Source organism: Myotis myotis, unplaced genomic scaffold (assembly GCF_014108235.1).
Source record: "Myotis myotis isolate mMyoMyo1 unplaced genomic scaffold, mMyoMyo1.p scaffold_m19_p_1, whole genome shotgun sequence".
Lineage (NCBI taxonomy): Eukaryota > Metazoa > Chordata > Mammalia > Chiroptera > Vespertilionidae > Myotis > Myotis myotis.
Genome location: NW_023416313.1, coordinates 106,741,261 through 106,885,439, shown reverse-complemented (window position 1 = coordinate 106,885,439; position 144,179 = coordinate 106,741,261). Strand labels below are relative to the sequence as shown.

Sequence of the window (144,179 nt, the reverse complement as noted above, 5' to 3'; positions counted from 1 at the left end):
AGAATATAAAGCATAGATTCTGAACCTTTTTATTTTAGATATTATATATTGGGCCACTACCAAATAACATAGTTTAATTTTTTTCTTCTTCATGTAAAATAACACACACAGAGAAACTTGCCTAGCATGAACTCATCACTTTGGCTACAGACAAGTTGATATTAACATTTCCTGAAAAAAAAAAAATGAAGATAAGTTATGGTATGATATTGCCCACTACAAATTGCCAATAACTATAAAAAATATTTTAATATATACTATTAACCAATGAAATGCAAACTAAAACATTCATTAGATGCTATTTTCACCCAATAAATCAGAAAATATATAAAAATCAATAATATCCAATGTTGATGAAGGTGTGGAGGAAAAATATGTTCTTATACTCTGTAGCTCCCCTGAGGGGGTTGGAGGAGGGAGGCAGAAATGAGAAATACATGTCAAAACCCTTAAAAATATGTACACTTGCCTGGCCAGTGTGGCTCAGTTGGTTGGGCATCGTCCTGTGTTCTGACAAGTTGATGGTTTGATTCTTGGTCAAGGCACATGCCTGGGTTGTGGGCTCAATCCCCAGTGTGAGGCATGCAGGAGCAAGCCAATCAATGTTTCTCTCTCATTGATGTTTCTTTTTCTCGCTCTTTTCCTTCCTCTCCCACTCTAAAATCAATAAAAACATATTTAATAAAAAATGTATACTCTTCATCAAGGATTTTATTTCTAGGGTTTTATCTAAAGGAAATGATCATTCACATGTCTAAATGACTAATGTTATATAATTGCTTATATTAACAAAAGAATCAGAAACAACATACATGCCCAATATGAAAATATGGGCTTCCTTTAATTCCTAGTATTTATTTTTGCAACAAGCATGTGTTATTTTCCTACCTCGAAATAATAAATAAATTATGATTTCTTGGGAAAGTATGAGGGAAATATAATAATAGTGCAAAAATTACAAGAAACTAAAACAAATAAAAGCAAGCAAAAATGCAAGCAAAAAAGCAAGAAAGAAAGACTGAAAACATTCTATTCAAGTTCTTCTTCAAACCATAAATTTATTACCAAGGTGTAATATTTGTAAATGTGACTTCAAATATGTATAACCCTCCTTTATTTAGAACCATGTACTATTAGATCACATGAACCAAACAGCTCATATCACAACAGAGCAAGGCAAAGAGATTTATGTGCGGTTACCTGGGTCTCCAACCGAATGCTCATGGATTAATGTGTCCACTCTGCATCACCACACTCCTCTCTTACCTTTCCCACCCTTATTCTCTCTAATTCATTTTATGTATCATCTATTTAACATCTATCAATCATCTAAATACCTACTTATCTACCTACTTCAGCGGTTCTCAACCTGTGGTTCGCGACCCCTTTGGCGGTTGAACGACCCTTTCACGGGGGTCACCTTAGACCATCCTGCATATCAGATATTTACATTACGATTCATAACAGTAGCAACATTAGTTATGAAGTAGCAATGAAAATACTTTTATGGTTGAGTCACAACATGAGGAACTGTATTTAAAGGGCCATAAGGTTGAGAAACACTGACCTACTTGCTATCTACCTGGCTTTTTATCTATATTCCATCTTCATTTCTATTTGGTGAAATAAAATTGCACTTTTAAAAAACAATCACAAGCACAAAATGAAGCCATTGCAGATATTTATCTAGCAGGAGCCTATCATAATAAAAACTAGAGGCCCGGTGCATGGATTCATGCACTGGTTGGGTCCCTCGGCCTGGCCTGCGGGGATTGGGCCAAAACCAGCTCTCCGACATAGGGTCCCGGATTGCAAGAGGGGACAGTCCAGGCCGAGGGACCCCACCAGTGCATGATCGAGGCCGGGGAGGGACCAAAGGAGGGCTCCAGGGCGTGTCCAGCCCGTCTCGCCCAGTCCCAGTTGGCAAGACCCCAGCAGCAAGCTAACCTACCGGTCAGAGCATCCTCCCCTTGCTGGTCAGTGCACAACATAGCATCTGGTCAAACGGTCAAAGGAACAGTCAGACACTTAGCATATTAGGCTTTTATTATATAGGATTAGTATGTGGGCTAGAAAGAGGGCAGGAGTAGGAACAGGAAAGACCAACAGGCTTCATCATGAGTTACTGCAATCAATTAAGCAAACGGTAATATGAAGAATGTATGACATGCAAGAGTTCAAAGTCTGTGTGTGGTCCAAAGACATAAAGATATGAGAAATGCCACAAGGCGTTACTCACATATATAAGGAGATGAACATTGCCACATGTCTTTGTATCAAGTGTCCACCCCACTGGCAGCCATTAGATCTCTAACAAGCTAGCAATCAAAAATAATCACTTATGTCTGCATATAGCTAGATATTTTACCTTTTCCATCTCTACTCTTCCTCACAATCTTTACTACTGGGTATTTTATCTTCAATTTACAGAGAAATAAATTGAAGCTAACAGAGGCTATTTGCTCAAGATCACACACTAATAAATGGCAAAATTGGATTAAACTCCTGGCTTAAATCCAAAGTCTTTCCTTCCATTATGCAACATTTCCTTCTCATGACCTAGTCCAAAAGCTTAGTGACATTTGGCTCCTGACTCCCTTTAATAATCCACTTTTCATGAGTTAACATAACAATTGTTGAACTATTTTTGATTGTCATTAATGCATTCAGCTTAAAGAAATGTTTGAGCACACACAATGCTCATGTTCCTTAGGCTACTCAGGTTCACTTCCTGCTGATAAAAATTTCCAGCGGGCCTCCTACACACACAGCAGAAATGAAATGACACGTGTTGGTTGGTTGAATGGCACCTTCTTGTATTTACCTTAAAATCGCCTATTCAAGATTCAAACCAAATTATAGTTTTGCCTTTTCTTCCTAGCCATTCCTTCAAGTCTATAGTTGCCAGAAAAAACGGTGTACCCACCTTTCCTAGGTGGAGTCTTACATTTTCGATGCAGCTATAAAAAATTACTCCATTATCTTGATTCTCTTCAGTATATAATCCTTCACAAACTTTGTTTGCCTTTTATTATATATTGGGTATAAAACTGCACTCAGTATTCTGTTATGTTTTATATAAGGTAAACTTAGAAAAAGGCAGGCATAAGAAAATTCATAAAACAATTTTGAATAAGTATGTGGGACAACATAATTCAGCATCGCAGCTGTTAAACTTTATCCAGACAATGATAAAATTAATCCTAAGAATTCAATTATTATTTTTCTTGTTATAATATGAATTATGAAATATATGCCTAACACCCTTGTAGCTTGTGTTTCAGATGATATTTTTTTCCATTAGACGTTTATGAGAGACCTGGTTTCTGAACTGAGGTAAGTTGGAGGAAGGCAGGAACAACACATTCATTTGCTGGGGTAGATATTAGCAGAGGGAACACTGCTCTGAAGTCGGAAGTTGGTGCAGCAACTTCCTTCCCTGTTCATCACAAAACCACTTAATTGAGGTGGAAGCAGCAGCAGCTTTGCAGCATTGGGAGTCTATTCCTCCCTGTGATTCTATAAGCTATGTAATACTCAGTAATAAATCCCATTGTCTTTAAACTAGCCAGAATGGATTCAGCTCTCTGCAACTGCATATCTTTATCTTTATATCTAACGGTTTATATTTAACCATTAGAGTAGGATATAGATCATCTCTGAAATATTTTTAAATGAGATTAATTTTCTATGTTTTTCTAAAACTCAGACTAAAACAAAAAAGAAAGAAAACCTGACAGGAATTCTCTACATTCAGGAGTTTTTATTTTATTCCCGAAGATATTCATTTCCTACTGAGAGCTCTCATAAACAGAATCATCTTGAATTTGTTTTCAAGTGCATGTTGAGGTTGAATAGGAAAGATGCCATCAATCTGCACACCAGAGGTGGGGAAGTAGAGTGTATCAGAATCTTGTTCCTCTCAAGGCGGTGTCTGGCATTATGGGTATATAATTAAGCAAATTTTAAAGTTGTTATTTGTTATTGACACTGAGGTGCCCCTTTTTCGTGGCCTTACCCTCCATGTAGTTGATGGATAGGTGTGCAGAATCTTAAGAAGTATTGCCTTCGTGGTGCCCATAAGTATCTTGAAAGTAATTTGTGCAACAAGTCAAATTTAGGTCACATAATAAATTCCCCAAGCCTCTACCTAACTACCTAACACATCACTTCCCAAGCTGAGATGCCTTACTAACACTATTAAAAATAAAAATCTCATAAAAATAAAGTAAAAAATCCCATAATTAGCAGTTCCAACATCATTAGATAACAAAATCTTCGTGGTCAGTTTAGAGATGCTTGCCATCAACAATTCAATATTTTTTTTTCTCATAAGTTTTAGCATCTTGTAACAAAAACAACCTCCCATTAGCATTGGTTAAGTTACAGGTGGAGTCAGGCAGAATTATAATCTTAGCACAAAGACAATCACTTAGATAAGATGATTTTTAAAATTACTAGTACATCTATCTTACTTATCAAGTGAAGGAACTATCTAGCTGTCTAACTAACATTCTAATTTAGAAATGTGACTTCAAGAAAGATGTCATTTATCCCCATATGACACTATCTGTAGATAAAGAAATGCAAGACATTAAATAATATGCAAGCTCCACCCACGAAGACGAAAGGAAGACTAATATAAACTCAGGCAAGATTTTAAACAGGTGCTAACTTCAAACCTCTATTTCTTAGCTTGTTACTCAGAATATCTTACTCCAATTTGATGCTAGTAACCCTCTCTCCTTTCTTAGGCTATGGAAGCATTAACGTCAGCTTCGAGAGTTTTCTTCGGTGAGTCACTAACAGTTGCAGTGGCACCACTACCATAAAAGAAAGAAAGGGGTAGAGAGAGAGAGAGTGGGTGGGAGAAGGAGGAGGAGGAAGAGGAGGGAAGAAAGAGAAAAAGAAGGAAAGAAGTTAAAAAGGAAAGAAGGAACAGGAGTTTGCTTCCCCAAGGATTCCAACAACAAGCCTGTATCACCCAGAGCACATCAAGCTCTTCTTGAGTAAAACCCAATCATTTAAATATTTATGGAAGCAAGCCTGTGATGGACAGGACTGACTGCTTCTCACTGCTTTCAGAACCACACTGCCATGTGGCCAGAACCTCCGAAATACCAAGATGAGGAGTTCCATCTGTTAAAACCTGTCTTCCCGTTCATCTCTGACCCTCATGAATAAAATATAAATAAAACACACAGATGAGACAGTACATTCCTGGGTGATTATGAATGACCTCAAATTAGAGTTATAAAAAAGAAAGTTGTTCTCTACCTGAGGAGTATTATAAATCCTGCACAATCCATTGTTTTATTACTTCAATTTAGTAGAATCTGTACATAATAAGAGGAAAAATTGGACCCTTCCCTATGTGAGTTTTATTTGCATCACTGATCAGAAAACATACTTTTTTTCTTAACCTAGTTACAAAATTTAAAATAAACCTAGCTACCTAAAATGCTCTGAAATTCTGCCATCTGTGGGAATTTGAAAATATAGCAAATGACTAGTTTCAAAGTTTCATATTTTACTTAATTTAATATGCTCATACAATTGTAAGCATGAATGGATACAGTACCTATAACAGCATAAAACATGACAATTTTTTTTTAATATATTTTATTGATTTTTTACAGAGAGGAAGGGAGAGAGATAGAGAGTTAGAAACATCGATGAGAGAGAAACATCGATCAGCTGCCTCCTGCACATCTCCCACTGGGGATATGCCCGCAACCCAGGCACATGCCGTTGACCGGAATCGAACCCGGGACCCTTCAGTCCGCAGGCCGACGCTCTATCCACTGAGCCAAACCGGTTTCGGCAAACAATTTTTTAATTTTTCTGTTATTTTTATATTTCATATGAAATATAAAAATAATTTAATAAATTATTAACATCATTGATCTGAACCAGAAAATCCATAAATTTACGTAATTTAGACCTGGTTGAAACTTGAAATAAATTATAACATTTTCTTCCTATTTTTTCCATACATAAAATAATAAAGGCTTATTTTAAAGTTGATTATTTCCATTTACTAATCAGATTTTTTTAGTTTTCATATAGTATAAAGCTCAAAAGTAATATTACATTATTATATCACTTAATTAATTGAACATTTTATTATTTTTCACTCTCTTCATCTCTTCTTATATTTTAATGAATTTAAATAATCATCATCCTAGGGCTATCCAAGATAGTGGTAGAATAGGTGGAAGCTCTATGAACCTCCTCCCCGAACAAAACTGAAATTACAACTAAAGTATAAAAGAATCATCCTGAATAACCAAATGAAGACTATATGGAGAAAAGGCTTCTTTTTTTAAATTAACTTTATTGGGGTGACATTGATCAACATAAAAATATAGGTTTCACATATGGGTCCCTATGCTATAAGATCCGTATAATGCACCATGTGCTCACTACCCAAAGTCACATCTGAGAGAAGGCTTATAACCATGGACTTAGAGAAGAAGCCACATCCTGACAGCTGGAAGCACAGAGACCTGAGAGTGCTGTCCAGGCCCCCATGGGCAGCAGAGGAGTTGTGAGGGATCTCTCAGCTGTGGCAGGAGGGTTCCCCCTGAGAAGTGTGTGGTGTTCTAGGCTTCTCAACCTAGAGCACCAGAACCAGGAAAGGAGGCCTCATCACATTCAGCTGTGAAGAGCAGCAGGACTTCTGTCCACCTGGGAAAGATGGCATAGAGATGCAGGCGCCCTGTTAAAGGGCCAATGCACAAAATTTTGTTCACACCAACTCACCCTGGGTTCTGGCATAGGGAGGACAGAGCAGACTAGAGTGGCATGAATAGAGTCTGGGGTTGGTGGTTCTAGGGCAGTGGTTCTCAACCTTCTGGCCCTTTAAATACAGTTCCTCACGTTGTGACCCAACCATAAAAGTATTTTCGTTGCTACTTCATAACTGTAATATTGCTACTGTTATGAATAGTAATGTAAATATCTGCTATGCAGGATGGTCTTAGGTGACCCCTGTGAAAGGGTCGTTCGGCCGCCAAAGGGGTCACGACCCACAGGTTGAGAACCGCTGTTCTAGGGAGAGAGCTCAAGAGCCAGCTGCCAGGACCCCTGTGCGGAGTAATTTCCCCATATCACAGAAGCCATCTTTCCTGGGAAAATCATTGCCCTCCATGGAGCATCAGCCTGGAGAGAAGCAGTAGTCCCTCTTGCTGCAATGCCTCTCATCCCACCCTGTAGAGCAGGAGTGGGGAACATCGGCCCATGAGCCATATAGGGCCCATGAAATCATTTGGCCTGGCTCTGCCAAGGTATTAGGGGTGGGTTAATTAAATGTTTGACCAAATATAGCAGGCTAATTTTTAAGTGGATAATTTAGTATGGCCTGTGAATGATCTTATAAATATCCAAATGGCCCTTGGGAGGAAAAAAGGTTCCCCTGCTGTAGAGCAAACCTACTGAGGAGTATAACCAGAGGTTCATTCAGTGACTCAGTCTAACAGGCAGCCTGCAGGCAGAGTTGGATCTATACATGCTTTGAGGCTTTTCCTGACCTGCCCCAGGGCCAGAGGCTGGTAAAAGCTGGCCTTGGTGTGCAGACCTAGCAAAGGGAGTCACAAGTCATGGATCACTAATAGCTCCAAAGAAATTGCTCTGGGTTGGTCACAGGCAGTATCTGACATTGGTTTATAGTCCATCTGAAGAGGTTCAGGACCAATACACCCAGTTCTCAGCCTCAGATAACAATACAGTAGGACCCAATAAGCTTCACAAACCACATATCCACAGGGAGATCTCAGCAGGCATCAAACCCTGCTAAAGCAAATTCTGCTTCATGTGGTCAGCACCTGCATAACAACTTGCATGCTGTGTTGGTAACTGAGCCTAACAATCAGCCAGCCTGAGAGTCAGTCTCATGCACAAATAGGCCAATAGCAATTAAGACTCAATTACACAGGAAGGTTCACATAATGTGCACAATGGACATTCCTAGAGCACTCAGCTCAGGTGATCAAGGATACTGTGCCACTGGGTCCCACAGGACACCTACTACATAACGCCACCCTATCAAGACTGGAAAGCATAGCAGATCTATCTAATACATAGAAACAAACACAAAGTAGCAGCCAAAATGGAGAGACAAAGAAAAAGGCCCCAAATAAAAGAACAAGAGTTCTCCAGAAGAAGAGCTAAATGAAATGGAAGCAAACAATATATTAGATATAGAGTTCAAAGTTCTGATTATAGGGATGCTCAACAGCAAGAAAAGAAGACATAAAAACCACAAAAAATGACTACTCAGGAATAAAGAATGCAATATCTAAAATAAAGAATACACTGGAAAGAACAATCACTAGGTTGAATGAAGCAGACGACTGAATTAGCAATTTGGAAGACAAGGTAGCAGAATGCCTAATCAGCAGCAAAAAGAAAAAAGAATTTAAAAATGAGGATAGTTTAAGGGACTTTGGGGACAACAGTTGAAGTGTAACAATATCCACATCATAGCAGGTACCAGAAGAAGAGAGAGAGCAAGGCACCAAAAATGTATTTGAAGAAATAATGATTGAAAAGTTCCCTAACCTGCTGGAGGAAAACAAACAAAACACATACAGGGCCAGGAAGTGCAGAGATTCCCAAATAAGAGGTCCACATCAAGACACATCATAATTAAAATGGCAAAGGTTAAAGACAAAGAGAGAATCTTAAAAGCTGCAAGAGAAAGACAGTTAGTTACCTAAAAGAGAGCTCCCATAAGATTGTCAGCTGATTTCTCAATAGAAATATTTCAGGCCAGAAGGGAAAGACCTGAAAGTGATGGGGCCTGTTTCTTTGTCTCCCCATTTTGACTGCTACTTTGTGTTGTTTCTATGTATTAGATCAGTGGTCACCAACCGGTGGTCCGTGAACCACTTGTGGTCTGTGAAGTCTGAAAGGTTGACGACCACTGGTTTAAGGAAACCTTTGGAACAGTGGTCACCAACCAGTGGTCCACAAACCACTGGTCTGTGAGGTCCGAAAGGTTGGCGACTGCTGTATTAGATAGATCTGTTATGCCTTCTAGTCTTAGTAGGGTGACCTTATGAGTGATGAAAAGCAAGGACTACTTTACCCCGCAAGGCTATCATTTAAAATTGAAGGAGAAATAAAGATCTTCCCAGGGAAGAAAAGACTAAAGGACTTTGTTACCACCAAACCAGTATTATAAGCCAAAAAACAGAGGAAAATAGTAAAAATAAAATAAAATGACAATAAATACTTATCAATAATCACTTTTAATGTAAATGGCTAAAGTGGCCCAATCAAAAGACATAGTGTAGCTGAATAGATAACAAAACAAGGCCAATATATATGCTACATTCAAGAGGCCCACTTCAGAATGAAAGATGCACACAGACTAAAAGTAAAGGGATGGAAAGAAATATTTCATGAAAATGAAATGGGGAAAAAGGCTGGGGCAGCAATACCTATATCAGACAAAACAGAGTTTAAAACCAAGGTTACAATAAGAAACATAATAGGATACCACATAATGATAAAAGGATCAATCTAACAAGAGGATATAACCCCTGTAAACATGTACACACCCAACATAGAAGAATCTAAATATGTAAAGCAAATCTCAATAGACATAAAGGGAGAGAATGATAGTAATACAGGCAAAGTAGGAGATTTTAACACTCCATTGACATCAATGGACAGATCTTTGAGATGGAAAATCAGCAAGGAGACAGCAGCCTTAAATAACACACTAGACCAGAAGGATTTAATTGATATCTTCAGATCATTTCAGCCCAAAGCAGAATATACATTCTTTTCAAGCACACATGGAACATTTTCTAGGATAGACTACATATCAGGACACAAAACAAGTCTCAATAAATTTAAGAAGATTAAAATCATATCAAGCATCATAATATTGTGAAACTAGAAATCAATCACAAGAAGAAAACTAAAAATACACAAAGACATGGAGGCTAAAGAACACATTACTAAACAATGAATGGGTTAACAGTGAGATCAGTGAATAAATTCAAGAAACATCTTGAAGCAAATGAAAATGATAATACAACAACCCAATATCTGTGGGACACAGGGAAAGCAGTCTTAAGAAATAAAGATAATAAAGAATAACATGCAAAGTCAAAAGTGAGAAAAGAAGATAAACAATATTGATAAACCTTTAACTAGACTCATAAAAAAAGGGGGGGAGGACCCAAATAAATAAAAGCAGAAATGAAAGAGAAGTAACAACAGACACCAAATAAATAGAAAGTATTATAAGAAAACTAGAGGCCCAATGCATGAACTCGTGCCTGGGTGGGGTCTGGCCAGACAGCTCTGCCCTCGATCGGGGAAGGGGGGGTCAGGCAATTGGGGGTGGGGCTGGCCAGGGAGAAGAGCTGCAGGCAGTTGGCCAGCCAGCCCCGCTCCCTGGTCGAACTCCCGGTTGAACTCCCGGTTGAAGGACAGTTTGCTTATTAACCTTTATTATATAGAATATCATGAATAACTAGATGCCAACAAGTTGGACAATCTGAATGAAATGGATAAATTCCTAGAAACATAAAATCTTCCAAAACAAAATCAAGAAAAATCAGAGAATCTGAATAGACAGATTACAACTAGTGAAACTGAAGCAGTAATCAAAACACTCCCAACAAACTAAAACCTTGGACTGGATGGCTTCATAGATGAATTTTATCAAACATTCAGAGAAGAAAAAACAGCTATCCTTCTCAAACTATTTCAAGTAATTCAAGAGGTGGAAAGACTCCTAAGCTCATTTTACAAGGCCAGCATTATCCTAATTCCAAAACCCGATTGACACACTACAAAAAAAGAAAATTATAGGCCAATATCTTTGACGAACATAGATGTTAAAAAGAAAAATTTAAGAAACCAAATCCTGCAGTGCATTCAAAAGATCATACACCATGATCAAATAGGATTTATTCCAGGGATTCAAGGTTAGTACAACATCCACAAATCAACAAACATGTTCAACACATAAACATAGGATAAAAACCATATGATCATATCAATAGATGCAGAAAGGCATTTGATAAAATGCAGTAACTATTTATGATAAAAACTCTCAGCAAAGTGGGAATAGAAGGAACATAACTCAGTGTAATAAAGGCCACATATGACAAACTCACAGCCAACATCATGCGTTCCTCTTAAAGTTGAAAACAAGACAGGAATGTCCACTTTCACCACTCTGATCCAACATAGTACTGGAATTCCTAGCCACAGATATCAGACAAGAAGAAAAAAATAAAAGGCATCCAAATTGGAAAGGAAGAAGTAAAGCTGCCATTATATGCAAATGAAATGATACTGTATTTAGAGAACCCTAAATATCCCACACAAAAACATCTAGAACTGATAAATAAATTCAGTAAAGTAGAGGATACAAAAATAAATATCCAGAAATTGGTTGCATTTTATACACCAACTAGAGGCCCGGTGCACAAAAATTTGTGCACTTGGGGGGGAGGGGGGCATCCCTCAGCCCGGCCTGTGCGCTCTCGCAGTCAGGGACCCCTCGGGAGACAATGACCTGCTGGCTTAGGCCTGTTCCCGGGTGGCAGAGGGCAGGCCCAATCCCTAGGTGCAGCCCCTGGTCAGGCTCAGAGCAGGGCTGATTGGGGAGTTGGGGCGCCGCCCCCTGTCATGCACAGAGCAGGGCGGATTGGGAGGTTGCGATGCCACCCTCAGTCACGCTCAGGGTAGGGTCTATTGGGGGGTTGGGGCACCGCCCTCTGTCACACACAGAGCAGGGCCAATCAGGGGGTTGGGGAACTCCCCCCTGTCACGCACAGAGCAGGGTCGATCAGGGGGTTGGGGAGCTCCCCCTTGTCACGCACAGAGCAGGGTCGATCAGGGGGTTAGGGAGCTCCCCTTTGTCACGCACAGAGCAGGGTCGATCAGGGGGTTAGGGAGCTCCCCCCTGTCACTCACAGAGTAGGGCTGATAGGGGAGTTGGGGCACCGCCCCCTGTCACACACAGAGCAGGGCCGATCAGGGGGTTGGGGCACCACCCCCTGTCACACACAGAGCAGGGCCGATCAAGGGGTTGGGGCACCGCCCTCTATCACCCACAGAGCAGGACTGATCAGGGGGTTGGGGCACCGCCACTTTCACACTCAGGGCAGGGCCGATGGGGAGGTTATGGCTCTACCCCATCACACACAGAGCATGGCCCGTGGGGGGCGGGGGGGTTGGGGCGCCACACCCTGTCACACACAGAGCTGCAGGGCGATCAGGGGGTTAGGGAGCTCCCCCCATCAGGCATAGAGCAGGGTTGATCAGGGGGTTGGGGCGCCTTCCCCTGTCAGGAACAGAGCAGGGCCGATAGGGAGGTTGTGGCCCTGCCCCCTGTCACACACAGAGCCGCAGGGCGATCAGGGGGTTTGGGCGCTGCCCCCTGTCATGCTGATCCCGGTGCCTGGAGGCCTCATGGCTCTGCTGATCCTGGTGCTGAGAGGCATATTACCCTTTTACTCTATAGGATAGAGGCCTGGTGCATGGGTGGGGGCTGGCTGGTTTGCCCTGAAGGGTGTCCTGGATCAGGGTGGGGGTCCCCACTGGGGTGCTTGGCCAGCCTGGATGAGAGGATGATGGCTGTTTACAGCTGGTCACACACCCTTCAGGGTGGGGGTCCCCACTGGGGTGCCTGGCCAGTCTGGGTGAGGGGCTGAGGGCTGTTTTCAGGCTGGGACTGAAGCTCCCAACTGCTCCTTTTTCCTTTTTTTTTTTTTTTATTCTGGGCCTGCTTTAGCTCTGGCTCCAGCTCTGAGGCCTCTGCTGCTGAAAGAAGGTATCTGGTTTGTTTAGGTTCTATAGTTGAAACAATGTGTAACTCCAGCTCTGAGATCCCAGCTCGCTGAAAGCTGGTTTCTGGGGTTTTGTTTAGCTTCTATATTTGTTACAATGTTTCTTAAACTGCAGGCTCAGAGGCCAGCAAGGCAGGCGGGGAACGTTGGAGTCCTCAGTCTCTGAAGCAAGCAAGCCTCATGTTAGTTTCAAGCTGCCTGGCTGCCAGCCGCCATCTTGGCTGGCAGTTAATTTGCATATCTCGCTGATTAGCCAATGGGAAGGGTAGCGGTCGTACGCCAATTACCATGTTTCTCTTTTATTAGATAGGATAATGAACTATCAGAAAGGGAAACTAAAAAAATAATCCCATTTATGCGTGCTCAAAAATGAATAAAATACCTAAATTTAACCAAGGATGTTAAAGAACTGTACTCAGTAAATTATAAGACACTGAAAAAGAAGTTAAAGAAGATACAAATAAGTGGAAGCATATACTGTGTTCATTGGTAGAAGAATTAAAATGCCCATACTACTCACCCTGGCAAGTATGGTTCAGCGGTTGGAGCTTCAGCCTGTGCAATGAAGGGTCATGGGTTTAATTCCCTGTCCAGGACAACATACAGATTCAAAGCAATTCCTATCAGGATAACAATGACATATTTCAAAGAACTAGAACAAATATTCCAAAAATTTATATGGACCCCAAAAGACCCCAAATAGCAACAACTATCTTTTTTTTTAAATTTTGTTTTATTGCTTAAAGTATTACAAAGAGTATTACACATATGTCTCTTTTTTTCCCCCTTGACCTCCCCCCAGCCTCCCTTACCCCCCAGTGTCTTGTGTCCATTGGTTATGCTTATATGCATGCATACAAGTCTTTCGGTTGATCGCTTACCTGCTCCCCTTCAGCCCCCCCCAGGCTTCGCGCTGTAGTTTGACAGTCTGTTCGATGCTGCTCTGCCTCTGTATCTATTTTTGTTCATCAGTTTATAATTGTCTTTATTATCCATAAATGACTGAGATCATGTGGTATTTTTCTTTCATTGACTGGCTTATTTCATTTAAGCAACAGCTATCTTGATAAAAAGAACAAAGTTGGAAGAATCACAATACTTAATATCAAACTATACTACAAGGCCGTAGTAATAAAAACATGCATGATACTGGCATAGAAACAGACATATAGATCAATGGAAGAGAATAGAAAGCCCAGAAATAAACCCATACCTTTATAGTCAATTAATATTTGACAAAGGAGGCAAAAACATACAATGGGTTAAAGATAGTTTGCTTAATAAATGGTGTTGGGAAAATTGGACTGATATGTGAAAAAAAATGAAACTAGACCACCTTTTTACATCACACACAGGAATAACTCAACATGGATTAAAGACTTAAATGTTACACTCAAAACCATAAAAATCCTATAAGAAAACATAGGTAGTAAAATCTCAGGCATTTTTCATAGCCATATATTTTCTGATATCTATCGCCTTGTGCAAGGGAAACTACAGAAAAAATAAACAAACGTGACTACATTAAATTAAAAAGGTTTTGCACAGCAAAGGAAACCATCAACAAAATTAAAAGACAACACACTGAATGGGAAAACTTATTTGCCAGTACATTTGATAAGGGGCTGATATCCAAAATTTATAAAGAAGTTATAAAACTCAACACCAAAAAAACAAACAATGCAATTTAAAAATGGGCAAAGGACCTGAATAAACACATCTCCATAAAAAGACATACAATGGCCAATAGGCAAATTAAAAGATGCTCAATGTCACTAATCATCAGAGAAATGCAAATTAAAACCACAATGAAATATCACCTCATACCTGTCAGAATGGCCATCATCAATAAATCAACAAACAACAAGTGTTGGTAAGGACATGGAGAAAAGGGAACCCTTGTGTACTGTTGGTGGGAATGCAGGTTAGTGCAGCCACCGTGGAAAGCAGTATGGAGATACCTCAAAAAATTAAAAATGGAACTGCCTTATGATCCAGTGATTCTACTTCTGGGAAAAAACTCAAAATACTGATTCAAAAGTATACATGTGCCCCTATGTTCATTGCAGCATTATTTACAATAGCCAAGATTTGGAAGTAGCCCTGGTGTCTATCATTAGATGAGTGGGTAAAAAGCAAAACTTTGGTACATTTACACAGTGAAATATTACTCAAATGTAATATATATATATGTTACAACAGCAAGGATGGACTTGCAGAGCATTATGCTAAGTGAAATAAGCCAGTCAGAGAAAGACAAGTACCATATGATTTCACTCATATGTGGAATCTAATGAACAAATTGAACTACCAAGCAAAATAGTGACAAGGCTCATAGAGAGTAGGCTGACAACTTTGGAGGAGGAGGGAGGTGTTGTGAGGATGGAGGGACTCAGCACAAAAAGAGAAAAAGAGTAAGAACTCAAGGACATGGACAAAAGTGTGGTATTGTGGGGGTAGAGGGTGAGAGGAAGGGGAGGAGGGTATAGGAGGGATATATGATGATGGGGGGAAATAAAATAATATAAAGGAAAATAACTTAAATCATCATATTATTATTATTTCTTACCTAGGTATTGTACTTAATATAAGTTTTTTCTGGATGAGTACTATTTGAGACCCACATTGTATGTTTGGGAATAGAAAGAAGTGAAAACTGAATACCTACTTATTGTGTACCTAGCAAAGTAACTGAGGATGTTTTCCCAGATCCTGTGCTGAAGATCAGACATTGAGCATAACCTACTGGTTGCCTGTTCATGTCACTAAAGGAAAGTGACAAATCAACATCTACAACTGTGAAACCTACCAATTCAGAGTTCACTTTCTAGTATAGGAAATTACTCCATTAAGTAGGAGAAAAGAAGAATTTGATGTGCCTACTCAAATTAGAATATGGTTATTTGTGGTCTCCTATACAGGTAGTTTTTAGGGCAGTGTTTCCATGAAATTAGGTCATGGATAAAATCACCTTCAAGTCAAATTCAGCTTGTATGGACAGCAATTCAAAATAAGCATAAACTGTCCAATGAGGGCAAGAAGGCAATGAAGAATGGAAACAGGTCCTTAAAGAGATATCTTTCAAGGGGATGAACAACAGAATTTTTAAAGTAGATTAGTGATGAGAACTGCTCTCTTTCAGGTTCTAGAATCTGTTTTATTCATATTAGCTGCTAAAAATAAAATAAAGTTTAAACATTTAAAAAATATATGATTGCTCAATGTATTGTGTTTCCCACATCATTTTAGGGCTATAGTTAATTGTCCCCCTTCTTAAAGGAAACTTCAAACAATCCTAAAGTCAATTTACAGTTGTCTTTGAAATACATTTTATTTGTTTAATGAGATAAATTTTCAGAATGTACATTAACTAAACTAATATTAGTTGATGTCATCTGAACCTAAATAGGAGCCCCAATGTGGAATAAAAGACTTGCAATTAGCCACTGAGGACCCAGGCACGTATAAAAATAATTGATTGATAATAAACCAGTAACCAGTTTTCAAAACAAAATCAACATGCATCTAGATCTAGAAGCAAATGCACAAGTCTGGATGCCTCCATCAAAAAAATAAATAAATAAAGTAGTCAGTGAGCTTTCACTCTTAGAAATATCAAAAAGCATGGGTATTTACTTTTCTTGTTTCTCCTGATGCCTTCTACAAGCCTACATGTACAAGGAGTTAAGACCGAGCTTGACATAGAAAGCATACAACAAATGCTAATTATCCTTATTATTTCTTCCCAGTGCACATGAATCAAAAACTCAGATTCTGCAAGTACAGGAATTGAGGGGGGCAAAAAGAGAAAGGGGTGGGCAGACATTTAACAATATAGTTATTTGAATACTGGCATGTTATGTTAACTTTCCAGAAAGTTCAAGGAGAATATTTCATGCTCCTTAATACAAAGAAACACAATATTTGATTATTCTTATTTTCTTCTCCAATTATAACTATTTCAATAAATGACAGAAAATAAATACCATCATAGACACTGCAAGCTTGTGCATTTTTGTTGCTGTTAATGAGAAACGCTTTCTTTGGGATAAATTGTTATTTAAAAGAAAAGAACTTGAATTTCACCACAGGTGAACTTCAGCAGCTGAAAAATATTTGCACAATGCATGTAGGTTGCTAAGAAGGAAGCAGCAGACAATTAAATTCTTGACCACTTTCATATTTGCTTGGTTAGTCCCTTTTCTCTCCTAAGTTGGCTATAAAATCCATGCTAATTACTTATCTACCTCACAGGGATGAAACTAGGAGTAAATGGCAAGGAAGCAGCTGAAAACCCCTGAGTACTGCATATTCATGGGGACAGGAGGTTGTCTCACTTGATCTGTCAAGGCTGAGCCAAAGCCCTTGACCCATCCTCAAGAGACTGCTAACAGGAGCCCTGCAAGGCAGTTTAGAACAAGAGCCCGCCCGGAGCAACCTGCACAGCAGCAAACAGTAACATCCGGTCTAGTGGGAGGTGCACTCATCCAGGGTCCTCTGCAGACAGCTAAGAGGTAACAAACTTCTTGTGAAAACAGGTAATTCAGCCACAGCTGTCTGTCATTTATGGTATTATTTGAGCTTTCTTCCTCCATGTTAGTCATCACAGCTGACATATTGAATGGTTATCATGTAGTAGTCACTTTGCATTCGGTATCTGATTTAATTATCATAACTGAATGACAGTTCTGTGAGATAGCTATTTTTATTATTCCTGTTTATGGATGAAGTAACTGAGACTGGGAAGCTTAAGTAACTTGTCCAGAGACTTGCAAGGTAGAAAGTAAGTGGAAGAGTCAGAATTAGTATCTTGCAATTCTAGAACTTGCTTTCAATCACAATAGCTCTTAGATTTTTCTATGACCTCCTTTTATTTTTTAAAGTATATTTTATTGGTTTTTTACAGAGAAGAAGAGAGAGGGATAGAGAGTTAGAAACATCGATGAGAGAGAAACATCGACCAGCTGCCTCCTGCACACCCCCTACTGGGGATGTGCCCGCAACCAAGGTACATGCCCTTGACCAGAATCAAACCTGGGACCCTTCAGTCCACAGGCCGACGGTCTATCCACTGAGCCAAACCGGTTAGGGCTGTGACCTCCTTTTAAATTCCCAATATTTAATATTGTCTTCTTGTCCTTCCTTTTAAGCTACTACCTGCTGGCTGACTGCTATAAGGGTGGACACACACAGCATACGCACGCACACGCACACAGACACACACCCTGTGCAACTATTCACCAGTTCCCGCTCCTGGGCTCTGTGGATGTGGGGCAAACATCACAGGAGGACAACCATTTGCTGTATCTGAACTCGGCAAGGAAGGACGTGAGCCACAGAGCTCTCTACCTAACAATAACCTGAAGAGACATTTCAAGATAAGCTCACTGGAAAAAGAGAGTCTTTCTGAATTTTTCTGAAGGATTTACCGAAATTCCAAATACTTGAATTTATTTGATGATTCTGTTCCAAGAGTGTAAAATGCTTTTAAGTCTCTGCTGAATTTTACTCTAATGTAGAACTTGAAAAACTCCACCTCCTGGAATCACTTGAAAAGCTCACTCAAGCTGTTTACCATGAAGTGAGTTTAAGAAACTAACCTGAAAAGCTCAAGTCCAGCCTGTCTCCCTTCAGAGGTACTGCTGATAGAGCAGGCAGCAGCCCACACAACTTCACAGCAGCTTCTCAAATGGCTTTTATATTTACTTTGCGAACAGAGAGAAAGAGGAAAAGCCAAAAAGAATTAAATGGCCTTTACCTGATCTCTCTCATTTCTTTTTTAGCACAGATTTTCATTAGCTTGTTCAGATATCAAAGCAGGCAATGTGTGCTAGGTTATACCTTAAAGGATAAAACAAAATAATATGTTTGGGGGGGGGGGGGCGGGGAATCTTTCAGCATATCTATCTCTCCCCTAGTGCTTTTAGCTCTGTTGAAATGCCAGCGTCTTTATAGGCTCACCAAAGAAACATAAAGAAAAATAAGTATTCAAAGGAATAATAATTTAAGTTCATCTCTATTCAGTCTTTTTTTAAAAAAAGAGAAAAACTTAGGGGGGCTCATAACAGTTGTCAGTCGACGATTACATTAATTGTAGTTTGGACACACTAACCATTCTAGCTGAATGAATTCTTCTTTTTGATACTAATTAAGCCCCCTGCTTCTCTTTCAATCCCCAGTGAAGATGGAGGATAATTGAACACAATCCTTTTCATAATTCCTTTTCAAATGCTTGAAAGCAGTTATGAATCTTCTCCATCCTAATTTTAAAAACCTTCAATATATTGACTCTTTTGGAATCTCTTTTAAAAATGTGCATTACTATATTTCATCTTCTGACTCTCACTTCTCTAGAAATTTACTAAAACCTAAGGATGAAAACTACAATTCCCTAATAAAAGTTTGAATAATAATAAGTATCCTAGAATAGTTTCTTATAGTTCTCTAATGTAAACTATTTATGATAGCTTTCAAACTCAATATTGTTAATTACTCATTTTGAACTTGATTCTGGTTAAGTGACTTCTTGTTCTATCCAGGCTTTTTTTTTTTTTTACATTTTATATCAGCATAAAAATATCTCTGATATATTAAATCACATTGCTCCTTTAAAAATGAATCTCAATTTGGTGAAACATTTCTTCAATTTGCCATGTAGCACATGGGATTCTATACCTCTTTTCCAAGATATTGTAACCTAATAAAAATAGTGCCACCTATAACTTAATAGGAACAATATTAATCCCATTATTTGTCAAATTATAAAAGCTGGGAGGTGAAATAGCCCTTTAGAGGCAGCCAGGCCTGAATCACCCACTCTGCAAATGCATCAATGGGAGGACAGAAGCTGAAATGTCTTGCTCAACTCTTGATAATCCAGGCCTGCACTCCAGGCTCAGTTCTTCCCATGTAGTGTCCCCTCTGCTACACAGCCATTCTCTCAGAACACCATGGTAAAGATTCTATGCATGGCCTGTTCTACAGCTCTTTCATGGTATTTCAGATGCAGAAACACCTGGTCTCTTCCCCTGCCTCTCTGTCTTCACCTAGGTTGAAGCATAGTAACCTCAATCATAGGTAAAAACTGATGTTTAAATTTTAACCCTGCTATTCTGGCTTCTTTAAACATTTTCTTGCTTAAACAATAGGGTAGTTAGCCTAAGTGACTCCATTTTGACCTCCGTTTCCAGCACGAGACCTGGAAACTCACATAAATCACCCCATTTTGTTGCCAGCCCCATTGTAGTTTTACAAAGGCTATTCTTCAGTGCCTGCGAACCAGAAGTGCAAAAATTGCTTCCCGTTGACTCAATGGCTCCAGGAATTAAAACTGTAGGTGACCTTTAGAGATTATTAACTATGCTCAATTTTGCTTCTGTACAAACTGCTTTCGCAAGATAGTTCCACATTCCAACGTCTAGCAGGTTGTGGTTTTTGCCTTTATAAGCTTGCTACTGTACTCACTCAGGGCTGCAAGATTTGAAGAGCTAATGCCCCCTCGTAGTCGCCGGCTTTTGAATAAAGACTCCTTAATTCGACTTCTTGACTGAGGCATCCTCTGTGTGATTTGCAAGGTACATTACAACAAGGTAACCTCAGTTTATAAATTAATTCAGCAACTATTTATTGTCACTCAATAAATACCAAGAGTATTGTCAAGCCAAAGAATAATACAGTAAATCAATACTGGTATAATTATATGCTAAGGAGTATTCAGACCTTCCCACACTCTTAACAGTGGGATACATTCAGACCCTGACAATCAAGACATACCAGATTCTGATAGGTGGAGCAAGAGGAGAGTAGAGACACAGCCTGAGCAAGATGGGGCTGCTATTAGGGATGAGTGAACACAAGATGCCTGGAGGAAGGCAAGTCAAAGTACAGGAGAGAACTGTAGAGTTTGGTGATGTGGCATGAGAGAGAAGTCTAGACCATTTTATAGTTTCTTATTGCTTCTGTACTTAAAATTTTTTTTTTCAATCTCCCTCCTATTATTTATGTCACATTATAGATCAATTAATACCAAAAATACATGTACATAGTAATATAGCTATGAAATAACAATATGGCACACCTGAGGAGCTATCCTTTATTGTATTTTTAATTAAATTTAATTAATTTAATTTTTAATTAAATTAACATTAGTTAATAAGATTATATGAGTTTCAAGTGTATATTTCTATGATACATGATCTGTATGTTGCATTGTGAATCCACCACCCAAAGTCAAATCATCTTTTGTTACTATAATGTTGGCCCCTTTACCCTGTATTACTCACCCACCCCCTTCCCTCTGGTAACCACCATATTATTCTGTGTATCAATTAGTATTTGTTTGTTTTATCTTCATTTGTTATTTTTACTTTTATATCCCACATATAAGCGAAACCATATGGTGCTTAGCTTTTTTCTGACTGCCTTATTTCATTTAGCATGATATTCTCAAAGTCCATTCATGTTGTCACAAATGGCAGTATTTCACCTTTTCTTATGACTGAGTAGTATTCCATTGTACATATGTACTACATCTTCTTTATCCAATTATCTATCAAAGGACATTTTGGCTATTTTCATTCTTGGCCACCATGAATAATGCTGCAATGAACATAGGGGTACATATATCTTTGCACATAAATGTTTTCAAAATTTTCAGGTAGATACTCAGAAGTGGAACTGCTGGGTCATATGATAACTCTATTCTTATGAGCAGTCTCCACACTGTTTTCCATAGTGGCTGTACTGGTTTACATTCCAACCAGCAGTCAATGAGGGTTCCTTTTTCTCCACAAACTCTCCAACTCTTGTTGTTACTTGTCTTGTTGATAATTGCCATTCTAACAGGTGTGAGGTGGTATCTCATTATAGTTTTGATTTGCATTTCCCTAATAGCTAATGAAGTTGAGCATCTTTCCATATGTCTTTGGAGAAGTGTCTGTTCAGGTCCTCTGCCCATTTTTTAATTGGATTGTTTGTTTGGTGTTGAGCTGTATGATTTCTTTATATATTTTATATATTGACCCCTTGTCAGAGCTGTTGTGTGCACATATTTTCTCACAAGGAGTAGCCTATGATCCACCACAGAATTATTAATTTAATAAATATATATTCAGTGTCTATGTCCTGTGCTAATTTTGTTTCCTTTCAGTATCACATATGATTATTATTATGATCCAGTACTTTTATTACATCTGTCTGCCACATGTGATATTTCCTAACACTGGGTTCTTTCTTTCTATGTGTGTAATTTACTCATAGCCACTAACCACCTTACTAAAAACAACAGTCATTAAGGAAAACATTGACTGTCCTTTAATATATATATATATATATATATATATATATATATGCATCTAGAAATACATCAGACAGCTATATGTTCAAGCATCTGAATAATACAGTCATGAAAAACTCAATAAGGTAATTTATTTCTGTTTCTAATGTTATATGACTGAGTTTTATTTCTAATTGTTATCACTGCTTAGACTAATTCCAATATATTCTTATTTTTCAAATATTATCACATATTTTATCAATCATTACCCAATAGAGGTCATCCTGTCATTTTTATATATTGCTGAAATCTTTCTGTGGTTGCAAGTAACTATGAGACCTGCATTTTCAATTTATCTCTTTTCAAATAATTTTCTGTGTTCGCCTTTTAAATCATGTCAAGAATGAACTGGAATAATGACAGAAAGAGTACACTAAGGAGCCCTCACTCTGTGTCTCTCTATTACAACTGCTTGATTCAGTGTAGACTCTCCTATAAATAAAATCCTTCAATTACAGATGTAGCCAATACCCACTGTCATTGCCCAGAACCACCACCTGAGTGCCAAATGGGAAATGAGCAGTAATTGGACATTAAAGAGTGGTTAATGATCATGATGTCACTGGCTACAATTCAGTATGCAGTGGCCACCTACTGCATCTCAGGGGCTATGAAAAGTGCCTACAGATATGCATTACTGCAGTTCATCCTTTAACAGACTCCAAAATGCAAGTGCAAAACAGAAGATTGGCCCATGCTGGTATCCCAATTTCAGCACCACCTGAAAACATGGGACACTCAGGAAAACATCCGTGCTGACCTTAGGCCCAACTTCTGGCAACCTTGAGTGTAGTGAAATAACATAAGCTTTGCAAATTTTCATTCTTCAGAGAAAGAGCTTCCAAGCTTTTTCTATGAAACTAGCATTACCCTAATTCCAAAACCTGATAAAGACACCACAAAAAAGAGAACTACAGGCCAATAATCTTGATGAACACAGATGCTAAAATCCTCAACAAAATTCTAGCAAATTGGAGTCAGCATTACATTAGAAAGATCATACACCATGACCAAGTGGGATTTATTCTGGGGATGCAAGGATTGTACAATATCCACAAATCAATAAATGTGATACATCACATCAACAAATTGAGAGACAAAAATTACATAATCATATCAATTGGTGCAGAAAAAGCATTTGACAAAATCCAACACCCTTTCTTGATAAAAACTCTCAACAAAGTGGGAATAGAGGGATCATACCTCAACATAATAAAAGCCTTATATGACAAACCTACAGCCAACATCATACTCAATGCGCAAAAACTAAATTCATTTCCCCTGAGAACTGGAACAAGACAGGGATGCCCACTTTCACCACTCCTGTTTGATATAGCACTGGAAGTGCTAGCCATAGAGATCAGACGAAAAAGAAGAAACGAAAGGCATCCAAACTGGAAAAGAAGAAGTAAAACTGTCCTTTATTTGCAGATGACATGATATCATACATAGAAAACCCCAAAGACTCCATCAAAAAACTACTAGACCTAATAAATGAATTTGGCAATGTAGCAGGATACAAAATTGACATCCAGAAATCTATGGCCTTTGTATACACCAATAATGAACTCACAGAAAGTGAAATGAAAAAAAACCCATGCCATTTACCATTGCACCAAAAAAAATTAAGATACCCAGGAATAAACTTAACTAAGGATGTAAAAGACCTGTACTGGGAAAACTTCAGGACATTGAAAAAAGAGAGGACATCCTAAAAAAGGAAGATATAAACAAATGGAATAACATACCATGTTCATGGATTGGTAGAATCCACATCCTTAAAATGTCCATACTACCCAAAGTAATCTATAGATTCAATGCACTCCCCATTAAAATACCAACAGCATATTTCAAAGATCTAGAACAAACTCTCCAAAAATTCATATGGAATAAAAAAAGACCTTGAATAGACACAGCAATTCTGAGAAAAAGAACGAAGTTGGAGGGATCACAATACCAGATATCAAGCTATATTATCAAGTCACGGTTCTCAAAACTGCCTCATACTGGCACAAGAACAGACATATAGACCAATGAAAGAGAACAGAGAACCCAGAAATCAACCCAAGCCATTATGCTCAAAAAGAGTAAACAGGCCTTTAAATAGAAGAAATTAATTTCTACTAAACCTAGTTACCACTTAACCAAGGGGAAAGGACTAATCTTTAAAGCTGATCCATTATCCTGGTTTTCTGTAATGATCACTTATCACTGACATTCCCAGCAAACTTGCAGAATGCTTTCAATTGTCCCTAGAATATCTTCCCGCCCCTTACCCTTCTTCTTCTTTTTTTTTTTTTTAAAAAAAAAAGAAACCTGGCAGGTTTGGGTGATACCACTATTATGTGAACTCCCAAAGGGATTATGTGAATTCTGGAGAATGTTACCAAGATTCATGATGAAGAGATGGGATGAAGCACAGTATAGCAGCATCTCTGAAGTACTAATTGGAAAAAAGCCTCTTTTTAGTCCCATTATTCCCTGTCCTGCTACACTGCATTTTGCCCTTTGTATTCCTTTAAAGTCTGGACTTTTGACTTGACTTATTTGTATTAAAACATCTCTGGGCCAAAACCGGTTTGGCTCAGTGGATAGAGCGTCGGCCTGCAGACTGAAAGGTCACAGGTTCGATTCCGGTCAAGGGCATGTACCTGGGTTGCGGGCATATCCCCAGTAGGAGATGTGCAGGAGGCAGCTGATCGATGTTTCTCTCTCATCGATGTTTCTAACTCTCTATCTCTCTCCCTTCCTCTCTGTAAAAAATCAATAAAAAATATAAAATAAAATATAAAATAAAATAAAATAAAATAAAATAAAATAAAACATCTCTGGAATATGTGGATTGGGTCAAAGAATCTAGGTTTAACAGCAGAATGCTATTGCTTTATCTTATCACAAGATATTTAGTACTTTCAGGTAAAAACAAACAACCCTCAGTCCTTTTGTGTGTGGTGTTAATTATCTAAATTAATCTAAATATCTCTGACAAAAATAAATACATGAGTCAGTACATTTTAACTTATAGTGGTAGCAGGGAACAAAAGAAGAAAAAGACAGATGTACCTATTAATAGTTTTGTCATAAGAAACCTGAAACTTCAGAATTTTCAAGTTGAATGGGGAGTTTTTGTAATAAAATATGAATATCATGCACATTATTATATTATAAAGATTTGCAGTTATCCTTGATTGCAGCTAAGGGATTACATGTTTTTAATGAAGTGCACATTGTCAGTGTGCAAAGCAACAAAATGAAAAAGTTACAGAACTGAAAATGTAATATATATGATAATAAACATAAATGTATTAGAGGAAAAGAGGCAGAATTAATTATAATTTAGTACCCAGAGGGTGAATAAAAATGGGAAAGAATTACAAAATAAAAAATTAATTTTAATTAGTTTAGCAAAATAAAATTAGACAATACATTTTTAAAGGCCCTGATAATATAAAGTATTTCATAAATGGGGAACAAGAAAATTGTTAATTATAAGCAGTGCCTAAAATGGGAATTTATCCAATCTAGAAATAATAATTAAATTTATAATTAATTTGTGGTTTCATTTTGAAAACTAATCACCATGATATTTCAAATATTCTAAATATTCAAGTGAAATGCAAAGATATGCTTAAAGTATTTGTGAACTTCAAGTGCTTTTGAATACCAATAATGGTCTCCAAGTCTTTTCTGTGAAAGAAGCATGAAGTCAGACATTTTACTTTTCTCTTTGAGGCCTTTTTACATAATTTTTGGTGTTTGTGATGGGCTACTTGTCTGTGTATGGACTTGGTTGTTTTTAATATATCAGGAAATACACTTAAATTTTTTTTTACTTATTGTCTAAAGTTTTACATATGCCTCCTTTCCTCCGATTGATCCCCTCTCCCCGCAAGCCATTCCCACCCCAGGCAAGCTTCCACTGCCCCAGTGTCTGTGTCCATTGGTTATGCTAATATGCATGTATACACGTCCTTCGGTTGCTCTCTAAAGCACCACCCCCCACCCCCACCATTTGTCTCTGGATCTATTCTTATTCATCAAATTATATTGATCATTATATCCCACACATGAGTGAGATCATGTGATATTTATCTTTTTCCGACTGGCTTATTTCACATAACATAATGCTCTCCAGTTCCATCCATGCTGTTGCAAATGGTAAAAGTTCCTTCTTTTTAACAGAAGCCTAGTATTCCATTGTGTAGATGTACCACTGTTTTTTAGTCCACTCATCTGCTGATGGGCACTTAGGTTGTTTCCAAAAGTTAACTATTGTAAATTGTGCTGCTATGAACATAGGGGTGCATATATCCTGTCTGATTGGTGTTTCTGGTTTCTTGGAATATATTCCTAGAAGTGGGATTACTAAGTCAAATGGGAGTTCCATTTTTAACTTTTTGAGGAAACCCCATACTGTTCTCCACAGTGGCTGCACCAGTCTGCATTCCCACCAGCAGTGCACAAAGGTTCCTTTTTCTCTGCATTCTCCCCAGCACTTGTAGTTTGTTGATTTGTTGATGATAGCCATTCTGACAGGTGTGAGGTGGCATCTCGTTGTTTTGATTTGCATCTCTCTGATGATTAGTGACTTTGAGCATGTTTTCATGTGTCTCTTGGCCTTCTGTATATCCTTTTTCAAAAAGTGTTCATTTAGGTCCTTTGCCCATTTTTTGATTGGATCATTTATCTATTCCTTTTGTTAAGTTGTATGAGTTTTCTGTAAATTTTGGAGATTAAACTCTTATTGGAAATATCATTGACAAATATGTTCTCCCATGCAGTGGGCTTTCTTGTTGTTTTGTTGATGGTTTCTTTTGCTGTGCAGAAGCTTTTTATTTTGATGTAGTCCCATTTGTTTATTTTCTCCGTAGTCTTCATTGCCCTAGGAGCTGTGTCTGTAAAGATATTGCTACAACATATGTCTGCTATTTTGCTGTCTATGGAGTCTTGTAGGATATTTATGGTTTCCCATCTTACATTTAAGTCCTTTAGCCATTTTGAGTTTGTTTTTGTGCATAGTGTAAGTTAGTGATCTAGTTTCATTTTTTTTTTGCATGTATCTGACCAAATTTCTCAGCACCATTTTTTGAAGAGACTGTCTTGACTCCATTGTATGCTCTTGCCTCCTTTGTCAACTGTTAAAATGTCAACTAAAGGGTAAAAAACATTCAAAATTATCAACAACAGAATATTTTCCCTGAGATTAAAAATCAAAATCGCTCCCTAACAGGTAAACTTTCTCAAGGTCGGAACACCTTTGCTCTCTTAAATATTCCCATCTAAAAGTAAGGCTTTCAAGTAGACACTTCTAACACCATCTTAGGTTTTGACTGCCAACCCTCTTAACCACTTTAGCTCTTTACCACTCTTTCTCTGAACTTACTTGTCTTATCTTTGATGTATAAAAATGTTCTCACTCTTGCTAAGTACAGTACATTAGGACATTAAACTCCTTGGATCTAGAACTATCTATTTATTAAGCTCCACGAAGGCAGAAATCTTGTCTGTTTTTTTGTACCCCCATTACCTCAGGAATGTAAAATAAGTAAACATGTAATGGTCCTATAACCTCCACAATTCCACAAATAGTTCTTTTTCACTAAGGATTTTTAACAGCCGTGGGTCGGCAGCTGACACAGCAGGTCCGTGGCTGGAGTGGCTGTAGGATTCCTGTGGTGTCTGAGAGTACTCTGGGTGGAGGTGAGGCTGGACTCCCAGTCACAACAGCTCTCCCCTTTCAATTGGTGCAGCCTGTGAGATGGAGCTGGCACTTTGGGAGAGATTACAGCAGTAGGTAGCAGAGGCTGCCAGTCCCTGAAGGTCCTGCAAGATATAGTAGTCCCTCACTCAGACACACACACACACCACATGTCCACACACTCCCCTTTCGCTCCCTCACTCACTGACTCTCTCCCTCACTGCCGTCCTCCAATCCACCATCTTGGAATCTCCCCCATGGCATCTTAGAACCTCATGTGATTATCTTTTATTCCACCAAGAAATCCTGAGAACAGAGCCTCTGTCTTTCACATTTATTTCCTCAATATTTAGTACTAGAGGCCCGGTGCACAAAAATTTGTGCACTCGGGGGGGGGAGGGAGGGGCCCCTCAGCCCAGCCTGTGCCCTCTAGCAGTCTGGGACCCCTCGGGAGATAACGACCTGCTGGCTTAGGCCTGCTCCCGGGTGGCAGAGGGCAGGCCCAATCCCTAAGTGCAGCCCCTGGTCGGGCTCAGAGCAGGGCCGATTGGGGAGTTGGGGCGCTGCCCCATATCAGGCAGAGAGCAGGGCCAATCAGGGGGCTGGGGTGCCGCCCCCTGTCACACACAGAACAGGGCCCATGGGGGGGGGGGGTGGTTGGGGCGCCGTACCCTGTCACACACAGAGCCACAGGGCGATCAGGGGGTTGGGGAGCTCCCCCCTATCAGGCACAGAGCAGGGCTGATCAGGGGGTTGGGATGCCTTCCCCTGTCACGAACAGAGCAGGGTGGATAGGGAGGTTGTGGCCCCGCCCCCTGCCACACACAGAGCCGCAGGGTGATCGGGGTTTTGGGCGCTGCCCCCTGTCACGCTGATCCCGGTGCCAGGAGGCCTCGCAGCTCCACTGATCCCGGTGCTGGGAGGCATATTACCCTTTTACTATATAGAATAGAGGCCTGGTACATGGGTGGGGGATGGCTGGTTTGCCCTGAAGGGTGTCCTGGATCAGGGTGGGGGTCCTCACTGGGTGGCCTGGCCAGCCTGGGTGAGGGGATGATGGCTGTTTGCAGCTGGTCACACACCCTTCAGGGTGGGGGTCCCCACTGGGGTGCCTGGCCAGTCTGGGTGAGGGGCTGAGGGCTATTTTCAGGCTGGCGGGTGACTGAAGCTCCCAACTGCTCCTTTTTTTCTTTTTTTTTTATTCTGGGCCAGCTTTAGCTCTGGCTCCAGCTCTGAGGCCTCTGCTCTGAAAGCAGGTATCTGGTTTGTTTGTGTTCTATAATCGAAACACTGTATCAACTCCAGCTCTGAGATCCCAGCTCGCTGAAAGCAGGTTTCTGGGGTTTTGTTTAGCTTCTATATTTGTAACTATGTTTCAAACTGCAAGCTCAGAGGCTGGCAAGGCAGGCGGGGAACGTTGGTTTCCTTCATCACTGAAGCAAGCAAGCTTCATGTTAGTTTCAAGCTGCCTGGCTGCCGGCCACCATCTTGGCTGGCAGTTAATTTGCATATCACCCTGATTAGCCAATGGGAAGGGTAGCGGATGTAGGCTAATTACCATGTTTCTCTTTTATTAGATAGGATAGTGCCTGGAGCACAATATAAATTCTATATTTTCCAAATTCATGAAAAAAAAAATACACAGAAGATCTTATGGTATGGTGACAATGCCCCAGCAAAAATAGTATATAGGAACTTGCTGCAAAAATGAGATTATATATGGAACTGGATCTGCATCTCTGCTTTGCCAGAGAATGCAAAGTGAGAAAGTATGGCAGGAAGAATAATGGTCATGAAACATATTCACACCCCAACCCCCAGAAATATTGAACATGTTACTTTACATGGCAAAGGAGAAGAATGGAATATTGCCCTGCTGGTGTGGCTTAATAGTTAAGTGTCCACCTATGAACCAGGAGGTCAGGATTCCATTCCCAGTCTGGGCACATGCCCAAGTTGGGGAATGGATCCTCAGTAGGGGTCATGCAGGAGGCAGCTGATCAGTGATTCTCTCATCATTGATGTTTCTCTCTCTCCCTCTCCTTTCTCTCTGAAATCAATAATATATTTATTTATTTTTATTTTTTTCTTTAAAGAATGGGATATTAGCCTGAATTATCCAGGTTGGTCCAATCTAATTATATTGTCTTTAAAAATAAAGAATTTTGACCAGCCTGTGTCTCTCAGTAAGGTTGAACATCAACCCATGAATGAGGAGGTCAGTGCTTGATCCCTAGTAGGGAGTGTGCAGGAGGAAGTTGATTGGTGATTCTCTCTCATCATTGGTGTTTCTATCTCCCTCTACTTCTCCCTTCCTCTCTCTGAAATCAATAAAAACAGATTTTTAAAAAATAGAGACTCTTGTGACAAAGAGATGGAGAAATAGAAGCAGGATACTAGGGATGCTACATGAGGGCTTTAAAGTTGGAGATATTTGGGCAGCCTGGAGAAGATGCGAAATGGAATGAAGAAAGGAATGAAGCCCTGAAGATACCAAGGTTTTTGCCCAGTGAGACCATGTAAGACTCTATGGAACTGTAAGATAATAAAGCTGTGCTATTTTAAGCTTCTAAATTTGAAATATGTTGTTATGACAGCAATAGGAAACTAATGCAGAACCTGAGGCTACTCTCTCAGAGGCTACATCCCCAGACACGTCTGGTGTCACCTATAATAAAATAACTTCAAAAGTTTCTTAATAAAATAACCAAATAAGCACATGAATATAGGTACTGATTCTTTATTTTGGTAAATATCTTGGTACATTAAACAACAAATTCAAATAATGACTAAAGACTTTCCCTCAAAAAAGATATCTTTACCTATATCTGCCCATCCTACTTAATTTATAAAGAGATTTACTCAGCCTGAAAAAAAAAATTAAATTGTTTTAGCTTGCTCAGAGATTTATTAGACTACAAAGTATATTGAGCTATTACCTTTCTTTTATAAATGACATGATATTTCTGCAGTTTTTAGTGTGGATAATACATATTATTAATATGCATAAAGAAATATGACTTCTCTACCACCCTATTTCAAATAGGAATTTCTCAGTTTCTCCTCAGCTTGCCTGCTGGATGTGTGCTGATTTAAATAGAGTGTCAATATGGTTTGCAATCTCACCCTACTCTTATGAAAATTCTGTACTATTATGTCAACTTTATGATTTCATGTAAAAACAATTGTTCTGGTGTCCCAGTAACATCAAGTTTGCAAATAATTTTCTAACATTTTGTTTCATGAGAATAATATTCCATAGAAGTTTGCCTACTAATTACATTCTTCTAATAACTGTCATAAGAAAAACCTGAGCCATATATCCCAAGTTCAATAGAAAAGTGTCAAGTGTTATGCAATTATCTACTCAAATCAAATTAAAAACATTTCTGCTGAAGGAGTTACATGGACAATTGTATGGTGATAGCCAGAGGGAAAGAGGGGTGAAGGAAGGTGGAAGTAGGCAAAGGGGGGAGAAATGGGGATGGAAAGAGACATGATTTTGGGTGATGAGCACATGATACAGTGTGTAGATGATGTTTTATTCAGTTGACACTTAAACCTGTATAGTTTTATTAACCAATGTAACCCCAATAAATTTAATTTTTAAAAAATGATAGTAGATACTGGGTATCATCATTAGGAAAAAAAGTATTTATTTAAAATACCTCCTCATTTATTTCAGAGACTGATGTTAATATGCATGTCACTAATATGATTTCATTTATGTGAAATCTAATGAATTAAAGAAACTAACAAACAAAATAGAAACAAACTCAGAGATATAAAAAACAGACTGACAGCTGTCAGAGGGGAGGGGTGTCAGGGGACTGGGTGGAAATGGTGAAGGGATTAAGCAAAATATTAAAAAAAAAACCCACTCATAGACAGACAACAGTATCATTACCAGAGGGAAAGGGGGGAAGGGGTAAAGGAAGGTAGAAACGGATAAAGGGGGAATAATGGTGATGGAAGGAGACTTGACATGGGATGGTGAACACACAATACAATATACAAGATGATGTATTATAGAATTGTACACCCGAAACCTATACAATTTTATTAACCAATGTAACCCCAATAAATTCAATTAAAAATACATGACAGCATGGGAGAACATATTTGCCAGTGTTATCTCCTATAAGGGTTTAACCTCCAAAGTTTACAGGGAACTCATACAACTTAACAAAAGGAAGATAATCCAATCAAAAAATGGGAAAAGGACCTAAATAGACACTTTTTGAAAGAGGACATACAGAAGGCCAAGAGACACATGAAAACATGCTCAAAGTCACTAATCATCTGAGAGATGAAAATTAAAATGACAAAGAGGTACCATCTCACACATGTCAGAATGGCTATCATCAACAAATCAACAAACTACAAGTGCTGGCGAGGACCGGGAGAAAAAGGAACCCTTGTGCACTGCTGGTGGGAATGCAGACTGGTACAGCCACTGTGGAAAACAGTGTGGCATTTCCTCAAAAAATTAAAAATGGAACTGCCATTTGACCCAGGAATATCACTTCTAGGAATATATTTCAAGAAACTAGAAACACCAATCTGATAGGATATATGCACCCCTATGTTCATAGCAGCACAATTTACTATGGCTAAGATTTGGAAACAGCCTAAGTGCCCATCAGCAGATGAATGGATTAGAAAACTGGTACATCTACACAATGGAATACTATGCTGCTGTAAAAGAGAAGGAATTCTTACCATTTGCAACAGCATGGATGGAACTGGAGAGCATTATGCTAAGTGAAATAAGCCACTCAGTAAAAGAAAAATACCACATGATCTCACTCATTTGTGGAATACAAAGAACATTATAAACTGATGAAAAAAATATATACAGAGGCAAAGAAGCATCGAACAGACTGTCAAACTGCAGCAGGAAGGCTGGGGAGGGTTGGCGGGGACGTAAGAGATCAACCGAAGCATATAAGCATAACCAATGGACGCAAGACACTGGAAGGGGGTGGGAGTGCATGTGCCAGGTGGTAGGGGAGGCCGGGGGAAGGTCAATGGGGAAAAAAAGGGGACACATGTACTACTATTTGCAATCCTTTAAACAATAAAATAAAAATTAAAAAATACATGACAAAGGTAACACTTTAGCTAATTTTTTTTTCATTTTTGTTTATATGTTAACCCATATTTGTTACATCATGTAAAATAATTTTCAAATTGTTAAGTCCACAAAATATGATTATTCAGATAAATTGGGAGGGGTACTCCTTATCTTATTCCACTCATGAAGCATTAGAAGGTGAGGATGGAGCCAGGGGATAAGGTCAGTTCCAAAGCTCTGCCTCCCCACACAGCCCAGCAACCACCCCAGAGTCAGAATGTCCAACTCTACCTCAGAGATGGGAAGTTTTCCCTAAATAAATTGAAAGGATCTAAACTTAGGACCTCAAGAACATTTGGCTTGGAGAGGAGTTGAGACTCAAGTTGGAAATCTTGGGATTTAAGAGAAATCTACATGCTGAAATCTGGGACTCCGACCCCCTTCCCTTGGTCCAACTACAAGAGGCTGGTGTACAGAATTACTCTCTTTAGGCAGGAACCCAAATGACTTCACAAGGGAAACGTTCTCCGGATAGTGATACTGAAGGTTGCCAAAGTGAAAATTCCAGCTTGCCAGATGCAATCACCCTATGGTTAAACTCATTTGTTGAAAGGACTTGCTTCCTCACACAAAGCTCCCAGCCAACATTTTTGTCACTCTCTCTTAACAAAGAACAAAAGACAAGAGTCACCAGACATTTGTGAAAATCTTCCAAAATAAAAGTAGAGACCAAAACAAATAATTTTTAGTAGTGGCTACCTGCAAAAAAAAACAAGAAGGAGGATAAAGAACCTTGCTTTATTCTTCGATATGTAATGCTGTATTCTTTGGCTATAGTCTCCGTAAGCATATGTTTGTTTAGTTTAATTTTTAAGAAGTGTATAATTGCCTAAAAGAAATCTGATTTTGCTCACTTGTTTGGATGACCACAATCAGATCAAACTTCAGGAAAGAAGTTCTTTCCATATTTCTGTACCCTCTAGCATCTGTCAGAATTTGAGATCTCACAGAAATCCGCTGACTGCAACACCAGCACCATTCAGTCCCTCAGCTATTTCATAACACACCAATTAGTACACCATATTTTCTTTCTTTGCAGCAGATGGTGTCAGAGACAGTTTGCAAGACTTCTGCCTTCCAGAAAGATTTGACTCAGCTTGATTGGCTTCATGAATTGGTTATCTAGGGACAAAATGAAGACAAAAATGATATTATGACTAGACTTTCCAGTTGGTGAACATACAGTAATCAAATTATTCCAGCCAATCATATAATATTTTCTTACATGCACACGGAATATTCCACAGTAGAATAGCCAGATTCCCCATCCCCATGGAGACAAGCAGCCTAGGTTCAATTTATTTATTATGACTCTGAGTTGATTTTTATTAACAACATTGTAATTATAAAGCAAATCATAAATTATTAGAATATCATGCCTGTTTTGATTCAGTAAGACTTTTAAAATAATTTATAATTGGAAAGTCAAATTATGTTTCCATCAGTTAAAAATAAGCATCGCTATTTCCTAATTTATATATTCTAAATATTTACAATTCTACCTTTAGATTCCTGTGTTAGTAAAAATAGGCTAATTGTTATAATAAACATATTCAAAAATGTATAATATCTCAAGCACAAAATATATTTTTTTTCTTGCTCAAACTCCAAGTGATGACACAAGGATTCAGGGTCTTTCCTTCTTGTGGCTACACAACCTATAATGTGCGGCTTCCAGAGTCACAGGGCTTTTCTGCAATGTGCTGAGGAGGAGATAAGGCCTGAGTGTTACACATAGCTATTGCGTCTATAAAATTTGTCAAAACTGGCATAGTTTAGAGAGTAAAAGCGCCAGTAACCAGACTTGACAAGTGTAACCCATGCCTGCCCTAAACACACTAAGATGATGATAATCCTATGCATGAAAGGGTTTATGGACCAGGCCTGCGAGTAGTATGCTTCACTCCTCCTCACATCCCAATGTATCACATGACCACCGCCAACTGCAAGGTAGACTGGAGTGTCGTTTGATCAAAGCTTATCAGCCAGCCTGTCTTCTCTGCTCTTGTTTTTACCACACTTAAGTGTTTAGCAAATATTTTACCTGAAAAACATTCATTCATTCTATAACATTGATACAAAGTCTCTGTTCTCATGGAGTTTATATTCTAGTGTGGGAAATAGCTATACACAAATAAGCCAATGTATAAAGAGACCTCTGCCTTCCAGAAAGATTTGACTCAGCTTGATTGGCTTCATGAATTGGTTATCTAGGGACAAACTGTCAGGTATCTGCACATTCCCTGAGGTAAAAAGTCAGGAGGAGGCTAAAAAGTAAGTAGGGTACTTTTTCGATAGAAGGATCAGGGAGAGCCACGCTGTGATATAAAGCAGGAACTTGAATGAAGCATGAGAGGGAGCTGTTTGAGGATCTGAAGGATGGACTTTCCAAGCAGAAAAAATGAAAGCAGTAGACAGGGTGGGGCAAAAATAGGTTTATAGTTGTGAGTGTGTGAAACACAGCTTATTCTTGGATTATTATTTATTAACTAGAGGCCCGGTGCATGAAATTCGTGCATGGTGGCGGGGGGGGGGGGGGTTCCTCAACCCAGCTGCACCCTCTCCAATCTGGGACCCCTTGGGGATGTCCTACTGCCAGTTTAGGCCCAACATCCCTCTCACAATCCAGGACCACTGGCTCCTAACCACTCGCCTGCCTGCCTGCCTGATTGCCCCTAACTGCTTCTGCCTGCCAGCCTGATTGCCCCCGAACTGCTCCCCTGTTGGCCTGATTGACACCTAACTGCCCTCCCCTGCCAGCCTAATCACCCCAAACTTCCCTCCCCTGCCATGACCCACCTCCTCTTCCGGAACCTGCCTTCTCTGCATGAGACGAAGCGGTGGAGACTCCAGTACCAGCCTCCTCCATGCCACGCAGAGCCTCAGGACCCCCAGGCCTCACCACGCAGAGTGGCCACTGGGCCCTGCCTACACTGTTTGCACGGCTATCTTGTGGCATCCATCTTGTGGCGAACATCGTGCGAGGGCATCGCGCGAGGGTGTCACACGAGGGCATGATACAACCTAGGCTTTTATTATAGGACTAGAGGCCTGTTGCACAAAGAGATTTGTGCAACAGGCCTTCCTTTCCCCTGGCTGCTGGCACCAGTTTTCCTCCGGCACCCGGCACCCAGGCCTTTGCTCTGGCGGGCTCCAGTTGGAGCCGGCCCTGTGGCTGTGAGGCTTTTGCTGTTCCACCAGCCCCAGGGCCATCAGGCTTTGCTCCACCACTTGGAGCCTATGTATGCAAATTAACCGCCATCTTTGTTAGGCTAGTTTGCATACTCTCTTGATTGACTGGTTAGCGTAGCAAAGGTACAGTCAATTTACATGTTTGTCTATTATTAGGTAAGATGATTCTATTATTTTCTATACAAACAATTGTAAGCCTACTTTTTGCCTACCTTGTATTGTTATAAAAGTGTCAAATTACTCAGTCAAGCCTTACCAGTGTTGCTCAGTGGTTTAGCATCAACCTATTAACTGGAAGATCATGGATCAATTACTGGTCATGGCATATGCCCAGATTGTGGGCTCAATCCCCAATAGAGGGCATTCAGGAGGCATCTGATCAATGATTCTCTCTCATCTCTCCATCTCTTTCCCTCTCCCTTCCTCTCTGAAGTCAGTAAATATATATATATTTTTTAAATTATTCAGTCAAAAAATGATTTCCCTTTATTTTAGATAAGTCTAATAAATAGTGAGTAATGACTATCACTACCTGCTATCATATTTTCAAGAAAACTAAAATAAAAAATACTTACTTTTCAGCCTCTCTGGGAAATTATAACTAAAATTTTTCATACAGTTTTTTTTCCCTTCGAGCACAAAATTATTTTATTTTAAAGTCTTATAGTAGAAGCTCATTACAAAAGAGGACACTTTTTTCTGAATTTCTAAAAGAAATAACTGATGACATTTTATGCTCTCTTTATTACTTTAAATTGCAAGTAACAGAAATACAACTTAAACTAGTTCATACAAATGAGGGAGAAGTATTAGCTCACTGGACTATACAAAATTTTGATTCAAAAGCTTTTTCTATCTTCAAGACTTCTTCTTCACTCCTCATTTAGTTTATCTCTGCATTGACCTCCTTTCTCTTCAGGTGACTTTGTCTGTGGAGCATAACGTGAATATGGTATTGTTCACATTATCAATTATTCAGTTACTAGAGGCCCAGTGCACGAAAGTTGTGCACTGGGGGGAGGGGGGTGTCCTTCAGCCCAGCCTGCACCCTCTCCAATCTGGGACCCCTTGAGGGATAGTCGACTGCTGGTTTAGGCCCAATCCCAGTTTAAGCGGGATGGGGCCTAAACCAGCATTCTGACATCCCTCTCACAATCCAGGCCTGCTGGCTCCCAACCGCTTGCCTGCCTGCCTTCCTGATTACCCCTAACCACTCCCCTGCCAGCCTGATCAATGCCTAACTGTTACCCTGCCGGCCCAATTGCCCTCAACTGCTCTGCTGGCCCAGTAACCCTCAACTGTCCTCCCCTGGTGGCCTGGTCCCCCCCAACTGCCCTCCCTCTCCTGCTGGCCTGGTCACCCCCAACTGCCCTCCCCTGCTGGCCTGATCACCCACAACTACCCTCCCCTGATGACATCTTATGGTGGCCATCTTTGACCACATGGGGGTGGCCATCTTGTGCAAGGATATGATAGTCAATTTGCATATTACCTCTTTATTATATAGGATTATTTAGCTTTCAGCTTCCAGCTTCCAGTTTGCATTATCCTACTATGGTAATCCTAAAGGAACTAAAAACTTCTCACTCCCTTGTACTTAGCAAAAGAGAGATTCCAAATGTCCTTACTTGACTTACCCTTCCCTTGTACTAATCCCTGTGGCTGGGTGGCAACAGTTTCATTAATTGAAGTGGCTGAAAACTCATTTCTCAATGGAAAAAAAGTGCTGTTAACAGAAAAATGGGGAAAGTATTTCTGGACAGACCAAAACAACAGATTTCCACTCTAGTCATCATTACAGATGCATATCTTTATAGGAGAGGTACCAAGTATTAAGTACTATGTACTACATATCACAAACATTAGAATCATGTAGACTTGTGTATGAACCAGGGTTCCACAGGTTACTAGTGTGTGACTTTGGGGATCTTGGTAAACTTCTTTAAGCTTAGTTTCTTGATCTGTTAAATGCTAGTAACAATGGTACCTGTCCCACAGTCGTTGGTATAAATTAAGGGAACATTTGGTTATTGTTCAATGAATTAATGTTTGCATTTTAATTTCATGTGCTTTTCAATGAACTCTTACACTAGTTCTATAAAACAGATATTAATAGTTCTAGTTATAAAGAAATTGAAGCTCGAAGAGGTTCAATGACTCTCCCCAAAGTCACACAGCTGGTAAGTGGCAGGTCTGGAATTGGGTTCAAATCCCATGTCTGCAAGATTTTAAAGCCTATCCTCTTTCCACCATGCTACATTGCCTTACAACTCCTTGTAATTTTCTTCAGAGACACTGAAGTACAGAGTTATTTTCCCCTAAATTAAGTGACATCTCCCTTGTCCTTTTTTATTAGATTCTCATGCCTTCAACCCAGTAATCTGCTAACCCATGAATTGTAACCATGGAGAAAATGAAATAGTTAACAGAGAAACTTTTCTCACTGTAGACAACAAGTGACACCACAAATTCTAATTGAAGACTCATTAGCTTCAGATTTTTATCTCTGCAAATGTGTCAGATTCTCATAAAACAGCTATTACTGTGGAAAGTCAGGGTTTAGAGACCTGAACTCAACGCCTAGTTTTAGTATGTCTTGGTTTCATCATTCATAAAGTTGAGATGCTGTTTTCTTTACAAGGTTGTAGTGGTGATTAAATGATATGGGGTATGTAAAAGTGTTTAGCAAAGTATAAAATGTTAAATAAATAGCAGGCATATTATTAACAGTAAAGTTAAGAATAAAACATTTTTACCAGTTTTTAAAATCCTGGTGTAAACAATTTTTAGATCCTGTCCTAAGAGTAACTTTTAAAAGAAGAAAGAGCGGGGGTTCTAAAACACTTCAGGCAAGAAAAAGGAAAGTAAACTCTCCAGTAAAAAAAAAAAAAAAGGGAAACTTGAAGATACCAGAAGACAAGGCATTCTTCATAATTTTGCTATGGCCCTGGTTGTGGGAAACTGTTTATTGCCTTCACTATCTGATAAGCATAGACAGAGCACTCCCCGAAATCCCCCGAAGGCTGGGTGCCTTTGAAGCCCTCCCAAAGGTCAGAGCTAGGCGCCACCTCTGTTTGTCCAGACAGTGGTAGCTGAAACTGCTCCCCCATTTATTATTATGTAAATCCTTGCTGATGGGCTAGTCTGCCTGTTGCAGGGGGTCACCTGCCTAGGGCTATGCTATGGGTGCATCCCAGATCAATAAAAGCTTGGTGAGGCCTGAGCACAGGGGAGAAGTCCTTCGGGACTTGCCGCCTGGTCCCCCAATATTGCAAAATTATCTCGTGTCTTTTTCTCTCATTTGCTGTGCGGCTCCTCTTTCAGATACCGAACCCTACTCCACGCGAGTCGTGGAAGGAAACACACTCAACACCTGGTGATACCTACTTCCCTATATATAAAACACAAAACAAAATTATTCAATTTTGCAGGGTTAAGAGAGAAAGTTCACCCCACCACTCTCACACAAGTTTACCTAAACTACGGATACTTTTTAAAATGTGCAAGTTCAGAAATAATTTAGTTTATATTAAAACGTCCATTTTAACAGGTGAACTTTGTTCATTTGCAAATGAAGAAATTAACACCAATAAACTACTTTGGATACAGTACTGTCACTTGTGTGCTATATTAATTTATTGCACTAATTAACTTACTGTCTCACACCAAATCAACATGACCTCTCTGGGATGAACTCATATTAACATGGACCAGATAAGACCTGACTTACCTCTTTATAAATGTTCCTCAATATACATACCAGATACTTCCAAGAGTTTATCTACAGTGCAAACATTTTCTTTATTTAAACCATTATTCCAGTGCATATGATAACATTTTGCTTTAATTTTATCATTTCTAATTTAAATGCCATCAGTTCTGTCCTTGGAACCTTTCTGTGTGTGTGTGTGTGTGTGTGTGTGTGTGTGTGTGTGTGTGTGGTTGTTGTTTTCTTCTTGGTTACAAGAAACAAAGACATAGTGACCTACTACACAGGTCAAGGAAAGCATAGTAGAAAAACAGATCTCACAGAATTGAAGAATCCATACTAATAAAAGCCTAGGTGGTGTCATGCCCTCGTGCATGATGTTGTCGCAAGATGGCCACCACGAAGTTGGCCGCCACAGGATGGCTACATGCACAGCAGAGGCAGGGCCTGGCAGCCGCTCTGCACAGTAAGGCCTGGGGGTCCCACGGCTCCACGTGGCATAGAGGAGGCTGGTCCTGGTGTCTCCACTGCCTCGCGCAGAAGAGGTAGGTCCCAGCGGAGGAGGCGGGTCATGGCAGGGGAGGGCAGTTGGGGGCGATCAGGCTGGCAGGCAGAAGCAGTTAAGGGAAAACAGGCAGGCAGGCTGGCTAGTGGTTAGGAGCCAGCAGTCTTGGATTGTGAGAGGGATGTCTGACTGCTGGTTGCAGGATGGGGCCTAAAACAGCAGTTGGACATCCCCCAAGGGGTCCCAGATTGGAGAGGGTGCAGGCCGGGCTGAGGGGCACCTGCCCCCCCATGCATGAATTTAGTGCACCAGGGCCTCTATTAAATAAGACATATTATACCCATGCCTCAGGGGAACAGAAAAGGGACTAGAGATAGGATACTTTTTCTACCTTTTAGAAATCACAGGGTTTCTTTGCTCTCTGCTTCTCTTTTTCATTGCTTCTCCAGTTTGCTCTACACCAGCAATTTTCAACTGATGTGCCACAAAAAATTTTAAAACATGTAATACTTGACTAGTTAGTTGGGCACTAACCTCTTTTCTCTTAGATTGTCAAATTAAAAAAATGACAGCAGCCAGCACAACAATAGCCATCTGGTGTAAATGAATCAAAATTATACCTAATGCAGACTGGTGCAGACACTGTAGGAAACAGTATGGAGTTTCCTCAAAAAATTAAAAATGGAACTGCCTTTTGACCTAGTGTTCCCACTTCTGGGACTATGTTCTAAGAATCCCAGAACACCAATCAGAAAGAATATATGCACCCCTATGTTCATAGCAGTGTTACTTAAAATAGCCAAGATCTGAAAACAGCCCAAGTGCCGATCAGTAGATGAATGGATGAAAAAGCTGTGGTACATTTACACAATGGAATACTACCTGGCAGTGAAAAAGAAGGAACTCTTACTTTTTGTGACAGCATGGATGGACCAGAGATTATTATGTTAAGTGAAAAATGCCAGTCAGAGAAAGACAAATAACAAATGACCTAATTTGTATTTGGAATCTAATGAACAAAATAAACTGACAAACAAAATAGAACCTGAGGCACAGATACATGGAACAGACTGACAGCTGTCAGAGGAGAGGGTACAGGGAGAACTGGACGAAAGAAGGTAAAGGGATTAGCAAAAAAAGTATCTATATATAATACATATATATGTATACGTATAAATATGTAAATACACACATATTGCATAGACATAGACAACAGTGTGGTGATAGCCAGAGGGGAAAGGGGGTAGTGGTAGGTGGAGGTAGGCAAAGGGTGGAAATGAGGAGGGAAAAAGACTTTGCTTGGAGCGATAGGCGCATGACGCAGTGTGCAGATGAGTTGTACACTTGAAAACTGTATGGTTTTCTGAACCAATGTCACCCCAATAAATTCATTTAAAAATTTTCCTATTTATTGTCAGATTGGCTAAAAATATAATATATATTTTGATGTGCCGCAGAGTTTTAGTAGTTAGTTTATGTGTGCCATGAGATGAAAAACGTTGAAAATCACTGCTCTACACTTACGTTCCATCCTTCTCTTCTCTGAATTTATTTATCTGAGTCATAGCCCAGTATGGCTACCTCAGCTGAATCTCTATGATCTTTCAATTTGAACCAAAAAGTCATTGTTCAAATTCTTGGGAAAATCTGATTGGCTCGTCTCATTTTTTTAAAATCCTCACCCAAGGATATTTTTTCCATTGATTTTGAGAGAATGGAATGGAGCGAGGGAGAAGGGGAAAGAGAGAGACAGACAAACAGACAGACAGAGAGACAGAGAGAAATATCTATTGGTTGCCTCTCACCAGCACCCTGACCCAGCCAGGGATAGAACCTGCAACCATGTACATGCCCTTGACAGGGAATGGAACCTGTGGCCCTTTGGTGGGCTGGCCAATGTTGTGACCATTGAGCAAAACTGCCCAGGGTAACTCATCTCATTTTAATTGGTTAGTTTGCCTTGGGAAAGGTGTTTGTTCCAGATCCAGCAGTTATGGGCAGGGGAAACCTGGGTTTCCCCTTCATCAGTGGCTGTAAATAGTGCCAGTTCATTCATAAGGGACATGAGATCTTTCCAGTTTCAAAAGACGGAGTAAATTTAGAACTTCTCTCTTCACCTTGTAGAAGTCACTTAAATGAACAAAAAGAATAGGAAATATAGATGCATATTTATATTGCACAACTAAAATCATAAATCAAAATAGATGAAATCATTATTAAAAGGATTAAAGATCAAATAGGAGTTCCTAAAAATGTGGAGGGAGAATGCATGTTACTGTTGATCTCACAAGAACAAGAAGATTAAAGGCACCTCTTGTCAGATAAAAACTAAAATTCCCTATTTCTAACAGTGGAAAGGGCTGAACAGACTGGCAGTATGAGCTTTTAGGGAACCCATTTGGTTTTGAGAACAAGGAGAGACAGTTCTGGAGAAATCATTTTGTAGCAATTGATCTGTTGCTGAGTCACGAAAGTAAAAAGAAACAGCATTAACAGCCCCACAGCTTCATCTCCTTTGGTTGGGAAGGAGTCAAGGCTAAAAGAACCCACATACAAATCGCTAGGCAACAGAGAAAATTCCTGCTCTCCGGAAACCCAGCTCTGGCTCTTCCCTACAGAAAGAAATATCCTGCAGATATTTGGTCCAGGAAGAACTCTTTTTATTCAATGATGAGCATCAAAACGGATTCAGAATAATGTATATGCAAGGAGCGTACCTGAGAAAAAGAATGGGAGGTGTGCAAAAAATTACTCATGAGGAAAATGTTTCCATGGAGCAATTAAAACTATGACCAAACATAGCACTAATATACAAAATCAATAACAACAGCAAAGTATGTTTAAGAAACAGGAAAATAAAGAATCACAGAAATGAAGATGATATTATAAGTAGCACACACACATACACACAGAAACCATAATCATGCTAAATAACAATGAAGAATATAGATTACCAGTATAACAAAAATATATCAAGATGAAAGGGAGTAGCCATGCATACTGCTGAATACAGCTTGCCAACCAGGAAACCATACGTTCATTGCAGCATTGTCCACAATAGTCAAGATATGAAAGCAACCTAGGTGGTATACATTTGATAGATGAGTGGATAAAAAAGATGGGAGATATTTATATATATATATATATATATATATATATATATATATATATATATATCTCCTATGTGTGTGTGTATCCTATCTAATAAAAGAGAAACATGGTAATTGGCATATGACCACTGCCCTTCCCATTGGCTAATCAGCAAGATATGCAAATTAACTGCCAGCCAAGATGGCGGCCGGCAGCCAGGCAGCTTAAACTGAACATGAGGCTTGCTTGCTTCAGTGACGGAGGACTCCAACGTTCCCCGCCTGCCTTGCCGCCCTCTGAGTTTGCAGTTTAAGAAACATTGTAACAAATATAGAAGCTAAACAAAACCCCAGAAACCAGCTTTCAGCCAGCGGGGATGTCAGAGCTGGAGTTGATACAGAGTTTCGATTATAGAACCGAAACAAACCAGATACCCGTTTTCAGCAGCTGAGGTCTCAGAGCTGGAGCCAAGCCTCAGAGCTAAAGCTGGCCCAGAATAAAAAGTAAAAAAGAAAAAAAGGAGCGGTTGGGAGCTTCAGTCACCCGCCAGCCTGAAAACAGCCCTCAGCCCCTCACCCAGACTGGCCAGGCACCACTGTGGGGACCCCCACCCTGAAGGGTGTGTGACCAGCTGCAAATAGCCATCATCCCCTCACCCAGGCTGGCCAGGCACCCCAGTGAGGACCCCCACCCTGATCCAGGACACCCTTCAGGGCAAACCAGCTGGCCCCCACCCATGTACCAGGCCTCTATTCTATATAGTAAAAGGGTAATATGCCTCCCAGCACCGGGATCAGCGGAGCTGAGAGGCCTCCCGGCACCGAGATCAGCGTGACTGGGGGCAGTGCCCAAACCCCCTGATCGCCCTGCGGCTCTGTGTGTGACAGGGGGCGGGGCCACAACCTCCCTATTGGCCCTGCTCTGTTTGTGACGGGGTCCCAAACCCCTGATCGGCCCTGCTCTGTGCCTGATGGGGGAAGCTCCCCAACCCCCTGATCACCCTGCGGCTCTGTGTGTGACAGGGTGCGGCGCCCCAACCCCCCCCACCCCACAGGCCCTGCTCTGTGTGTGATAGAGGGCAGCTCCCCAACCCCACCCCCACGGGCCCTGCTCTGTGTGTGATGGGGTAGAGCCATAACCTCCCCATTGGCCCTGCCCTGAGTGTGACAGTGGCGGCACCCCAACCCCCTGATCCGCCCTGCTCTGTGTGTGACAGGGGACAGTGCGCCAACTCCCCTATCGGCCCTACTCTGTGAGTGACAGGGGGGAGCTCCCCAACCCCCTGATTGACCCTGCTCTGTGCATCACAGGGGGGAGCTCCCCAACCCCCTGATCAGCCCTGCTCTGTGCGTGAGAGGGGGTGGCGCCACAACCTCCCCATTGACCCTGCCTTGAGTGTGACAGGGGGCAATGCCCCAACCCCCCAATCGGCCCTACCCTGAGCGTGACTGAGTGTGGCATCGCAACCTCCCAATCCGCCCTGCTCTCTGCATGACAGGGGGCGGCGCCCCAACTCCCCAATTGGCCCTGCTCTGAGCTCGAGCAGGGGCTGCACCTAGGGATTGGGCCTTCCCTCTGCCACCCGGGAGCAGGCCTAAGCCAGCAGGTCATTATCTCCCGAGGGGTCCCAGACTGCGAGAGGGCACAGACCTGGCTGAGGTACCCCCCCCCCCCACCGAGTGCACAAATTTTTGTGCACCGGGCCTCTAGTATATATATATATATATATATATATATATATATATATATATATATATGAATTTTATTCAGATTTAAATAAAATAAAATCTTGCCATTTGCAACAACAGGATGGACATAGATAGTATTAAGCTAAGTTAAAGAAGTCCAGACAGAGAAAGTCAAATACCATATGATTTCATTTATATGTGAAATCAAAAACAAAACAGAAACAGACTCAAATACAGAGGAAAAAAACCTGATAGTTGCCAGAGGGAGCGGGAAGAAGAAATGGTAGGAAAATGTGAAGAGGAATAAGAACTATCAAACTTCCATTTAGAGGCCTGGCCATTTGCTCAGTGGTTACAGCGTCTGCTGTGGACTGAAGGCTTGCGGGTTCAATTCCCAGTCAAGGGTATGTACCTAAAATATATAAATGTCACCTCATGTGAAAATAACATTATACATCAACTACACTTTAATAAAAAATAAATTTAAAAAGTAATCTTTGTGCAGTAGTTCTGTTGCCATTTTTAACTTAATTATTTCCTTAGATGTTGGATTTCTTCCTGAACACACAAGTGCAACACTCATTGCTTTGGAAATATCTAAGTCATGTCATCGCTGATGGTCATCTTATATGTACCACACACAAAATAAATCAACAAATTCTTTTACAAAATGTAAAAGTTCATGTGATACGTGAGAAAGGGCAATATAAAATTGAAACTCAATACAGGATTAAAACTCAGAAGCAGTTACAGTAGGAATAGATATGGCCACATTAATATGAATGTAGCTCTTATCTGAGAGACAAGGCATGATTTAAATGAAAACTCTTCTAGAACTGGGATATAGATAGCTATTTTTATAGTTTAAAAAGGTCTTTTTAAAGGTTTCCTAAATATAATATTGATATTTGTTGAACATAACCTTACTTGCCTAGAATTGTGCAAGTACTTCACAAACATTATCTTTTAAACTTCACAACAATCTAAAAATGATGATAATTATCTCCATTTTACAGATATGAGAGGTAAAGTTCAGGAATATTGCCTGAGAGATTGCATGGTTTGTGAATCATAAAGATCGAATTTGAACCTATACATTTAACTCCAAAGTCTGCACTTTCTCCTGTAAACCATGTCAAATTCATGGTTTGTATAATTCAAATATAAAACACAGTTGAGGAAAATAAATCAAATAAAAACAAAGCACACAGAATGTCAAATAAATAATGAACTGCACACCTGTCTTTTCAACCATTTTATCTCCTTGTTCAAAGCCTGGCTCATGGCAGGCATTTGATAATTATTTTTTAATCTATTATACAGGAAGTTGATTTGACTAATTGCTGAGAAAAAATAAATGTGAACAGGTATAAACGAAGCATACTGAAATATTTAGACAACTTTTTCCATTGGGTAAACTCTTATTTTCCTCATCAAATAATATACATGATCATAATAAAAGTTCTCTCATTAGCATTTATATCTAACTGTCTTCCCTCATCATAGCTCTTGAGAAGAAAAATATGAGACACCATTCAGATTCTGTTTAAATTTGTTGAGACTATTTTACATCAAGTAATCTTATTGAATCCTTATTACAAAGGAGGAGAGTAAACTGTGCAGGTAATAAGTAAATGTCCTTGAATTACTGTCAGTAATTGTAGATCCAACATTGGAGCCAGGTCCTGAGTGGTCTCCATTACCCCAGTGGCCTCCAAAGTGGGGTCTATGTACCCAAAGAGTACACAAGACCACCTACTAGCATGGAAAAATATTAACACTATGTATATAAACTGTACCTATAAGTTTATAGTATAAATCCTATACTGTATATAATTTTTAATTATTTTTGTTTTATAACATAAAATAGATTAGTATAGTAGAAAAAGCATTACCTTACACATAAATATATATTTATTGAGGGCATATAAGCAAAAATAATGTACTAATGGCGTCACAATAAAAAATTCTACACTATACCACACTGTCTTTCCATGACATGTTATTCTTTCCTAAACATGCAATACACACACATACACATAGAGAACTAAGAGAAGAAACATTTTAAGATCCTTGTCTATAACTAGTAAATGCTAAAACTTAACATAGACAGTCCTTGATATGCCCCTTCATAAGAGTAAACTAAAAAATTCTCTGCCTGGAAGCTCTAACTCTATACCTTTCCTCTAGGAACTTTTGGTCATGAACACCTATAGTCCAGGCCTGACATTCCTTCAACTTAGATTTCTAATTTCTCTATTGATAAGTCAAAGATGGTCCAAAAAGGGCTAGCTGGAACTCCAATATACATGAAATATGATAATAAGAATAAAATAAAGTTTAAAGAAATCTAAAGAAATAGGACACTCACCTCACATATCTTAGAAGTATTTTCAATAAAACTAATTTAACCAAATTCCAAACTAAAAAAAAAAAGTAGTGAGAATGACATCAGAGGAATGGCGGTGTGAGAGGTCCCCTTGATCTCTCCCCCTGAAATTTCAACAATTTGAACAGCTATAATGCAGCAAAGTATACCCTGCTCAATACACAGGCGTGCCTGAGAGATCAGTGCATTGAAGCATCTAAACGTGGGAAGCAGGAACAAAGAGGAGGGAAAGGAGGGGACTCAGACTAGCCACTGACAGAGCCCTGCAGCCTGGGTCTCACAGTAGGGCTCAGCCCAGAGAGGAGCAGAGAGACTCAGGCATGCTTGCAGGAGTGAGCAGTGTGAGCTGCAGCTGAGCGGAGAAACCTCTGCAAAGTTGAAATCCATAATAAACATTCCTTCAAATCTGAAATAGCTGAAGAAAGGAGTTACTAACTGATCGGTTTTTACTTGCAAGCCCATGTCAAAGAGTTACCTTGATAATCAGCAAGCATTCATTCATCCATCTACCTTCAATAGCTACATGTTAATGCATACCATACATCAATTACCTGCAGGTGAAAAAAAAAAAGACTGTCCTAGTATTAATTAAGAGATCAAGAGCACCTTTAAACAGACGTGCTTTTTAAAATCTTTATTACCTATAGAACATAAAACTGAGATTTGAACATAGTTACTACTCAATAAATATCTGTGGGTTTACTATAATTTAATATTTCAACAACAGAAAAATGATCTTGGATCCAAAAATCCTTTACCTGAATTCCAGATCTGCCACTTTATAGTTATGTGATTTTAGGATAGCCATTTGATAGTCATGTGTCTCTAGTTCTCTATTTACAAAATGGGATGATATTTCCCTACCTACCTAATAAAATTTTTGTGAAATTGTGAGACTGAACTATGTGAGCAAATGCTGGGGTAAGGGTGTTGTAGTGTTGACAATATATACTGTCCCTCCTTAAAATGTGGAAGGAAAGATGAAAATGCATGATAATTTCCATGATGGAGGATTCTGCATAGTACAGTGAAACAAAGGGTCTACATCCGCTTTTGGAGTCTGTGAGGGTTCAGAGAAGAAGTACCTTTGAAGTGAAACTTGTAGTAAGAATTTAGCAGATCAGAAGAAAAAGGAGGGTGTTCAGGCAGAGGAATAAAAGAAAGGAAATGTGGTCCAGATCATCTAAAATTGTGATCATTTAAATATCCACATTGATTTAGGAGAATACAATTTTCCCTGTATTTATTTAGATCTCACTGGTTCCAAACTCAATATTTGGGTATGTTTACAAAGTTTTACAAATCAAGATAAAAGCAAGAAATGAGGAAAACAGAACAAAACAAAACAAAGAAAACAGCATTTTTTTTTTCTCAGCAGATTTGGATTCCTAGTTATCCCTTGTTTAGTTTAGTATGAAAATGAATTTGCAGTCTTTAAGAACATATAAAATGCAGTCGGCATAATTCTAAGATGCTCACCCCATGACCCCCACGCAGGGTGTACACACCCTGTATAATCTCCTCTTCTTGATTTGGGCTGGACCATGAATGTGATGAATTCTATTCCCTTGGTTAAATGACCTACTACCATAAAGATGGAGAGGGCTGTGAAGATGTAATTAAAAACCCAAATTAGGTCATTTGGAGCTAAATAAAAAGGAAATTATCTTAGATGGGCCCGGCCTAATCAGGTGATCTCCTTTAAGGGACCAAGCCTTCCAGAAGGAAGACATTTACAGCATAAGAAATTCTTTTGCTGGCTTTGAAGTGATAAACTATCAGGTTGTTAAAGGACAATGTGACTAGGACCTAAGATTATCCTTTCAGTATTAAAAATAACCACTGGCTAACAACAAGTTAGAAACTGAGGACTCCATATTACAGCTACAAGGAACTGAATTCAGCCAAGAACCACGTGAGCTTGGAAAAGGGTACATAGAAAAATATACATCTCTAAACAAAACTGACATCATCTGAGATTTTAACTGTTTTTCATTTTCATCAATGCAATAAAAAGACAATGCTCAAGATTGAAATTATATGAGACATCAATAGAGGTTAAATGTAAATAACTTCAATATTCTTATGGCAAACATTATCCAGTCACTGTAAGTATTACTTTTGTTTCTTTCTTGACACTCTAACCCTCAGATTTCTAAGGGAGTAGGTCTCTGTCTTGAGAACTACATGAAGACTAGAACTCAAACCTGCATATTTTTCTTTCCCCTTTTGTACCAAGACTTTATTCACCCTGACTTGTCACAAGTTTGCAAGGACCTATTTTCTCTGATTTTCTCATACTGCAATGTCTTAGTTTTGGGAACGGGGAAATTTCATGATGATTGGGTAATACGGCCAGAAAAAAAAATAGATCCTATTCAGCTTTATATCCCTGGAGCCCATAGCTCCCTACAAACCATGTTTTTTATGTTAAAAATATATCAGTAAGAGGTGTTGAGAAATAGCATGTTTTTTTCTACCCTCATTTTTCTTTTCCCCAAGTCCTTTCCCCATGACATACACACACTCTCATTTAGAATTTTTAAAAACCAGACTGAAGAAATGAATGCAAAATTTTCTAGTAGTATGAGAAACAGACGTATGGTCTGAATTCTGGCCAATGCAAAATATTCTATAACTAAAATTTTAAAAGGAGGTAGTTATTCAGCTATAAGCAATCTACTTGTCATTTCAGAAGCTGAAATAGTGAAACTCACCAGACAGATTACAAATGTGAATTGCTGGTGTGAGCACATATAACAAAGAACATCTTGAAGCTACATCATTCACTGAATAAGATTGATCACTAAAAACTAGGATTATTAACAAGTCTAGATTTTACTGGACAATTGATTAGGAAAGCATATAAAAATTGTAGTAGCTCTCTAATTTTTCATTAATAGGTTGGTATAAACATCTATGAAAGAATGATTGGGATCGGTGTATCAAAACAACCTGGAATACTTATTCTAGTACCACAAAGATGAGTGTGTGTGTAACCAAAAAACAGATTTCTCACACTTCAACAACATTGTAGGGAAGTTCATATACATAAATATATACAGGAGGTCAAAGGTATACATATTTCTTTCCCATAGAAAACATGATTTTTAGCAATGAAGTAATGTGAAAAGCAAACCCGAATTACATCTAAACACCAGATCAACTTTTAAAACATGAGCACCAAAAAATAGGCTAAAAGCACTGTTTTATTTTTTTAATGAGACTATTCATTTTGAAAGGCCTAGTGGGGAAGATGGAAGGAAGGAAGGAAGGAAGGAAGGAAGGAAGGAAGGAAGGAAGGAAGGAAGGAAGGAAGGAAGGAAGGAAGGGAGGGAGGGAGGGAGGGAGGGAGGGAGGGAGGGAGGGAGGGAGGGAGGGAGGGAGGGAAGACTTCTTACTAGTATATCATGTCAAAATGGCAATTATCAAAAAGTCCACAAGTAACAGGGATGTGGAGAAAAGAGAACCTTCATGCACTGTTGGTATGATTGCAAATTGGTGCAGTCACTACAGAAAATTCTATGGAGATTCCTTTAAAAATTAAAAATAGAACTACCATATGATCCAGCATTTATACTTCTGGGTTTATATCCAAAGAAAACAAAAACAGTAATTCAAAAAACAGTACCCACTCCTATGTTTATTGTAGCATTATTTACAATAGCCAAAATGTAAAAGCAGCCTAAGTGTTCATCAATAGATGAAGATTGACTTTGTGTGGTGAACACACAATACAGTGTACAGATAATGTGTTATAGAACTGTGCACCTGAAACCTGTATCATTTTGTTAACCAGTGTCACCCCAATAAATTCAATAAAAACGAAAGAAGATCTGTATGCTGAAAGCTACAAAACATTGTTGAGAAATACTAAAGAAAACAAGTAAATGGAGATATATGACATCTTAATATAAAAAATATGTCAATTATCTCCAAAATGATCTATAGGTTTATTGCAATCCCAATAAAAATCTGAGCAGGATTTTTTGGTAGAAATTGATAAAAATTGTAGCAAGCAGTTAGTTAGACAGGAGCAGAGCAGGAATAATGGGCCAGGTGCAAAGAGCACCAGGGCAGAGAGCCCCAGGTGCCTAGCAATGGGCAAAACTACAAGCTCTTGTAGGACCACTGCCTTAAGCATTAACCCATGAAGATGACATGCAGGCCTTAGCTCCAGGCCCAGAAAAGCAGCAAAACCAGGCAGAGTGAGCCCATGACTGACATCAGGACCAGATGCAATAATTAGTAACCCCCCTGGTGTCGACCAATCAGTGGAGACCTTAAGGGGGCACACCTGGAAAACTAACCTATTGATGAATAACCTATTGAGATCCTCCCCTGGGACCTCCAGATAAAAGTCCTCTGGTTGGAGAACCCAACACTGCTGTCTCTAGGGAGCAAGCTAGTGCCTTTCCCCACCCCTTCCTTTACCCAGGTTGCTCCCTCCCCCCCCCACACACACACACACTTTCTCTCTCTGGCTCTTGTACTGTAACTTTTTTCCTGAATCCATTTCTTCTACAGCCCACTTCTACCTCTGTGACTTTCTAAATAAACTTTCTCTTACTCATAAACTGAGTCTACGCTCCGAATTCTTCTCTTAGCCAGAACTCAAGACCTGGAGTTGCTGAATCAAGGCTAGTGCCAGTGCTGTTTTTCCCCGCTATCAAGATGGTTTTAAAATATGAAAAAGCAAAGAACTTAGAAGAGCAAAAATAATTTTTAAAGGAAGAACAATGTTAGAAGACTTATACTACCTGATTTTGAAACTTACTACAAAGATGGTGAATTTCCTATAAAGCTAGTAAATCAAGACAGTATGGTATTGGTAATAGAGACTCCAGAAGTTAACCACACTTATATAACCAACTGATGTTCCACAGTGTTAGAGTAATTCAATGTGGTAAGATCATGTTTTCAGCGAATAGTACTGGAATAACTGAATACTCATATGGGGGGAAAAAACAAAACTTGACCTTTATCTCACTGATTCACAAAATATAATTCAAAGTAGATTTAAATATAAGAGCTAAACTTTAAAACTTCTAGAAGAAAATATTTTTCTAAGAGAAAATCTTTTTATCTTGGATTAGGTAAAATTTCTTAGGACAAAAAAACCACAAAACACAAGAAAAATAGTATATTTGTCTTCATCATAATTAAGAACTTTTGCTCTTCAAAAGACACTGTTTTGAAAATGAAAAGACAAGCCACAGCTTGGGAGAAAATTTTGCAAACTACATGTTAGAAAACGACTTGTTTCCAGAATAAAGAGCTCACCCTCAAAGATAAGACAAACAACCTAATTAAAAATGGGCAAAAGAAGATATACAGATAGTAAACAAGCTCAACATCATTGTCACTAGAGAAAATGCTCAAGTCACTAGTCATCAGAGAGATGCAACTTAAAACTACAATGAGGTATCACCTCACACCTGCCAGAATGGCTATCATTAATAAATCAACTAACAACAAATGCTGGTGAAGATGTGGGCAAAAAAGAACCCTAGTACACTGTAGGTGGGAATGCAGACTGGTACAACCTCTATGGAAAACAGTGTGGAGTTTCCTCAAAAAATTAAAAATGGAACTTCCATTTGACTCAGTAATACTAGTTTTAGGAATATATGCTAAGTAACCCAAAACACCATTAAGAAAGAATATAGGCACCCCTATGTTAAAATCAGCACAATTTACAATAGCTAAGGTCTGAAAACAGCCCAAGTGCCCATCAGTAGATGAGTGGTTAAAAATCTGAGGTACATTTATACCATGGAATACTACTCAGCGGTAAAAAAGAAGAATCTCTTATCCTTTGAGACAGCATGGAGGGACCTAGAAAATATTATGCTAAGTGAAATAAGCCAATCAGAGAAAGAAAAGTATCACATGATCTCACTTATATGTGGAATCTAATGAACAAAATAAACTGATGAGTAAATTAGAATCAGAGACACCGAAGCATGCAACAGACTGATGTATTTCAGAGGGAAGGAGGGTGGAGGGGGAAGAGATTAACCAAAGAGTTTATATGCATATGTGCATAACCCATGGACACAGACAATAGTGTGATGAAGGACTGGGGAAGGGGTTAAAGTGGGGGGAGGGGGGTCAATGGGATAAAAAGAAGAGGGGCATCTGTTATACTTTCAACAATAAAGATTATTTTTTAAAAATAAATAAATAAAGTAAAGAAAAAAATCAAGTAAGTAAAAAATTCATAGATTTTGATGATTTTACTTCCTGCATGTTTAGGACTAAAGACTTAATTAACCCCCAAACTTTCAGGGTCTTAAAGATGTGCTGTGACTACAAGGGTCTATATTTTTAATGCATGGAGGAGTTCACCACAGTTCTTTTTTTAGTTCAGAGATCTGTAATAAATTTTTGTGATCACATCAGGGAAGTTGTTTTCTCCAACTTATATATTTGTCAAGACTTTTCATAGACATAAAAAACTATGATGATTATAAAATTGATCATTATACATAATGATCAAATCTTTAGGTTGAATGGGATAAGTAATAAATTTGACTGGAAAATGTAGAGTCTTGAGAAGAGTAGGAAAGTCATGGTGGAAGTGGTTGTCTCACTATATTGCAATGCAATTGCTGTTATAATTCTGTTATTCCACTATTCTGAGTGGATTTAAGATCAAAGGAATTAAATGCCACTACAATGCTTTTCTCATATATTTTCTGTTTGAACAAAAATGCTAGAAGACTCCCAAGAAAGCCCAGATATTCAAGATTTATAACTCGGTTCCTTTAACTAGAAATGTTTGTGTAAATTGCCAAACTTGTATTTGTTTCTTTGAGACTTTATAATGAAGAACTGTACTGCTTCAGATCAAACATGGTAATAAGCCAATTAAATGATATCACTTCAGATAATTTCCCCAAACTTCTTCCCTATTCAAATAGCCATAATGTAAGGTCATACTCAATTGCAAAAAAGTTTTTGACCATAGTGAATACTGCGAGTAAATATAGCCAGGCAAGGTTGAAAAATTCTGAGTTGTCATCTTATAGCAATCAATGATAAACAATAAGTGATAATTCCCCTCTTAGAGCTAGAACTAAAAAAATTCTGCTGGTTGCTTATTGATCTTTTTTGATTTTGTTAATTATCTTTAAGTTGTTTTGATCACTGCTAGTGTGGCAACTCATCAGGAGAAGTCTGATATTGTAGTCTGTTGCTTCTGTTTCACTAATAGCTCCCTGAATCCATAGGGATAAAGTGAAGTAAATGAAGGATAAAAGCAAGTTTTTTCCTAATTTACAGCCTTCTGCTAGCTGAGGCAGAGCTCCATCGATCTTTAATCGCTTGGGAAGAATGCTCAATAAAGGCTTACCCCGCTCTTTACTTAAGTAATATCAATTGCTTTAATTAGCAAACATTGTAAATACTCTTGCATTTATTAACCAGATACTCATACCCTCTCTGATTCCCACAAACTTGGCATTGATGAGTAACCTGTGCAATGTTTAAAGATCTTAGTTACTCAAGTAAAAAGGGTCAAATACAAACTCTTTTGCATCTTGATATTTTAAATTAAACAAATATTGTACTAAGGAAATACAATTACAGTGTTCTCTACTCTATGTCCCAAACTCCCACTCTGAAAGTGATAACTATTACAAACATTTCCTATCTCTTCTTTAAAGAAATCATGTTTGTTTGTTTTAAAGGCAAAAAAAATAATTGGGCATTTAAAAAATACTCCAATGAGATGCATTATGTTCTGTAAAAGCTAATATGATATTGTGGAAAAAACACTATCTCAGTTGACAACTACTCAGTCTATGTGCCAATGTACAAGTCACTTATCTTCTGTGAGTCTCGTTTCCTGTATTTAATTATCTGTTTAAAGGCAGCAGGGCAGACTAAATGGCATCTTGAGGTACCATCCTACTCTAGAAGTCCTGGTATATAAGCCCTGACATTTTATTTCCGGGCCAAGAGAATAATAAAGTGAACTGTAGATTTGGAGAGTCATTCTTACAGCAGTTATCATTTTCTCTTTATCTCATTTGAGCCTCACAACCTCCTATGTGAAAATGGGCTTGTATTATTAGCTACTTCTACCAGGTAACAAAACTGAGTCTCAAAGTGGTTAATGCCTTCACCAAGATCACAGGCCTAATAAATAGAGCCAATATGATCAACTCCTGGGTCTTCTGCTCCATGTCTAATGTTCTTTCCACTGTACCACATTATATTTCACACAGGTCTGCTATCCAAATTTCTGAAATTGCATTTTCAAATGCATTCTGTTAGCTTTTGAGAAGGTATACCTTCCGATTTTTCATTTACAAACCTTAACATGAAATTGTACAGTGCAAGAATATGTCCTGAGTTTTTGAGACACATCAAAGTAAAATTTTCTCAGCCTTCATATATCTCTAAAGACAATCCACAGCACAGATGGTCCTTGTGCAGATAAGTGAAAGTCAGCTGCATGTAGTTGAAATATAAAGTCATGGCTTACAGATCGTCTTCTCTTTACTGCCTTTGCTCTTGGTCATTTGGAGAGGTGCTTCATGGACATGGCAATTAGTATAAGAATAGCCAACTGGCAGATTTCAAACCATTTAAGACCAGTGGTTCTCAACCTTGGCTACACATTAGAATCACCTGGGTATCTTTTTAAAATCCTGATTTCTGGGCCTCATCCTCCGGAAATTCTGTCTCTTTGTTACTAATGTTGTGCCCCCCCCCCCCCATAACAAAGAAACAACCTTCCGGCCCACCTTCCCCAAATATCCTCTTCCAGGCTTCCCCCTCATCTCATCCACCCCACCTCTTCCAAGGCAGGTCAAGGGCCTGCATGAAGACTCCCCATACACTCCCTCCAGGAGCCCAATCAACATGTGTTGGAATTCTTGCCTCCCCTCTCAGGTAGGACATGTCTTAGGTTGGTCTCATAGCCTAGGAGCAGCAGGTGACACTAAGGGGGAGAAAGCGTGGAGCCACAAGCTGTCCAGGGGATGCTGTGGGTTAGCCCTTTAGCCAGCATCACCTAGGGGCCCACTCCCTCTGACCCCTGTAATGGTGGTGGAGTGGGGGTGAGAGGTTGTGAGAGGACAAGCTTCTGAGACAATGTGCTGTCTCTGAGACAAAACTTTAATAGTGTGTACTCTCTCTAAGACCTTATTACTCTCAGATTGCCTGCCCTAATTGTGAACACCTGGCTTTGGAAACCACCTTCACATTCAAATGTCCACAGCTCCAGTTTGCAAGGTTCTCATTTATCTCCCAGCTACCAGAGACGTCTCCCAATCCTGGTGCTACATGAGGAAGATGTGTTTCTATTATCCCACTTAAAATTTAGAGTTATCTTCTCCTGGCAACTTTTAAGTTCTTTACCATTAATCCAATTAATTATAAGCATAACTAGCTTTTCCATACTTGATTATTATTGCCACACAATATTTTTTCTGTGAGGAGAAAGCATTTTTATTTAAAAATAATTTTATTTCAAATAATTTTAAAATATATCCTATTTATAAATTGGGAGCAATCCATGTTCTGATTTGCACTGTTCATTACATTCAATCTTTCCTAATTACACTGTAACCATTCACTTGGGTGTGAGAGCTACTGCTTTATTTTACTAACTTTCCACAATTCTTATCAAAGTCCTAAGTCTACAGTACATATCCAAAAAGTGCTCTTGACTTATAAAAAAGCAAAGAAAATCTGCAAATAGAAATAAGGTCACAGGAAAACATAAATTACTAGCCAAAACCATTATTCCAGCATATGTTGAAATTCAAGCTACATAAATATATCAGAGTGTTCTCATATATATGCTGAGGTCTTGGAGTTATTGTTTTAAGAAAGCAAGCAGAATGACAAAAATGGCATCAAAAGTGGGAAGAGGAGAAAGGAAGATGAGATAGAGAAAAACAAAGGGAGATAGAAAGAGAATGAGGCAGAGAATGACACATGTTGGGAAGAGAGAGAGAGTGAAGGAGAAAGAGGGGAGTGCAATCAGAGATCCAGGGACCAAGAAAGAAACAGAAGGAGACAGACATTAAAATAAATGCTATGAATAAAAATTACCCAAAGGTAGACGGTTATTTATTATCTAAGAGAAAATAATAATTTTTCCAGGTTTGTGTTTCTAGACTTTCTAATTTTAGCTTCCACATCAAAGGGAAAGGAAAGGAGAATAAGAAACACAAAACTGATTAAGTCTGTTTAAAGTAGATTTCTGAAAAGAATTGCTATGGGAAAAAAATGAAATAAATTAAGTTGGTGTCTATTTCCTCAACCTTCTAATTAAGTATCCTTTTCACCTTCTTAAATCTGTGCCTGCGTCTGATCTAATCTGATTATTTAATTAAAAATCTACTTCTAGGAAAAGTTCTAAATTGCATTTATGCTAAAATATAGCAGACAGTCTAGTGTTCAAGGCAAATTATTAGCAGTAATGTGTTCAAATAATTTCTTGTCAAAAAAGAACATTTTTGTCCTGGCCAGTGTGGCTCAGTTGGTTGGAGTGACATCCCATACACTAAAAAGTGGAGGGTTCGATTCCCAGTCAGGGCACATACCCAGGTTGTGGAGGGCTTGATTCCTGATCTGGTCTTTCTCTCTCTGTCTCTCCCTCTTCTTCTCTCTAAGATCAATTTTTTTAAAAAGACAAAGATTCAGTTATTTTTATTAAAAAAATAGAAACACTTTTGAGAGAAAGGAGCTACTGTTAATAATTATATCAGAGGATGTATGGTCATTCCTAAGTAGGAGACATAGATCTGGGGGAAAGAGCCCTTTCGTGAGTCTCTGAAGCATGTGGTAAAGTCAGTCTATACCAGAGTCTGCTGCGAATCAAATTACTACACCAAACAATTTTGTCTATTCTTAGGATGTTATAGAACAAGACATACATATATCATTTCAAATTATGATCCTAACACATAGTCATTGTAATATGTTCTGCCTTTCTGAATACCTAATGCAATAATTTACAAGTTTTGGCTTCTAGAGCTACAAATACCTGCCAATTAATTAGCAGTGCAAACGAAAATGCTAACAATGCCTGGTTTGCATTCATATGTGATTTTAGATAATCCAGGTCAAGACCTCCTGTGTTTTTCCCAATTATAGAAAATTCATGTTAGAACTCAAATCACATAGTCTTAAAATAAACCAGACATGTTTCTTGCAAGTAGGATTTATACAATAACATGTATACACACAATAAATTATATATTTGAAGGTTAGATTCATAAACCACAAATCAGCTTGCCAGAACATTTAGTCTGTTGACTAAAACTATATGTGAGAATTAATAATACGATTTTATTGCAAAATGCCTTTTTCATTTAGTGCATTTTTTTCTAAAATTGTCCCACCCCCCATTTCTTTAATGTCCTTCTGACCAGAATAATCCACACAAAAAAACTGAGGGGTCATAAAACATCCTTTTATTTCTAGTCATTTATAACTGGTGTTCTCTTAATTTATGGCACAGACTGATCTATTTCTTGTAGGCTTCCTACAAGCTGTCTCTAAAACAAAACATGCAGGCAATGAATTAAAAATTTGCTAGAAAATATCCTAAGTTTAATTTTCAATTATTCTGTGGATGTCCCAACTAGATCTAGTTTAAGTGTGAAAAATCAGCAAATTTTATATTTATTAAAAATTTAATAGTGATACAATTAAAACCATTAATTCATTATTTATTCAGAAGTATATGTCGAAAATATACTCAATGCAGATACACTGTTATAAAATCTGGCATATTAGAATTAACCAGACAAGATCCTTGTCTCATTAGAGTTTACATTGCAACAGAAGAACAGTAAAAAAGAATCAAGGTTATCATAGTACTGATTAGATTTCTCTGCTATGCCAATAGAGGAGAATTTATGCCATTCTCAATCTATTTCAATTAAGTGATATCAAATTATTTGCATGCAGCACATGCTTATATGGGTAAGTGAAGTTGGACAACTGCTGTGCTACTATTACTACAAAGCCATCTGCTTAGACTTACAAGTGTTAAGAGGGCTCCTCTCCTTCAGATATAAAGAGTAGCCTAGCCTTTTAACACTGAGATCTCAGAACACACCATGATGCAGTTAGAAATATAGTAGTTTTGCCAAGCTTTTCACAAATAATCAAAGCAATATAAACTGTAGAGCATAAATATTTATCAAATAGCGTAAAGATGATATCATATGCTATACACATGTCACTCATCGATAAACACATTGTTTAATGCTCTTCACTTTCCCACAATTTCCATTCACACCTATTCCAGAGAATTTATGAAGTAGCACTAAGCTGCTCTCTCAAGACGTATACTAGTAGTTCTCTTAAGCATTACATGAAAGAGCTGTGTACCGAAATGAGTCTTGAAACATGTCATTAGCAGAGTAGATTTTAAGTAGAGAAATAGGATCAGCATCCTCTTTAAGGTTAAAAACTAAGTGGATATCATTATAGAGTTATAATTAAATTTTACTTCATCTCTGAGAGCCAGGACTATGGTCAACAGTTGTGCATTTTCTCTAAAGCACAAAGGGATCTGGCAGAGGGTATGAATGAAACTAAAATTCAATCCATGTTTTCTGCTCACTAAACCCTGCACTCCGGTGTAGGACTCCATCAGCCTTTAAGAAAAGAGTGCCTCTTCCTAATTCATCTTCCTAAAATAGCTTTCTTTTTTGTAATTTCCCCAAAGATTATTGTGTAGGCTAGTAGCAACCTTGGACAAGTGCTACTAGCACAATAGCAACTAAAGTCAGCAGCAACTACATGGAGAAGTTTCTACAAACCAATCCTTTTTTCCTGTCAAGCATCCAGGGTCAAGTTATAAATAAGAGTTGAAATTCAACCAGTTAATTTTTATAACTATAAGCCTAAAATAACAACAGCAACAAAAAACTTAAAGGTGAAAATGTTCTTTGTAAGAGGAGATGATGCTACTGAACCCTTTGGTCACATGTTTTAGAGGAGTTTTCCCCAAAGCAGTAATGACTGCACACAGATTCACATGGTATATCATCAAGTCCCTCTTGTGACCAGTAACATAGGCCTGAAAGGCTATAGAGAATAGTGTCTGACTAAATGGACTGAAAGAATTACGAATTACCTTGACCTGAGCAAAACTGTGATCTAAACTTTGAACTAATCTAGCACCCATTCCAGCTAGCAATATCCTGTTATTGGGACCCTCTTGAGGGCCTGGGCTCTTAATGACTCCTCTCTGTCCCCAGATCCCAGCACAATACTGGGCATATAGATTCAATAAATGTTGGTTAATAAATAAGAGACATTTAGAAATTGCCATTTAGTGGTTCCAATTATCGTTGTAAAACGAACAGTAAAGGGAATTAAAATCCTATCTTCTGTGATATGTAAGCTCATTTCCTCTTATTAGGCTCTCAGTTCAATTCCATAAATATTTGTTAATTACCTAACAAATGTAAGGTACTACACACCTAAAGCTGTGAGGAATGAAATGGCAAACTCATACAGAGTTGCTGCTTTTAAGGTGATTGTTGTTTCATGAAAGTGATAGAGGTACAAAGTCAGAGTGTATCAAGCAGCATGTTGTCATTCTCCACTAATAAGTTGAGAAACCCATAAACAATGGAATTCATTTTAGAGTCACCTTAGACATTTGGGCTGAGCTGCCATACCATGAACCAAAGTAAATCAATAGCAAAAGTTTTGACATTAGCCAGGGGGGCAGGGCGGGATTTGTTGAACATTTTCACGTCAGATTTCCCAAGATACCAATGTTCAGTTGTTCTCCCAGAGAAGACAGTAAATGTTGTCTTGGTGCACAAGAAGGGAGTGACAATCCTATCTAATAAAAGAGAAACATGCAAATTAACCATCACTCTGCTACACCCACAAGCCATGCCCACCAGCCAATCAGGAGTGAGTATGCAAATTAACCCAACCAAGATGGCGGTGGCCACTGAGCTGGAGCAAGCAGGAGGCTTGGGTTGCCCCTGGCAATGGAGGAAACCAAGCTTCCCACCCGCCCTGGCAGGCCCTGGCCTCTGCTCAAGGCTACAAAGTTTCAATTATAGAAGATAAATAAATCCCAGATACCTGTTTCCAGCCAGCCTCCACTGGGAACTTGGGTGGCTGGGGACCATGGCCAGCCTGCAAACAGCCATCAGCCCCTCACCCAGGCTGGCCAGGCACCCCAATGGGGACCCCCACACTGAAGGGGCTGTGGCCAGCCTAAAAACGGCCCTCAGCCCCTTACCCAAGCTGGCCACCCTGATTCCTTCATATAGCCCAGGACTACTGCACCCCCATGAGGATTTACAAGTACCTTATGCCCAATAATTTACACTTAACATTCTAAAACTCAAAAGTATGATCCTTGTATATCTTATACATTTTATATCCATTTTAAAAAATTATATAACTACCCAATGGCTTGTCAATCCTATGGCATATTTTGAGAAAAAAATGCAATGATTTATTTTGAGTAGGGTTGTTTTTAATTTGCTCCTTGTCCAATTTGAATAATGTCCAATTTGAATACTGTTCATTTAATGAGAACAGTTAATATATATATATATATATATATATATATATATATATATATATTAGCGTATCTAACTATGATCTTGTTTTAATGAGAACATTTTATTGTAAGACTGATGTTGCCTTTGAATTATAGGTTCTTAATATTCTGCATTTGGGTTATCTAACTCTTTGAACCACAAGTCAGAATGCTGCATAGTCAAACTGTATGAAGCAGTTGTCCAACAATATAGTGTAGACAAAAAAAAACACAAAAAAAAAAACACACCACAAAATGTTATTGCACTCGACCATCATTCATAAAATGTAATAGGCATTACACAGTCTTGTAGTCTCATTGCAGAAAATGTAATGAAAAAGAAAATATCACATGATTAATCATTTCTCCTGACAAAAGTTCACTAGGAAAGGGAGAATGTTGTATTACCAATGTAAATTAGTCATTATGCCCTTAATGCTATATTTCCATGGTGATCTCACACCACTGTGTTCAAGAAAGCCTGACTCTCCCTTCACCATAGGCATCTGACTGGCTTTGAGATAGCCTTGATAATGTGACAAAGCTCAAGAAACAGCAAAAAGATTTAGAAAAATGACTATTGCAATAAAAAAAACCCACTTTGTTTTTGATGATATCTTCTTTTGTAAAAACAGCCTTTAATAGATTGAAGCACAGCCCAGCTGGCGTGGCTCAGTGGTGAGCATCTACCTATGAACAGGAGGTCACGGGTTTGATTCCTGGTCAGGGATGTGCCTGGGTTGTTGGCTTGATCCCCAGTGGGGGGAGTGCAAGAGGCAGCCGATCAATGATTCTCTCTCATCATTGATGATTCTCTCTCTCTCTCTCTCTCTCTCTCTCTCTCTCTCTCTCTCTCTCTCCCTTCCTCTCTAAAATCAATAAAAGTTATATTTTAAAAAAATAAATTGAAACACAGATGCAAAAATTAACTTTCAAATACCAAGGACAGAGAACACACTTTTTTTTCTTTAAAATATGCAATTCTTAGGATTTTGCAAATAAATAAAATTTGAAACAACGGGGAGAAAAAAAAAAGGTTCACTATTAAATAAATAGCCCCACTATAGGGTGTGCTCTAAATTCAATAAGCAGAAGATAGTTCTTTCTCACTAATAGGAATTTCCTCTTGAAAGAAAACGATCAGAAAGCTTTGTCAATTTCAGACCCCCAAAGCTAATATATCCAGTTTGCATCTAACTGGAAGCAGGATAAAGTTAAAGTGGTGAGCAATTATAAAAAATAATGAAATAACAGAAAAGATCAAAAATCAAAAAGAGACACTGAGCAAATTTAGGGTGAAAATAAAATTGATTAAAAATTAAAATAAAATTCTAAAAATATATTCCAAAATGTAATCCTATAAATTACTTGGGAATTCCAAAATGCTTCTCAAAAACTGAAAAAGTAAACTGTAATTAATTTGGCTTTCTTCCATTCCACAAATCCAAGAGCTAACATGTGCCTAAGAACCACAAAGGCAAAACACAACTGCTTTTCCCAAAGGGATTCATCCTTGACTTGAAGGAAAAGCTGCAATGGCAGCGAAGGGAGCAGACCTGGTACACAGGTGGGTAGAAATGAGCAGCACTAGGAGGAACAGCCATAAAAAATACTCTCAGAACATTCCAATTGTTTGACTCCTGAACCAATCACTTGATTATTTTTAAAAAATGATGATAATCCATACATTTGGGGCCAAAAGTAAAAATATTATAGAAAATGGAAATCTGTATCCTTAAAAAAGGAAGTTATTGAAAGATTTTAATGACATAAAACTTAACATCTTTGGGAATCAATTAAATAACTGGAAATACTAAACCCATAGAAACAAAAATACCATAAACTATAGGAAGAGAACAGAGAGTTACCCGCCAGGGATTTGCAGCAGCTGAGAGCTGTGTGCTGCGATGTGCAGCAGGGCTGTGGGATTAGACACAGCTCCTAGAGGGCTGCTGTAAATTATAAACCAGCATATGTGCAAGGGGAAGAAGCAGCCCATTAGTAAATCTTTCAAATATAGATGGTCTCCCAAGAGGTTAGTTTGTGCGTTATTCAGAGAAATAACTTCGGCTGCACAAAGATTTGTGGAGCATTTCAATTGCCCTGAGATAATTAAGAATTTGTTCAGTGAACAAAACTGGAAACCTTAAAATCACAGTAGCTGAACAAATTATTCCAAAATGGCATTATTTATTTGATAGTAAAGTTTGGACAAAAATTAATGGAAGATTCTATTGTGGTCACTTCAACTGTCTGAAGGAATACAAAACAAAGAACAGAGGACTATTGAGTTGTTAAGTCCCCTTTCAAAGAAGGATATCGAGCCTCCATTAATAATTATAACTCAACATGTACCAAACCTAACTGAAATTCAACATATTTCTTGGCCTGTAACTTATAAAACTTCTCATAATTGATTCCCTATAATCAGAGCATTGGTACAATCTGCTAACATGTTCAATAAGGCAATTGCCCTTGGGCTCTAAGTGGCATACAATTTTCATTGCCCTGTGATTGAGTGACTACCTCTGGCAAAAATTCTTCTAATTAAATGTGGCTTTGAATAATAAATTCACTATCCTTTAAAAGAAGAGTGCTGGATGTATGAAGTGAAGAGTGGCCTTCACTTAAACCTACTTCCATCTTAACTGTATTACTCCTCCTGTTCTTGTGCGAGAAATATTCTTGATGCAGCTTAGAGAGAAGCTACTTTCATCATATATTTAAAGGAGACATATCAAACTCACACAGCAGAGTATTCTATTATACAAAAGAACAGCTATTCCTTTTGTCAAGAAAAATAATAATTTAAGGAGTGAGGACAAACACAAAACTAAAAATTAAATGTGATCAGAAAAGGCAGAAAGCAAAGGGTCAGGAGGGAAGTATTTGTGTTCTAATTTTCTAACCACTTTCTTACTTTTTACCTAATCTTTTTATCAGTTTTTATTTTTCTTATAGAAGAGGTTTTTAATAATGAATATGCTAACACTATCTAATCAAACCCAAACTTATATTATGCTTACTGGTTATATTAGCAGGTCATTCTTCCTTCCTCACAAGGTTTTTTTCCTAACCAGGTTATATTTCAGGACCCAAATCAAATGTCAGTGGGGAAAATTCCCAGGGTAAGAGAGTTCAGATCATTATTCTTCTTCTGATTCTTTTAGTCTTTTAGTGCCAAGAGTGAATTACTTGATCATTTATAGGAACAGCATAAGAATGGAGAATAACACTGAAGCTTGATATCTAAGCCTACACCCATATCTTCTGCTCATTCCTTGATTCTAATAATAAATCATCCATGATATTGATTTTTAAAAGAGCAACTTGATTACATTTCAAAAATTTCCAAAGGTCGCTTGTTCACTTAAATCTAAGGCTAGGGGTCAATTTGTTAGCATGGTAGGTCATGAGCTTAGCAAAATCATTATGGCTACATTTCAAAAGCTTCTTGTATAATTAGTAAGTTCTTAGAAGGAAAATAGTTAAACAGATCCAGGATTTTTCTAAAAAGTGCCAATCACAATGATGGAAAAGCAGACTTTCTCCACTTCCTTTCAGCTTATGCTGCCTAAATATTCTGTTTTAAATACTGATAAGACTTAGATCAGTTCAAAAGACCCACATTGATTTCACATAGCTGCAAACATCATCTCTACTCTTACTACTCAAAAATACACTTGTGTAACCAACCCTGATCTCTCAACTATATTCAAGTCCTATATTTCTAGTTGCCAATTGGACAACACTACTGGCTGTTCCATCTCCTCCAACTCTAGATTCTCTTCCCCAATATTTTAACTTCCCTCTTTGAATTGCTCCTACTTCTAAATTATATAATGTATGAAAGTGAGTAGACCAGTTCTTGGAATATTAGCCTGTGCTTTCTCAGGGTTAGCTCCTTTTCTCAAATTCCCTATTTCTATTAGTCCCAAGCTTAATAGTAAACCATTCCATCTGCTCTATTGTCTTTATTAAGTCACTGTCAAGTTATTTTTCTATTCCCACTTCTCTATTCTAGACTATGTTTATTCATATCTTTACTGCATTAGCATTCTATAATTTACCTCTATCTAACTGTATTCACTTATAGTTAATAAGTGGGTGGGTGGGAAAAGATCAATCAAAGAACTCGTGTGCATATATGCATAACCCATGGACTAGACAATAGGGTGGTGAAGGCCTGAGGTGGGGGCCAGGGCAGGCCTAGAAGGGATCAATGGAGGATAAAGGAGGACATATGTAATATTTTCCTGTTCCCTACTACCTGCAACCTGACATTTCTAAGTTCTCAAGATTAATCTTGCTAAAGACCTACATTTAGCATATTGGTCCCCTTCATAAAATCTACAGTAGACTCTTATAGCATGGAAAAAGTATTATAATTCTTCTGCAAAAATTAAAGTTTAACAACATAGAAGTATTACTGGTGAGAAGAAATCACTGATATCACATTGAAAGCAAGGCAGAACACGCTGACACATGGAGTCCAAGTTTAAAGTTTATATTTGCAGGGACTGAGATAAGATCTATGAGGAGAGAAATGCTCATAACCTGTTCAGTCGGTAAGTCTTGTCACTGTTGCCTTGTTGTAAATGTGTATTCGTGGCCTTGTCTACTGGTAATGGTCAATCATTTTTCAATTAAAATAAATATTAATATGTTTACATTTGTTACTGTAAACAAATCCTGAATGAATGAAATTTCAAGAAATAACAGGTAATGGAAGGAAACGAAGTCCTTAAATTAGCCATTTTGATGTGATTCCCTATAGTGCTATTAATATTGCTTAGAGATCTAAATGTCACATTATTTGAATACTACTGAATAATGTAGGTTGGCGTTTCCAGTGTTTGAATATTTGCTATAGGCTTTTTTGGGTAAATACTCTTAAACTAATATTTCCTATTTAATGCACAACTTTTAAAGAAATACATGATATAAAAAGTATGAAGTGCTTTAAGAATATCTTAGAAGGAACTTATACAACTTTAAAAAAACAAGACACACAATCTAATTAAAAAATGGGCAGAGGACCTAAATATACACTTCTCCAAAGGGGAAATACAGATGACCAAGAGATATATGAAGAAATGTTCAAAGTCACTGTTCATCAGAGAGATGCAAATTAAAATGGCAATGAGGAATTGTCATTATGAGGAATTTAATTATCATACTGTTATGGAAAATAGTATGGAGTTTCCTAAAAATATTAAATATGGAACTGCCATTTGACCCAGTGATCCCACTTTTAGGAATATCTAAGAAACCCAAAACACCAATCAGAAAGAATGTATGCACCCCTATGCTCATAGTGGCATAATTACAATAGATAAGATCTGGAAACAGCCCAAGTGTCCATTAGTAGATGAGTGGATAAAAAAAAGCTGTGGTACATTTACACCATGAAATACTATGCAGCAGTAAAAAAGAAGGACCTCTTACCCTTTGAGACAGCATGGAAGGCTCTGGATAGTATTATGCTAAGCGAAATAAGCCAGTCAGAGAAAGACAAGTATCACATGATCTCATTCACATGTGGAAAAAAATAGATCCAGAGACATAGAAGCATGAAACAGACTGTTGAATCTCAGAGGGAAGGTGGGAAGGGTGGAAAGAAATCAACCAAAGACCTTGTATGCATATATACATAATCCATGGACACACACAATAGAATGATGAAGGCCTGGGGCGAGGGGCAGGGGTGAACTAGAAGGGGTCAATGGGGGGAAAAGGGGACATAAATAATAATAATAGAGATTTTTAAAAACAAAAAAATAACAATAATTTAGGACTTTAGGCATTCCCAAGAATTCCTGGGAATTCCAATTTCTCATTCCTGAATCCCAAATATTAACATCTGTCAGGAATTTTGAAACACTAAGAATTACACAAACAGAATTCTAATAAATTGAAATGAAGAAAAAAATAACAAAAATAGGAAAAAAACAACAAGAAGATGGCATTAGAAATTGGTTATAAATACTAAAGTAGAAAAGAGTTATCTCAATAAAGGGGAATGAGATAGATACAGAAAGAGAGCACACACAACACCACAGCAGCATAAATACACAGCTTATTTGGAGAGCAGTAAGTCGTCTGGTTTGGTTACTGTTGAGAGTACAAAAGGAGACCAGGATAGACAAGACCAGGGTTGAAAAAATGTTGAGACTACATTTGGAGGGTGTTGAATGCTTAAAAACCAAGTGTGCCTATTTGAAACTGGTTCAAAAAATAGTTGTTGAATATTTCCAATTTTCTCCACACAGACTTGCCTAGTTATTTTTGCACCTCCTTCTTTGAATTTCTATAGAATTTAACACTTTTACTAGACAATTTAACAGCTATGAGCTTGCGAGATCTCAGAGACAGGTTCAGTGCTACTTGATGGCATTACCACTTGAGACCAAGAACTGCCTGCTTCCTGTCATATCAAACACCTTCTTCCCTGTGGAGTTCCTGGGGGAACGCTATACATGAAGAAGAGCAGAATGGAAATCCAAGGACCATTATATTTACAGCTGAATGCAGAGCACAGAGCCTTCATGTTTAATCAAATCTAACATATATCGTGGGATCTGGAGACAAGTTCAGGATCATTTCAAGAGAGAACAGGAGTGGGCAATAAATTCAGAAGTGGTCCTGGAAAAAAAATATAGGAAAAATAAAGGAAGAGAGTTTTATTTACCCCCAAAGAAATAGGTCCTGCCTCCATCTTTAGTATTGTGACAAAAAAAAAAAGAAAAAAAAAACTACAAGATGGTACATAGAATAGAGTCATGCCTTTAAAGGCATGAAGTTATACTCACTAGCAAATGTTGGTCCAATGATGATTCTGAACTCTGACTAATTTTGACTCTTCTTTGTGGGGACCAGGAAGCATCTAGTAGAAGATGGCAGGTGGTGGGTGTATCAATTTGCTATTACCTTCAAATAGGATTTCTTTACAGCAGCACCATTGACAATTTAAGGCCAGACAATTCTTTTTAGTGGGGGGCTATCCTGTACATTGTAAGATGTCTATCAGCATCCCTGACTTTCACCCACTAGATGCCAGTACCATCCTTCAAAGTGTGACAACAAAAAATGTTTTTGAGATATCACCAGATGTCCCTGAAGGAGTGAAATCGCACAATGTTCAGAACCATCAGTTTCTCTCTCACTGTCTCACTCTCCCCCCTCCTTCTTCCCTTCCACTCTCCCTAAAATTCAATGGAAAAATATCCTCAGGTGAAGAAAATAAATAAATAAATAAATAAATAAATAAATAAATAAATAAATACCATTACCGTCATATAGCTACCATTTATTCTCACTCATGTGACTGCTGGTCATATGTTGAGAGGTCAGCTGGATCTACTTCAACTTGCAGATTCCACTGGGTTTATTTATTCTGCATAGGTTGGACTCGGATCTGCATCAAGTATGTTCATTCCTGTGCCCATGCTGACAGTACAGCAGCTATCTAAGGGAAATACTTCCTATGACAGTGGCAAAGACACATGAAGTGAAGCCCAACCATGCTAGCTCATTTCGAGTCTTTGCTTGTTTTATGTCTGCTGACATCCTATTAACCAAAGGAAAGCAAAAGGTCAACTCCAAGTTAGGGGTGGAAAGCACACTTGGCCAGCAGTGGAACAATTTTTGTTTATGTAGCAAAGGGCATGAATACAGGGAAAGATGAATAGAGGGAGAGATCTTTATAACCTCAGGTATGTTAGCAGTTGAAAGTGTCTAAATAAACACATACATGTTCGCATGCTTTCATCCTCAATCTGTGTCTCGAAGGGTTATGTCTGATCAGATGTGAAATGATTCAAAAGTAAAACCATGAGCCATTTTAGCTAGAAAGGATACTGAACTGTTCAGAGCAGCCAGTGTGTCCCTTTGTTACAACTCAAGTTCTGCTTTGCCTCAGACCCCATTTAGGAAATAACTCTCCTCATCAATAGGAGAGAACACAACCTCTCCAATCACCATAACAGGTATAATTTAGGACGCAACCTGAAAAGCTCAGAGCATGCAGATATCAAGGAAAGATGAAGAGTTGCAGGGCCACAAACAGAAAAGTTATCTAAGAGGATTTGTACCAATTCTATTAGAGGATCAAACTTCCTTTGGAATATAATCAATTAAGAATCTTTTGGTAAAGACAGATTTTTCTGCAAAAAAGTAAAATAGTAAGAGTTCTCTTGAAAAAAGAAAAAATAGTAAGAGTTCTTATATAAACAACATCTTAGTTCAGACCAACACAGGACCTAGAAGACTTGAAACAACAAAATAAAAAGGGAGTTCATACACAGCAAGAACCAACTATTCTCTTCTCCTTTAGAATTTTCTGCATATCTTTAGTGAGAAAAAAAGTTCTCAAGAGCTTTCCACATCACTTATAGTTGACTAGATATAATATCACTTAACTATAGAGCAAATTGCTTCTCTACCCCCCTTGCAGTGGATTTAGTTATTCTACATCCATTCTTCTATAATCTTTAAGATCACATTTTATTCGAGACGAATAGCCAGATTAGTCAAGCCCCACATGACTATTTAGGTCAATTGCCCAGTGGTGACTTCTGAATGTCCTACACATTTTAGCTATTCAACATCTCTTCCACAAAAGCCTCTTGCTCCATACCCTAAAATTATCTGATCCCTATTCTTATCTATGGAACAAAGACGTGCTTGAGCACAAAGCACACAATTGCCAAGATCCATTCAGGCATTTCTGCTTTCACTACAATATTTATGGAGCACCTATTATAAACTAGAAACTGAGCTAGATGAAAAGTAAATAGCTCTAACCAGTTTAGCTCAGTGGATAGAGCATATCCCCCCAGACTGAAGGGCCCCAGGTTCCATTCTGGTCAAGGGCATGTACCTTGGTTGCTGGCTCAATCCCCAGTAGGGGGCGTGCAGGAAGCAGGTGATCGATGTTTTTCTCTCATCGATATTTCTAGCTCTCTATCCCTCTCCCTTCCTCTTTGTAAAAAATCAATAAAAATATTTTTTTAAAAAAAGAAAAGTAAATAGTTCCTATCCTTTAGACAATAGATCTAGAAAGGGATAGTGATACGTAAACAAATAAATTACAGAGAATGTAAAGAGGTCATCAACAGAGAGAAGTTCCTGTGCCATCTGGGTAAGGAACAATACAGACGAAGGAATGGGTAACATCATTCTAGCCCAGTGGTTCTCAACCTTCCTAATGCCGCGACCCTTTAATACAGGCCCTCATGTTGTGGTGACCCCCAACCATAAAATTATTTTCATTGCTACTTCATAACTGTAATTTTGCTGCTGTTATGAATCGTAATGTAAATATCTGATATGTAGGATGTATTTTCATTGTTACAAATTGAACATAATTAAAGCATAGTGATTAATCACAAAAAACAATATGTAATTATATATGTGTTTTCCAATGGTCTTAGGCGACCCCTGTGAAAGGGTCGTTCGACCCCCAAAGGGGTCGCGATCCAGAGGTTGAGAACCGCTGTTCTAGAGGCATCAGGAACAACTTCCACAAGATGTAATGAAGTAGGCCACATTTCTCCCATCAGGAACCTAAAGAATCAAGGTGACAATATATCTTTATATTTAAGCATGCTTTTCTAGCTCTGCATTTGCCACTTAGTGAGAAATATATTACAAATGGAAGTATTAAAGTGTTCATGAGTTGTTCTTAACCTTCAAAAAACTCCAAGGATGTGCTGTAGCTAAAACTATAATATCCAAGGATCTCCATCTCCTCACCATATTTTCCAAGTGTTTTTATAAACTATAGATTCTAGAGCAAATGTTACCTATGATTACACTGCATTCCATATTATTGATCTTTGTGACCTCCTGCTTCCTTTGCTAGAGTACTATAATTACCTTATAAAAAAAAAAGAGAGTGAAGTAATAGATGATAAAAAACATTCACTGAATTTAGCTCTCACCCAGGCTATCATCTGGAATCTGAGTCTCTCAACCTTTTTCTAAAGCTATTAATATTATTGCTGTGTTGACCTTTGCTGCTGTTTGCCATTTTGAAATTTACAGATCAGCAAGCACCAGTAAATCTTGTCAGAATTAATGCAAATGTAAGACACAGTCATTACCAGCTCCTCACAGTAAAGAATAGCTTGCTACAATGTTATTACTGAGACACAATTTATCCTGATTGCCAGGAAGATGAGACACCCTGAATATAAGCAGTAAACTCACTTGGAGAAATAAATCTCACTGGCATTGCCCACACAGAGATTTGCTCACACGATGAATGCTGTAATTTCAATGAGTGGCAGAGTGATTGATTCACTCCAAGTATCTCCCATCTCCTCCTGCTGGAAAATGAAAGTTAATTTGCTCTCATTCATTCTCTTCACCACACAAGACATTTTTAGGGGTTGAACTCAGCAAGTGAAGACAGGTATATCATGGTCCAAATAAGTCCTTTCCCCCCGGGAATGTGCCTTTATATTTTAGCCCTGCACATTTCTTTCATAGGACTTCCTAGGATTAATATACCAATGAATTCCAAGCCTAATAGAAAGTGTTCTTTGCTCTATTGGATGTGCTTATGTTTCTGATATATAAATAAATTGTACCAGAGGAAGAAAATGGCGGAGGTTTAGACAGACGTGTCGGTGCCTTGTCCCGGAGCAGATAAGGGCGGGCAGCTGAAACGGGTAGCATACAGCCCGAATAAGCAGAGGAGATTCAGCTGAGAGACAGTCTGCAGCCAGGAAAGACAGAGAAATCCTAGATAAAGGGAACGGTTAGAGGCTGAGGCTGAAACCTCTCCAGGTGCGCCGGCACAGCCGCGGAGACCGTGCCATCTTGGGTGACTGTCACCGGCATCCAGAGACCAGGTACTAACCCGGCAACAACGGCTCTCAAGCAGCGCGACTACGTGAACTCAGAGCAACCCTGCTTCTCCCCACAGAAAGGTTAGACTTTCCCCAAAGGTGCGGTTTGCAGTTTAGGTTGGAGAGTGGAACGCGCGCAGGGGGGTGGGGACTCTGCGCCCCACAAAGACCGCGGCCGTTGGAGCCAGCGTGACCCACGAGTGTGGAAGGGCACCCCCAGGGCTGCTGGCAGAAGGGAACGCTATAAATAAGCCCACAGTTGGACGGGACACAAACGGGCAGCCTCAGATTACGCCAGTTTGCTGGCTACTCAGTGCCAGGAGCCAGAGCGCGCGCAGAGACTTCGCGCAGATTTGGAAGGTGAAGCATTGCGAGTTCACACAACTTCCCAGGCTCTTAAATCTGTGCGTTTGATTGTTGAACCCAGTGCAAGGGACTACCCAATTGGGGTCAGTCACAGAGCTTGTAAGGGAAGGCTGTTTTGGGGGAGCCTGGGAAACAGAGCGGGGAGTGACTACTGGGAAACCAGCTCTGGGCGGAGGACATTCCAAACCAGCTTCCAGTACAATAGAGAACACCTGGTCAGAGAGGTCCTATACCCTCAGAGGTCAATCCCGACGCACTGCCACCCAGAGGCAGAGCCACGAACTGACTCTTCTGTAAATACAGATAAGGGCGGTCTGGGAAACCAATACAGCCTGCCTTAAAATCAGGACTGTGGCTTACAACACGGAGGAACAGTGTATCAGAGGAAAATTCAACATTCTCCTGAATATCTGGTGTGCCAAAAAGAGGAGCAGAAGATCTGAAGCACCTTCATTACAGCCCATTTTTTTAAATTATTTTTTTTAATTATTGTTTCACCTCTTAACTAAGAAACCATTTATTTTCTTTTTTTCATCACCTGATTTTACCCTTTTAATTACTACATTTTTATTTTTAACCAGTATTATTACTGCTGCCATTTTACCTTTTTTTTTTTTTAAAGTGTCATTTATTTCTCTTATTTATTTGGGACTAAGGTTCTCCATTCTATTTTCATCGTTCCTTTAGCATCATTTTCCTCTACCTCAATTGTGTTGCTGTGCTAAAACCCTCTTCCCCACTTTTCCCCTTTTGCTGTCCTGTTTCTCTTACCCTATTCCTGCTTTAGATTTTCCCTATTCTTCATACCCCCTGTCTAAATTTCACCCTACTTATATATCCCTTTTCCAATCACCTGCTCTAAATCCTTATCCACCTCTCCCTTATCTTTCTTCACTATCCAAATTTTTTATTCTCTCCTTTTCTCTATTGTTTTGTTGTTGCTTGCTCGATTGTTGAGTATATTGTTGTGTTTTTTTTCATTTCTTTTCTTTAAGGATTGTTTGTGAGGTTGCTCTGCTTTTCTTTTTCTGTCTCCCATTCCCCCCCCCCCCCCCCCCGGCCAGTTATTTTTGTGCTTCTGTTTTCCCTTGCCTCACTTGATATTATTGGCTGTTTGTAGTTTGTATTCACTCCAGGGATCCGTTGCTGGAATTTGTTGGGATTAGTGGCGGTTCTATCGGAGTTTTCTCCTCATACGAATAGTCTCCTCCCCTCTTCTACTTCATTCTCTTTTTCTTTTCTTTCTTTTTTTTCCTTTTATTTTCCTCTTTTTTCTGTTTTCCTCTCTATCTTTTTCTCTTCTTTCTGCCTTACCCCCCAACTCTCTTAGCTCGGGTAGCCATCTTTATTTGGGGTTATTAATACCGTAATTCATTTGTGTTCAGTGCCTGGTACGTTGTGCCTTGTTGTGTTGTATTTTGTGCCTTTAAATCAACGCAGCAGATCCAAGCAACAGCGGCCTCCTGATCTCCACACGCTCTGTCTGAGGAACAGCTGCTGTGTGTGAAGCCTCCCTCCACCAGCCAGAAGACCCACAAGAGCTGTGAACAGCACCCATCAGAAGACCCGCTACCAACAGAGGAGCAACTGCTACCACAACCGCCCAAGGAGCAACCACAGCCCGAGGAGCCACTGCCACCTAGGGAGCAGCCACTGAACGACTCAATATCTATATACGTCAGTGAGATCAAACATGGGTAGACAAAGAAATCCCCAAAGGAAAGAAAAGGAGGACTCACCAGAAAAGCAGCTAAGTGATACAGAGGCATACAACATGACAGAAAAAGAATTCAGAATAAGGGTCCTAGAGTGCATACACCGGATGGAGGAAAAAATCGACAACTTATCCAAGAAGCAAGAAGAAACAGATGAAAAAATCAACAACTTAAGTAAGACCCAAGAAGAAATGAAGTGCGATATAGCTGCAATAAAGAACACCATTGAAAGTATCAACAGTAGACTAGGAGAAGCGGAAGACCGAATTAGTGAATTAGAAGACAGGGAAGCAAAACACACCCAAACTGTACTTCAGCTGGAGAAAAAAATTAAAAGACAGGAGGAGAGCCTAAGGGAGCTATGGGACAACATGAAACAAAACAACATACGAATAATAGGGGTGCCAGAACAACAGAAAGAGGAACAAGGATAAGAAAACCTATTGGAAGAAATAATATCAGAAAACTTCCCTGAGGTGGGGAAGAAAAAAGTCACACAAGCCCAGAGAGTCCCAAGCAAGGTGAACCCGAAAAGACCCACACCAAGACACATCATAATTACCATGGCAAATATTCAGGACAAAGAGAGAATCTTACAGGCTGCAAGAGAGAGACGGAAAGTTACATACAAGGAATCTCCCATTAGATTATCAAATGATTTCTCAACAGAAACACATCAGGCCAGAAAAGAATGGACTGAAATTTACAAAGTGATGCAAAGCAAAGGACTGAATCCAAGAATACTCTATCCAGCAAGGCTATCATTCAAAATTGAAGGGGAAATAAGAAGCTTCACAGACAAAAAAAGGCTAAGGGAGTTTATCACCACCAAGCCAGCAATGCAAGAAATGCTAAAGGGACTGGTGTAAAAAGAAGAAATAAAAATCCCAGAAAAAAAAACAGCCACACACAAAAAAAGAAATGGCTACAAACAAGTACCTTTCAATAATAACTTTAAATGTAAACGGGCTAAATGCTCCAACCAAAAGATATCGAGTGGCTGAATGGATAAAAAATCATGACCCATACATTTGCTGTCTACAAGAGACCCACCTCATTAGAAAGGACTCACAGAGACTGAAAGTGAAGGGATGGAAAAATATCTTTCAGGCTAATGGAAAAGAAAAGAAAGCTGGGGTAGCAATACTTATATCGGACAAAATAGACCTCAAAGTGAAAGCCATAACAAGAGATACGGAAGGCCACTTCATAATACTAAAAGGATCAATACAACAAGAAGATATAACCCTGATAAACATATATGCACCCAATGCAGGAGCACCCAAATACATAAAAAATCTCCTGGAAGATATCAAAGGAGAGATCGACAACAATACAGTCATAGTAGGGGACTTTAATACACCACTGTCATCACTGGATAAATCCTCTAGACAAACAATCAGCAAAGAAACAGCAATCCTAAATGACTCACTAGATCAGATGGACTTAATTGACATCTTCAGAACACTTCACCCCACGGCCACGGAATATACATTCTTCTCAAGTGCTCATAGGACAGATTCAAAAATAGACCACATATTGGGTCACAAACAAAGTCTCCCCAAATTCAAGAAGATTGAAATCATACCAAGCATCTTCTCAGACCACGATGGCATAATATTAGAAATAAACTACAATAAAAACAACCCAAAATACTCAAACACTTGGAAGCTGAAAAGCATGTTATTAAATATTGATTGGGTTACCAATGAGATCAAAGAAGAAGTTAAAAACATCCTGGAAACTAATGACAATGAAAACACAACAATCGAAAACCTATGGGACACAATGAAAGCAGTCCTGAGAGGGAAGTTTATAGCTCTACAGGCCTATCTCAAAAAAACAAGAAAAAATGGTAGTAAATCATCTAACTCTACAACTCAAAGAATTAGAAAGAGAGCAACAAGGAAACCCCAGAGTGAGCAGAAGGAAGGAGATAATAAAGATTAAAGCAGAAATAAATGACATAGAGACCAAAAAAATAATACAGAAAATCAATGAAACCAAGAGCTGGTTCTTCGAAAGGATAAACAAGATTGACAAACCTCTAGCCATGATCACCAAGAAGCAAAGAGAGAGGACCCAAATAAACAAAATCAGAAACGATAGGGGCGAAATAACAACAGACCCCACAGAAATACAAATGATTGTTAAAAAATACTATGGACAGCTCTACTCCAACAAACTAGACAACCTGGAAGAAATGGACAAATTCCTAGAAAAATACAACATTGCAAAACTCAATCAGGAAGAATCTAAAAATCTCAATAGGCCAATAACTATGGAAGAAATTGAAGCAGTCATCAAAAAGCTTCCATCAAACAAAAGCCCAGGACCAGATGGCTTCACAGGGGAATTTTACCAAACATTCAAGAAAGAACTAAAACCTATCCTCCTCAGACTACTACAAAAAATTCAGGAGGAAGGAACACTTCCAAGCTCATTCTATGAAGCCAGCATCACCCTAATACCAAAACCCGGTAAAGACAACACAATGAAAGAAAATTACAGGCCAATATCGCTCATGAACATAGATGCCAAAATCCTCAACAAAATCTTAGCAAATCGGATCCAGCAGTACATCAGAAAGATCATACACCATGACCAAGTAGGATTCATCCCAGGGATGCAAGGATGGTACAATATCCGCAAATCAATAAACGTGATACATCACATAAACAAATTGAAAGAAAAAAACCACATGGTCATATCAATTGATGCAGAAAAAGCGTTTGACAAAATCCAGCACCCATTTTTGATAAAAACTCTCAGCAAGGTGGGAGTAGAAGGATCATACCTCAACATAATAAAAGCCATATATGACAAACCCACAGCCAACATCATACTCAATGGACAAAAACTAACACCATTTCCCCTAAGAACAGGAACAAGACAGGGATGCCCCTCTCACCACTCCTGTTCAACATAGTACTGGAAGTGTTAGCCATTGCAATTAGGCAAGAGGAAGAAATAAAAGGCATCCAAATTGGAAAAGAGGAACTAAAACTGTCCTTATTTGCAGACGACATGATATTATACATACAAAACCCTAGAGACTCCATCAAAAAACTACTAGACTTAATACATGAATTTGGCAATGTAGCAGGATACAAAATTAACCCCAAGAAATCTGAGGCATTGCTATACACCAATAGTGAACTTTCAGAAAGAGAGATTACAAAAACAATCCCATTTACCATCGCACCAAAGAAATTAAGCTATCTAGGAATAAACTTAACTAAAGAGGTAAAAGACCTCTACTCAGAAAACTACAGGACATTGAAAAAAGAGATAGAGGAAGACATAAACAAATGGAAGAACATTCCGTGTTCATGGATTGGTAGAATCAACATCATTAAAATGTCCATACTACCCAAAGCAATCTATAAATTCAACGCACTTCCCATTAAAATACCAACGGCATACTTCACAGATCTAGAACGAACTCTCCAAAAATTCATCTGGAATAAAAAAAGACCCCGAATAGCTGCAGCAATCCTGAGAAAGAACAAAGTAGGTGGGATCTCAATACCAGATATCAAGCTGTATTACAAAGCCACTGTTCTCAAAACTGCCTGGTACTGGCACAAGAACAGACATATAGATCAATGGAATAGAATAGAGAGCCCAGAAATCGGCCCGAACCAATATGCTCAATTAATATTTGACAAAGGAGGCAAGAACATACAATGGAGCCAGGATAGTCTCTTCAATAAATGGTGTTGGGAAAATTGGACAGATACATGCAAGAAAATGAAACTAGACCACCAACTTACACCATACACAAAAATAAATTCAAAATGGATAAAGGACTTAAATGTATGACAGGAAACCATAAAAATTCTAGAAGAATCCAAAGGCAACATAATCTCAGACATATGCCGAAGCAATTTCTTCACTGATACAGCTCCTAGGGCACTTGAAACTAAAGAGAAAATGAACAAATGGGACTACTTCAACATAAAAAGCTTCTGCACAGCAAAAGAAACCATCAACAAAACAACAAGAAAACCCACTGTGTGGGAAAACATATTTGCCAATGTCATATCTGATAAGGGCCTAATCTCCAAAATTTATAGGGAACTCATACAACTTAACAAAAGGAAGATAAACAATCCAATCAAAAAATTGGGAAAGGACCTAAATAGACACCTTTCAAAAGAGGACATTCAGAAAGCCAAGAGACATATGAAAACATGCTCAAAGTCACTAATCATCCGAGAGATGCAAATCAAAACAACAATGAGGTACCATCTCACACCTGTCAGACTGGCTATCATCAACAAATCCACAAACGACAAGTGCTGGAGAGGATGTGGAGAAAAAGGAACACTTGTGCACTGCTGGTGGGAATGCAGACTGGTGCAGCCACTATGGAAGACAGTATGGAGTTTCCTCAAAAAACTACAAATGGAACTCCCATTTGACCCTGTGATCCCACTTCTAGGAATATATCCCAGGAAACCAGAAACACCAATCAGAAAGGATATATGCACCCATATGTTCATAGCAGCACAATTCACCATAGCTAAGATCTGGAAACAGCCTAAGTGCCCATCAGTAGATGAATGGATTAGAAAACTGTGGTACATCTACACGATGGAATACTATGCTGCTGTAAAAAAGAAGGAACTCTTACCATTTGCAACGGCATGGATGGAACTGGAGAGCATTATGCTAAGTGAAATAAGCCAGTCAATGAAGGAAAAATACCACATGATCTCACTCATTCATGGATAATAGAGACCATTATAAACTTTTGAACAGTAATAGATACAGAGGCAGAGCTGCCTCAAACAGATTGTCAAACTTCAGCGGGAAGGCGGGGGAAAGTTGGGGGGCAGGAGGGAGGGGTATAAGAGATCAACCGAAGGACTTGTATGCATGCATATATGCATAATCAATGGACATGGGACGCTGGGGGGTGGGGGAGGCCAGGGGATAGTCAAGGGCGGGGGGGAAAAAAGACACATATGTAATACCCTTTGTAATACTTTAAGCAATTAAAAAAATAAATTAAAAAAAATTTTAAAATAAATAAATAAATAAAAATAAATTGTACCATAAAAGAGTTGGCAATATATAGGTAGCAGAATTCCTATTCATGACAATTTCATCTCCAAAGTGCATTTTTAAATCTATGAAGAATTCTCGAGATGATGTTTATTGAACAAAGAATTTGAATGTAGTAGTCTTCTTAGAGAAGAAGTGTGAATAAATGAGTAAACCCTGAAAAATAAAGCTAAGGAAGAAATACTTTTATGTTCCAGAAAATAACTTGCTAAAATGTGTTTATCAATCCTTGGAGAAAGAAGGAAATTTAAAAAAAAATTATTTTAAATACATGGGGCGGGGGGACTTGGATATATGAACAAAAAGAAAGTTGGGCATGAAATGGACTCATCTTCTTTTCCGCTTCCAGCCTCAACTGAGGACCTCACACTTCAGAGAACATGAGAAATCACGTGTCACAAAAATGCTACAAAATGATTGTGGGAACCACACCAGAGGCGCCTGATAATCAAGGCCAATCAAAGCACAGAGGCCTTGTCAGTACACCAGGCTGTCCAAGGCCACTCTGTGCCTCGGTTGAGATACCATAAGCAGGTGCAAGGCCATAGTGATCTTGTGGTACGCTGTGCCCTTCTGTAGCCAATATGGCTGATGTCACTGTTGGCAACTAGCCTTCTTTGTCTCTGGAGTAATATACAGGTGACTGACCAGCTAGTGTGAGAAGCAGAGGCGGTAGACACAGAGAAGGTAGCTCCTGTGTGTGAAGAAGAGAGGCTAGAGAGCTCAGACAGAGCTGAGAGTTGCTGCTGTGATGTAAGACTAAGAGCTCATAGAGAGCTCAGAAGTAGTTACTACGTGAGGCTACAGAGACCAGCCAGAGTGCTGGGCAGGGAAGACAGGAGAAGCTGCTGAGGCAGAGAGCTCAGGTACTACTATGATGTGAGACGGTGAGTCTAGGGGGCAGTGTGGGGCTGCTCAGATAATAGCTGTGGGTACAGAGACTGATGCTGCTCTGTGGGAAAGATGTATCTGCTCACCAGCTGGTGTTCGGCTGCCTGCCTGTATGGACTTTGCTGTGAAGAGCTGTCTTGTCGGATGGATATGTGGCCACAGGCTTCTGCAATAAAAACTCATTCTTTTTTTTTTTTTAATATACTTTATTGATTTTTTACAGAGAGGAAAGGAGAGGGATAGAGAGTTAGAAACATCGATGAGAGAGAAACGTCGATCAGCTGCCTCCTGCACACATACTGGGTATGTGCCCGCAACCAAGGTACATGCCCTTGACCGGAACTGAACCTGGGACCCTTGAATGCGCAGGCCAACGCTCTGTCCACTGAGCCAAACCGGTTATGGCAAGACTCATTCTTATACACCCACAACCTCTCATGGCTTCTTCTTCTAAGATCCTGGGTCCTAACTGGTTTGGCTCAGTGGATAGAGTGTCGGCCTGTGGATTGAAGGGTCCCAGGTTCGATTCCAGTCAAGGGCACATGCCTGGGTTGTGGGCTCTATCCCCAGTAGGGGGTGTGCAAGAGGCTGCCAATCAATGATTCTCTCTCATCATTGATGTTTCTATCTCTTTCTCCCTCTCCCTTCCTCTCTAAAATCAATAAAAATACATATATATAAAACAACAGGTATAAATCCTATATTTATAAACAAAAGCACCTATATGGTTTAGAAACTTTAAGACCAATCTTTTGATCCTCTAAATATTTCTGTGCTGCCCATCTATCAAACATTATTCTAAGTGCTGAGGATAAATACAGCCCCCCTTTAAGATCCTTACAATCTAAGAAGGGATGCAAATAGTATAGTTGTTAACTTGTGATGAACTGCATATGGTGGAGAAAATATTAAGTGAATCTCCTTTTTAAACAAAAGTCCAGGAAAATGGACGGTACATGCAGATTTACTTTTCTGATAAGAAGGAAACTGAGTCATAAGAAAATTGTTTTCATTAAATTTTTTCAGCTGTCAGAAAAGCTAAAAATCAAATATTAGTTGCCAATGTTAATAATAACCGATCAATCAAAATGAGTATTTACACTGGAGTAAAACCTTCCTGAATTTAACTTTAAAAAATTAAGAGCAGCCCTGGCCACATGGCTCAGCTGGTTAGAGCATCATTCCATACACCAAAAGGTTGCAGGTTTGATTCTCAATCAGGACACATACTTGGTTATGAGTTCAATGCCGAGTTTTGTTCTCTATCTCTCTATCTCTTTCCCTCTTCTCTCTCTCTCTAAAATGGAAACATATCCTCAGGTGAGGATTTAAAAAAATTGAAAGCAGAATTTAAATGCTCTTGACCAATAAAAATTATAAAACTTACAATTTAAGAAATGACTTTGTTCCTCCTAATAAGAGCAACTAGTAACTATTGATGGAGAAGACACCACTGAGAAAATTTTAGAACAAGGGGATGAGGACAAAGCACCTCTCTGTACCACAGAGACCAAGACAGACCACATTCGATGGGGTAAGAGGAGCAGCAACACGCTAACTTCATTGTCCCTTCCTTAAGCCAGGCAGCACCTATGGAGAGGTCTCCCCTGAGCCTACATTCTAACATTGGGAGAACAGAGCCCATGGTGGACACCAGCGAGCCCAACATTGTGGATCACTTCTTGGGAGTTCCCACTGTTTCATCTCATAGGGATTGTGAGGGAATCTGTGAGGCTTGACCATTGGGAATCTGATTTTGGGAGAGAAAGGAAGAAGGGTTTGCAATAAAACAACACTAATATCTGAGCAGACCAACTGTTTACCTGCAGCACCCAAGTAGTAACCTGTCTCTCCCCACACCTGCCACATCCCCCCACCATGGTGGTGGTGCCCTGAGATCCAGGAGCCTCAGGCACAGTGGAGGCACCCACCATTCTGGTCACCCAGTCAGCAGCTCTCACAACCACAGCAGTGCTAACCTCCCCGCTGCTCCCCACCTCCTCCCCCCCGCCCACCCGCTCCACAGAAACACAAACTGAGGTGGGCACCAGCAATCCTGGAGGTGCAAGTAGCAGGAAAATAAAACAAAAACTTGCACTATACCACCATCTACTGAAAAACAAAAAGAAATGTCTAATTATCAACCTGCTGAATTGTTAAAAACCAAAAATGTGCCTAAATGAAAAAAGCGTTCATTACTTCAAATGTGCTAAGCAGAAGAACAACACACCCAATGCCATGAATGAGCAAGGTAACATGGTATCACAAAAAGAAAATGACAATTCTCCAGAAACCAAATTCAGAGTCATGGAATATTGTGTCTTAAATAATAAACAATTCAAAATAACGATCAAGAAGAAACTTAACTAGATACAAGAAAACTCAGAAGGGCTGTTCTACAAGCTCAGGAATAAAATTAATGAACAGAGGGGTACAATACCAAAAAGATTAAAACTCTTAAAAAAGAACCAAACTAAAATTCTGGAGCTAAAGAACTCAATAAATGAGAAAAAGAATGCACTAAGAAGCATTAAAAATAAAGCAGAGCATATGGAAAAGAGAATTAGCAAACCCAAAGACACAAACTTAGAAATGATTGAGGTGGTCTGAAGTACTTCTTCCAGCAGATGGTAGCGCCTTACAAACACAGGAGGTAAAATAAAAGTGTGTTAATTTTAAAACACAGGTGAGTACTGGCAAAAGTTTTCTAAAAGTATATATAGTATATCTTCATTTTCCTTATCTCTAAACAATTACCATAAGAGTATATTCAATTTATTGTTGGAATTTGCCATTCTGCTACAAAAGCAACCCACAAAAGCTTTTCTGACTTTCTGACTTAAAATTTTTTATTTTTAAAAATATAGTTAATTTCAAGGAAATTCAGAGTAAATCCACTCTTTTCAGGTTCATTTCTTTCCCTCACACAGTATTTTCCAATCTTGTTATGATCATAGACATTTTTGTTAATTGAATGAACATTGCTGTGGATTCTCTCTTCAGAATATATGAACATATGCTTGTATACATAAAATTTTGCAAGTAATTTCCAAGGGTCCATGAACTCATGATTAAGAAACCCTGCTCTAATAAAATCATGCTTGAAACTCACAGTGATTCTTTTAATGACCAATTTATTATTCAACATATTGATACAGAAGTGGTTCACAACCAGGACTATGAGATTTATATGTAAAACATTCATTTGACACGGGTGATACTTTGAGAACCTGTTAAGAAAGTTCATAATCAAAAAGAATTGTCATGATTTTATTTCAGTTTTAAATAAATTAAGTCACACCTTCTGCTATATTTAAATATATTTCTTATTGATTTTGGAGAGAGGAAGGGAGAGGGAGAGAAAGTCAGAAACATCAATGATGAGAGAGAATTATCGATTGGCTGCCTCTGCACTGGGGATTGAGCTCGAACCGTGACCTCCTGGTTAATGGGTGGACACTCAACCACTGAGCCACACCAGCTGGGACTTTCTGCTATATTTAAAAACAATGGTCCAAGAGTGGGAAAAACACGTTATTCAGTGTAGTAACATTAGTTAGTGTACAGATGGATTTGTAGACCCTGAGGAATAACTCCAAGACACATAAACCCCACTCCCAGCACAGTTCCGGAGGCATGAAGCCTGACTGGGAAAATATTTTTAAAGTTTCTAAGAGAAAGTTTTTTATTTAAATACAGAAGGATATCATCGGACAGACTATTAACAAAAAAAAAAGTTTATTATAATATAACCCCTGTAATTATATTGCACTGCTCTTTTAAAATAGCCCTCATTTGTTTCAATAAGCTATTTGCATTTTGTTTCAAAAAGATTTCTTCCCAGCAAATTGTTTCCATTTTCATTTATAACCTGGTGTGACACAAAATGAACCTGATTCTATAAATTACCATGGAAAGTAGTGGGCCAACAATTTGACAGAACAAAGCCTCACGGATATAACAAGCCAGAGGGGAATATGGTGTTTGCAATTGCAGACTAAAATTGAAGAAGAAAAACATTTGAATTGCAAATAGCATATCAAAAATGGACACGACTCATGACTGCTTTATACAATAGCTTTTTAGGCCTGCGGTGAGGAATGAAAAGTTGGTCACTCTGTTTAGTGCCACCGAATACTCAGACTGCTCTAGTATTCTCAAGGTCGCTGGTGCTGAGTCCTGCGCCAGAAGTGAGCCTGAGGTCACTGACCTCTGATTGCTTTAAGGCTAGCAAACAACTTAAGGAGCTTTAAAGCTTTGCTTCACCGAGTCATGACCAGGTAGCTTAATAAAGCCACTTTGTGTGGGACCAGAACCAAGTTTTGCTGTGTTTATGGACATTTTGTCACAGGATTAAAGTTAACATTTTAAAAAATTCTCTTTGCAACAGAGGAACCCAGACATGCTCTATTTGCAAACTGACTGCATGAAACGAAAAGCACGGTAATTCTGAAGCTGTTGGCTTGGATAAAATGAGAATGTGATTAAGAAGAAAAGGGATAGTAAAAGCTCGTGCTGGGAATTGAAAATAAAAATCTGAAACGACGCCCCAGCTCGCCCATAAGGTCTTTTCACAGCAGAAAGCTCTCCTGTCCCAAGGCCCATGTGCTCTCCCTCCCATTGCCTACGCATAGGCTTTGTGTTAACGATCTCCACAAGCAATCAAAATTATTTACGTTCAGATTATGCGCTGCATTACTCTAACGCTAATAACCACCTAAAATGATTGGTTTCTTTTTATATTGAAGAGAAAAAAAAAGACTCTTAAAACTCTGTATTTCTTTTCTTTCCAAACTCTGTTGTCACTAGCTCCTTTTCCAACACCAAGCACATTACCAATCTTTTCAGGAAAATTCCAGACCCATACTTTAAGGTAAATTGTGATTCTTGAGAGTATAAATACACTTGGGGAAAAAAGGAGTCTTTTTGGCTTTGTTTCTCTATACAGCAATAGTATACAAAGCACAGAGGCTTTTTCAAACACGTTTCACAGGATCACCGACTCAGAACAGAAGGGCGGTTTGGGAATCATGTAGTGAATGCTCTCATTTTACACATAAAGAAGCTTCGACTCATATGATTTATGAAGGGTGACCCAGTTAGTGGCAAAACTGGTGCCAAATAGTCCCCAGGTCCATAAGCCACAAGCCCTGGTGATGCTCAGTGTGTATACTGAGGTAAAATCCTCTCAGTTGATAGTAACTTCATTCTTCCATTTCCTATTTCCACTATGACTACCCTGGTTTAGGTTTTAATCTCTATTTTATATGACTTCAAACTCTCATTTTGTCAAGTTAATTGTCTAATACTCCAATGCTACACTAATTTTCCCGAGTCTCCTTTTGTCTACTTTGACAAAGATGGCCATATTTTTCTCTAGGCCTCCTGAGAAAAATATGGCAACCAAAATTCACATCCAATCTGAAGTCTAGGTCCACAATTTTCACCTTTGGGATGAGGTAAAGTCAGCTGCAGTGACTGAGCAAAGGAAGACACAAGAGGGAAAGCAGGTTCCACATGGGAAACAAGACAAGTTTGATTTCTGATGCACTTTATCACAGCAATCAAACTTTCAGAAGTAGCATAGGCCAGGACATTAGCTTGCCCAAGATTTCCCAAAGAGTGCTCCTAGGAACTCTAGAGGCACAAAACAGTGGTGTTAATAATGTTGTGGCCAGGTAGATTCAGGAAACTGTGCAGTTATTATACAAACTTAAATGGATTTCTTCCTGTAAAATTCTCAGAACCTTGAAATTGTTAACAAGCCTAGTAACAAACCAACGCAGGAAAATTTTAGGTAGTATGTCCCAAACTAACTTGACCAAAAACCCTTTTACAGAGTTTCCAATAGAATGACTGTCAATGAGGAACATCGCTTGGGGAAATGCTGATCTAGACCAATGTGACAAATTGTAACTTAGTGGCAGAGTCAGAACAAGCACCAAATCTCTTTCTTTTCAATCTAATGTTTACTGACAGGACTATTTCTGTTTTTCTTAGGCTTTTTTGGCTGTAGAAAACTCCGCCAACCTTTATCAAATAAGAAGAAAATGGTGAGAGGGGCAGAGACAACAGGGAGCTTCATCCGGGTGAGCTGATCACAGGCCTGAAGAGCAGCATAGAGAATGCCGTCTCCACACAAGACTCAAACTGAAAAGCATAATTTTTAGTTGAATAATAATAAGCAGTAAAAAAAAGTGTGTGTAAAGATAAAGCATTAAAATCATTTAAATTAAATTTGAAACAAACAGAAACTCTCAGGACATATATTAAAGGTACTTTTTAAAAAATGCATTGAAAATTTTCTCAACTCCCACTCGCCAAAAATAAAACATTTTAAGCAATAACAAAAATAGTAACTTCAATTGATTGAAAACTTCATATTACGTTTAAATCAATTGTTTATATGTACATATAAATATGGCATACACAAATATATATTTTTTCAGGACACATTTAGATAATTCTAGGTAAAAGAATCACATATATAATATGTTTCCTATACAAACTAAACCTTAGGTAACCAAATAGTTGATGTGGGGAAGCTTCTATTTACAGAAATTTTCCAAGTAATAAATGAAGAAGAAATGATAGACTTACAGAAATAATGGATCTGAGCAATGATCATCAAGGCCTTTAAATCACAAAAAAAGAGACTTATGGAAAATTTTTCTGCCTCTTGGTGGATCTCCTATAAGGTATTCTTGTCCTAAAATTGAACATGATTTTGATCAATCCTCTATTTGCAAGTACCTTTTGTAGTAAATACAGGATGCAGAAGAGCATATTAAAAGACACCAGTATAGTGCAATGAGCAAAAATTAACAATGTAGGAAAATCTATAGAGCAAACACCCTGGTTTCTTCAACAAATCATGCATGAGGGAAAAAGAGGGCAGGAAAATTATAAATTTGAGATATAGCAGCTAATTTCAAATGCATGTCCTTTATTTGAATCCTGACTTAATTTTTGTGTGTGTGATACTGTTGTTATTTTTTTAAGTAATTAACTTTCAGAGATACATGCAGATACTATAGAAAGGTGGTTCAAAATATTTCATTGTTGGGTGAGATCTTTTTAAAAATGAAACAAGATTGGCTCTAAGATTATAATTGTTGATGATGGGTAATGACTGTATAAAGGGATTGTACTATTTTCTCTACTTTTGTATATGTTTGAAGTTATCCTTAATATTCATTGTGAAATCACAATACAATTTTTCATACCACATCATATTAAGTCAAAAGGAGATAATCAATGCTTAATTATGAAATGGTCAAAGTTTATAAAATTAGTCATTTACTCATCCAATATTTTTTCTACCTATAGAATTGTCACTCCATCGCTTTTTCCACTGAAAAACATCATATAATAATGATAACTACCATTTATGAAATACTATTTATTCAGAACTTAATATAAAAAGCAAGATGTAAAGCTGATTATATAGTTGATGTAATAGTATCCATTTTATATTATTTTGTCATTTATATGTTATTGTGAATCTTTATGACAAAAGTTAAAATCACACATCACAAAATTTAGAAGAAAAATACTTCTCTTTAACTCTTTCCCAGGTTTAACCAAATTTCATGATACTTTAATTTTTGCTGTATTCACTGCACATGACTGTACAAAATCTGTAGCTCAATATCACAAACTTAATCTATATTTCACAAACTACTTTATTGAGTGTACTTATTCCCTAATCTATTATATTGTAAATAATCCAATAATTAGGTCCTTATTAATTACTGGGAAAAATCTCTGGGTCTCAATAAATCCAATTAAAACATTAAAAAGTATTGTGTGTTTTTAAAATAACAGTTTTTTTTCAAACAAACAAATCACACATTGATACAGACAATATATTCATGCACTGGTGGGGCCCTTCAGCCTGGCCTGCACCCTCTCGCAATCCGGGACTCCTCAGGGGATGCCAGAGAGCCGGTTTCAGCATAATCCCCACCGGTGCACGAATCTGTGTGCCAGGCCTCTAGTATATTATAAATCATAGCACAGACAAATGGCATTCCCTACAGAGAAGGCTTCAGACCAGAGGTCAGCAAGCTCTTTCTGTAAAGGAGTGGATGGTAAATATTTTATCCTTTGCCAACCATGCAATCTCTGTGCAACTACTCAGCCCTGTTGCTGCAGCATGAGAGCAACCTGCACATGTGAATAAATGAGAGTGGCTGTGTTCTAATAAAACTTTATGACACTGGAATTTTAATTTTATATAATTTTCATGTATTAGGAAATGTTATTTTTATTTTGGTTCTTTTCAACCATTTAAAAATTTAAAAACCGTTCTTAGGTGGCAAACCTTCAGAAACAGACAGTGGGCCAGATTTGGCTGATGAGCTATAATTTTCCAACCCTTTATGCATACTCTTTCCCAAGTCAGTCAATAACCAGAGTTGGTTTTCTTGTTAATAGTATTCTATTTCTTAGACCACTGCAGAAGCAGGCATCTTTATGTACACAGTTCGCACTTAGTGGAAGCATGTTATGTAATTGCAACATCAGATGCAAATGACTACCATGTAAAGGATCTTCAGTATATTTCTGTTTGAAATTTTTGTATAATGCATTCTAAATATTTAAATGAAAAGAACCCTGACACCCTTAAAAGTCTCTGGCAAGATCCAAGTTATAAAACAGTTGGGCAAATGAAAGGTTATTTAAAAGGTAATCTTAAGTGACTTTGTATAATTACTACTTATACCAATGCAGGTGACGACAGCCAGGGAGAGTAAGTTTAACTTAGGGACTCTAATTGCAAAGGAGGGCTTGGTTAGAAAGAGACTATGAAGGAGAAAAGTTGACAGTCTACTGTGTCAGTGGGATGGGGGTGGTGTATATATTTTTATATTGGGTTCTGGGGTTCAGAATGAAGAAAAGTCGGTAACTTTTCTTGCAATATCTGCAACAGTGCAGAGAAAATCAAAGTGCAACAAAATGCAGTTCTTCCTTCTAAAAAGCGGACAAAAGGGTTAGGAAGGTAGAATGAGAAGAGATCCTGGAGATAAGGAGCTCTAAAAATGCAACTTAATGTCTTCCCCCTGAAAACTTGCTTGAAAATAATTTGAAGACAGAGTAAAACCACCTCTCGCAAATTCTTTTTTTTCAGTTTTTTTTTTAATTTTTTTTATTGATTAAGTTATTACATGTGTCCTTATCCCCACGTTACCCCCTATCCACCCCCCCCCACTCATGCACTCACCCCCCTGTTGTCTGTGTCCATTGGTTAGGCCTATATGCATGCATATAAGTCCTTTGGTTGATCTCTCCCCCTTACCCCACCCTCCCCTACCTTCCCTCTGAGGTTTGATGGTCTGATCAATGCCTCTCTGTCTCTGGATCTGTTTTTGTTCATCAGTTTATGTTGTTCATTATATTCCACAAATTAGTGAGATCATGTGGTATTTATCTTTCTCTGACTGGCTTATTTCACTTAGCATAATGCTCTCCAGGTCCATCCATGCTGTTGCAAATGGTATGAACTCCTTCTTTTTTACTGCAGCATAGTATTCCATTGTGTAGATGTACCACAGTTTTTTAATCCACTCATCTGCTGATGGGCACTTAGGCTGTTTCCAAATCTTAGCTATGGTGAACTGTGCTACTATGAACATAGGGGTGCATATATCCTTTCTAATTTCTCCCAAATTCTTGAATCCTCAAGTACCTGCATCAAAAATGGAGATGTGTGTGAACATTAGGTGACTTCAATTCTAAGAAAGGATTCAAAGTGTCAATATTGAGAGAAACTAAGATGGCGGCATAGATAAACACCGGGAAATTGCCGCCTCCCACAACAATTGAAAATTACCGCAAAGGACAGAGCAGACATCATCCAGAACAACAGGAAGCCTGGCTGAGTATAAATTCTACAACTAGAAGGAAAGAAAAGCACACTGAGAGCCAGAGGAGCTGCAGAGGTGAAGTGCAGAGGTAGGGCGGCTCGCGCGGGCAGAAAGGGGGTGGCACCTGAGGACACGGCTATTTTTTTGAATCACAAGTTCCAGACTGCTCTGAACTCCGGTTCCGGGAAGTCTCTGGGGACCCAGGACTCATACGGGGAGAAGCTGGACTGTCGGGCAGCGGGCGAACTTGAGTGCGGCTTTCCCTCAGAGGTGCTTGCAGCAATTATCGGGTCACTGAGACGCGCGACTCCTTAGGAGAATCAGCCATAGCTGCTGGCTCCGCCCTTTGACTCCCTGAGACCCCGCCCCACCCAGGTTTTGGCAGAGGCTTTTGCATGTGAATGTACCTAACTGCAGCTGAGCCAGGCAGACCCGGAACTTCCAAGAAAAGGCCCAAGGCCCCGCAGCAGCTTGCATTGCTTCACAGCTGAGCCTCTTCGTGGCTCCTGCTGTGTGGCCTCAGGCAGAGGCTGAATTAGCACCTCCTTAGATCCAGGAGCCACTGTACCCAGTGGTCAGAGGGGGACCATCCAGATTGCAACTCCTCAGATCCATAAGGGACACACTCAGGGAGCAGACTCAGTGAGCACCAAAGCCCCACTGAAGCAAGTCTTGCCCCAAGAAGGGTGTCTTCAGCACAGAAGTTCTCCCACTTCAGACACAGCTGATTCTCACAGCCAATTGGCCTGGAGGTCAATTCCTCCCAGTGATCCTACAACAACCAAGGCACCAAGAGTGCACCAAGAGTGTCCACCTCAGGTAACTGGGGAGGCTGAGCCACTGGGCCCTACAGGACACCTGGCGCGCAGGGCCACTCTATCAACACAGGGAAGCAGCCAAAATGCGGAGACAAAGAAACAGGTCACAAATGGCAGAAATGGAGGAAAGCAAACTCTATGGATATAGAGTTCAAGGCCACGTTTATAAGGTTTTTCAAGAATTTTATGGAAACCGCCGATAAATTTAATGAATCCCTCAATAAGTATAGTGAGACCATGGAGGACATGAAAAAGGACCAACTAGAAATTAAGCATACACTGACTGAAATAAAGAATAATTTACAGAGATCCAACAGCAGACAAGAGGATCCCAAGAATCAAGTCAAAGATTTGAAATACAAAGAAACAAAAAATACCCAACTGAAAAAGAAAAAAGAAAAGAGATTCCAAAAATATGAAGATAGTGTAAGGAGCCTCTGGGACAACTTCAAGCGTACCAACATCAGAATTATAGGGGTACCAGAAGGAGAGAGAGGGCAAGATATTGAAAACCTTTTTGAAGAAATAATGACAGAAAACTTCCCCTACCTGATGAAAGAAATGGACTTACAAGTCCAGGAAGCGCAGAGAACCCCAAACAAAAGGAATCCAAAGAGGACCACACCAAGACACATTATAATTAAAATGCCAAGAGCAAAAGATAAAGAGAGAATCTTAAAAGCAGCAAGAGAAAGACAGTCAGTTACCTACAAGGGAGTACCCATACGACTGTCAGCTGATTTCTCAACAGAAACCATGCAGGCCAGAAGAGAGTGGCAAGAAATATTCAAAGTGATGAATAGCAAGAACCTGCAACCAAGATTACTTTATCCAGCAAAGCTATCATTCAGAATAGAAGGTCAGATAAAGAGCTTCACGGATAAGAAAAAGCTAAAGGAGTTCATCACCACCAAACCAGCATTATATGAAATGCTGAAAGGTATTCTTTAAGAAGAGGAAGAAGAAAAAGGAACTCTTACTATTTGCCACAGCATGGATGGAACTGGAGAGCGGATAAATACCACAGGATCTCACTCATTTGTGGAATATAATGAACAACATAAACTGATGAACAAGGACTGATCCAGAGATGGAGAGGCATTGATTGGACTGTCGGGCCTTGGAGGGAAGGTAGGGGAAGGTAGGGGTAAGGGGGAAAGATCAACCAAAGGACTTATATGCAAGCATATAGGCCTAACCAATGGACACGGACAACGGGGGGGTGAGGGCATGAGCGGGGGGGGAGAGTAGAGGGTAACGTGGGAACAAGGACACATATGTAATATCTTAATCAATAAAAAATATATTAAAACAAACAAACAAAAAAAAACAAACAAAGCGTCAATATTGTATTAATCAATGCTGGATAATAAAATAGTTGTTATTTATCAAGTCCCTACTGGGTGCTTGGCAATTTCTTAGATGACACACAACCAGTGCACAGATTCTCATCTTCATAATGAGGGTTAAAGAAATAAGTGACCTTCCTAGGCTCTCAGGACTAGAATGAGGCCAGGCAGAAATTTAAACTCAAGCTCTTCCCCTTTTTATAGTGAGCAGTATGAGGCTTGCTTTGGCGTCCCAGAGCTGCCCTTCCATGCTCCTGAGTGTGCAAAGTGGCAGTGTACTATAAACAAGCCCGCAGCTCTGCAGGGACACACAGACTGGAGGAGAGCTAGCGCCAGTCTTGAGTCCCAGCTGCCTGCAGATGCCATTGCAAGCCCCTGAGTTCATAGCGGATAATAAGGAGAAATTATACAAATGGCAGTAAAAATCTAGTTAAAAGTTGGGTTTCTGTCCATGATGCATTTCAACACTTTGAATCTCCAAACCATTTCCCTAGAGCAAGTAAAAGAGTAGAGGGATAGACAGTCCAAATCTACATTTTGAGATCTGTGATTTTTATTTACTAATATAGTAAGAGATTTGATTGCCAAGATTTAATTTTCCTTAATGAAAAGAGTGCAAATTCTAAGTCACAAAGGAAAAGCTTGAATTGGACCCTTGATTCCCAAAGACATGAAAAGAAAACTATTTTCACTGGAGAGCTGCAAATAATTCTCCAAACACCTTTCAACTATTCGTTTAATTAACAGGGATGAAAGACTGCCATTTCTCCTCTCTGTGTTTCCTTACACAACCGGATACCCTGGGGCTCAGGACTCTGAAGTAGGGCAGTGTTAATCGCCTCCAAGGCCGCTGGCTAGGTGAGCAGAGAAATGCTGTCACAAGAACATCTCTACAGGGCCAGGCAGATGGGAGGAACCACCATTGTTCAGAAAATGTGGAATCAGAAAGTCTGTGCTAAGGGCTCTAACATCCCAGGCAAGTTTTTCTGTCAGAAAAATCACTTAGCATATTAATGAATTGTGGAAAAATGACTATGGAAGATTTACTTAATGTGAGGATAAGTAGGATATTTGTTTATCCACCTTCTCTATTTCTTTTTCAGTATTTCTCTCTATTTCTCTTTCTTTAATTAATCCTATTCCTGCATCCTCTTACTAGTTTTCTACAGAAATATTGTAATTTCCTTTTTTAAGAATTTTTCATTCCTGGTTTCCACAGATCCTGCCTTGTACTGCCGCTTTGCTAGAACATTTGTTTGAACTTTTGTTTTTTTTTTTAATCTTCTGTTCTGTTTTTCTTGCCTATCATAATGGGAACTGGAGACTAAATAGACAGGAAAAATGTATTCCCTAAGATAAAAAAATAGCAGACAGGCCCTACTCTCCATATCTTCCTGCCACCTCACCCCACCCCAGCAAAGTGATTTCTGTTCCCAAGTTCTTCCTAAAATTCTCCCAGGCACTTCGAGACCAGAACAAAGTGCCTGGATTAGAACACATCACCAGGATTAGAACACATCACAACAAAAGCATTTAGGCAGGCTAATTTGCCTGGGGATATTTTAATAGCTGATAAACTAAGGATCTGGAACTTTAGAGACCCCTGCATACAGCTTGATCAGGTAGCTGGGCCACATCCATCTATACTGAACACAGGTTTTGTTCCCTTAGTTAGTCTTCCTCTCTGCCCAAATTCACTGTCTTGTTATTTATTCAAAAGTTATTGCTCAAAGTAGACGGGCTAAGTAACATTGCACAAATGATTCTTATTTTTTTAATATTAAATTCTTTGATTGTTTGAGAATATGGTACACACATGCACAGAGACAAACAGACAGACAGACACCACACACACACACACACACACACACACACACACACCCCAAAGAATGCCAGAAAAGAACGGTGAGTGAAATGGTGTTTATTGGATTATGTGGGTTTTGTCTAACTTGGAGATGAATGGAGCACTAATTCATCAATTTTTTTAAAAAATCTAGTTTTATATTTAATATCTTCTGAAACTCAAATGAAATCTGGGTAACATGAAAACATTAGAGCAGGGGTGGGCAAACTTTTTGACTCGAGGGCCACAATGGGTTCTTAAACTGGACCGGAGGGCCAGAACAAAAGCATGGATGGAGTGTTTGTGTGAACTAATATAAATTCAAAGTAAACATCATTACATAAAAGGGTACGGTCTTTTATTTCAATAGTTTTATTCATTTCAAAAGGGGCCGGATCCGGCCCGCGGGCCGTAGTTTGCCCACGGCTGCATTAGAGCATACATGAGAATTTAACAGAAAAGAAATATTTCATTTTTTGACAAAAGACGAAGTATGTAAAACTGAATAACTTACATCTAATATATGATAAGTGTAGGGAAAGACATTCCTGTCAACTATTTTCTGAGAAACTTTTATTCTGGTTCATTTTCTCTCTCCTTTTCTGGTGTGATTGCTTTAAGAATACAGGGAAACTCACTCCATCACCACCTTCTTGCACTGAGGGTAAGATTTGGGGAGAGTAAAAACATTAGTGTGGACTAAAATCTATGCTTCTGTTGAATTCTAGTGCACTTCAAATCTCTCTGATACAGTTTCATATAGTTGAAGCTTTGTGTTGTTATCTTAATGTTGTTGAAACTGAATATGTATTGATCAATTTGAGTGGTGGGTTTAAATGTTAGTCATGTAACATCCTCAATTATTAGCAAGTTATTTAAGCTCAGCTGCTGTGGCTCAGTGGTTGAATGTCGACCTATGAACCAGGAGATCATGATTCAATTCCAGATCAGGCCACATGCCCAGGTAAGGGGCTCAGTCCCCAGTAAGGGGCATGCAGGAGGCAGCATCAATGATTCTCATCACTGATGTTTCTATCTCTTCCTCTTCCTTTCTCTCTGAAATCAATAAAATATATACATATATATTTCAAAAGATGCTGATGCCTGCATCCCATGCTCAGAGGTTGTGATATATAGGGCTGGAGTGTAGCCTGGATACTGGCATTTTAAGTAAAAAAATGAAGTTAATACAGCTCTTTAGAGATAGACTCCATTCAGTTTCACAGTTTCAGTATTGAACTTCTGAAATTCATATTAAAAATGGAATGGGCCACATACTATAAAGTAGATGATGTCACTATGCCAACTTTGATTGAATAAACTATAACCTAATTAATATTCCCATAGCAATGAGTTTCTCATATAATTTCTAACATACTTTGATTTTAATTCTAAATATGTCCATTATTTTAAAATATCTACTTTATTTTTAAAACTCAGTTAAAATTCCAGATGAATTGTACCCTATGTATTTATATTACTTTTAGAATTCCCATTGAATTGCAAAAGAGTTATGTAAATTACACATTAATTCATTCTATAAAATGATAAAAATCTCATCTTTTTTTAAAAGTTCTTTCCATACAGAAAACAATAATATACTTCTGTGTTTCTATATTTTGTTCTCTCTGTCATGATTTTACTATGAATTATTAAAGAGTAATTTAAATTACAAATATAGTCCACATATTCAGACACAAACTGATTTTTTTAAAAAAAGCGAAAAGAGCCGAAACCGGTTTGGCTCAGTGGATAGAGCGTCGGCCTGCGGACTGAAAGGTACCAGGTTCGATTCCGGTCAAGGGCATGAACCTGGGCTGCGGGCACATCCCCAGTGGGAGATGTGCAGGAGGCAGCTGATCGATGTTTCTCTCTCATCGATGTTTCTAACTCTCTATCTCTCTCCCTTCCTCTCTGTGAAAAATCAATAAAATATATTTAAAAAAAATAAAATTAAATTAAAAAAAGCGAAAAGAATAGGCCATTGAAATAGTTTAATTTGCAAATTGGGTTAATATATTATTAAAAAAACACTACTGGTGCAATGCTATTTTCCAAGGAATTAAAAAAAAATGTGAACATTTTTCATTTTCAAAAATTTGATAAGAAATTTTGATTTTTCCAATAATTATCTTTTAATTTCACCTAAATTTATCCCCTACCTTTCAAGGCAAACAGGTTAACCCACTGCTGCATGTCAAGTTCTGTTGAAAAAGTGAAAAGAATTTTATTTAGGGAATGTCATGTTCCCATGTTCTAAAGAATGAATTTATTTTCTATGAAATTAAATAGGGGAGGGGGACTTAACCCTATATGTTAGTATACAATAGTTCACTCCCCATCTCACTTAGAATAAAACACAAAATCCTTATCATGGTCTACAAGGCCTTATGCGATCTGCCCTCACTCCTATCTCGGTACCCAACCTTGTCTCCAACCATCTCCCGGCTTGCTCCTCTTTTCCTGCCAATCATCCTCTGTGTAATTCCTTCTATTCCAAAGAACCTTAGGGCCTTTGTACTTGCTATACCCTCTGTGTGAAACGTTCTTGTCACAGTGAACCACACAGTTCAATTCATCAGTCCATTCAGCTCTCTGCTCAACGTTACTTCAGAGCAATCAGTCATCCTACCTAAAATCGTTCATCTTTTACCCCATCACTCCCTATTCTCGTCTCCTCCACATAGTAGGTGCTAACATATTTTAAATGTTTGAATGAGTGTTGCAATAAAACACTAGTGGCAAAGATTAAACAACGCTTCCCAAGTATCATGGATGCCTGCAGGGCAGCCCTTAGTCTGGGTCTGGGAGGTGAATAGAAACCCACGAGGCATGAAAGAGCACACACTGTGCAAAACGGCCAATGGTTAAAGAAACGGAGTAAAAGGGGGTGAGCAATTGGAGATGTGACTGTCTGACTTGCAAAGGAACTTAGTCACTGGGGAAGAATTGAGGGTTTTAACCCTGTAGAAAAGCAGAACTTTCAGAAAGATCTTGCAGATAAAAGTATGGAGGACAGATTTGGGTCAGGTAAGAATGGAGTTTAGGAGATAATTTAGTAGCCTAATAGTCTAAATGAGAGATGATGGGAGTTTGAACTTAGGCTATGTAATATGAGATGTTAAGAAGAGCATAGCTTTTGCTCATAAAAAAAATAAATCCGCAGTGATGACACTATATAAATAGCACAGTCAAAATAATTTTAGAATAATCTTTCTTTACCTTGTGTAATTTGTTGAGCAGATGCAATATGAAAACAGAGAAATAAATACAGAAAAATATCTAGATCATTGGATAATTTACTACTTTCCCTAAGAGACAGCAGATGAATCAGGATGGTCTCAACAGATGCTGCTGCACCTTGAAATGGCAACCACTGAAATATCCACTAATCAATGTTTCCAGAGCTTGTGGGTTCCTATGAGACAAATGCATTTGAAAAGGCTTGTGGTTATACACAGAAAAAAACTGTAAGTAGTGTATAGGGAATCTGATGAGCTGGAAAGATTGTTCACAGCAAGATTAATACATGGTATTAAATTAAATCAATAAATTTCTCTCTCGACTCAAGCACTATCTGGTCTTCACTTAGGTGGTAAAACTGAGTGATAAAACAAACCATTCCATCACTTTCTCTGATAATGATACAGAATTATAATCCAAAGACGGAATTTTTTAAATAATCTTGGAAACTTCCATGCTCAAAATAGCTTCAGATAAAAAAGTATTTTATCCAAATACACTATTTTGTATAGAGAAAAGCAAAAGGATCCATTTTGCCTTATTTTCTAACTAGAGGCTCAGTGCACAGATTCATGCACTGGTGGGGTCCCTCAGCCTGGCCTGTGGGGATCGAGTCAAAACTAGTTCACCAACATCCCCCAAGGGGTCCTGGATTGTGAGAGGGTGCAGGCGAGGCCAAGGGACCCCACCGGTGCACGATCAGGGCCAGGGAAGGACCGCTGGAGAGCTCCAGGGCACGTCTGGCCCATCTTGTCCAGTCCCAATTAGCCGGACCCCAGCAGCAAGCTAACCTACCAGTCGGAGCATCTGTCCCCTGGTGGTCAGTGTGTGTCGCAGTGCATGGTCAAGCAGTCGAACAAACGGTCAGACACTTAGCATATTAGGCTTTTATTATATAGGATACATTAAAACTATAGGTGGTCTCAAACTTATAATGGTCTCATTTAAGGTTTTTTGACTTTACTATGTTGGGAAAGCAATGCATATTTGGTAGAAACTGAACTTCTGGCAATATGCTGTATGATGCTCTATGCTCAGCTCCCAGCCGTGGAGGTCATCACAAGGGTAAACAGCCAATATTTTCCAGGGCACTCATTGTTGATGATTCTGCCCAACTGTAGGCAAATGGAAGTGTTCTGAGCACATTTGAGGTAGGCTAGGCTAAGCTGTGTTGTTCAGTTGGTTAAGTCTATTAAATGCATTTTCAACTTACTATATGTTTGCCAGGACATAACTGCATCATAAATCGAGGTCATCTGTATTCTGTTTATGGATTTAAAGAATACACTGACCACATTTGCAGGTATTAATATGTTGTCTCCCAAGTCTAAACCCACCTTATTTTCTCTGAACAGACTACATTTCTCCTTTGCCAGTTGGTTTATTGTGAGGCACAGCCATTGAAGAATCCTGGGAGGACATTACCAGGCTAAGGAAGAAAGAAGGGCCTTGCTGGGACCCAGCAGCCATAAAAATCCTGGAAGTTCAGCAGGAGGAACCCATCAGCAAGAGTCGCCACAAGAACAATGGCTCTCAAGTTTCAAGGCAAGCAGACCCCACCAAGCACTGTAATCACCGCAGTGGTGAACACCACTGAGCAACCAGCTCTCAGAAGTCTGAGTCAGCCTTGCAGGACCTTCTTCTCAGTTCATTCCTTATTGACTTTTTCCTCAGCTCTCAGGGGAGCAGCCACTCCCTGTAGATGCTACCTTGTAGATTTTGATGTTCTCTTTTATCCTTTTCAATTGTTTACCATATTTTATCTCATAAAAAATTATATCAAACTTTTACTGTCAAATGAATGGTGTGGTTTCTGGCTCCTCCCTAGACCCTATCTGATATGCTATGTGTTTAGCAATATGACACATGAATATTTATCATCTCCCTCAATATTACCAGGAGTTAGGAAACTAAAACACAAATTCAGCTAAAGGTATCTGAAAATATTAATATGCATACTTGTTAATCTAGTAATCTACTTATAGAAAATCATTCTACAAAAATAATGGGTAAATGCCAAAAATTAATGCATAAGAATATTTTTATCAAAGTTGAAAAAAAACAAAAACAGATTCAAACTTATTTAAATAATATTTTTAAATATATAGTCACCTTTATTATAATTCACAAATACATTAGAAAAGGATTTTAAAAGCAACATTTAGACTTGCATGGGCTTCTGCTTTCTGTTCATTCAGCTTTACAATTAGAAAACCAACCTTGAGGATAAAAAAGCAAAGTATCATTTTAATTTCAATTTTTTGCCTCACACATTCTGAAAAGTTTTCTGGGCCTTTTAGGTCCAAGGACCAATACTGTCTTAATAAAACTGCCCAGCTCTAGCCAGTTTGGCTCAGAGTAGAGCATAGGCCTGAAGACTGAAGGATCCTGAGTTTGATTTTGGTCAAGAGCATGTATCTCGGTTGCAGGCTCCTCCCAGGCCCAGACCCTGGTTGGGGAGCCTGCAAAAGGCAACCAATAGATGTGTTTCACATTGTTGTTTGTCTTTCCCTCTCCCATGCTCTCTAAAAAATATTGGAAAAATATCCTCAGTTGAGGATTAAAAAAAAAAAAAAGCTGCCCATGCTCAGTGCCTTCTGTAATTACTTATAAATTTCAATGGGCCATGTGGCTAATGGAACATTCTATTAGTCTACCAGTTAATACAGATCTGGGGATGGCAGAATTGCATTCCTGTCTTTTCCCTTTTACTCCAAAGGGCAGCTACTTATTTTCCAAAAACAGCCATCACTTTAGAGGAACCCAAAAAGCATTGTCAACTGCAAAAAAGGTGAGGTGGCTCCTTTTCTTTCCCAAGTCAAGTTATTTAGAATCTTGACTGAAGGCAAATACCAGGAAGGCTGAGCAAAGGTCTCTCCCTAAAAGCTATTTTAATAATATTTTTAAAAGACTTATTAAAGGATACCTAAATGTCACAAAACCAAGCACTATAAATGAATACGACTGGGCAGAACTCATGCAAACTGGAACTAGTAACTAGGACATTGTCAGAACCAAGACAGTGCCTTTCTCTTTGTCTCATAAGAGCCATAGCATCCATCCCCATAACCTGTGTTTCTATCTCCCTCATTCCATTCTATTTTTTCTTCTTTCCATAGCACTCCAATATGCTATATTGCCTATTTAAAATATTGATTGTCTCTCTCCTCTAGGATATACACTTTACGAAAGCAGAGATCTTTGCTCTATTCACTGATGTGGCCCAAGAAGCTAAAACAGTGATTGGCACAGAGTAGGTGCTTTGTCCACATGTTCCATTTATTCTCTTTCTATAGACCCATTATTTCTTTGTAACCTTCTGCCTGCAGATGATTAAATATGGCTGCTAAATCCCCCACCTTAAGCTATTAGTTACTTGCAGAGTTTATTAGTTTACAATTCCAAATAATTGAGCAAGAATTCTGATTGCTACTACTCATCTTACCACTTTAAGCTAAACCACAAGCAACGGAAGCCCATAGTAAAACCTCAGTTGTCTGGGAGGAGAGGCAGATGCAATGTCTTGTATTCCACTGCCCATTCAGAAATTTCTAAGTTGATAGTTAGGTCAGAAAATGTCCTGCATATTTAATACAAAGGTATTTATTATAGCATTATTTTTATTTTTATAGCATTATTTTTGGTAAAAAAATAGAAACTATCCAAATATCCCTTAATTTATATCCATTCATTAAAAGTGATTATTCAGTCTATATTTATTCACATGGAATTACATTCATCATACATAGGTTTTTAAAAGGATATCATGAAATAAAATAAAGAGCAAGATTTTATTTCTATAAATTATGCATAGAAAATTCTGAAAGGTTTTTTACTAAAGTGTTACAGTGGTTAATTTTGGTGGAGGGAATACATTAGTTTTTTCTTTTAATTTTTTGTGTTTTCTTATTTTTCTACAATAGAATAAAACCACTTATATTCTTAGGAGAAAATAGAAGAGGAAAGAAGAGTGAAACACATATTTAAAAAAAAAAAGACTCAGTTATGGAAGAAGTCATCCTTAGTAAAAAAATTGACTCTAGTAACATAAGGATTAAATTAAAATTAACTATATAGTGTGTGAGCTTCAGCAATGATACAAATTGAATGAATTGAAACCTATCAAGTATGTCCAAATTCATGAGTTCATCTAGCTTTTCCTGGTAATCCGCAAGGTAGTCAAATGGGAGATGAAAGCAAGTTTCTCTTTATAAATTTACTAGAGGCCTGGTGCATGAATTCGTGCATGGGTGGGGACTGGCCAGCACCGGTCCTGATCGGGGCCAATCAGGGCCAGGCTGGCCGGGGTGAGGGGCCATAGGAGGTTGTCCAGTTGGCCCCACTCATCCCATCAGGGCCAAGCAGGTGCGGGGGGGCACCCGCGGGAGGTCAGCCAGCCCCACCCCCAATCAGGGAGGTTGGCCAGCTGCAGTGCATGTCATAGTGATCAGTCATTCTGGTTGTTTGGTTTGCTTGGCTTTTATATATATAATTCCAATTAATAAGTGAAAAAAGAAATGATAAAATTAAAAAATTCTATTTATAACTGCCAATGAATAATTGATATAGGCATTAAACATCAATGGTTGCTAAACTACAAAAGAAAAAGAAAAACTGGACATGTACCTCCCAAAACTATAACAAAGACTAAGTATAGCCTTGTCAAAGGAATCAAGGTGAGTCAAGTCAACCCTCTGAATTTAATTGCCAATGTGTAAGAAATATCCATGACAAAGAAACATGTTGAACTGCACCAAAAGGATAGCATCATCAACATCCAGACTGTGGGAAATTTTACATATCAAACTTCCCAGGGTGTTTAACAGATACCCCATCCTAGCTAATAATACAAGCATGGTAATTGACCGTACCTTCGCTACACCTCCCATTGGCAAATCAGCATGATATGCAAATTAACCACCAACAAAGATGGCGGTTAATTTGCATACGTGGGCTCCAAGTGGTGGAGCGAAACCTGACGGCCCTGGGGAGGCAGAGCAGCCAGGCCTGACATTTCCAGGGCAGGCGGAGCAGCGAGGCCTGACAGCCCCAGGATCGCTGGAGCAGCGAGGCCACACGTGTCGAGTAAGACTCCCTCCACATTCTGCGTGGAGTAGGGTTCGGTATCTGAAAGAGGAGCCGCACAACAAATGAGAGAAAAAGACACGAGATAATTTTGCAATATTGGGGGACCAGGGGGCCAAGTCCCGAAGGACTTCCTCCGTGCTCAGGCCTCACCAAGCTTTTATTGATCCGGGATGCACCCATAGCATAGCCCTTAGGCAGGTGACCCCCTAGTAACAAGCAGACTAGCCCATCAGCAAGGATTTACATAATAATAAATGGGGGAGTAGTTTCAGCTACCACTGTCTGGACAAACAGAGGTGGCACCTAGCTCTGACCTTTGCTAGGGCTTCAAAGGCACCCAGCCTTCGGGGGGTTCTCTGTCTGCGCTTATCAGATAGTGAAGGCAATAAACAGTTTCCCACAACACGGCCCCAGGATTGACAGAGCAGCAAGGCCTCATGGCCCCCGGATCAGCAGAGCAGCTAGGCCACACGCCCCCCCGCCAGTGGTCAGCGAGGCCACATGGCCCCAGCACCAGGCGGAGCAGCGAGGCCTCACGGCCGAGGTCCAGGTCTGACAGAGCAGTGAGGCCACAGGGCCCCGGCGCCAGGCGGAGCAGCGAGGCATCATGGCCCCGGGGCCGGCCGAGCAGCGAAGCCTGAGGGCTCCAGGGTGGCTCTGGCCAGAGCCCAGCCAGAGCAAAGGCCTGGGTCCCGGGTGCCGGAGGAAAACTGGTGCCAGCAGCCAAGGGAAGGGAAGGCCTATTGCATGAATCTCTTCGTGCAACAGGCCTCTAGAAAAGAAATAAAAGAGATGGAAGAGAAAGATAGAGGTTTTTTAAAAGACTTAAAAGCATATCAAACATTTTAAGAATATACTGTGTTCATGGACTGAAAGAATCAACATCATTAAAATGTCCATATTACCCAAAGCAACCTATAGATTCAATTCAATTCCCATTAAGATACCAATGGCGAGGAGAAGCAACTAAGATGGCGGCATAGGTAAACACCGGGAAATTGTCACCTCACACAACAATTGAAAATTACCACAAAGGACTGAGCAAACATCATCCAGAACAACAGGAAGGCTGGCTGAGTGTAAATTCTACAACTAGAAGGAAAGAAAAGCACGCTGAGAGCCAGAGGCGCTGCGGAGGTGAAGTGCAGAGGTACTGCGGCTCGCGCGCGCGAGGAAAGGGGGTGGCGCCTGAGGACGCGGCTGTCTTTTTGAATCACAAACTCCCGACTGCTCTGAACTCCGGTTCCGGGAAGTCTCTGGGGACCCAGGGCTCATACGGGGAGAGGCTGGTCTGTCCAGCAGCGGGCGAACTTGAGGGCGGCTTTCCCTCAGAGGTGCTTGCAGCCGTTACCGGGACACTGAGACGCGCGACTCCGGGCGGAGAATCGGCCATAGCTGCTTTCTCCGCCCTCTGACTCCCTGAGACCCCGCCCCACCCAGGTTTCGGCAGAGGCTTTTGCATGTGAATGTACCTAACTGCAGCTGAGCCAGGCAGACCCTGAACTTCCAAGAGAAGGCCCAAGGCCCCGCAGCGGCTTGCATTGCTTCACAGCTGAGCCTCTTCGTGGCTCCTGCTGTGTGGCCTCAGGCAGAGGCTGAATTAGCACCTCCTTAGATCCAGGAGCCACTGTACCCAGTGGTCAGAGGGGGTCCATCCAGACTGCAACTCCTCAGATCCATAAGGGACACACTCAGGGAGCAGACTCAGTGAGCACCAAAGCCCCACTGAAGCAAGTCTTGCCCCAGAAGAGTGTCTTCAGCACAGAAGTTCTCCCACTTTAGACACAGCTGATTCTCACAGCCAATTGGCCTGGAGGTCAATTCCTCCCAGTGATTCTACAACAACCAAGGCACCAAGAGTGCACCAAGAGTGTCCACCCCAGGTAACTGGGGAGGCTGAGCTACTGGGCCCTACAGGACACCTGGCGCACAGGGCCACTCTATCAACACAGGGAAGCTGCCAAAATGCGGAGACAAAGAAACAGGTCACAAATGGCAGAAATGGAGGAAAGCAAACGATTGGATATAGAGTTCAAGGCCACGTTTATAAGGTTTTTCAAGAATTTTATGGAAACCGCCGATAAATTTAATGAATCCCTCAATAAGTATAGTGAGACCATGGAGGATATGAAAAAGGACCAACTATAAATTAAGCATACACTGACTGAAATAAAGAATAATTTACAGAGATCCAGCAGCAGACAAGAGGATCCCAAGAATCAAGTCAAAGATTTGAAATACAAAGAAACAAAAAATACCCAACCGAAAAAGAATAAAGAAAAGAGATTCCAAAAATATGAAGATAGTGTAAGGAACCTCTGGGACAACTTCAAGCGTACCAACATCAGAATTATAGGGGTACCAGAAGGAGAGAGAGGGCAAGATATTGAAAACCTTTTTGAAGAAATAATGACAGAAAACTTCCCCTGCCTGGTGAAAGAAATGGACTTACAAGTCCAGGAAGCGCAGAGAACCCCAAACAAAAGGAATCCAAGGAGGACCACACCAAGACACATCATAATTAAAATGCCAAGAGCAAAAGATAAAGAGAGAATCTTAAAAGCAGCAAGAGAAAGACAGTCAGTTACCTACAAGGGAGTACCCATATGACTGTCAGCTGATTTCTCAACAGAAACCATGCAGGCCAGAAGAGACTGGCAAGAAATATTCAAAGTGATGAATAGCAAGAACCTGCAACCAAGATTACTTTATCCAGCAAAGCTATCATTCAGAATAGAAGGTCAGATAAAGAGCTTCACGGATAAGAAAAAGCTAAAGGAGTTCATCACCACCAAACCAGCATTATATGAAATGCTGAAAGGTATTCTTTAAGAAGAGGAAGAAGAAAAAGGAACTCTTACCATTTGCCACAGCATGGATGGAACTTGAGAGCGGATAAATACCACAGGATCTCACTCATTTGTGGAATATAATGAACAACATAAGCTGATGAACAAGGACTGATCCAGAGACGGAGAGGCATTGATTGGACTGTCGGGACTTGGAGGGAAGGTAGGGGAGGGTGGGGGTAAGGGGGAAAGATCAACCAAAGGACTTATATGCAAGCATATAGGCCTAATCAATGGACATGGACAACGGGGGGGTGAGGGCATGAGCGGGAGTGGGGGGGTGGGGAGTTGAGGGTAACGTGGGGACAAGGACACATATGTAATATCTTAATCAATAAAAAATATATGAAAAAAAAAAAGATACCAATGGCATATTTCACAGACCTAGAACAAACTCTCCAAAAATTCATCAGGAATAAAAAAAAAAAAAGACCCCAAATAGCCACAGCAATCCTGAGAAAGAAGAACAAAGTAAGAGAGATCTCAATATCAGATATCAAGCTATACTAAAAAGCCATTGTTCTCAAAACTGCCTGGTACTGGGACAAGAACAGACATATAGACCAATGGAACAGAACAGAGATCCCAAAAATTGACCCAAGCCAATATGCTCAATTAATATTTGACAAAGGAGACAAGAGCATACAATGGAGTCTACATAGTCTCTTCAATTAATGGTGTTGGGAAAATTGGACAGATACATGCAAAAAAATGAAATTTGAACACCAACTTACACCATACACAAAAGTAAACTCAAAATGGATAAAGGACTTAAATTTAAGATGGAAACCCATAAAAACCTTAGCGCAAACCCCAGGCAACAAAATATCAAACATTTGTCATAACAATATCTTTACTGATATAGCTTCTAGGGCAATGATGGCTAACCTATGACACGCATGTCAGAGGTGACATGCGAACTCATTTTTTGGTTGATTTTTCTTTGTTAAATGGCATTTAAATGTATAAAATAAATATCAAAAATATAAATCTTTGTTTTACTATGGTTACAAATATCAAAAAATTTCTATATGTGACATAGCACCAGAGTTAAGTTAGGGTTTTTCAAAATGCTGACACGCCGAGCTCAAAAGGTTCGCCATCACTGTTCTAGGGCAATGGAACTTAAGGAGAAAATAAACAAATGGGACTTCATCAAAATATAAAGCTTCTGCACAGCAGGAAAAACCATCAACAAAACAACAAGAAAGTCCACTGCGTGGGAGAACATATTTGCCAATGTTATCTCTGATAAGGGTTTAATCTCCAAAATTTACAAGGAACTCATACAACTTAACAAAAGGAAGATAAACAACCCAATCAAAAAATAGGCAAAGGACCTAAATAGACACTAATTGAAAGAGGATATACAGAAGGGCAAGAATCATATGAAAACATGCTTAAAGTCACCAATCTTCCAAGAGATGCAAATCAAAACAACAATGAGGTATCACCTCACACTTGTCAGAATGGCTAACATCAACAAATCAACAAACAACAAGTACTGGCGAAGATGTGGACAAAAAGGAATCCTCGTGGGAATGCAGACTGCTGGTGGGAATGCAGACTGGTGCAGCCGCTGTGGAAAACAGTATGGAGTTTCCTCAAAAAATTAAAAATGGAACTCCCATTTGACCCAGTAATACCACTTCTAGGAATATATCCCAAGAAATCAGGAATACCAATCAGAAAGGATATATGCATCCCTGTATTCATGGCAGCACAATTTACAATAGCTAAGATTTGGAAACAGCCTAAGTGCCCATCAGCAGATGAGTGGATTAAAAAACAGTGGTACATCTACACAATGGAATACTACACTGCGGTAAAAAAGAAGGGATTCTTACCATTTGCAACAGCATGTATGGAACTGGAGAGCATTATGCTAAGCAAAATAAGCCAATCAGTGAAAGATAAATATCATATGATCTCACTCATTTGTGGAATATAGTGAACAACATAAACCGATGAACAAAAATAGATCCAGAGACAGAGAAGCATGGAACTGTCAAACCTCAGAGGGAAGGCAGGGGAGGGAGGGGTAAGAAATCAGCCAAAGAACTTGCATGCTTGCATATAAGCATTACCAATGGACACTATCGGGGTGAGGGCATTTGCTGGTGGTGGGAGTGGCCAGGGAGAGAGGTCAATAGAGGAAAAAATAATAATATTGTACCAGCTATGTACGAGCCAAGGAGGGTACTTGAAATATTAGGAGGACCACTCTGTAAAGTATGATTGTCTAATCACTATGTTGTGCACCTGAAACTAATACAGAATAATATTGCATATGAACTATAATGGAAAAAAAGATGGAAAATTGTATGTCATATGTTTTTCATCCTCATAATAAAAAAAAGAAATATTTAAAAAGTAAACTAGAGTGTCTAGTGATACATATTGAGTGATAAAACTATAAAAAGAAAAATGCAAAGAAGTCACTATATATATCTAAACTAAAGTTGGGCAGAAGTGCATTATAGTTGGAATAGAACATAATAGAAGGGGCTTCTCGGTGACTATTTCTTGAGCTGGGTGATGCTTACCTTATAATAAATCCTTAAGCCATATATTGATTTGGGTGATTTTCCATACCTGTCTTTTATTTTACAATAAACAGGGTTTTAAAAATAAACAGAGTTGACATACATAGGATTAGATAAAGTTTAGCCTCCCTTTTTTAGGAGAGGAGGTTCAGTAGAGTAAATTAAAAGTCAGGAAATTGAGAGAGATGACAAGATATTGCAGGGAAGGTGGAAAGTAAAGTGAAGTAACATAAAGGAAGTTAAATGTGATGAGAATAAAAAAACTTTTCCAAGCTCACAATTTTGTCTTGCTCAATTCATACCTCTTTTCAGAATCTATTGTGCTCCATAGGGCACTGCCATAGGAGTCCTAAAAGTGCAATGATGCTTCCCAGCCACCTAGGGGATAGTTTCTGACTATCTTTCATTTTCTAGATATCAAAATAATTATGCATAAATGAAAATAAAAATGTCAATAATATTGAAACACATTTTAACTGAATCATCTTCCATTGGTTTCCAAAGAAGCAAAATAATCCAGAATTTTTTAACAAAGGAAATCAGTCCAGTTCATACTGAAAACTAAAAGAAACCATTTTGAGATTCTTAAGACAGTATTTCCAAGTTGCAGCATACTACAAACTAACTGAATTAGAAATAATTTGTCCTGAATGTCCAAGTACTCAAATTTATCTCTTTGAATTGTTTCATCCCTTCGTCTCCCTTTTTTTTTGCCTCTGATACTCTTTTCTGTGCTCCACTGACCACCATTCCAAACTTGGATGGTAACAGAAAAGAGATGGGAGGGGAGAAGAACACATGGCAGGTTCACGAGCAGAAGTGTGGCTCAAATGAAAATATATTTTAGAAATAGTTGTAAAGGATGTATTGAGGAAGGAAGGGGGGAAGGAGGCAGATGCATAGAGAGACCAATGTAAAGGATAATCCAACTGGGCCAAAGACCTGGTTTCTTAGAACTAGGCATCATTGTTGTGGTTTTAATTTGCATTTATCTAATGATTAGTGACGTTAAGCATCTTTCCATCTGTCTACTGGCCATCTGCATGAACTATTTGGAGAAGTGTCTATTCAAGTCCTTTGTCCATTTTTAATTGGATGGCTTGGTGTGTGGATTTTTGTTTCTTTTGTTTTTTGCTGTTGAGGTTCTTTTTGTTTCTTTGTTAAATTTATCTTTATTGTTGAAAGTATTACAGATGTCCCCCTTTTTTCTCCCCGTTGACACCCTCCTCCCACTCTGGCCCCCTCCTCAGGCCTTCACAGCACTATTGGCTGTGTCCATGGGTTATGTATATAAGTTTTTTGGTTAGTCTCTTCCTGCCCCCCCCCACTCCCACCTTCCCTCTGAGATTCGTCAATCTGTTACTTCCATGTCTATGGATCTATTTTATAAGTTCTTTATAAATTTTAGATATTAACTCCTTAACAGGAGTATTGTTGAATATGTTCTCCCACTCAGTGGGCTGTCTTTTCATTTTGTTGATGGTTTCCTTTGCTGTGCAAAAACTTTTTAGTTCGATGTAGTCCCATTTGTTTATCTTTTGTTCTGTTTCCCTTACCTGAGGAGATATATCTAAAAAATATATTGCTACAATAAATGTTCAAGATTTTATTGCCTATGTTTTCTTCTAAGACCATTGTGGTTTAGAGTCTAACATTTAAGTCTTTAATCCATTTTTAGTTTATTCTTGCATACAGTGTAAAAAGATGGTTGGTTTAGCTTCATTTTTTTGCACATATCTGATGAGGTATTATAGAATTACTAGAGGCTCAATGCATGAAATTCATGCAAGGGGCTTGGCCCTCGCAGCCACAGCAGCTGCCTCAGCCTTCGCAGCCCCAACTTCGTCCAGAAGGTCATCTGGAAGGATGTCCAGAAGGTCATTTGGCCATCTGGTCTAATTAGCATATTACACTTTTATTATTACAGATACCCCTGAAATCTGTATAATTTTGTTAACCAATGTCACCCTAATAAACTCAATAAATAAATAAGTAATAAAGTTACTCACCAATTGTATAACTAAAAAACAAGACCTAGACAAGATCAGAATAGACTCAGCCAGTATCCAGACCCATGTTTCCAAAATATTATGACCCAGATGAAGCCATTAGAGAGAGCGAAGAGGGTCCCTTTCAATCTAGCATGAGCTAAGTTTAGGGATGTTTAACCAGCCCTTTCCAGCTTTCCCAGACATAAGAGAATTTGAAAGGCATCTTTGTGAATGATATAAGCTAAAAGGAGAAATTGTGTTAAACACATAACTAATCTAATTGTAATATTTCTTTAATGATTAAGAGGCTCTTTAATATGTAGCAATAACTAAAACTCATCATTATAATCAATTATCACTGCATTTGTGATTTACAGAAATACTATTTGAAACTCTAATAAAGAGAACTCTGAGAAAACAACTGTACACTGAAAACACTTCAGTACGCTTCCTTTATTCATCTTTCCTATCTTTTTTCAGACAAAATTAAATTATTTACTGAGAACATGTCTTCCAAAGCCAGTAAAATGATACTTAAAAAGCTTAACAACATTTTCAAAATCTAGAACATATGCTGTGTATAAAATACATTTGGTCCTACGTAAATATATTGAGCACATTAATAAATGCCCCTTTTGAAAGCTCTTCACTCACAAGGACTTTAAGTCATTTTTCAAAAAATAAAAGACTACCAGGAATTTTAAAAATAAGCATAATTCAGCCTTCTCCAAGTTATTTTGACCTGCTTCAAGGTTAGTTGTTCTTATAAAACATATAAATATGCATATCTTGTCTCTGAGTCAGGTTCATTTCAATGTCCTGAAGCAAAAGGAAATAGGAAAGTCATAAGAGACTTTCAGGTATGTGTCCAAATGAAACAAATACTTTCTATAAATTAAGTGTTTTAATATTTTTCAATGCCCAGACTGCATTTCTATCTGGCTACAAGATATCTATATTGGCTGCAAGGCTTGACAGCAGCCTGTGCAAGCTGTTTTCACCAGCCATTGTGTTTAATCCATCTACGTGCAAAAGCTGAACCCTATTGGCTCCACAGTGTTTGCAAAAACAAAGTGTCTTTATGTGGAAGTCCAAACAAATATAATTCTATTTTACACACTTTACTAATAGGGCAGAATTCAACTGGCTGACTATTATCTAGGACAATTTTTTCTTTAAATATCGAGTTCATGACAATATTCAGTTTCTCCATCAAAGCATAACATGGAAATAAAGGAGCAGGAAGTTACTTTTAAAAATTAAAAAGAAAAAAACTTACACTGCCAATTACCATATTTAGAGGGCTCATCCTATTCAGGAGAGAAGTGGGCTCATTAATTTAACTTTCTCCTCTAATTTCAGTATATTTTTAGCATTGATTTACTAGCCACTGAGATTAAAATTGAAAAGTTCCCTTTTCTCATATCTTAATAAACTAAATAATTTTATTATTTTAAGCCATATTTCCAAAGCTACTGAGAAGGGAACAAAGAAAAAAGAAAAGAGGGAGGGAGAGAGAAAGAGAGAGAGAGAGAGAACCATGAAAACCTTTCTTACAGTGACATGAAAAATACATCAATTCAACAGCCTTATCAAATAGGATAAAGCAAAGATATTATTTGCCACACTGAATATCATAAGTGCTCAAACACCAAGTCCAATCTTTGTTTAAAGTACTGTTGTTTAGTTTTCTCACATTCCACATTGAAAAATGCTATAATATCCAAGAGATGTATGCTGCACACAGGCTGGTAAACAGGATAATTATCCAACTGCATGTAAGTCATTTCAGCTGCAATTTCCGAGCCAGTGAGCACAATAAAAACGGGCTTCTGGTGATTTGATAAATTATCAGACTACGCTCAGGCCTTGCCCCTATACTAATGTGGCAGAAACACTAGCGCAACCCAGAACAACATACATCCAAAATATGTATTGCTTCCTTTTTTCACAAAACACCAGGTGATCTCCCATATTGTAGCCAATATGTAATATTGGATGAAGTACCTTCAACTGTTCACTTCAAATAAGAAGCTGAATGGCTAGTCTGGAGTAGCCAAGTATGCTGACCCAAGTTGAGCCCATTGTTCTCCTCTAAATATCCTATATAATAAAAGGCTAATATGCAAATCAGCCAAATGGCAGAACAACTGCTCACTATTGAGGTGCACTGACCACCAGGGGGCAGACGCTCAACTCAGGAGGAGCGCCACTCAGCCAAAAGTCGGGCTCATGGCTGGCAAGTGCAGCGGTGCTGGCAGGAGTCTCTCCCACTTCTGTGGCAGCGCTAAAGATGTCTGACTGATGGCTTAGGCCTGCTCCCCACGAGTGCACGAATCTCGTGCACTGGGCCTCTAGTATCCATTATAAAAAAAGTAACAATAATTTTAGCTGAACATAATTTTTTCACACTAATTCAATTCAACAATATGTATTCTATATGCAATATCCTGTGCTGGGCACAATAAGAAATTCAAAATAAAACACAGTCTTTAAAAGCTAGAGTAGAAGGCCAGAGTGTACTATTCCAGAAGGCAAATGATAAAGGATCCAGCTTAAATTATTTTCAGTGAACAATGACATAGCAAATTAAAGAATCCATAACTTCATGAATTCTAAAATCTCATCACTTATTTATTATATTTTCTATTTATAAATAAAAAAGTATTCTGTAAATGAAAAGTGAAAACGTAGTATGTACAAAATTGAAGTTTTTAAAAACATTATTAATTAGAACTACAATGCAGATTTATTTCATGAAATGTATAAACCAGTTGGTAAGTCACTAGGTCAATTCGATGGAGATTTTTAAGTGCAAACAAAATAACTCCAGAAATTTTATCTTAAGATTCAACAATACAAGGTGGGGCACTGTATGGTTGAAATTCTGAGAAGGCCAGTCTTTCCACATGCACATCATTAAAATAGCCTCCAGGGAATTCAGTCACCTAAGAGTATTATTGCATTAAGAAAATTCTTCCAACAAAAAATGTCATTCTATAGCTATGAACTTGGTATCTGCCTAGATCTCTAATCACCCTTACTCATGCTTAATTCATGCTTAAACATGCTTAATTTTAAAATTTAAATAATTCTTATAAATTTTAAGCACTCCACCTTCAGCAAAGGAACCAAAAAGGGGCTACTCAAAGCTATAAGTACATTGTTTAGCAACTACACTAAACCTGAGCATTTCTTCCTCAGAAACAAACCTAATGTCTGGCAAGAAAAGGAAATGCAATCTAGGAAACAAATCATGATAAATTGCTTCCATTCTTTAAGCAAGAGCATTAATCTTGGAAAATTAATTGACTAATTTTATCTTGCAGAGGAACTTTTATGTTTGTCAAAGAGAGAAGATCATTTCATCTGAAGGGACAAAACAGTTATCTTTTTTAATGTTAAAAAGACATCCAACTGACCTCCCCCAGGATGGATAGTGTTAACTGGTGAGTCTGTTTCCTGGTGTAGACAAGTACATTATCCATTAAATTACTTTTTGTATGAATTCAAGGTATATGTACACTTGTTCAGTCCTCCAGTGAAGACAGTCTGAGTGCACTTAATGTCATTTACATCAGTAACAGGCATTGGGACAGAAGCATCCTCTTGTAAAGACAATATCGGGCTTAACAATTATAATTGAACAATCATGAAAAATTTTCGGTTTCAACATGATGCTGAAGTAACATCTCAATAACTAAATTTTCTTCACTGAACCAAAGAAAAGGAAAATGTGGATTATTGTCAAGGTTATTCATCAGCCTTCCTGGTGTGTTGCTTCAGGGTCTTAGTCTCCACTGATTGGTCAGCACCAGGGGAGTGGGTCATTAGTCAATGCAGCTGACCTTGATGTCAGCCATAGCATCGTTTCTCCAGATTTTGCTGCTTTTCTGGTCCTGGAACTGAAAGAAACACAGCTTAGGCCTAGATCAGTGATGGTGAACCTATGACACGCGTGTTAGAGCTGACACACGAACTCATTTTTTTGGTTGATTTTTCTTTGTTAAATGGCATTTAAATATATAAAATAAATATCAAAAATATAAGTCTTTGTTTTATTAAGGTTGCAAATATCAAAAAATTTCTATATGTGACACGGCACCAGAGTTAAGTTAGGGTTTTTCAAAGTGCTGACATGCCGAGCTCAAAAGGTTCGCCATCACCGGCCCTAGATGCTATCTCCTTAATGTTTAAGGGCGTGCTGCTGGGAGGACTTCTAGTTTTGGCCATTGATAAGCACCTGGGACTCTTGCCCTGGTAACCTTATGTACCTGGCCCATCTTTCCTGCTCTGCTTATGCCTGTTTAGCTGCCTGCTGAAGGATTGTTGATTTTAGAAAATGAAAATTAGAAACACACTGACAATGTCTTTTCATGTAAAAATTTGTTTAAAAAACAGATTCCATGATGCAAAAAATTCATCTAATTTGGTATTTCCATAATTATTTTTAAATAAAGAAATCAAACTCATATAAAGTAAATATCTGAATAGAAAATGGGTTTACTATTAACCACAAAAGTAACAACCAAACTTTGACAATTCCAATCATGTGTGGCTTTTTATAATTATAACTAGAGGCCCGGTGCACAAAAATTCATGCACTCAGGGGGGAAGGGGGGGTCCCTCAGCCCTGCCTGTGCCCTCTCGCAATCTGGGACCCCTCGGGAGATAATGCCCTGCTGGCTTAGGCCTGCTCCCGGGTAGCAGAGGGCAGGCCCAATCCCTAGGAGCAGCCCCTGGTCGGGCTCAGAGCAGGGCCGATTGGGGAGCTCGGGCGCCGCCCCCTGTCATGCACAGAGCAGGGCAGATTGGGAGGTTGCAATGCCACCCTCAGTCACGCTCAGGGTAGGGCCAATTGGGGGGTTGGGGCACCGCCCCCTGTCACACACAGAGCAGGGCAGATCAGGGGGTTGAGGAGCTCCCCCCGTCACACACAGAGTAGGGCCGATAGGGGAGTTGGGGCACCGCTCCCTGTCACACACAGAGCAGGCAGATCAGGGGGTTGAGGAGCTCCCCCCGTCACTCACAGAGTAGGGCCGATAGGGGAGTTGGGGCACTGCCCCCTGTCACACACAGAGCCGTAGGGCGATCAGAGGGTTTGGGCGCTGCCCCCTGTCACGCTGATCCCTGTGCCGGGAGGTCTCTCTGCTCCGCTGATCCTGGTGCTGGGAGGCCTCGTGGCTCCGCTGATCCCGGTGCTGGGAGGCATATTACCCTTTTACTCTATAGGATAGAGGCCTGGTGCATGGGTGGGGGCCGGCTAGTTTGCCCTGAATGGTGTCCTGGATCAGTGTGGGGGTCCCCACTGGGGTTCCTGGCCAGTCTGGGTGAGGGGCTGAGGGCTGTTTTCAGGCTGGCGGGTGACTGAAGCTCCCAACTGCTCCTTTTTTTCTTTTTTTTTCTTTTTTATTCTGGGCCAGCTTTAGCTCTGGCTCCAGCTCTTAGGCCTTGCTGCTGAAAGCAGGTATCTGGTTTGTTTGTGTTCTACAATCGAAACACAGTATCAACTCCAGCTCTGAGATCCGGGCAGGCTGAAAGCTGGTTTCTGGGGTTTTGTTTAGCTTCTATATTTGTTACAATGTTTCAAACTGCAAGCTCGAAGGCCAGCAAGGCTGGCGGGGAACATTGGAGTCCTCTGTCACTGAAGCAAGCAAGCCTCATGTTAGCTTCCAGCTGCCTGGCTGCCAGCCACCATCTTGGCTGGCAGTTAATTTGCATATCACCCTGATTAGCCAATGGGAAGGGTAGTGGTCATACGCTGATTACCATGTTTCTCTTTTATTAGATAGGATTAGCAAATATTTGATCATAACTAATCTGTGATAGAATAATAATTACATTGTCCAAGAGCTTACTTTTAAAAATTAATAAAAAACACTAATGTGATCCTATTGACAGTGATCAAAAACAAGCTTTCATACCTCGGACTTTGTGAATGTAACATGGTTGGGAATTACTCTGATAAAAATCAAATTTGCCCAAAGGCATGCTTAATCTAAACATGAAATGTCTCAAAGCTGAACAACTATGAGTTAAGCCAAAAATAAAGTAACTCAAGTAGAGAGTAGCCTACTTCTTCCTTAAAGAAACTTAGAAAAATCTAATTACTAATCTGTTTCAACTCTGAGGTTTTATCTTTAATCCACTACAAGTTAAAAGGCAATGCATCAAAACTGTAAGCCTGTGGGGGAAACGTTGCCATGGAAAACCACCTGGTTTCACATCCATATATTTAAAGCTTTGCTTTTATTCCTGTTTCTCTATTTTTATCCTCTAAGACTTGCTACACTGGAGACTTATGCATACTATATTATTTCAGTGACTTTTGAAAAATCACAAATAATAGACAGTTGGTTAAAACACATTTAATGACCTTACTACTAAAGAATGTGATTGTTTGGAAGACAGATTTTTCCCTGTAAGTATGAGGAGGGGAAAGGATAAGATAAAAAATAATAATAACAAGATAAGTAAAAATAAGAGAAAAGAAAGACATAAATAAGAAAGGTCTGTAATCTTTGGCCATACAATCTTTCTAGCTTTATCAGCCATTTCTCCTCAAAGTATGCCCTGCATTCTCTGATACAGGTATGGGACATTTCCTCATGCTTTCCCACCTCTGCACCTCTGCAGTCTCTGCTGATTTAAATGTCATCCATCTTAGACTCAGCAGAAATCCCATTTCACTAATCTCAATTGTGCCCTAAAGCCCCAAACACATATCCAACCAGATGTTCTCTCTTTTCCTGAGCCTTTTGACCTTCTATTTCTATCATTGTCACAGAAACCTTCAACCTATTATGGTGTGTACTACAGATATATATACTTGCCATACTCCCACACCCAGAGACCACCAACTCCTAAGGCAGCGGTCAACAGTCATGGTCATTTTTGTATCCCTGCAGTGATTAGAACAGTGCCTTCCCAAAGTGATTAAAGAACAAATAGTTGTTAATTACTAAACTTCAGTTTTGTTTCCACTCTCTCTTTACTTTCATTTTTACAATCTGTAAAAATGGTTTGTTGTGTGTATTTTGTGCTTCTTTATAGCTTTCTCCACTTAGACCCATTACAAAGAACTGGCAGAATCTTAGCCACGTTCTTTACAATTTGGAACTCTCTTTCCTTCTCAGTTTTCAGGAATCACCAGCATCATGACAATAGTCCACCATTAACGTAAATGTAATTCTACTTTTTTTAGAGATAAGTTCTGTGAAAGCTTTTTCTCAAACATTTTCTCCATAACAATAGTAATTTTGTTGCTGAGCAGGGGGAATGGGAAGGATGTCTAGCCTACTCTTCCCACCACTGCTCCCAATACACTATGAAACCTGTTCTTACATTAAAGCAAATGGTGTAAATGAATAGTGAAGTATTGGGGAGAGTATGTAAACTTAAAGAATTCATGCCAAAACCTACTTTCCTCCAGTGAAAGCACACTAGAAATTTTTAAACTTTACCATGGTTGTATTTGTACACTACTGCATTGTACATTAGCACACTGGCTAACAAAGGCCTGTTGAGAAGGTATGTAAGCCACATGTTTAAAGCCAAGAACTGGCAGTCCCAGTACCACATACTAGTAAGTAGCCCTTTTTGTGTACACAAAAATCTCAAGGAATAAAATCATTGTTCACCTAAATCACAAGGTCCTTGAGGACTAGGACTATGTCTTTAATCTGCTTGTCTCTTCCAAGGCCCAGTAGAATATCTGGTACTTTTAAAGACCAGTGAATAATTAATGGAATATATATATATATCCCTAACTGACCAGTCGATCCTTCGACCAGTTAACTGTTTGACCGGTTGCTATGATGCTCACTGACCACCAGGGGGCAGACACTCAATGCAGGAGCTGCCCCCTGGTGGTCAGCGCACTCCCACAGCGGGAGTGCCACTCAACTGACTGTCAGGCACCAGACGCCAGGCATGAGTGGGAGTTGCGCGGTGCCCAGCCCAGGCTCGGGCTCCTCCCCAGCTGCCTGCTGCTTCGTACACTACTACATCCCTCAGGGGATGTCAGACTGCCGGTTTCAGCCAGATCCCCACAGGCCTATGGGGATGGGGCCAAAACCAGCAGGCCAACATCCCCCAAGGGATCCCAGATTGTGAGAGGGCACAGGTCAGGATGAGGGACCCCACCAGTGCATGATTCTATGCACTGAGCCTCTAATAAATTAATAAATAAATGAATGAATGAATGATTCGTGTTATTTTACTACATTATATGCTTCATAATTCCTTAGCACTATTAACAAATATCAAGGGTCAACTTTTTATTTTCTCTCATGCCTCAGTCCATTCATGATGCTACAACAAAATACAATAAACTGGGTGGCTTATGACAACAAACTATTATGTCTCACGGTCCTAGAGGCTGGAAAGTCTGAGATCAGAGCGCTAGCAGGGTGACATTTTGGTGAGGGTCTCTTTCTGGTTTAGCTGGTGACTTCAACTGCATCCTCTAAACTGGAAGAGCTAGGGATTTCTCTGGAGACTCTTTCATAAGGCACTAAATCTCATTTGTGAGGTCTCTGCCAAAGGCCCCACCTCATCTTTGGGGGTTAAGATTTCAGTATATGAATTTGGGGTGGGGGGAACAAGCATTCAGACGACAACACCAGGGATACTTTCAGGCACTGACTTTTGTCATGGTTACAAGCTTTTAGCCAACATATGGAAGTGGGAAAGTTGATACTTAGTGAAAACTCTTGGGCCAGATCATAATATTTCACTAAGTCAGCATCTCCACCTACAGCTTGGCTGGCCTCTAGGTAACCTGGGCCAGAGTATATCCAACAGCGAAACTAAATTGTTTAGGTTTCCATCTTCCCAACTTGTGCACAGACCTAACAAGCTTGAGTCACTAGAATTAGCCTAAACATGAAAGATTCAGACAGAGCAATCCTTTTTCCAGTCCTCCTTCCATTGTGACCCTAGTAAGCACCACCTGGAATTACACCTGGCTTCACAGCTCTCTCTGTACAATGCTGGACCATCTGGTATTCCTCTCAGGCTGCTCATTTTATTTTCTCTTCTGAAACCTATATCCTTGTAATAGCAAGATTTTTAAACTGAAGGACATTTCTATAGAATGAGTCTTTCAGCATAACATCTAGTTTAATAGCTTACTTCTAAGGAAAATAAAAGTCATAGAAAATAAAATGTCAGATTAACTAGATCCATAAGGCATCAGCAAAATTAAATTTTTATGAAGAGCAATGTGAAAATGTGTCACTCATTATCTGGGAAAAGGTCTCTATAATCTAGAACACTTTTACTTAGCAATTTATTTTAATGACCTTATTTCTAAATGGACCACTTTATAATGTATATGGAAAATACTTCCAAAAGTATCCCAGTAGTTACTAAGTTACTTTTTTTTCTTATTTTTAATTATTGCTATGACTATCTTCAACCAATTTAAAGTTTCACTATAAAATTACATGGTTAGCATTAGTAGTAGACATAATATATATGGCTCAAAAACAAAATATAGGTAATCTATTTTTCTGATTATATATTTGAAAGTAAAATGTTGAAAAGCTGAACATACATAACTTCAAAGTTGTTTCATCCTCATAAGAATAAAAACTAATAAATAGCTATATAGCTACTTAGCTATTATATATAGCTACTAGTATATAATAATAATAATAATAATAGTTCTGGTACTACTGCCCTTCCAGGTCCAAGCATCATGGTGAAAAAAAAAATCCTTCCAGGCATGTGGGAATGTCAGGCATTAATGACAGGTGAAAGAAATGCCATATGTCCCAAGAAACTATAGAATTTCAGACTTGTCCCCTTCCCACCCCCTACCTATGGGTGTTGAAGCTCTCTCTAGTCCTTAAACCTCTGCCTGCAGGGCTCAATATGCACTGGGCGCCAGATAAAAGGAGGCTGTCCTACTCTGCATCAGCACTTACGTAGCCTCCACAACCCTAAGCCTCCAGTTAAGAGTGAGAAGAGGAAGAAGTGGGATGCAGAGAGTAGTAAATGAAAAGGTAAGTTAGGCTGGGTGAAAAATCACTATGTGAATGTACAAGTTCCAAGCCACTGGTAGCATAAGAGGTCCCTTAGTTCAGAGAGTAAGAAGATTTGGGTACACTGAGGAAGATTTGGAGCTGGCTAAAAAACCTCCCTCTACAGCCACACTAAAATCAGGTCCTTTTCCCAAGGGCCAGAATCAGATTACATTGCAGCTGAAATTATATTTCATCAGAACCATATGAAAGACCCAATTCAGTGAATAGGAAACTGTCTATATATGGACTGTATGTTGTATGAATGTGGGGGTTGTGTAAAAGATAAATGTTAAAGACAAGTAGTACAAACCATGCACACCTCCAACCATCATTTACTGATTGTGTTTTTATGAGTTTCTAACATGGGCAAGGCATTTTTCAAAGAACTGAAGATGGATCAGTGAATAAAACAGATGAGAAAAATTCCTATATGGTTGCCATTAAAGAGTATCTTTTAATGTTTACTTTTAAAATCAGAGAGAATATAAAGAGTGATAGAACTCATTGTTCTCCCCCTTCTCTAAGAACAATTTTCCTTTCTCCATTTGATCCATGAATCCTTCCTGACCACAGCTAGCCAGAAATGTCCAAACTTTTCTGGGATCCAATAAACTTATACTCTGTTCTTCTCATTTCACTCTTAGCATATGCTTCTTCATTTTTGTTTTTCACTTTCTTATGCATGGGTCTTATAAGCACTGTGAGGTCAAGACTTCTAATTTGTTGTTTAACCCACACCCCCAACTCCCAGCTGGCATAGAGTAGGAGATTCATAAATGTTGTTGACTAGTGAGAATAAATTAAAAGTAAAATAATAATATATTCCAAAGACTAATTTCCTGTAATTCAGGATTTGCTGGCACAAATTTGTTGGTCCTTGACTAAGTCTTATCATAAATTAAATAATTAAGGGTCAATAGATTTGATCCTAATGCTAATCTATCAATCAGAAGAAAATATTAAACATTTTTTAAAGAGCTGGTTCTAGTCTTAACTCTGATACCAACTTTTGGAAGCTCAAGCATGTCTCCACATTCATGCTAGGTATGCCAAAAATGAAAGGCCCTAATGGCCCAGGTTGGGTCATTTATCGGGGTCATGATTGCAGTAAGCAGCCTTGAAAAATGAGGTAATGCCTTTCTCCAGTAGTGAATTCCCCCAGTCCCGAGCTCAGTGTTTTCCGGTAACACAACTCACTGTGTGTGCAAGTGCTCATCTGGGCCCACCTGCACAGGTCTCAGGGAACATAGAGAAACAACTCACATGAACATGAAATGCAGGCTATTTTTTTTTTTTTTTGAGTAATGAAGTATTTTGTCTCTGATGCAGCAGTATCATGTCTTCTACCAACATCTGTGAAGTGGTGGGACATAAGCTTGTTAGCCTGAGAGTTGGGTAACATTTTAGACTTTTCACAGTCCCTGACAATAACTAGTGGGGTAACTTTTAGTAAGTCAGTCTCTCTCTCTCTCTTCTTACCTTTTAAAATAAGGAATTTGAATGAGATTACCTCTCAAATTGCTTCTAAAAGTTTATCCTTCCTTTAACTGGAGGAGGAAATAGCTTAGAAGAGGATGTAGTCTTCCTTCTACTTATCTCCACCACCTCTAACTTTAGAGATAAAAATGGAAATATTTTATAAAATTCTGTTTGCTATTATTTAATCCCAAGGAAGTTGGGGTGGGTGGGGAGGGAGAGCATGTATGATGCTAAATATGGAGAACTTTTTCTATATTACTATTGATATAAGAATATACTCTTAGAAAAGGAGAAATAAAATCACTGATCATATAGTATTTGTCAGTAATGTTTTTAATCCCTAAATATCTTCTGTCTCCTATGTTAGTCTAATATTAAGTAAGAGCCCTTCTGTATTCCACAGAGATATTTACTACTAAGCAAATACCTCTCTGTTTTTTTGTATTTCCCACCTCCCTGACCTTTAAGAGCCGGTAGATAGCTTCCTCTTCCCCTTCTGAAACAGCTATGAGGTCATACGCTGAAATAGTGACATTATAAGATGGAAGAGCCTAGGTCAGCCTGGGTCTGTTAATAACTACATTGTACAGGGCCTTATGCTTTTTGGACATCCAGTATTAGCAAGTAATAGATCAGTGCTGTGTTAAGCCACTGATATCTCAGAGTGAATTTTTTAACACAGTGAAATCTATCTAATTAATGCAGAATTCCTTCCAGGTGATGTTATGTTACTGTGTTGCCATAATAAACACTTAACATATGTCACTGGCCTAGTGGTCACATAGCAGAAAGCAAGGAAACTGATATCAGAGGCTAAAAATATGGTCATCCTTATTCTTCATTGGCACAATATTCGGTAAGTAGTTACATGAAGTAATTTGGAGAACAAACAACTGAGTACTGCACAGGGAGCTCTAAGAGAAGAGGTTGGGGAAAAATTGTGTGTATGTTGGTTATTTTTCATCGAGTCTGGCATGTAAATACCAGAAAAAAAAGATAATAATATCAGGAAAGAATTTACTGATTATAAGAAGATATGAAAGAGAAAATAGAATGTCCCAAAATTCAGGGCCCTATCTATAATAATAAAAGCGTAATATGTTAATTAGCCAGGGCTTCGAGGGAAGCTTGGGTCCTGGGTGCCAGAGGGAAGCCGGTGCTGGCAGCTGGGGGAAGGAAGGCCCACTCTTGCATAAATTTTGTGCATCAGGCCTCTAGTTGGTTATATAAGCCAATTGCTTTTAAAACCTAAACTATAAAAGATTAAAAACTGATCAAATAAAGCTCAATAAAACCTATGGATGGATTAAAATGCTTCAGGGGAATAGCAGATTAAAAGTATAAAAGCACTTATTGTTCTAGATGGATTCAATGTATTTACCAACATTAATTCAAGTAAAAGAGAGTTTGTGATGAATATGTGAGGAAAGAAAAGCAAAGAAATATAGCAGAAAAGTCCCAAAGATAACTGTCTGTTCAATTACCAGATTATATCACTGACTCCATTTAAATACAAGTTTATTAAGTGTTCAAGAGAGTTTTACCAAGCAGCTTTTTGTCTCCTCAAGTCTCTGCTTGGTTTGGCCCCCTTGCCTCCATTCCAACCTCCACCATCTCCATAAGGGAGACCCGGAAAACCTACGGTGTCTATCCCTGGCCCCCGGGCCTTCAGCAGCCACTCCTACTCAAGTGGGCCCTCACCTGCATCAGCTCCTTGGCCTTTTTCTGGGTGGGCATGGCTCCCGGATTGCCTGCGCACCAACACGAATCGGAACAGGGGCTATGGCGGGGCTGGGAGCATGGGGAGCATCGCAGTTGTCCAAGTGAAACAAAGCATGCTGAGTCCCCTGAAGCTGGAGGTGGACCCCAGTCTATGTGCAACCAGGAGAAGGAGCAGATCAAGAGCCTCAACAAGTTTGCCTCCTTTATTGATAAGGTGCGGAGCCTGGAGCAGAAGGATAAGATTCTGAAGACCAAGTGGAACCTCCTGCAGCAGGAGAAGATGACTCACAGTAACATGGACAACATATTCAGAGCTACATCAACAACCTTCCATGGCAGCTGAGAAACTGAGGCTCGAGGCAGAGTTTGGCAATATGCAGGGGCTGGTGGAGTACTTAAAGAATAAGTATGAGGATGAGATCAACAAGAGCACAGAGATTGACAATGAATTTGTCCTCGTCAAGACGGATGTGGATGAAGTTTACATGAACAAGGTAGAGCTAGATCCCACTGGAAGGACTGACCGTTGAGATCAACTTCTACAGGCAGCTGTATGAAGAGGAGATTTGTGAGCTGCAGGTCCAAATCTCTGACATGTCTGTGGTGCTGTCCATGGACAACAACCACACCCTGGACCTGGAGGCATCATTGCTGAGGTCAAGATCTAGTCAAGATCGCCAACTGCAGCCAGGCCAAGACCAAGACCATGTACCAGGTCAAATATAAGAAACTGCAAACGTTGGCTGGGCAGCTCTTGGATGACCTGCATCACAGGAAGACTGAGATTTCTGAAAGGAACTGAAACATCAGCCCACTCCAAGCCGAGATTGAGGGCCTCAAAGGCCAGAGGGCTTTCCTGAAGGCCACCTTTGCTGATGCCAAGTGTGGGAAGCTCAGGCCAAAGTGGTTGAGCTGGAAGCCACTCTGAGGGCTGCCAAGCAGGACATGGACCAGCAGCTGTGTGAGTATCAGGAACTCATGAATCTCAAGCTGACCCTAGACATGGAGATTGCCACCTACTACAGGCTGCTGGAGGGCGAGGAGAACCAGATGGAGTTGGAGTCTGGGACGCAGAACATGAATATCTATACCAAGGCCACCAGCGGCTACTCAGGAGTGCTGAGCCCAACTTACGGGAACCTCAACTATGGACTGGGCTTCCAGGCCAACTTGGGTTCTGACAGGGGTATGACTCCTTCAGCTACACCAGCACCAGCTCCTCCAAGACAGTGGTTGTGAAGGAGATTGAGACCCTCCAAGGGAAGCTGGTTCCTGTGTCTGATGTCTTATTCACATGAAAGACTACTGCAGACCCTCCTGTCCTCGAGCCTGTGGGAAAGGAGCCTTGCAGAGGAGCAGTGGACACAGGAGACCTGCCTGAGGCTCAGCCCCAATCTTCAACTCGCCCTTGGGGTGAGGGAGTTTACTGTCTGGGGACTGCCTCTTACCCATGCCCCCAACTAAAAGCCAAATCAAGTGTTTTTTCCAAAATAAAGTCTCAACTGGCTCTACCAACCCCAGAGAAAGAGAGAGAGAGTTGTACCACCAAGAAAACTGCAAACTTGTGACTATTAGTGATATAAACTGATTCAGTCTTCCAAACTTCAAGGGATAGGAGTTAGTCTTCAAAAGCCACACACTCTCTAAAAAGTTAATATTATTCAATGTCTGCTTCAGAATTGGACAAAGAAGATAAAGAAAAAGATGAACCCCACAAGGGGCACAGTCAGGGCCAGTGGAACAATGAACAAAAAAGCAAAGAAGCTTTGCAGAGGAGCTAAGACTAGTCACTGAACGTTCTGATCCAGGGTAGGGATAGAGGGCCCTCCCAGTGTCTGCCAGTGGGGATTTCAGAATCACTGCAGACCAGTGACTGCCATGTCTTCCATTTCCCTATTTCTGAATAGTTATCCTGTCCATTTCACACTACTTCAAATTATATTTATCTTTTAGTTCAGAGGATTCTAGTGCATTCAGACCTAATAGAGACCAATATGTATTATTTTGAGCTTAATGCAATAACTGGATGAAACTTTGTGTCCGTTGAGGAAATATTCTACATATGTAAAGAGAGAAGAAACTATTAATGACTGAAAGGGAATATCACACTGGAGACATTTATTGTTCACCAAATATCCATATGCCCCTCCATATGGACAGCCCCTGATGGTTACATATGAAGGTTGGTGGGACTATTTCTGACCAATGGGCAGTGAGCAGAAGAATGTGTGTCACTTCTAAGTCAAAGCATTAAAAGCCAACACACAACCCTCCAGTTTGTTCTTCCACTGCTGGAACAGTCATGCAACCAAACAAATTTTGAAATGGAAGTATTACAAGGTGATGGTGGCTCAGCCAGAGTGGGTCTCTGAGCAACTATGTGGATCAGAACCCCACACCATCACTATTGACCTTCACTGAACTTAAATTGTGAGGAAAAAAATCTTTATTTTATTAAACTACTAATGTTAGGGGCTTAATTTGTTACTTCAGCTTACCTTAATATGTCCTAACTAATGTATTCTCCCATGGGGTAGAGGGATCAGTGAGAAGAATGAGTGGTCACAGACAAGGACTGTAGGGATGGATTTATTTGTCACCCTGTGAGGAACAGATCCAGAGAACCAACTCTGTTAATTTGGTCCCAGTGGCATAGAAAGCTGAACAATTAGCCAAGGGAAACCATTAACACTGCATCCATCATAAAACACATAATCCCTCCTAAAGGAGGAAATCCTGAGAAATGAGAGAGTAATACCACAGAAGTCACAGTGGGAGGAAAGAGCGAGAACATCATTTCCTTCTTTATTGACTTCAACCAGAAAATAAGACTATTTCTTTTTTTAGTGTCTGTTTTTAAAATGCCATCAGTTCTGAGGATTTTTCAGATACGATTTGACAAAACTAGTCTAAAAGTTTGTCTTCAGGAAGTCCCAAAGGAACAATTTGAAGCTCATATTTAATAGGTCACTTTAAAAAAGTGTTTTAGCAAAGAAAGAAAGTTAATAGGAAAAAATAAATTCCCAAAATAGTATTCATGTCTTTTGGTATCTAAATACTTCCTTCTGTAGAGATAGGGAAATGTCATTAGAGAAAATAATTCTAAAAATTATGAGAAAAGGTGTTTGTTCATAGTTAAACTAAACTAAACCAATGTATTTAAAATGAAGTTGGAAAATTTTTAATGCCTTTTTTGTTATTATTGAAATAAGAAAGCTTCTGCTTGCTATTCTTTTGATGAATTAGTGCAATTTTCCCCACATTTGGCCTTTTGTATAACACACTGGAGAAAATTATATGTTGTGGAACAATTGTCAGGGAAGGCTGAACAGAGAATGCTAAAATTCTATCTTTCTTATTTTCTCTAAACATTGTTTTATAATTATCCTAGAAGCTGTAAAATCAATTACTAATGCACCAACTCTTCCTCATAGAAAACAAAGAAAATAAAACAATTCTGAATTTTGGTATACATTTTTTTAAAAAATCTGACAGATGACAATATTTTTTTGAATTTTTATTGATTGATTTGAGAGAGAGAGAAATTGATCATTGTTCCACTTATCTATGCATTCATTAGTTGCTTCTTGTATGTGCCCTAACTGGAGATCAAACCCACAACCTTGGCCCATGGAGAAGACATTCCAATTAACTGAGCACTCAGTCAGGGCTGACAAGTGGCAATTTTTGAAAGAACTTCGTTAGTTTATATAATTTTGTTAAAAGATAAACTTTTATAATTCTTTTATGTCTCTCTTTTGTTGAAGGCTTTTGTTTTTGTTTGATGTTTATGAAAATGACCAGAGTCCAAGATAGTAAACTTATTTGCATCATTGATTAAACTAAAAGAGTTGTATAAATCCCAGCAGCAAATAGTATTTGATAAAACATTTTGATCTAGTAAATAATATACATATATATTATATATGTACATATATATTATATATATAATATACATATACATATATATTATACATATATATATATATTATATATATATATATGAGCTTAAGCGACCGTTATGACTGGAATGACCAGTAGACCAGTCACTATGATATGCACTGATCACCAAAGGGCAGCCGTTCAATCCAGGAGCTGCCCCCTGGTGGTCTGTGTGCTCCCACAGCCAACCTCCCATGGCCCCTCCCCCTGCCTGTCCAGTCCCCCTAATAGGCCCCAATTAGGGGGCCGGCTAGTTAACCTCCTGGGGTCCCTCCTCCCAGCTGGCCAGTTCCCGATAGGCTTAAATCACTGGCCAGGCTGAGGGACCCCACCCGTGCACAAATTTGTGCATGGGGGCCTCTAGTCTATCATAATAGCTATGTTCAAATTAGACCTTGAAACTTTAGCTATAATTTTGAAATTGTAGTGGATAATATTTGTTGGGAGTTTAAGTTAGTTTAAGTTATACTCATATTTACATGTTTCCCAAGCAAACTTTACAAATAGAATGGGGATGTATGATCAGCTTTGTAGATTCTGACTGACCCTAAAGTAGTAGATGAAAAGTCTAAATAGAATAGTTTCTTCTGTTCATTGCCAGCTAAATTTTCACCCCCATAAAATTATTTCAGATAAGCCCATCTCTTATTTTAGAAGTTGGGAAGAATGGATCTTTGTGAGCCGATGGAAAAGTGCTAAAATAAATTTATTAAAGGTCATTTTTACAGTGAACATTTTTGGGAAAGGAAAACCCCAGGAAAAATGAAGCAAAGACATATTGGAGGAAAGATGGTAAAGATGATAGAAGCTGTGCACGTTCAAGCAGACAAATCTAAGCAGATCAATAGGCTTCTTAAAAATCTGTTAAACCAGTTTCATAGATCTGGCAACTTAAGCAAGATGGCAATCCTCCAAGAAAACTCCTCTTTGGATCGGGCTGTTGAATTTGTGAGAGAAACGATGAAAAATTTGTCCATAAGAGAATCAGGCTGCATTAGTGTGTGCATGATAATTAATAATTTACATATGGCCGAAACCGGTTTGGCTCAGTGGATAGAGTGTCGGCCTGCGGACTGAGAGGTCCCGGGTTCAATTCCGGTCAAGGGCATGTACCTGGGTTGCGGGCACATCCCCGGTGGGGGATGTGCAGGAGGCAGCTGATCGGTGTTTCTCTCTCATCGATGTTTCTAACTCTCTCTATCTCTCTCCCTTCCTCTCTGTGAAAAATCAATAAAATATATTAAAAAAAATATATTTAAAAAAAATAATTTACATATGGAGCAAAAGATTCTTATAAAGTTGAAAGACTCACGTGGTAATTCTATTTACTCAAAAGCAATTGCTATTAAAACAGTGATCTTTTTTTCAGTCTTTTTCAATGTCAATCTCAGTCTCTATAATTTTTAGGGAGGAGTAGATTTTTTCTCTTTTATTCTCTTTTCTGGAACAACATAGATATCTATCTTTTACATTTTTTACATTTATTTGTTATTGAATTTATTAGGGTGACATTGGTTAATGAAGGTACATAGGTTTCAGGTATATAATTCTACAGTATATTGTATTGTGTGTTTAACACCCCAAGTCAAGTCTCCTTCCATCAATACTTACTCCTCCTTTACTCTCTTCTACCTCCCACAGACCCCCTTCCCTTTGGCAGTCACCATCCTGTTGTCTATGCCCGTGAGTCTTTCTTTCTTCCTTCCTTTTTTTTTTTTTGGCTTAATTCCTTTACCCTTCTTACCAGACCCCAACACCCTTCTCTCTGACAGCTGTCGGTCTATTCTCTGCATCCACGAGTCTGTCTCCACTTTGTTAGTTTGTTTTGTTCATTAGATTCCACGTATAAGTGAAATCACATAGTCCTTGTCTCTCTCTGTCTTAATCTCCATAATTAACCACATGCTTGCAGAGCTGAAAAGACTTCTTGAGTGATTTCTGATTGGGTGACCTCTGAAGTACTGGGTGGACAAGAGCATTAAGTGGTAACTTTCTGACTCTATTCATATTTTGCTATGCAACACAATTGTCCTTTGTGCCCACTTTACATTCAGAGAAGTAGCATTCTGCTGTGGGAGTATGAGAGCCTTGTGTTTACTGTTCTATTTTAACCACACTTAAATGGTCTGAACCTCATCAGATTCTTTGTTGGAATTGGCAACATCTGACCAGTTTGATACACTTGGACAATACCCCTTGAATTTAATGGAGGAGCCATGAAAGCAGTTTTTGATTCTGATATAAAGTTCAATGCATAAATATCAGTGCTACTTCTACCAAAGCAAATATAGTACTAAAACTTGGGGATAATGTTTACCTTTTTCTCATTATTATTTTATGTCCACTTGTATCTCTATAAAGGGATTTAGCACTATTTTTGTCAGTTTTTTCCCTTACAATTCTGAGTACGTTCGTATCATCCACATTTAAATAGATAAATGGAAATCATTATTTTTTTAAGCCAAGTACTATAGAAATGTGTCCTTATAATTATGTGGAAAAAATATCCTAAATCCACACAACTGTATTACAAAGTCATATCCCTTCCAAGAACCATCTACTGTAATAAAATGAATAAAATCATCAGGCTGTTATTAGAATGAAGATAATTATTTCCTAGGTGGGAAAGGAAACCATTATTTCTAAGGCTTTGGGGACTGGCATTTTAATTGTTTGTACTGTAAATCTTGCAATATAAGAACTATGACCCTCAGAGAGTAGTGGGTTCAGTAAAATGTGTTCAAAGCCATGTCTAGGATGAGAATGATTGGATAGCTGTCTCTCTCGGTGCTTTTGTTTTGTTACAGACCAGAACTAGATCAAGGTCTGGGTGCAAGGCCTTCACGATAATGCTTCTCTCCTATGTCAAAGGTTGCCCTAGAAAATCAGCTAATTGGTTTTCTATGTTCTTGGCCTTAAAAGTGATAAGGAAAATAAATATGTGTGCTTTAATGCAAAAAAACTAATTGATCTTTGAAAATAAATGTAAACGGTGAATATCACTGATAATAGAGTATGCAAAGAATATGATTAAGTGTTTTATAAATTATTTTAAAATAAACCTAGTTTTTCTTTATTTTTTAAATAAGTTTTTATTGCTTTCAGAGAAGAAAGGAGAGAGAGAGATAGAAACATCAATGATTAGAGAGACTCATTGATCGGCTGCCTCCTGCACACCCGACACTGGGCATTGAGCCTACAACCTGGGCATATGCCCTTGGCCGGAATCAAACCTGGGACCCTTCAGTCCAAAGGCTGACACTCTATCCACTGAGCCAAACTGGCCAAGGCTAAACCTAGTTTTCCTTAAAATATATAGTATTTGACAATCAAGTTTGATCCCACCCTGTTCCCATATTTTCTAAGAGACATAAGCAACATTTTTAGCTAAGATTCCTGGCTCAAAATTGAAAGAACCGAAGTTCTCCTCCATTTGTAAAACTAAGTAAACTACTATGAGAGTATTCTCTTTATAACATTATCCTTTCCAGTGCCATCTAAGGTGGGTGCTAGAGCTTATTTTGTAGTAAATATACAAACCTGAGGAAGGGCAGAATCTGCTTTAATTATATCTTTGCTGTCTCTTCAGTGTGTCCAAACATTTTGCATTTTGTTGCCTCCTTTTTACTTCTTTTTTTCATACCTTGTCCCTTTTGTGTGAGTGATTCTCCACCCCAAAACTAAACTGTATGGGATCCCCCACTGTGTTCTTAGATAGACACTTACTCCCATCAGATAAACTCATCTTGTGATTGCTTTATGTAATCCTTCTTCCTGATTAAAATTCACCATTCATGGGTTCCATCCCTTAAATATCCTACTAAAGGCAAATTGATGTTAATACATGGTCCTCCTACATTGTATATTTGCATTTTTGTAAATTTAGCTCTAAAACACTATCTCTAAGGTTGAGTACTGTATACTGTAGTAGGTAAGGAGGGAAGATATTTGGATCATGCTCACCCTTTGATTCTGTCAAAGAAAAATTGCACTAAGTACAGTTAATTTAAACAGGCAAGGGAGAATTTATCAGGACTATTGCAATAGGGAAGAGAGACTATTGCAAAAGGAGATAAACCCTGAACTCAACTCAGAATACAACAGGTGCAGCTGGGATTTATAGCCAATGAGCAGGGTCAGGAAGTCATTGAATAGAAAAATACTGAGAGGAACTTGATCAGATCAAGGGTGGGGGAACTCCTTCTAAACTGGCTTAGTGGGATTTTCACAGAAGCTGAGTGCACCCTGATTCTTTCCTAAAATTTGACTCAGCCAGCCAAAGACAGGGCCTAATCAAAAAGAGGGCTCAAATGAGCCTAACTAAAGTTTGATCAAGAGGGAAGTCCTGTGAGGTCGTAAGTATTAAAGTGCCTTCTCAGCTGTATGAGGCCACATCTTATCAGACAATTGTGTGATTATCCCAATTGCTCATCTAAGAGAACTTTAGTCAGAACCTCCTATTTTTCAAATATGATTTTGTCTATTTTAATTTTATAGTTTCTGTATTCTTGCCTGTTGCCTTTACCTTGAGGTAGAAAAATCTAAGAATACTTTCTGAAATAAGTTATCCAGATGAGTAACATGTTTTTCTTAATGTAGGTTTGGTCTCCTCCCTAACTATAGGAAAAGTGGTACTGACAGGGATTTAATTTTACTTTCTTGCTACAATTAAAACTCAAGTTGGGGTAGGGGAGGGGGAGAGATCAACCGAAGGACTTGTATGCATGCATACAAGCCTAACCAATGGACACAGACACCAGGGGGGTGAAGGCATGAGTGGGGAGGGGGGGGTGGGCAATGGGGGGATAAGGGCACATATGTAATACCTTAATTAATAAGGAAAAATTTATATAAAAAATTCAAGTTGGAACTGGATACTAATAATAGTGTTAACTTAAATTTTGAGAGATAACAGAATATTAGGGAGGCTGGTGCACTGTTGATGTTGCTGATTGCAAAAATATATCTGAAGTTGGCATTTGATGACTGAAACTCAGGACAGGAAATGAGAAGAACAGATGTAAAAGCCAGGCTTGACTCTAGATGTGCTGTGAGGCCTTTGAGCTTTTGCATAGGCTTTGGTTTGGTAACATAAAAGTAATGATTATTGTATCTAACATTTGTAAGTGTCTGTCTTACAAGGAATGCACAGTAAGTATTTATTGAATGAATAATGCTTTGTACGTTTCAAAGTTCTCAATGTTTCAAAGAGAATTAGTTTAGAATATCTGAATAGTGATTATTGTGCATTATATAGGCATTAATGAAAAGCTAAAATTCATTATACATATTCAATTTTTAGAGGAGGTTGAAAGGTAGGGAAAGGAAAAAATGAAACACTTATACAAAGAGGACTGGTAGGAAGACTAAGAAACTATGAATATGTTTCTCTGAAATTTAGAGATATTAATGGTGGTGTGAAAGGCTACAGTGGTTCTCACTCTTCTGGCCCTTTAAATACAGTTCCTCATGTTGTGACCCAACCATAAAATTATTTTCGTTGCTACTTCATAACTGTAATGTTGCTACTGTTATGAATAGTAATGTAAATATCTGATATGCAGGATGGTCTTAGGCGACCCCTGTGAAAGGGTCGTTCGACCACCAAAGGGGTCGTGACCCACAGGTTGAGAACCACTGGGCTAGAAGAATAAAGGGAGTAGAGGATAATACTGATTAGTTTTCTCACCTTACCTCTTCTGAATATTAAATTTCAGAAAAATTCTTGTTACTTTTGTTTCCATCAACTTTAAAATCATAAATGACTTGAGAACAACAACAAAACCCTTTCTTTCATGTATTTCTCAGTTCAAGGAAGGGGTTTGATATATGTGTAAGTGAAGTACCCTGTGCTTTCCATGTAAAGTGCTTTATGTTTCAACTATATTATGTCATACTATCCGGAATGAATACCAACAGCATGAATATGTTTTCTTATGCAGGTAACATGCATATTTTAAAAAAGAATCATAAAACCCTAACCGGTTTGGCTCAGTGGATAGAGTGTCGGCCTGCGGACTGAAAGGTCCCAGGTTTGATTCCGGTCAAGGGCATGTACCTTGGTTGCGGGAGCATCCCCAGTGGGAGATGTGCAGGAGGCAGCTGATCGATGTTTCTCTCTCATCGATGTTTCTAACTCTCTATACCTCTCCCTTCCTCTCTGTAAAAAAATTAATAAAATATATTTTTTAAAAATAAAAAAGAATCATAAAACTGTTATTAAAGAATTAAATTTCTCCATCACTTGTGGGAGTGAGGTGGAAGTCTTGGGGTGCTGGTGAAATAAGCATTTTCAGAAGCCGCCAGGGAGAATGAGACATGGAAAAAGGCTTTATTTGTGTTGTTACATTTCTCTGGTTCCAAAGTTCCCTGCCCCGTAAGCCAGTCTTGGAAAAGATGCCGCTGGGCTTCCAGGGCCAGTGTCCAGAACTTCCAGGCATGGTACAGCCAGGCACGCTGCAGCGTCCAAGTTAAAGTCCATTAGTCCATGTGTGGGACTAATGGAGTCGGGGCCCTGGGGCCAAGAAAAAGTGGCTCCTTTGTCTAGAAGTTTATATATTTAGATTTGACATGATTTCAGTGGCCATGCCCATCCTGGCCACTAATTTGTTCCCAGGCATGACTGGCAGACAGGCAGGCACCTTCCCACATCACTCAGACCTACTGGGCATGCGCCTAAGCTGCCTTTGTCCAGTCTCTTCCTCCATGGATTAGTGGGGAATAGACTTGGAGAATGTTAAATGCAGCTTTTTGGCAAAACTATATAAATGACATGTCTATATTATTTGGTCTTTTCTTTTCTCCTTTTTTGTTAAATAATGACCAGGTCATTACAGCAGCATCAAGACCAGGCTATTTTTTAAAACCAGAAGGATATATAGTACATCAACCTCTAGGTTTGTAAGATACCACAATGAAAAAATCCAAAAGAAATTCTAAAATGTATGAGAGTTTCAGTAATCAGATGTGTTTAGTACTACATCGCTTTAATATAGTGTCATTCATTTCAATCACTTATTTATACCAAAAATACTTTCCTGCGTTACTTCATCCAGTCAGGTACAGGGAGAAGGGTGGGGGGCGGGGGTGGGGGGAGGCTGTTGGCCAGCATGCAAAGTAGAACTGAGAACAATGTGTGTCAAAAAGAGACTATTTAGAATTCAAACTGTTGGTGAAATTTGAGTTGGCAGTTATAATTGTAGGTGGAATTTCTGTGAAAATAATGTAATTATCCAAACTGCATTTTAACCAGCACACCTGAACACTTCAAAAAATATATTTTAATAGCATAAATAAATACCTCCTTTGTCCCATTTCTCACAGGAAAGATACCTGTTCTGGGGTGGGTTGAATTCCTGGGATTTTGCTTTAGTTCTGCTCAGTGGGAAAAGTGCCACCTACTGAATTGCCAGTCTCCTGCCTGTGGAGATCTTTGATCATGCAAAGGAAATCATTACTAGGTGTTTGATGGTTATTAGTGTTTGATATCTTAGAAATCTGCGTTCAAATACTTTTCATTTTTAGGTAAGTCAAAAGTTTTAAATTCAAACTCTATCAGGGACACTATGAAGGGGACTGATGTCAGTTGGCCTGGGTTAGGGGAGCCTGAGAATCAGTTTTCTTTTTGGATCTCAATTAAGAAAATATCCCACCAATGACAAGAAAAAGTTTAAGAGTCCTTTCCAGCCCAGCATACCTGAAATAAATCTCACTTGGTCATTGTTAGGGTGGCCAAAGGAGGAACGCATGAAGCCAAAAGGGGTAAAGAATTATGCATTTATTAGGTCATCTGAAAACCCAGATGGGCTGAGCCCCAAAATGGCTCCAGCACCCAAAGACAGGCAGTCAGAGGTTTTAAAGGACTTCTAGGTGGACGTTTTTTTTGGGCAGAGAATTATCTGGGAGGGTCCTAAGGGAAAGATAATGGTCTTAGCAAGTAGAATGTGGTCTTAGCAAGTGCTAAGCAAAAAGGAATGTCTATAGTGAAGTGGTCTAAGTCAGTTCCCAGGGGAGGGGGTGTCCATTCAAATATTTGATTAGACCTAACAGTCATGTTATATGATTTCTTTGGTACATTGTTGAATTTGATTTACTGATATATTGTTGAAGATTTTCTGTCTATATTCATGAGAGATATTGATTTGTACTTTGCAGTATTTTACAAATAAACTTCAAGACTTTTCTTTGAGTACATTATTCAAGTAATTATCTTATGCAAAGCTTAAGTTATGATCTTTCAAGAGAAGAATCCAATGGGCTATGTATAGAATGGAAGGCAGAGCAATTTGATTTGTGTTACTTAGGAAATAGTCAAACCCATATATTTTATTCTTTGAATTAGCATTATAATAAAAAAAATCAAAGTTAATACTGAAAGATTCTTCCTTATATAAAAGTCTACTGTACTTTTATTTCAGTTTAATTCTCTAAACAATAAAAAATAAAATTTATTGATCCAATAGTGAAGACATTTTAAAACCTCTTTTATTCAGTAAAAAATGTGTTTAGCTCTTTGAATATTTTTATAAGGGAATAGTGATAATTTATGACATGTATTTTAAATTGTGTATACATTCCTTTTGAGATAATATTGGGAACATTTGAATAAGGGAAAGAAGCATAAATCAAATAAAATCTTCAAATTGAAGTTTGGCGAGACATTTAATTTTAATACTAAATTTTGATTGCCTAATATATGTATATGTGTATGTAGTTAATATATATAGATACAAATATAGATTATATCAATATGGATGTTAGATATATTACATAATATATTAGTAATAATAATAGGTAGTATAATATTAATATACTAAATATAAATATTTCAAAGTTTACTTATATTTGATTTTCTAAAGATAAGTAAACCGATAGACAAGTTTTAAGTTTTTGTGTGAGATTAGTTCAATGTGCTAAAATTTTATGTATTTTACTTTGTTTCAAAACTGATGAGCTCATGATTAATATTCCTAGAAAAAATATTTGAGAGATGATTGCTACGTTAGTAAATTTTATCATATTTAGAAGAATCATACATTTTAAAAGACTGTAAGTAAATTAAAAATATTGATTGGAAAGTCATTCATTTCCAAGAAACTCTCATTATTGTCCAGGTAACAATAGTAGAAATTCTCATATTTTTATGATATATATTGCTATTTTAGAGACTTGAAATGGACTTGGGAGGAAATGTTTTAGAGCTAACTAGTTCCATATTAATGGATTTTCCTATCCGGGAGAGAAAAGTATATAAAAACTGGATAAATATGATGACTCTTGGCCGTCATTTTAGTTCCCTTGAGTACAATAAAGCTAAAAACATCATGCAACACATACTGCATATTTCTTACTATAGCATTTCTAGTTGACAGTTAATGTAATAATGCCAGATTCAAGGAAAGGTGAGAATCACAGAAACAAACTTGGCAATGGAGTCTCTTGATGATTTTTTGGTATGTGTTTACAACTTATTCATCCATATTGCATCTTTAAACAATAATTTGTTCTAACTATTGGTGAAGCACTCAAAAGTCTACTTAAATCTCCATCTATCCATCTAATATTAAATCAAGTTCAATTGTGCTGATTATGTGTTTGAGAGGGAATAAACCCTAGACAAGTACATTACATCAATCTCTCTGCAAAACACCTTCTGGGAAAAAGTTGAAATTCGTGTCTCCATTCTAATGGAATGGAAGTGTGCAATTGAGAGATGCCATTGGTGCAAAACTAAGGAAATAATAGCTTACTTGCACTGTTCAACATTTTATAATTATTGAGGTTTGGGTATTTTGTGTTTAGAGGAATGTCTTAGTAGTTAAAAAACTGTGAAACTTTGTTGTCACCACTGTAAATGAATTTACAATTCCTATGGAAGAAAACCCACTTTTACAATCCTCAGTCCATTTTATCAGACAGCTTTTTCAAAGATATAAGAGAATATTGAAACATAAAGTGTGCAAGACATTTGATTTCAAATTATTATTTGACAACAATACTATCAACACTGCCTACATCTCAGAGCAAGGATAAATAAGCAACTAGGAAAGTAGTAATATTCCTAAAATGCTTTTTCCAATAATGTCAATGCTTTATTCCATTTCTATAAAAATTGCCTTCTACCCTCTTTTTTAGCCTCATGGTTTTCTTTTATATCTATGCAGAAAGACTGAATGCCAAGAGTAGAATTGACATCACAGCTCATGTTTTTCATAACATATGAGAATATCCTACTATTAAAAAAAAAAAAATGACTGCACTCCCAAATACATTTTTAGAGTTGTATTGCCTGCCACTTCAGATATGTTCAGTTTTGGAATGATCCTGTCTGCAATCTGTTCACTTTTCTTTTACTTCTTTTTTCCTTCTGTACTGTATCCCTATCTTTTCAACATTCCTGCTGGTTTCATTTTAGCATTTTCTTTTGAGTTCTCACCTTTACCCTCTTTTCCATTCTCAGTTTTAGTTTAATAGTGTGTTTTTTATCTTGCCTTGCTGGGATTCTACCAAGTCACTCTGGCTTTATCTATGCAATGGGCAGACTAAATCTGACAAAAACCTCTGAACTGTTCATCCAGTCACCTTTTCAACACATACCAAGTGATGTGGGAGCTAAGGAACAGAGGTTTTACTTGCATGTTAGTAGGGAGGATTGGGGATGTTTTATGTGAGGGTTAATGTTCTACCTTTTTCATTTTAGCACTTGTCTCTGATATCTACTTAAGGCAAATTCTGTTAACATCAAATGAAATCCCTAGATATTTGTGATAAAAGCAGCTAGAAACAAGGAAGAAATAGTTTTATTCATTTGAAGTTTGAAGGATAATATTATACACTAGGGGCCCAGTGCACGAATTCGTGCACCTTGAAAGGAACTGTGGGCCAAAAGGCTGTGGTGGGCACAGGGGCGGGTCTTGGCCCATCCTCCATGCCCGTGCCTGGCCCCTCACACCATGGCCCTCAGTTCCCTGTCTGCCTGCATCCCTGCTCCCACCGCTGCCGCTCCCATGCGCTGACAGCGCGGTGAAATTGGGGCCGGTGCCAGCAGCAGGTGCAAGTGGCGACTGCTGCCCCAATTGCCCCTCAGGAGCAGGGGTAGGGTAGAGAAGCCCTGAGGGATGATCAGGGCTGGCAGCCACCACTCACACCTGCTGACAGCGCCAAGCGACTGGGACCAGTGCCAGGTGCCAGCAGCAGGTGTGAGTGCTGGGCGGGGCCGTGGCCCACAGGAGTAAAGAATTTTCAGTAACCACCAGAGACTCACCCAGATGACAGCAACCAGCACCCCGCCTTGGTCTGGTGCCCCCGCTCACCTGCTCCACCATCCCGCCGCAGCCAATGCTCACCACATTCTGCACTCTGCTGCCTGTTGCCGACACCCACCATGTTCCACATCCCCCCCACCCCCTGGTGGTCAGCGCACATCATAGCGACTGGTTGTTTGGTTGTTCTGCCATTCAGTCTATTTGCATATTAGCCTTTTATTATATCAGATTGGTAGACATATACAGTGGTGGGTGATGAATTATAAGAAGTTGTACTTATGAAAATAGTATATGAAAGATTAGGAAGATAAGTATAGTTATCCAAACTAGATAAAGTATAGCAGAAAATAACTAGCCATATTCATAAATCCTGGAGGAAGTGGTGAATTGAGACATAATTTGAATGGGATTTTTAACCATACATATCAATATTAAATTAAAATTTTATATTTGAGCTAGTTAAAACAACAGAAAATTTCTTCTTGCAACTAAAACCTCTTAGTCTTTAAAATAAATCTATTTTACTAGTCATGTCATGGGACTCCAAGTGCAAAGTGTACCAAAGCAAGATGAAAACACTGATTAATACATAAATGTGACTTTTCTGATGTCTTGATCTCTGAAAGTGTATGTCTTCAGAATGCATAGCATTTGGCAATCTATTCTGGTGTCTACTACCTATTTTAACAAGTTAAACAGGTAGGGAAATAGGTGAGCAGAAAAGGATTAGAAAAATACATTAAAAACTAAAATTTAAATAGCTTCACTTTGTAAAGTACAGGATAGGACAAAAATAGGTTTACAGTTGTTTGCATGAAAAATAATACAAAACCGCTAAATAATAATATAAAAATAAACTCCGTGTTTTACATACTCACAATTGTAAACCCACTTATGCCCCACCCTCTGCATAAAACAGCCCATAAAATTATGAGAATAGTTTTTAATGTATTAACCTCCCATTAGTGTGGGGTTTACTACTGACAGCTCAACTAAACTAAACATATATTGGGTTTTAAAGCAACCTAATTAGAGGAGTTATATCTCAGGATTTCTTTAAAAATACCAAAGATGCCTTTTGAATGAGTAAAACTAATACTAAAATATTGTCAGTATTCTTACTAATATTACATTCATTATTAGTGGAAAAAAATCAGTGTGTCCTAGTCAAGATGTAAATAGGCATCATGACACTCACACTAGAGAATCTATTCTTTATGTCTAAGCAGGCACCTTCCAGTCAGTAACATAATGTATTAAGCCAGTGGTTCTCAACCTTCCTAATGCCGCTACCCTTTAATACAGTTCCTCATGTTGTGGTGACCCCCAACCATAAAATTATTTTCGTTGCTACTTCATAACTGTAATTTTGCTACTGTTATGAATCATAATGTAAATATCTGATATGCAGGATGTATTTTCATTGTTACAAATTGAACATAATTAAAACATAGTGATTAATCACAAAAACAGCATGTATTTATATATGTGTTTTCCAATGGTCTTAGGCGACCCCTGTAAAAGGGTTGTTCGACCCCCAAAGGGGTCATGACCCACATGTTGAGAACTGCTGTATTAGGCATTGTTTCTTAATTCACTGAAACGGTGCCATCTTTGCTATAACTGACTAAGATTTTTGGATGTTTTAGAACAACTATTCTCAGTCTACATGAGCCTAGTGTCACCTTGAATATTCACCATTCACAGGATAGCACTTTTGCCATGGGAACTCCCACATGTGATTCATTTCCATGGCAACCCGTAAATTACAGAACCCAAAGTCAGCTGCAAGGAAAAGAAAATAATAAGGATCCTCGCCCTAGTTCTTTTAGAGTTATCCTGGACATCTTTGAAATCTTTTTGGTTTTGTTTCAAAACCAACTCTGTCATAAAGTAGACAGGAAAGTTGTGCTTTCTACCACTGTATATGTGGTATGTGCTTATGTTTACCAATATATAATATTATCCTTCAAACTGCAAATGAATAAAACTATTTCTTCATTGTTTCTAGCTGCCTTTATTACAGAATATCTAGAGATTGGCGATTTGAACCAAGCTATCTTCTTATAAGCAAGAATCTCCAATCACACCTACAATCATCTTTATTTTTAGACAAATATACTTCTCTGCATGACTGTCTACTTTGGCAGCAACCAGATATTAAAGCCAAAACAATTTACATGTGACCTTCTGTAAGAGCCTCCATGAACCAAGTACCTACCTGTGCCCTACATGTTATCATGTTTAATCTTCATACCAATTCCAGGGAGAGGGGTTTCATTCCCATTTTTTAATTGAGGAAACTGAGGCTCAAAGCTGGTAAGTAACTTGTTCAGATCATCCACTTATGAAGTAGAAGAATCAAAATTCAAAGCTGGGAGAGGTCAATGGGGGAAAAGGGAGTCTCATGTAATACAATAAAGAATTTAAATTTTAAAAAAAGTCGAAGAATCACTTCAATGAGTCCATCTTTAAATACAGAATTCAGAGTAAAAAGTACAATTTCCTCACTTTTGTATTTTGAAGAACCCCTTTTCAAGTTAATTATTTATTGAGATTTTTTTACAACACACATTTTCAATAAATGATAATATGAGCATACTAATGCATCCATCTGGCTTATTAATGGCTTCCCTCATTTAAAAAAAGGAAGAAAAGAAATGCAGGCATTTGCCACATAACAGGTCATTGTGCCTTTAGTATTAATTGACTTTCTGCACATGTAGTTCTAGGACATCCTAGGGCAGGGGTGGGCAAACTTTTTGACTCGAGGGCCACAATGGGTTCTTAAACTGGACGGGAGAGCCAGAACAAAAGCATGGATGGAGTGTTTGTGTGAACTAATATAAATTCAAAGTAAACATCATTACATAAAAGGGTATGGTCGTTTTTTTGTTTTTGTTTTTTTTTTTAGTTTTATTCATTTCAAACGGGCCGGATCCGGCCCGCGGGCCGTAGTTTGCCCACGGCTGTCCTAGGGCCTAATATAGAGACTTTCCTTGATGTATATTTTATTACCTATAGAACAATAGATTACAATATACCTTTTGTTTCTGATAAAATCAGGACATATAAAGCAGTGAGGTACTGGCCTCCATGTGTTGCTAACAAATTTATACAGATTTTTAATTTATCACCCACTCTAAAAAGCCTGGATAAAATAGTCATTGTGCCATACTGGGTTTGTTTGAATCCTGTGTTGACATCAACCTTAAATAACTGTGAAAGCAGTGCTTTTACAGATGTATGTGAGCTGGTCTTTTCTTAATTCATTTAAATGTCGATGAGCTGAAAATGTATTGAAAATCATGCAGTCAGCTAGCTTTATGTGACTTTTTGTCCTTTTCAGGATGCATTCCTCAATTAAATCATATTTTAATTTAATTATATATACATGACTATATTCAATTACCACAGAACAATTTTGCTCTATTTTGTTCCTGCCCAATCATAACTTGAAGCCAATCTTCATCTAATACTAATTACTATATCTCACTAATGTTAACAAAAGAAATCCTGAAAACACTATTGCTTTCCTCTTTCTACATGATAGACTACTTCTTTCCTCTTGTTTAAAATATTTCTTTGAATTCCCACTGCATATACATAAAGTTGAAATTCCCATGACAAACAAGGCTCCTCACCAGTAGACTTCCCTTTACTGTCCACTCTTCCAAGAGTCAGAACACAGGCTTTAAAGCCTGTTAGACCTGAATTTAAATCTTGCCTCTACCAATTTCTGCCTATGTAAATTTGAGATTTTTTTTGTTTTATTTTTACCTTAACTGGGCTTAGATTTCTTTGGGGCATTATCAGACTAATAATACTTGGCTCAGAATTTTTGTGAGGAGTAAATATTGGAGAACATACAAAACATTGAGAACAGTGACTGGTCATTGCTGCCCACACAGCATCCCATCCAACCCTTTCCCACTCCCAGTTCTTCCCTAAATTCCCTTCTACTCACACTGTTCTTTAACCACTGAACAATTTTCCTTTCCTCAAGTAATAACTGCTTGCCTACTCTCTACCTTGACACATAACAGGCACACTGCCTTTACTCTCTTCTTCACACTGCACTTCTGCTTTGGTCATCTGGGTCGCATCTCCTTTATAATGCCTTACTCCACATGAGTTCTGAGTCTTTACTTTTTTTCTGAACTCATGAAGAATCTTTAAATACCTCTGTTATGTAACTCAGGATATAATGGCATCCTTACCTCTATTAACCTTGTAATGGGGCGACCCGCAGAGACGAACACCAGGGACTCAGATCAAGATTTAGGAGCCTTTATTAAGCTGGCCAGCGACTACAGTTACAGCACCCTGCCGAAGCAGAGGCTGAACTGCAGTGCCGACTACAGGAGTTACAGCATTTTTATTTGCAAAAACCACAAAGTTACAAAACCTTGTGTACACAATTAGTTCCCGACACAGTACAGTATCAGTACAGTGACTACCTTCTTATCTATGTGTTCTAGGAACAGAGAGCACAGCACACCCCGTCTGGCCAAAGCACCAGCACATTCCTATCTATGTGTTTTAGGAACAGAGAGCACAGCACGCCCGTCTGGCCGAAGCGCCAGATATGCAGCCCAGCACAACCTGAGCTCTTTCCAGGCAGAGTTGCCACCTAAAGCATGTTTGTGTCCCTAGTACCTAGTGCTCTTCACTTGTTGAACAAAAGAATCCTATGATCAGGAAATTCATGGCCACTATATTCCATATTCTTTTTAATTGTTTTTACTGTGTATTCTGATCCACAAGACAAGACTGCTGTCTTGGTCTGGGACTAAATGCTTTTGTCTAATGCATTTAGTAAGCATTAGACAAATATCTGTCTAATTAAATATAGTGTGGGCAATAGGAATTGGTGTTGTTGAAAGTAGGAGATTGATAATGGAGGGAAGGAGAAAAATTAAGAGGACTTGAAAAGAGAAGGGAACATGGGAACACTACCTTCATTTATCACCTCCATTTTAATTTCACTTTTGAAAACTTGACAAGTATGTAGCAGCAAATGTGTGTTGTGTTCTACAAAAGATAGATTTCTTTTTTCCCCTTTTAACTTTTTAAAAATCATGCTCTAGAAAGAATGCAATTGGGAAGTGTGTTTCATTTTTAAAATTA

At 38.8% G+C, this 144,179-nt stretch overlaps 1 pseudogene; it reads left to right on the top strand.

Moving 5' to 3' along the window:
- The first annotated feature begins 40,281 nt into the window (after positions 1 to 40,281).
- On the top strand, positions 40,282 to 125,141 carry LOC118667970 (annotated as a pseudogene).
- Positions 125,142 to 144,179: the final 19,038 nt, after the last annotated feature.